The 144,179-nt window shown below is 36.8% G+C and overlaps 1 long non-coding RNA gene across 1 annotated transcript; it reads right to left on the bottom strand.

Annotated features, from left to right (window-relative positions):
• Positions 1-37,250: 37,250 nt before the first annotated feature.
• On the bottom strand, positions 37,251-137,028 carry LOC122890511. The gene is made up of 4 exons (XR_006381086.1): positions 136,936-137,028; positions 133,503-133,553; positions 109,736-109,826; positions 37,251-37,307 (listed from the first exon to the last, which is right to left on the bottom strand). It is a non-coding gene; the product is annotated as an uncharacterized LOC122890511 (long non-coding RNA).
• Between the last annotated feature and the right edge of the window lie 7,151 nt (positions 137,029-144,179).

The following is a 144,179-nucleotide window of genomic DNA, read 5'->3' as shown; positions in this document are numbered from 1 at the left end:
CTCTGACACTAACCAACAGAGATGCTGGATGATCCGCTTCTATTTCTAGGCCTTTCAGTTTACTGATCTGAACAGAGTCTTTGACTTAGATAATGTCTCATGAATCTCATCCTTGATATTATTATGACTTTTGCTACTTCTGGTAAATCTTCTTGTGGATAATTGCTATAAGAAATAGAAAAAAAAGTCAGGTATAATGAAGGAAAAAAAATAGGGCAATGTAATATAATTAATGGTGAGATTCTCTAGGTTGGGTGGTGAGAGATGGCTTTGTGGGGGAGATGATAGTACGTTGAAAATGATAAGAAGAAGCCTGCTCTACCAAAATCTGAAAAGAACACTAGAGGCAGAGAAAACAGTCTATGAAAAGGCTCTGAGACAAGCAGAAAGTTAACAGGTTGAAGAATAGATAGCTTAGGTTGACTTGGTAACAGTGGAGGGAGTGGTAGGAAATGAGGGCCCAGAGGTTCCAGTGTTATGTTGGGTCAGGCCAGAAGTGATTGGGACTGTCTCCTGTAACAGTTCAAGGAGTTGTCACTGAGGCAACTGTTGAGGTTGTTCCTTTAAATGGGGAAGAAAGTTCACCAGCAATATTGCCAAGAATGGTGCCTAGTAATTTAATAGTGGTATACTACTAGGTTGATTTTTCAAAATACTCGCTTCCAAAGTTCACCCTAGTGACTTTTAGATAGGGGAATTAATTTTTTTTTTAAAAATTACAGTATGGGGGCCTGGGTAGCTCAAGTCATGATCTCAGGGTCCTAGGATCAAGCCCTGCATTTGGCTCTCCTGTTCAGTGGGGAGTCTGATACTCCCTCTGCCCTTTCCCCAACTTGTGCATTCTCTGTCTCTTTCTCTTTCTCCCCCACAATAAATAAAATAAAATCTTAAAAAAATTAAAAAATTAAAGTTACAATTATATTCTAGCCAGTCTTTTTTTTTTTAAAAAAACCTGGATTTTTTTTAACCTGGATCCTTCTCACTGCATAGAACTTCCTAACAGAAATAAATTACAGACAAACTTTAAGTTACAAAGTTCAAAATACAATGTTATTGTACCATGTCATTGAATATGAATGTCCATTAGGTAACAGTACAGGCTTTGCATAGAAAAGTGACTATAATGATCTTATTAATTTCTTTTTTATTTAAAAAATGACAAGCAACATAAACATTTGCTACCTTGGATTTCATACCTGGCTTTCACTTGTAGCTTTGTAATTGATGAGATAATAGACTAAGTCACTTTCATAATTAAGGAAATTAATGAATAGAATGGTAGTGACACTGTGTCATTGTATAGGCTGTGGAATAGTATTAGATATTAATAATTGTGACTTCATAAAGAAACAATATTTTGTAGGTGTGATCTAACAAAATGAGTAAGTGCTTGGCACTCGGCTTGCTTTCTAGTCCCCTCTCTCTCACACTGTAGTTATCTGAACTGCTATTAGTCTTTTGACATCACAGCCTCAGTAATTTTTAGCAGTAAAATGGTAATCTCTCAGGATTATTTTTCCTTAATAACTGACATAGTGCTTGGCAAGACACTACTAAAGGGAATTCATACTAACTGGTGCTTCTATAATTCATCCTCTAGGAGCCTGTCTCCATCCCTTCCTCCTGCTCACAATCCCACTCCTGCCATAAGTCACACTTGCAGGAGACATATGAGGTACTGATACAGTTCTAATGTGGTTAGTTTCATTTGAGTGTAGTAAGTGACTTCTTGTAGTGCTTCTTGATGGATATTGTTACAAAATAGTTTTGTAGTGATAATGGATTAGATGCCTATATTATGCTTTCTTGATAAAAGATAGCCATCACAATAACTCATGAGTTTCAGACTTGTACCTGATGAAATAAGAATTCCTTGAAAACCTAACACAATTTAATACATAGCCCAAAGCAATTGGAAAGTACCAATGTATGTAATGTACCAATATAACATACTGTACCAATAGTTACCATATTGTAACATATGTACCAATATAACATAACCAATAGCTACTGATGTTATTAGTACTATTATCCTTAAAGAATTGATAAATAGTTAGTGAAAATATTTTTTAAAGATCATATTTATTTGTTTGACAGAGAGAGAGAGCATGTGCACAAGCAGGGGACTGACAGGCAGAGGGAGAGGGAGAATTAGGGTCCCTGCTGAGCACAGTGCCCAACTCCATCCCAGGACCCTGGGATCATGACCTGAACAGAAGGCAGAGGCTTAACCAACTGAGCCACCCAGATTGTGAAAATATTTAAGAATAGGGTTGAATTAGGGTTGTAGAGAAGAAGCTCTGACTGTTAAGGATCCTTAAACCAAGAACAGGACTGACGTCTTATAATTCATGAAAACCTTATCATCTGCCCTCCAGACTGAAAGAAATGACATCTAATAAATCTGTCTTCCTGATTCTTTTGCAATGTTTAAAGCATGCAGCTTATCTCAAGAAAAATGTCTGCAGCTTGCTTTTAGTCAGCTTACTGATTGAAGAAAGGAAAGCCAGAAACACAGATGCTCCTATGTCCCCAAACTGGGCAACTCATTTTGCATTACACAGTCCATACTCTGTCTTGCTACCCACGAACACTATTATCCACAGTGCTACTTCCCTTCTGGGAGAAAAATCAGCTTCATAGGCTATGCTCTTCTCCTTTAGCATTATGAAGGAAAATGCACTTTAAAAAATAAGCAGAAGCAAATTTTAAAAAAGATACTCAACTAATCCCTTATCAATTAGGATGTCACTAATTGACTTATAGAATTATCAAAGGGATTGGAATGGAAAACAATCTTATCAAGGGACTAAAATGAACAAGGTTATCAAGAGGAAAAAGGAAAAAAATAAAAATAAAATAATAAATATTTTATTTATAATAAAAAATATAATAAAATAATAAAAATAAAATAAAAGACAAAAATCCAAATAGGAAAAGTAATGAATTGCTGGACTTGTCCACATTATTAGTAACCAGACAAAATAGCAAGAAGATGGTTCAGATTTATGGCTGCTAGTACATGTTATTTCCAGGCCACCACTTGGGACTATAGAAGAAGACAGAATTCTCATATGAAAGAACCTTATTCCCAAGGTCTTACTTCCCATGTCCTCAGATGTGAGGCATCTGTCTCACTCAGATGACCCATCACAGCGGGTACTTCTGTACCTTTCTCTTCCACCGATGAACAAATCCTATTTGCTTTTAGCTCCACTCTCCTCATCCCTTGGCAAACCTGATTATCATACTCTATTCAGGAGGTGGCTTATTTGATCAAGAAGCTGGTTTTTCCCTGAAGGAGTTTTGGCTCAAGTTAGCAGGGAAGCAATGAGTTACTTTAAAAGAAATGGCATGAATCACTGAAATGGTGAAACAAAATACATGATTCAGTTCGTTGCTGCAAATAGATTTATGTGAAGACCGCTTGGAGTTTGATAACAACTGTGTTTTGCTAATCAACGTTAAGCTGAGTGTGACTGCCTGAAATGAGCTGAATGTCAACTGTGCCTGAAATCTCTGTGAGAAATGATCCATTAAGTAGGACACTCTTATCACTTAGAACCTACACCGTTCTGTTATAATGTATATTCCTTTTTGGTATTTGGCAAAAACCAAAAACAAAACACACACATAAAACCCATTCTCCCAAAAGTTTCTATAATGGGTGTTTCTTTTCTTTCTTTCTTTTTTTTTAAGATTTTATTTGACAGAGAGAGAGAAACAACGAGAGAGAATGAACACAAGCAGGGGGAGTGGGAGAGGGAGAAGCAGGCTCCCCGCTGAGCAAGGAGCCTGTTGATGATGATGATGATGATGATGACGACAACGACGACGGCGATGACGATGATGATGCAGAACTCTCTCTTGGGATCTTGGAATCATGACCTGAGCTGAGGGCAGACACCCAACCAGCTCAACCACCCAGGTGTCCTGTAATGTGGATCCAGCATGATAGTGAAACGCCTTTTCTGACTCAGAAAAGACATAAGCATGCAACCCCCACTTCTAGGACCACATTATTTGCTGAAGTTTAATACTTTGAGAAAGAGCACCTTCATATAAAGTGTTGTTTGTTTCTTTGTTTTTTCCTCAAACAAGTCATATTTTTAGAATTGCCTGGGGAGAGCGATCTGTAAAAAGTAGACTCTTTCCAGGAGATTTTGATTTGGTGGTTCTGGGATGGAAGGATCGAGATTTCTACCAAGAGCCCCCAGTGAGGGGCACCTGCGTGGCTCAGTGGGTTAAAGCCTCTGCCGTTGGTTCAGGTCATGGTCCCAGGGTCCTGGGATGGAGCCCTGCTTGGGGCTCTCTGCTTAGCGGGGAGCTTGCTTCCCTCTCACTCTTTGCCTACTTGTGATCTCTGTCTGTCAAATAAATAAATAAACTCTTTAAAAAAAAAAAAAAAAGAGCCCCCGAGGGTTGTTTCGGTCATTGGTCTGATCGAAAAACACAGAAGTAAAGGTGCATATCTATGTTAGAATATCTCATTCCCCATCTGTGCTGGAAAGTATGACGTTAATACTGTCCCTTTTACACATTATTAAGCAACGAGAATTTTCCTGGAAAGTTTTTAGAAGCTTCTCACCCTGATGGGCTGTGACAGGTGTTACTGCCACCTCGAGTCCCTCTGCATTGTGACATCTCCCACTTAGCACCTCCTGTGACACTAATGGGCCATGGGGCTGTTATTACATGAGCAGCATCTCTTGGGGTCATGGCAAGCCCAGCATTTTTCTACCAGTCCCTTTTGAAAAATCCAAACAGGGAAGTGGCTGAAATAAATATTTAGAAAAACTACTGGAAAGGAGAAGACTGGTTCAACAAATCATTGATTAACAACAAGGTAAATGTACATCCAGAATGTTTTATTTAGAATCAGACTAAAATTTTGGACATTGAGCACAAGTCTTGTTTTTATTTTATAAATTACAATAACTTTACTATTTATTAAATTTTGACTTGCTCCTTTTAGTGTCAGGTTGAGTAATATTCCCAAGTGATAAGGATCTGGCTTTTAAACTGAAGAGGTGTTATGAAAACATAACATAAATATTAAATCATGAAAAGGGAAAACCGAATTTATTAGATGCCTATGAGCTGATGTTAAAGAAAAAAACAAGCTTACAAAACATGGACAATTTAATTAACATTATTTTCTAATAAAAAAAATAACATATAAATAGAGGCCAATAAATAGAGAAAAAAGAATGCCTGGAAGGAAATGCACTAAAATGCTAGCAGTGGTTGTTTCTGAAATTATAGGTAATTTAGTTTTCCTCTCCTTCTCTCCTTTTTAACTTCTATTTTAAACCTTTGTAACAATTAAGATACATTATATTTATAATACAAATTGTTAATAATTATGTTGAGAAAAATCACATTGTTTTTCTGAAACATTACTGGGGATTTATTTTTGCAAACTTTCTTTTCAGTTTCTCCTTTAAGAGCGACCTTGGAAATTTTGTCTGTGATTTGTACATCAACCTCAGCAGTAAATTTATGCACCAAAAGTCAGCTGCAGAAAGTTCAGACTGAAAGATGTGTTTGATAAGATGACATTAATAATATATTGTCAATTCTATATTTATGTATCTTCCAACTCATTTGGAAATTTTTAGCTCCAGATAAAAACAATTTAATCTTTGATGTGAAAAGAAAATGGGAACAGTGTTTAGAAGAAAAGAATTTCACAGAAGCATCAGGGAGAAGGTTATGCATATAATCAACTCATATGTAAATAATTTTTCAAGGTCCCAAACTATCCTTCAAGGTCAAATAATCTACTTTGTAGAAACTGATAAGCTGATTCTAAAATCTATATGAATGTGCAAAGCACCTGGAATATCTGATAGAACTCTAAAATAAAGAACAAAGTTCTGAGACATACTGTGTGATTCCAAAAGTTATGAGCAGCTGGTAATCAAGACAGTGTGTTATTGGTATAAATAGATTAACGGGACAAAATAGAGACACAAGAAACATGAGGAAAAAACTTTGGGACTTCGGTTTAGCAGTGATTTCTTTAAAGGACACAAAATGCACAAAGAAAGGGGCAAAAATCGGGAAGATTCTTCAAAGTTATTAGGAAGTACAAGTCAAAATCACAATGACAGAGCACTGCACCTGAACTACAACATCTAAAGTTAAAGAGACCCATGAGAGACTATGGACTCTGAAAAACAGTCTGAGGGGTTTGAAGTGGCGGGGGGGTGGGAGGTTGGGGTACCAGGTGGTGGGTATTATAGAGGGCACGGCTTGCATGGAGCACTGGGTGTGGTGAAAAAATAATGAATACTGTTTTTCTGAAAATAAATAAATTGGAAAAAAATAAAGTTAAAGAGACCGATTATACCAAGCACTGATGAAGATGTGGAATAATTGGAACTGTCCCATATTGCTGGTGGTAAGACAGAATGGTATGATTACTTGTGAACGTAACCTAGACATTTGTTAAAGAACAAAATATCGTCCAACTCCCAGATATTTAGCAAGGACAGATGAAAGCATATACCCACACATAGACTTTTGTATCTTTGTTACATTCCCCAGATAGAACAAACCCAAACATCCATCAGATTATGAATAAACAGAAATTGTGATGATGTTGGTGTTAACAATTTTTAAATATTAAGGTTCAAAAATTATTGACTCCTTTAAGGCTCATATATGAACGGAGCCATACTGAGTGCCAGTAATAGAACTTTACCCGTGTTTGTTGGTATGTAACCGTAATCAATTGAAGAAATGACCTTTAAATATTATAAGGTTTGCCTCCTTCTCTATTTTCATCTTATTTTATTTATTTTTATTTTTGTAATTTATTTGTAAGTTATTTAATTAATTTATTTTTTTATTTTAGCAAACCATAAGAGATGCTGAACTCTAGGAAACAAACTGAGTGTTGCTAGAGGGGAGGTGGCTGGGGGGGAAGGGGTAGCTGGGCGTTGGGTATTAAGGAGGGCACGTGACATAATGAGCACAGGTGTTACATACAACTGAAGAATCACTAAATTCTACCCCTGAAACTAATTGTACAGTATATGTTAACGAAAGTGAATTTGAATAAAGAATTTAAAATAAATAAATAAATATTATGAGGAAGATGTAAATCTTAGTCCTGGATATAAGTTCCAATAATCTAGTTTTCCTACTATTTCTATAAATTAATTGAATTTCTCCTTTGAGGTCTCATTCTATTGTGATGAAAGAAGCTGAATTTCAGAAAATTGACTATTTGTCCTTTACTTTCTCTGGGACTCTACGTATACAGACAGTGTCAGGCATAGCCCTAAACATGTGCTTATGTAGTCCACCAGTAGGAGGGCAATTACAGCAAATACAACAAATACCAGATCATCATTAGAATCCACATATACCTAAATATTTCTTCTAAGATTTAAAAAACATAAATAACAGTATCTACTATCCAAATGTTTCCGAAGTCCTCCTGTCCTTCAGATAACATTTAAAAAAGTAAAAACATATAGTAGGAAGGCCTGCACTTGCACTTTCCCTCTTAACAATATCTTCAAGAATTTATGTATATATGGTGTCTGCCTTTGGCTCAGGTCATGATCTCAGGGTCCTGCGTCAGACTCTCTGCTCAGTAGGAAGTCTGCTTCTACCTCTTCCTCTGGCTCCCTCCCCCAGCCCCCAACCCTCACTCATGCTCTCTCTCTCTCTCTGTCTCAAATGAATAAATAAAATCTTAAAAAAGAAGAATGTATGTATGTATGCATTACCTAATTTAATATACTGAGTTATCTTGGGTTTTCATTTTTTACCTATATAAAATGAAAAAAAATTATTCATAGAAAACAAACTTTGACCATAGGAACTAGAAAAGTGTAAACCTTGAACCTGAATTTGGTTTCTATACTCGAGCCTTCTATTGGGAATACTATGGCAAGGGGAAAAATGATAATGTTCTTTCACATAGAGCTTTGTTATTAGGAAAAATTATTACGTTCCCTGGATCTCCTAATTATTTGCTTCTATATTCCCGTGTGAAAAACAAAAAACAAAAAACAAAAAAAACCCCTAAGTAAGATGTACAAGAATCTCCATGAAGCAGCTGTTGTTGGATCTTATCCCTCATTTTGTCTATTAGAGCTAAGGTAACTTTTAAAGCTTCCATTCTTTTCCCCCTGGCACCTGCATGTTCTTCCATGGAAGTTCTAGCTTCAGTAATGTGCAAATGTCTCTTCCGTATGGCCTGGCTGCCTGTCACCCTGCTTGCAATGCTGACCTATGATCCTCAGTATTTACCAGTCCAAACCTGAAATTTTAGAAAGGAAGTTTGGCTTTTTCTTGTTGCCAGTTAAAGAACTGTTCAATGGTGAGAATCATCCCTTCTTGAGTCAGGTCCTGTCATAATGGTGTGTATAAAGCTACCAGAAGCAACACCCTGCCCCTCGCCCCTCTTTACTGCAGAGAATTCTGTCCAAACACAGTCTCCCCTCTTCTCTGGGAGAAAAAGAGAAGAAAAATCTTCACTCAGCCAGTATTTCTCCTCCAGATTGTGTTAATTCTGGAAGAAATAAAAATATCTCTGAAGAATTGAGGATTTTCTGGAAAGAGGTATTTCATCTTTGCAGCAAATACCCAGTCAGTTTTTCTTTACTTGATTTGTTAGAAGATAGTACAATTGAAATTGTTTTTTAAACATAATGTTGCTCAACTGTTGACATGTTTGTTACACTGGAAAAGAGCTTTTATTCATTTTATTCAAGTAAGGACGTTCTTCTATTACTTAAAATTAACCTTAAAATTACTTAAAATTGTTACATGGAAGCAGAATTCCTTGACATCCCCCAACCTCCCCAACCCCACCCCATCCCCTCCGACCCCCAGAAAATGCAGAAGTACAGCCAGTATTGGAGAAGAAATTTATACCAGGGATCCAAGCAATTGAAAAAGATGAAAAGAAAAAAAAGATACTGTGAGAATACAATCCAGAATATGATTATAGCTTTGGCATGAAAAAGCCAAGAAAATTCTGACAACTTAACTTTCTTAGAAAAGAAACAAATTTTAATAAGAACTCTTATACTGTAGAATTTTTGTGTTATTTTATATAAGTCAAAATAAGAATGACTATTTCCTTTGGACGCCCTAGGCAATTCAGTTAAGAAGTGAATATGTTGGGGTACCTGGGTGACTCAGTTGGTTAAGCGTCTGCCTTTGGTTTAGGTCATGATCCTAGTGTCCTGGGATCAAGTCCTGCCTCAGGACCTTGTTCAGCCAGGAGTCTGCGCCTCTCTCTCTCCCTCTCCCTCTCCCTCTGTGTGTGCTCTCTTTCTCTCTCTAGCTCTCACTCTTTCTCACATATATAAATAAAATATTAAAAAAGAAAATGAAGTGGGTATCTTGGGTGCCATTTAAAATAACTCTTACAATGGTCATTAAACATATATTGAGCTAAGCTATATCACATAATAGAATGAAAAAAAGGTCCTAAAATATTAATACAAAAATAATCAGTAAGTTGAACTGTATTAGTTCCTATGGCTGAGACAAATTTTATGAATGGAACCCAGATCAGAGCACTCTATATCCAATCTTAAGATTAAGAACAGAAGGGATGCCTGGGTGGCTCAGTGGGTTAAAGCCTCTGCTTTCAGCTCAGGTCATGATCCCAGAGTCCTGGGATCGAGCCCCGCGTCAGGCTCTCTGCTCAGTGGGGAGCCTGCTTCCTCCTCTCTCTCTGCCTGCCTCTCTGCCTATTTGTGATCTCTGTCTGTCAAATAAATAAATAAATAAAATCTTAAAAAAAAAGATTAAGAACAGAAAACAGTAATAATGCTTTTTAGCTGAGGTTGTGTCCCTTCTCATCCTTCTTTGTAAACAAGGTTAGAACTTGGTCTCTTAACATAGACCAGGGGTTTATGAATCTAGTTAGGTAACAGACTACATTAAATTTGAGGACATTTAGTATATCCAAAGACACTCCAGTTAAAATAAACAAAAACAAACCTCAAACACCATATAGCCAAACCAAACACCTGCCTACAAATCAAGTGTTTGCAATTCTTGGAACAATCTTAAGCAAACTTTAATCTCTTAGAACCATGGCTCCGTCTGTGCCTAGATCTTTATCTGGCTCAGAATGGCACTGGATAAATATTTGGTGCGGAAAGTTAACTCTTTTCTGGTGAACCATAGAACCTCTTGACATTGTTGATTGCTTCCTTGAGCGACTTCGTTTTTAGAAAGCAAGAATTCCAAAGAGAATTAATAAAATACCTCAAAGTGATTTTAAAATTTAATGGCTACTCTGAAGTCTGTTCTTTTCTTGAATAGGATGAAGTTTGAGTAATGCCAGCGGTAACCATCCAAAGCTTATTTATTGCATTAATTCCCTTCAAACTTATGTTTTGGATCTGTCAATGCTAAGTAGATCCACTAAATTAAGGATAGGTGCCAATAGTCACTTAAAAATCTTAAAAACTCATTAATGAATGGCAACATTCATTACCGCAGATATACTGGAGGGGTTGACTACAGAAATTGATTACACATGCCATGTTTCATACATCAGCATCGCAAGGGGGCTTTCTGTAAAAACATAAGTAGATTCAGCTACTATGGGGATTTCAGTAAGCATCTTTTCTAGTCATCCTCAGTGAACAGTGAATTTGTTTTGGAAGCTGTGCTATCTTCAGTTTGCTCTATATCCTGGGGGCAAGACCTATGAAGAATACATCAAAAGTTTCCCTTGCTTTCTGGTTTCTGATTGGATTCTGAGGGATACTGGGGAGAGATTGAAGGGATGGAGGATCATAATGTCCTGGTATTTATTTCCTTGTTTCTCCCCATAGTTACCATGGACAGGTCAAAAGACACTACTACTCCCAAGGGTCTTTCCTTCTATGCACAGGTCTTTCACTCCTGGATCCCAGTAAAGGCTCTCTCTCCTTTCCTCTTCAAGAGTTAGAATAGTAGCCGTTCTCGTGTTTACCAGCCCTGGAATGGCCATCATCTCTGTTGTTTTTCCTAAGACCTACCATATCTTTTAAAGTAGCCATTATGAAATACTTGCTTCTTAATTGACTAGTTTTAGGGTGCAATCTACTTCTTGGTGGGAGTCCAAATAATACACATGTGGAATGAGAGTAAGAAGTATTTCATTGGGTACATGAAATAAGGAGATAGGAGGCCTGATACAATGGATAAGCTGTCTGACTGATCTAATACGTAGTACAAAAAAGTATGTGTGGTTGGTGGTCTACATTATGAAAAGGAAATAAAGAACCTTAAAAGAGCCCCAGAATTTCAGTGAAGCTTTTAGTTAAATTTAGGTGGATGGCATTCTGAAACAACACAGTGAAGCACAGCTTAGTTTGATGACTTAGACTTAGTGAAACTTATTTAAGATACTCTTAACTTAAAGTAAAATCTTTAGTCAAAGATTTAAAAGAAATTTTAATTTAAAGTGCTTTATCATTTATATTATCCAATATAGTAATGGACAAAATATTATCATGAAAGAAAAGATAGTGAGAATGTGGACAAATATGAAAAAGAAGAGAATACTGGGGAAAAGGGCTGATATTGAATTAGTCATGAAGGTATATATTGCTTATGGCTTTATTTATTTTTAAAGAATTTATTTATTTATTTATTTATTTATTTGAGAGAAAGAGAGTGTGTGAGCAAGGAGAGAGGCAGAGGGAGTGGGGAGAGAATCTCAAGCAGACTCCTAGCTGAGCACGAGTCCAACAGTGGGTTCAATCTCATGACCCTGTTATCATTACCTGAGCCCAAATCAAAAGTCTGATGCTCAACCGACTGAGCCACTCAGTCCTTCTTGCTTATGACTTTCTTATTGAACATGATTTTGCTGAAACTGCTAACAGAAACAAAGCCTTAACAAAATGACTTTTTGAAGATTCTATATAAGAATCATTGTCATTCTGTCCTAGTGGACATCTACTGAGGTGGTAAACATAAATAATAATGTAGAGTTTTTATAAAATATGTTTAAGGAGAATTACACGAAGTGAAGGTTCTTATATACCAACTTCAAATGACCTTCTGCCCACAAGCAAGCCTAAAGTGAGCATGGGTTGTATGAAAGTTAACCATGGTCATGTAAATTAGATGTGCTTGAAGTCAGTTTGTATCTTTGAGTGTTTCTTTTTTGGAGTAATATTTCCCTAATTGAGTCCTTCCAATCTATTAGTTTTGCAATTTTTCTTTCATCTGAGCGGCTTCGTTGGATCAGAGAAATGTTAATAGCTACGCATGCATCTGACCAATTCCCCAATGAGAAGAGTTTTCTTGATATCAACTTCTCAGCAGAGGATTGAGTGCATATTTGCATATCACTGACTTCATGTTTCATTAAGCTCAAATTTTTTCTCCTATAAATACACAATGCTTAGAAAGCTGAAATGTGCTCAAGAAGATGAAAATGTCTTACCAGTGTAACCAGCTGGACTCTTCAACTGCTCAAAATGTGGTTTTCATTACGAATGAGCTGGCCATCAGGGGAGAATTTTCACAAGAATATAAACTCTGATTACTTAATATTACCAGTAAGCACAAATTAAATAAAGCAATCTACGTAAACGAAGGCCACGAATGCTGAAATCTGCTCCTGAACACATTTCACAAACATATCTTTGTGTATGTTTTAAAAATGTGTGTCTGGGATTACTCAGACTGAGATGTGGTAAATCATCAGGAGACCTTTTTTTTTTTCCCTCACAGTTAGGTCTGCTGTGGAAAGATAAGGAGAAAACATTCTATTTTCTTGCTGTGGAAGTATATTCCCATGAAAAGGTGGAATGTTCTTTCCTAGAGGTTTCTGAGACATAGACAAGTCTGTTTTTGGGAAAAAAGCTAGCATAGACTTCTTCAATCCAAAGAGTAGAATATGAGTATGTTATTATCTCTGGATTTTCTTGGGTTCCAGTGACACTGCCTGGCACTCTCCACATTTTGTCTTCCTCATATTTTACTTCCAGTTTAGAGTCAAAAGTCATAAAAGCGAAGTGGTCCCTCTGATGATATAAACTAGTTTCTGTAACCCTTCTTCAAATCTTTCAGAGATCCCTCATTTCTTTTAGAGCAAAAGTGATTTTTTTTAACCATGGTTCTCTTTTGCCGGTCTGATTTAATTCCTCACTACTATCTTCCATCTGTTCTCCTCGTCCTCCACTCAATCTGCTCCAGCCACACTGATACCTGGTCTGTTCAGGCACAGAAATTTTCACCAGCCTTTCCTCCAGGGGATGGATGAAATCCCTTTCCTCCTGGGATGTTCTTCCCAGATATCCACATGCCCAACTTCTGAATCTGCTAGTCTGTTCCAATTCACCTTCACAACCGTGTCTACATTGACCAATCTATTTGGTAAAACAAACTGCCATCTGTCCTCCTCCCAACCCTTTCTATCCCCTCGACCCTGCCCTACTTGTATTCTATTTCTAAGGCATGTATCAATTTCTATAATATTATATAATTTATTATATATTATGTTAATTTTATTATCTGTCTCTCTTCCACTGGTAAGTAAGTAGCATAAGCTGACATATTGGATTCTTTTATTCACTGGGGTGGTATCATCAGCACCTAGAGCAGTGACTCATTTAGAGTGAGCGGCAAATATTTGTCTAATTTTAAGCACTGCATGTGAAAATAAGAACATCCAAGTTAAGGGAGAGACCATCTTGAACAACTTATTCAAAGCTCATTTAAAAAAATCTAAAACCTAAAACAATCTTCATGAATTCTCCTGAGAAAGGGGTAGTAGCCATAAGTCTTTACGACATTTCCTCTGTAGAGGAGTGACCAGCAACCTATGGCCGGGGCAAGGGTTGCCACCATCACTTCTTGGAACAGAGTTTACTGGAACACAGCCACACCTGTTCAGTTCAGTCTTCAGCATGACTGGTTCTGCCTCTACCACAGCCGAGTTCAGCAGTTGTGACGAAACCTTCTGGCAAGAAAAGCTTAAATTATTATCTGGCCCTTTAGTTTGTTAACCCTTGATTTAGATAAAAGTTACTGACATTTCCTAAACAAGTTAGTTCCCAAATTCCGGCATTTATGTGAATAAATGTTTTTGCTTCTACGTGAAGAGAGTGGAAGGGATCTGAACAAGAGAGACTGCTGGGATGTCACTGCTTGGTCACGGCACCCACCTTGTCTCTCTCCTTCTCTCTCTCTGACATAACCTTAAGTGTTTGAATTCTCCAGTGACTTATCAATTTAAACTGACATCAAAATATGCCAGAATTCTAAACTACCTAACCTCTTAAAACCCCATCTTGACTGATTTCATTACTCAGAATTCTCTATTCCATAGTATTATGTGGTATTTTATTTATGTATTATAATGTACTGGATCATTTGGTACATATGTCCTCATTGACCTCTTTCTATTTAAAAAAATAGGCCCCTCAGCATCTTCTGAAAAGTATTGGCAGACACTATTATACTCTATTTATACTTCAATAATTTTCTTGAAGGAAGATATAATTTTCCTTAACATTTAATCCTAATGTGAAATTAATGTACTTTATTTAGCAACATCATTGTTAACCTAATAGCTGCATTATAATTAATGATAGAGAAAGGCAGATTAAGATGACAGATTTATCATTATGCTTAGCAAAACACATGATACTTGTGCTTTTAAGGGAATGCATTTAGGTGCTATTTTAAATAACACTTAACTGGATATATTCAAAGATCTTCTCTTAATAGAAATTAGAGTCAACCTGAGGCAAGTCTCTGGATAACTCAAGTGAAAAATATCTTTCTTTAACTCCCTAGACATTTTAAACGATTTTTTACATGTGAATGTCTATAGTGGGATAGATAGATGGTTAATAGATAATAGATGATAATGATAGATAGATAGGTTAGATGATAGATATAGATAGATAGTGATGAAGTTTTGTCAGCAGACTGGATTATAGAAGTGTTTCACAAACATTGTTGTTCTTTTTCTGTACATTCTTTCTCTTCTCACCACTAGGTATTAAAGGTTGAGAAGACCTTTAGAAAATTGTTATTAAGAGAATTCATGGAAATAGCTTCATTGGGTAATCATCATCTTATAGTTCTCTTGTTGGACCTGAATTATCCAATTAAGCTTTTTATATGAACCATCTGACCAGAAATTTGACTGCTTCATTTGGAACTCTTCAAATATAGGCTTGAAAAAGAAAACATGTTTTGGGGACAATAAAACCTGGAAAGACTATTGTCCTACTGCCCTAAATACCATTCTTCATGTCATTATAATGTTAAAGTGTATGTATGCATATCAGATTCACAGCAAGTAACCACAGAGCACCTACCAAGGTTGGAAAACAATTGCTGAATAATGTGAGAGGTGCTGAATGATTTGCTTTAACACCATTACTTACCTGGCCGGCTGGATATTAGCAAGTCATATACTAAGGAAGACAGCACCATGGCTGTAAGTCAGAGTTCTAATATCGTACAATCATGGGATGTATGAAAAGAAAGATAGAATTGAAAAGCGGACTCTCAGGAGACTTACTCCAGTTACTTTACCTGGGCAAAAAAAGTGATTCCAGAGAGTGATTCTTATACATGCCCTTCAGGGATTCTTCACCATATTGGACTTAAAAACATCCTGTGGGTTCTTTCAATCCAGACTCTCACCAGTAGCCAGAACAAAACAGAGTTTGTTTCGTAAACTCCTGTTTCGTTTTGTTCCTTTTTTTCCCTGCTCTCCTAGTTAATTCCCACATGATCCTTCAGGTCTCAGTTTAAAACTCTCTTTTTCAAAGTGACCATCTTCAGCTCTTAGAATTTATTCGATGCCCCAGTGTGCTCCCACAGAATTCTTTTCTCATGACCCTCATGATACGTATTTAATACAGCATTTCCTCAACAAGGTCAAGTCTATATCTAAGGTATGTGTTCACTATGAGGTCAGCGCCCAGCACTTTCATGCTTAATAAACACCTGTTGAATGGACAAAAGAGATTCCTGGTAAGATGGCTCTATAGCTTTCAAGGCTGCATTCATTCAGGTCTGCTGAGAAGCAGACACCAGAATGGGATTAGTCATGCCAGATATTTTGTGTGTGTGTGTGAAGGGAGCAAGAGAAAGTGGGGAGAGTCTTCAGATTGTGATGCAGGCCAGGCTTCTGTGGAAGGGGATAGTGGAGGGAGGAGCTCATATGCGAAGAATCCTGGATGACAGCACAGTGGGGAGTCTGAGAGCCAGAAATGCCCATTGAAAGAGTCTAGGATCTTACTAGAATGCAACTGCCTATAGACATCCATTGTTTCAGTCAAAAGCCAAGAGCAACCATGGCAGTAGATCGAGAAAGACAGTGGCTGGGGATATGACCCAGGTATGCTCCCTGCAGCAGGAGAACGGAGCAGCGTGTTTTAATGGCTGCCACACAGTTGCCGGGAGACTCCCCACCAAAGAGCTTTTTGGGATGCTCACTTACACAAAATCTTTAAAATTATATAAGCACCATCCAGCTAGTTTAAGGGCAATCTGTTAGCTAAGGGAAAGCATTGATCATTGTATCTTACTTGGCATGGGTATTTTGACCTAGTTGTGATATAATTCAGATCCTTGTTTTTACTTTTCATAAATCAAAAGAAAATATTAAATCTTGGCAAGAAGATGTGAAGGAGAAGCTTAAATGTCAGCTAAACTTATGAGCTACTTACTCATGCTATGAGTGGGATAGGCATTTTTTCCTCATTGACCATTTCTGATTACAGCTGGTAGACGACCATGGAAGACTAGCCAGAACAGAAAATCTCACATGATGACTTTAATGTTCAGTGAGTGGCCATGCGGTGTGCTCCTGGCATCTAGTAAACACCTTAATTTCTGGATTTGGGTTGTTGGCTGCCTTCCAATAAATTAGGCCATTTACAATAGGAGGATGCGTTACCTATTACCTATGTTACTAAATTTATTTAGCAAGCAAGTTAGAGATGATTTGACTAACCTAAACTTCCCCAGGAACAAAAAGTAAAAAAATAAAACAAACAAACAAAAAACCCAAAAAAACAAAAAAACAAAACCCCATAAATACATACATACTCTGTCTTTAAGATATTGCAAGACCTGGGGACTTTGGGTCAGCAATGCTTTATATCAAGGTCTTTGATATGCTCCATACAAAAGTCTTCAATCTTGGCAGTTAGGAGTAGGCTTTAGGATACTATTTTGTTTGGAGTGTGTCAAATAGGATCGAACTCTGTAGGCCTCTATTGACTAGCGTCAGACCAGAAGGATATCAGTGGGGGTATCAGTAAAGATACCCCAACTCACGTCGACATTACTTGAAACTACTAAGGACTTCTTTTTTGGTTATTGTACATGAAGGGCTGATTTTAAAGTCAGGAGCTCAGTTTCATCTAGAAGTCTTTGAGGTAGCCTGGTTATTCAAGAGCTGCAAAAAAATTACTAGTGTTCATGAAATCAGGTAATGAGTGTTAATTTTGAATCTTTGATTTCTTTCTTACTTTCAAATGCTGACATTTACAAAAGAGGATGATATAATGAATAGGATTCTCATCGATAAGGTAAATAAAAGCACCATTCCCAACACCACTAAAGAATATTTTCAAGTTATTACAAAGTTAAAAAGCTGAGCTATGAGCAAGAAAGAGGCAAAGTATGTTTTTATGAGTGAGACAAATGATTCTCTGGTGGCCTTTTTTGCCAATCTATTCAGTAATCAAGTTTCTGGGACTCTATTTGCCTTTTTTTTTTTTTTTTTAACTGGACACACATTTATTGAGTGCCAACTATGTGCCAAGCATTATTCAAAGAGCTGGGGATACAGCTAGGAAAACACATCCTTGACATCTTGGAGCCTACGTTATAGGAAAAGAAAGTAGTTAATAATCAGATACACAAGTAACAATATCATATGCAAATCATTATTAAAAATATGAGGAAAAGGGACACCTGGGTAGCTCAGTGGGTTAAGCCTCCTTTGGCTCAGGTCATGATCTCAGCGTCCTGGGATCAAGCCCCGTATCTGGTTTCTACTCAGCAGGGAGCCTGCTTCCCCCCCCACCTCTGCCTGCATCACTGCCTGCTTGTGATCTCTGTCAAATAAATAAATAAAATCTTTTTAAAAATTGAGGAAAAAATAAGCATCATAAGGGACTAGAGAACCCAGGAAAGGAAATTGGCAGTGAAGTTAAATGTGATTTATTGAATATAAAATTCCTAATTATATTATTCAGTTCAGTCCACTGCAACAAAATATCCTAGCTTGGCTGGCTTAAACAATAAATGTGTCTCTCAATTCTGGAGACTGACAGTCCCAGATCAGGGTGGCATTCCCCCTGGGTTCTGGCGAAAGCCCTTTTCCTGATATATAGGCAGCCACTTTCTCATTGTATCTTTACATGGCAAGAATAGAGAGAGTCAGAAAGTCTTTGTGTCTCTTCTTATCAGGGCACTAATCCCACTTGAGGGGGTTTCACCACCACGATTTAAGCATATCGAAAGGTTTCACTTTTGGCATCAGGATTTCAATGTATGAATTTGGTGGGGACACAAGCATTCAGTCCAGAATACTAGGCATTTCCTGCTTTTTTAAAACTTGTGGTTCCTGTTTAAAAATCTTGCCATGATATTGTGGAAGAATTTGAGGCATGATCTACATTGCAGATGAGGCAGGTGAAGATTTGGAAGCCAGAGAAGGAGATGAGATAAGATGAGATCCAACTCCCTGAGAAGGGCCATTCATGCTTAGGTTACATATGAGGTGCTTCCATTTACTCAAGGTTTGATTGACATATTTCTTATTCATTCATTGCTGTCCACACTGTTTACTGCTAGAATCCTTATTGCACAACCCTGCCCGGTCTCTTAAAAATTTTAAGGGTGACTATGTAATTTATCATCAAAATGGGACTTTCTTAAGTGTGAAAGGGGGGTCACCTAAAAATTACACCAGACTAGCCCCAAATAAACCAGGACTGTCCCAGGGAAACTGACATGCATGGTCATTCCACTTTAAATCTAGGAACTCAACATCTTTCATACCAGCCTTGGGCACTGGATTCTGCTGGAGCTGGGAACTCTGAGCTGAGTGTCTAGGCTCATGAAAAGCACCCAGCAATCATTTCTCCAAATCTTGCTAATCTACCAGGGTGCTGCAGGGGCTGAACACAGATCTATGATGCCAAAAATCTAATGGGCCTCGTCTCTGCCTCAGACTTTGCAAACCTTATCATCACCTTCCGGACCTGAGCCTTGCTGTCTTCAAGGCAGTGGAATTCTCTCATCATTTCTTGTAAAATATCCTCCAGAGCTTAGGCTTTCAGAAAACAAAAGCTTGAAAGAAAGTCTTTAGGCAGTTTTTACTTTTCACCCCATATCAAAATTTAGCTCTGTTGTATGCAGGGGCAAAAATATCCTTTCTCCCCCTCATTATTTCAGGACCATTGAGAAGTTGTCAGAGATTACCACTAGAGAGCAAAGGTCTGCTTCATTACTCATACAGCTGACTGAGGAGTGTGGTTTAGATGCATGGCCAAATGGGCTTATAAATACTTTATCTCCTGGGAATTAGATGTATGCACTTAGTCATGGGCATAGTTGGACCACTTTGGGTCTCCTCAGTTGGAGCTGAGCCCATTCAGAAAGGTCACAGGATGAATGAGTAGAGAATGTGGCAGGCTGTTTCCAAAAAAGAGTATTAGAAAAAGTTCCATTTCCACTTGAAGATAAATTACTTCTCTCATGGTGAGCTACAAGTTCATAGCATGGGGGTGCACACCAGAAGCCATTCTGTTTCCCAAGTTCCAGATTTGGGCACATATGACAAGGGAAGAGTGTCTTTTCTACAAGAATTCTTATTTCTGATTTGTCTACAGCAGCAGAACCAAAGTTAAGTTAACAACAATGAGTACTTCTGCCTAAGCTGTAGGCTTTCTGAATACAGACACTTCTTTTAAAATTTTTTTTTATTTTAAGATTTTAAGTAACCCTGACACCCATAATGGGCTCAAACTCACACCCTGAGATCAAGAGTCACATGCTCTACTGACTGAGCCAGCCTCATGTACATGTACATGTACATGTACACCATGTACAAATACTTCTAAAAACAATCTGAATCTCTTTTCTATATGTGGTTCACAGTAGGTCTTCAAAGCTATTTATATGCATGCCAGCATGAGAAGATGAATGGTGACTTTCATTTTATTTCTCTACATAGAAACCTTTAAATGATATTTTAATTTAAAAACAAAAGTGGAGTTTCTGGGTTTTCCTTGTTTGTTTGTTTTTATCCAATCCAATGCTTTCATATCTGGTCCAGACAAATCTTTCCACATTATTTTCTACACTTGCCCAATAGAATCTTCCAATTCCAATCCAAGGGGACTAGTGAAAAGTAATTATAACATGCTTATTTTCATTTCATTGGATCATATTGCTTTTCTTCCTATCTCAATCCTACCCTTTCTACAATATCCAGTTCAAATTTCACTTTTTCCCATGAATTCAGGGGGATGGATAAAATAGGGGATGTGGATTGTGATGAGCAGCGAGTAATGTATAAAATTGCTGAATCACTTTTTTGTTTACCTAGACGAACATAACACTGCTTATTAACTACACTGGAAATAAAATAAAAAACTTAAAAACTTACATACTTAAATAAATAAGTAAGTAAGTAAGTAAGTAAGTAAACTCTTAATTAATGACCCCAGATTTTCTCTTTTCCCCAGACTGCTATTACTTAATACCGACTTGCACAACTCAATTGTTATTCTTCATATATTTTCTTGTATGGACATGAAATTTTTCAGTGGTATAAGTGTCTTCTCTTAAATGATTAAGATTCTGGAGGATCAGAAACATACCTACAGTTTCCTTTTGCTTACTGTCCTGCCTAGAAGAACACTGAGCAGACAACAGTGGCTCAGTGTGTCTCCTGAATGTGTGTTTCATAAACAAAAGCCTGATGTGCTGTGTCATTTCCTGCCTGTGCTCTGCTGTGTGATGGCAGGGCCCAGCAGCCTTCAGAGCAATTTATGATTCTGAGTCAAACCACATTGTAATCAAACGGCCTCCAAACTGAGTCAGAATTTAAATTCTTTTCACTGTTGTCTCCTTTGAGGCAGAGATGGCTATTTTTCTTTTTATTATAATTTTTTTAAAATTTTTAATAAACATATAATGTATTATTAGCCCCAGGGGTACAGGTCTGTGAATCGCCAGGTTTACACACTTCACAGCACTCACCAAAGCACATACCCTCCCCAATGTCCATAACCCCACCACCCTCTCCCTACCACCCTTCCCCCTGGCAACCCTCAGTTTGTTTTGTGAGATTAAGAGTCTCTTATTCTTTGTCTCCCTCCCAATCCCATCTTGTTTCATTTATTCTTTTCCTACCCCACCCCCAAACCTCCCATGTTGCATCTCCACTTCCTCATATCAGGGAGATCATATGATAGTTGTCTTTCTCCATTCGACTTATTTCACTAAGTGTAATACCATCTAGTTCCATCCATGTCATCGCGAATGGGAAGATTTCATTTCGATGGCCTCTATATATATATATATATATATATATATATATATATATATATCACCTCTTCTTTATTCATTCTGTTGTAGGTTCTTTCCATAGTTTGGCTATTGTGGACATTGTTGCTATAAACATTTGGGTACATGTGCCCCTTCAAATAACTAGGTTTTGTATCTTTAGGGTAAATACCCAGTAGTGCAATCGCTGGGTCATAGGGTAGTTCTATTTTCAACTTTTTGAGGAACCTCCATGCTGTTTTCCAGAGTGGTTGCACCATTTTGCATTCCCACCAACAGTGTAGGAGGGTTCCCCTTTCTCCGCATCCTTGCCAGCTTCTGTCATTTCCTGACTTGTTAATTTTAGTCATTCTGACTGGTGTGAGGTGGTATCTCATTGTGGTTTTGATTTTTATTTCCCTGATGCTGAGTGATGTGGAGCACTTTTTCATGTGTCTGTTCGCCATCTGGATATCTTCTTTGCAGAAATGTCTGTTCATGTCCTCTGGAGATGACTATTATTCTAAGGTGATTCTGAGACATACTCCTTCATCAAAATTAGTGCATAATGATTATTAGCATTAACTCATCAATTAAAATTAACACAATTTTATATTGGTTCAGTTTGCCCATTATATGATAACTTCTCCTTGCTTTTGTTTTAGAATGTGATTGTATCATACTATGAGGGTGAGAGCAGAAATTTTACCTTTTTGGAGGGCAACTTGCAATGGTGTTATACGTCTAAGACTATATAAAGTTTAGGTTAATAACTTTCATTTCCATATCCTAGGGAATTAGAAGTATGTGCAAAATTTAGTTAAAGATGTTGTTTACTGGGGCATTATTTATAAGGATGAGAAGTTGAAAACTAGTTCCATGTCAAGAAATAATTACTATAATGACTATTTCTTGGTAAAATTAAATTCTGATATATGTATATGTATGAATGTATATATATTATATATAAACACATATGGTTACTAAAAGCATGTAAAATGACTTTATATATGGATAAATTATGGTAATAAATGGTTTATTAACATCATGGATAATATATAACATTAAAAATATGAAATATGCAAATATACAATAAATTTTAATAATGGTGGCAGGTATAAGACATTTGCTACAAAGGTAGTACCATGTTATCTGGTGAGTGGGGTAATACACATTTTTCTTCTCTTTTATTGAATTACCATTACCCTATAATTATTTTGGTTTGCTTTGGTAATTATTAAAATTGGAAATGATTTTTTATTTAATTAATTTATTTTTGTCAACATGCAATGTACTATTTGTTTCAGGGGTACAGGTCTGTGATTCATCAGTCTTACACAATTCACAGCACTCACCATAGCACATACCCTCCTCAACTGATCGATAAACCACTGGCCAAACTAATCCAAAATAAAAGGGAGAGGACCCAAATTAATAAAATTATGAATGAAAAGGGAGAGATCATGACTAACACCAAGGAAATAGAAACAATCATCAGAAATTATTATCAACAGTTATATGCCAATAAGTTAAGCAACATAGATAAAATGGATGCATTTCTGGGAACCTATAAACTTCCAAAACTGAATCAGGAAGAAATTGACAACCTGAATAGACCAATATCTTGTAACGAGATTGAAGAAGTGATCAAAAACCTCCCAAAAAACAAGAGCCCAGGATCCGATGGATTCCCTGGTGAATTCTACCAAATATTCAAAGAAGAAATAATACCTATTCTCCCAAGGCTGTTTCAAAAGATAGAAACAGAAGGAAAACTTCCAATCTCTTTCTATGAAGCCAGCATTACCCTGTTCCCCAAACCAGGCAAAGACCCCATCAAAAAGGAGAATTTCAGACCAATATCCCTGATGAATAAGGAAGCCAATATTCTCAACAAGATCCTAGCTAATAGGATCCAACAGTATATTAAAAAAGATTATCCACCGTGACCAGGTAGGATTTATCCATGGGATGCAAGAGTGGTTCAACATTTGCAAATCAATCAATGCAAAAGAACAAATCAATACGAGAAGAGAGAACCACATGGTCCTCTCAACTGATGCAGAAAAAGCATTTGACAAGATACAGCATCCATTCCTGATTTAAATGTTTCAAAGTATAAGGAGAGAGGGAACCTTCCTCAACTCCATAAAATCTATCTATGAAAAGCCCACAGCAAATATCATTATCATTGGGGAAAAGCTGACAGCCTTCCTTTTGAGATCAGAAACACAACAAGGATGTCCATTCTCTCCACTGTTGTTTACATAGTACTAGAAGTCCTAGCAACAGCAACCAGAAAATGAAGAGAAATAAAAGGTATTCAAATTGGCAAAGAAAAAGTCAAACTCTCTTCGCAGATGACATGATACTTTATATGGAAAACTCAAAAGACTCCACCTCCAAACTACTAGAACTCATACAGCAATTCAGTAATGTGGCAGGATACAAATCACTGTACTGAAATCAGTTGCTTTCTTATATACTAAAAATGAAAATATAGAAAGGGAAATGAGAGCATCGATTCCATTTACTATAGCACCAAGAACCACAAGATACCTGGGAATAAACCTAACCAAAGAGATAAAGGATCTGTACTCAAAGAACCACAGAGTGCTCATGAAAGAAATTGAAGAAGACACAAAAAGATGGAAGAGCATTCCACGCTCATGGATTGGAAGAATAAACATTGTTAAAATGTCCATACTGCCTAGAGCAATCTATACTTTCAGTGTCATCCTGATAAAAATTCCACTGGCATTTTTCAAAGAGCTGGAGAAAATAATCCAAAATTTGTATGGAACCAGAAGAGACCCTAATTGCTAACAAAATATTTAAAAAGAAAAACAAAACTGGGGGCATCACATTGCCTGTTTTCAAGCTTTACTACAAAGCTGTGATCACCAAGACAGCATGGTACTGGCACAAAAACAGACACATAGACCAGTGGAACAGAATAGAGAGCCCAGATATGGACCCTCAACTCTATGGTTAAATAATCTTCAATAAACCAGGAAAAAATATCCAGTGGGGAAAAACTGTCTTCAATAAATGGTGCTGGGAAAATAATTTTAAATTTAAAACTGAAGTATTAAAGTATGTTATTGTCAAGAGAATTTCAAAACTACATAATCAGTAAGTTTAACTATGGTTGTGAATGCTCAGTTAAAGCTGGTGATAGAGTTGTGGGATGGGGCTACGTACTTTTTGTGGTAAATGGATTCCAGGGCATAAGAGAAGAAAAGGTTACGAAGGTTTGAAAACTATTCTCTACTTGTGACCACTGGGAACAGTCCATCCTTTTCTAGAAGGGAATGGGCTCCATGCACAGTAATCTGATACAGCAGTCTGTACAATTTTATTTGCCTCCTCCAAATGATGTGCAGACTAATTTGTCATGAGAATTTCCTTGTGTGCTTCAGAGGTCACAGAGTTAATGACAGAGGCAAGGTTTACAGGCAGTTCTTCTTCCTTTCTACAAACAATGATAAGCTGACATATTCTGCTTATCATAAATAAGTTTGAAAATCACAATGAAAAAATAAATATTTTCATAAAAAGAATTCAGGCAGTAAGAGGAAAAGACTGGATATGTGTTTATGGAAGAAGACGTCCGTAGGCTTTATAACAATAATAGTTATTACTGTCAGAGTAGCTTTGTCCTGTCTTTATGAGAACACTTTAAGCAATAATTAATTAAGATTTGTGAGTTGGGTTTAATGAATAGTTCACTGTTATGCTGCTCTTTAGCGCCCAAGCCCTTCATTTATTCATATCTTACAGAGTTTTGCATGTCTTTATCGAGTGCCTGCTGTGTGTTTCCAATGCTGTGCCCAGGCTGGACAGTGAACAGTCCCTGCTCTTAAGAGATTGAGGCATCAGCTTTTGGCTCAGGTCACACTCCCAGGTTCCTGGGATTGAGTCCTGTGTTAGGCTACTTGCTCAGTGGGGAGACAGCTTCTCCCTCTGCTTGCCCCTCCCCCTGCTTGCTCACTCTTTTCTCCAATAAATAACTAAAATCTTAAAAAAAGGGGGGGAAGAGAGAAATTGAAGATTCCAATCTGTATTCACACGTCTTTTACCATAAGCTAACATTTTTAGCACCTACCCTGTTTTACATGGGTTGTAATAGAATACAACCTGTTACAGAATCGTACTCTTACAGAATAGTATGAGCTTTTTCCTCATTTGCACAACAGCCTCACAGGATGGTCTCCAGACCAGGCCTTTATAAATCTGAGATGCTTAGCACCATGCACAGATGGAACCCTTGGGAGTCAGTATTCTGGAAAATCCTCTGCCAGCTAAATCTTCTGTGTCTTACTGCTTCTTCTACAGTTTGCCCAATATCTGAAACTTTTAAGGCATATGCCAGTCCTGCCTCGGGCTTTAATAACTTTGATCCATTCTACCCTCTTTCCCAACTCAGGGCTTCTTCTTGGCAGGCTCCTTGGGGTCTCATCTGAAATGTCCCTTCTTCAATAGAACCTCTCTAGTCTCACTAGCTAAGTTAGGTCTCCTCTGGTTATTTCCTACCTTACCACCTTCCACCCCTCAGTTTCTCTCCTAGCAATAATCACAGTCTGTAAATATCTTGTTTATTTCCTGTTCACTCATGTATTGTCCTCACACCCAGGAGACTGACTGTAAGCCGCATGAGCAGGAGGGCAGTGAGCATGTTCATTTTCATTATTGAATCCCTGCTGCCTGGCACAATTTCTAGAATGTATAAGAGGTGCTCTGTATCTATTATTTGAATAAAAAATGAATCAATGAATTGGCTGACTACCATCACCTTCCTTCAGTGGAGGGGTTCCCAGAACTTCTCTCTGGAATGTTGGCAGAACTTTGGTTTGTCCCTTTCGAAGCACATTACCAACTGACCTCTGTCTATGAGTGATTGTCTCCCTGCAGAGAATGTCTTGAATGCTGCCTTCCTGAGCCCCGTTCTGTGAGTGGGACAGTTCCACTGAAAAGACTCGGGCATGTGACAGAAATGTTATATCCCGTTTTAAAGCAAACTCGGAGAGGTTATCTTTTCCAAGGTCAATGCTTGAATCTGGATTTGTCTGACATTAAAGTCCAGGCTGTGTCCATGCCAAATGAGCTCTGGCTGAGGTAATGAGATTGCATTTCTTATCTGCCGACTTCCATACCGAGTGACATTGTATTCTGCACCTCTGGAAGAGACAAAAAATGGGAGGAGAATGGTTGCTGGGCAACGAAGGCACCAGGATGTTCTGGTTGCAGCATAATCAGTTGGAATCTGGCAAAGCTCCCAGGATTAGAGTAGCACGAATAATTATTTATCTGGCCTCTAATATCCTCTCGGGGTTGCCTTGAATTCCAGTCTCTCACACTAAAATTGTAAATATTATTTTTCATCTCACATCATCCAAAGCGTCATTGTGTTCTTAGGGATCATCTAAAATTCTATTGGCTAATGATTTAATCTATTGATGAATTTCTCCTAAATTACAGTATCAGCCCTGGGAGAGTTGCTGCATGAACCCTGATTTCTAAAAAGGAAGTTTTCCTGATTTTAAGACTTTTATTTCACTTGCATGATAGCACACAGCTGGACAATTCCATAAATATTAAGTTCTATAAATATAACTAGTAATGCTGATTTGTTTTAGCAGTTAAACTTATAGTCATGAATAAATCTCACATTCCCTAGAAGGTCCTAGACCAGCCATGGACAACGCACAAAGAGGGTCTTCAAAGCTCTCCTATAACACTTAAGCACTCACTACAAATACAAAAGGTTTGAAATTGAAGTGTCTTGGAAAGTTCAAGACTGGCGAGACTTTCCTTAGATCCAGGTGTGCTGTGTGCCCACCCCCTCCACACCCCACAGCTATAGGGAAGGAAAGAGAGCCATTTCCTTACCTCAAGATGAGGGTGGGGGTTTCAACTACTTGCCATAAGAACTCACTGTGGGCTGCTTGCATTCAAAGGACCAAGTGAACTAATGGATTTGACCTGAAAAATCTCAGTTGTCCTAAGCTGCCTTATGCGACCTTTAGAACAGCATTGGGGGTTCATTTTGAAAAGAAACTACACTGGCCGTCATGACAGTTCTAAGGCATGTGGATCTGTGGGCCAGACCTGAGAAGGATGAGGTGGTGCTTGACATCTCATGTCCAGAGGGGTCTTTCTGCCCCTCCCTGTCTTTCTGAGCAAGATGTCAAGGGAGTGCTGAATTCTGTAGCTGGGGACTGAGAGAGGAGTCACAAAGGACCCATTGGAAATCGCAGTTCTTAGTTATGGGAGGCAGGGCCAATGTCTATAAGCGCTCCAAGAGAGAAAATGTCAGAAGTTGGCTGGGTGGAGGGAGGAGAAGGCACTTGCAGCCCTTTCTACTGTGGGCTTCTCACTGGAGCTGGACCAAGTTGGGAAACAGAAGGCCTTTAACTATTAACCAAGGCTCCAGTTGAGATTGTTATACTAAACTAGACATTTTAATTACTAAGTGGACTGTTTTGCAGGGCGAAGTAGCTGAAAGTCTCTTCACATGAAAGCGTCCAGAAAAGGTATGAAGCCTGTCTTAGACTGCATAGAGAAGAACCAGATCCGGAGTGCATTCCTGAACAATCAGAGGGAAATGACACAAAGGTTTTCTTTGCTTCTTTTGATCTTGCTCCTTAATGCCACTGGTTTCCTATATTTTCCTAATGCTAGAGCTCCACTCAGCTTTCCCAACCTTTTTGATGTAATTTCAAACACTTGATAATTGACTTTCTGAGCCCACAGAACATAAAAGGTGAATGGTAGGGAGTGGGGATAAAGAGTCTGGGTAGAATGAAACAGGATGACAAAAATTATGCATGGTCAGGGCACCTGGGTGGCTCAGTGGGTTAGGCCGCTGCCTTCAGCTCAGGTCATGATCTCAGGGTCCTGGGATTGAGTCCCCCATTGGGCTCTCTGCTCAGCAGGAGCCTGCTTCCCTTCCTCTCTCTCTGCCTGCCTCTCTGCCTACTAGTGATCTCTGTCTGTCAAATAAATAAAAATCTTTAAAAAAAAATTATGCATGGTAGACACCACTCAGTCTCTGTCATATTGGTGACTTCTCACCAAATACAGTAAGTCTCATTTCTTTGAAGCAGCCAAGTGGAATTAACATGGTATCTTCCACGTGCCAGGAGGTGTGTGATCTGCTGACATTGCTTGTGATTCCCTAGACCAGAGCTTCCCCATGGGATGCTGGGAATGGGGTGCAGGTGAGTCACCACACTGATAGCCAGAGGGGACTGACCCTGGCTTCTCCACTCCTGTAAGCTGCAAAGATAGGATTAGTTGTCCCTACACTTGTCCTGACTTGTACAAGATTGAGAAGGAATCCTCTGGGAAATTCTGTGAACTAGGTATTAATATTCCCATTTTGTAAAGTAGGAAATGAAAACTCAAAGAGATGCTACATAATAAGCACTAAAGAATTAATGTTCAATCTAACTTCAACTGTCTACCACACATTTTCTTCCAAATTAACGGCACATTGAGAGGCTAGATCTTTTTGCTGTGACTTACAAAGCAAGAATTTGCAGGTAACATTTCCAGAGTGCAGTATAACTCCTTGATTAGAGCTTCTGAGCAATCTACTAGTACTTATTTGTGTATAGGTGATGTATATACTTGTAAATAAGAACTAACATTGTTTGTAAGGCATTATTCTAAGTATCTTATATGTATTGCTTCATTTGATCTAAAAAATCAATAGGAGACACCATTTTTAACCTCCTATTCAGAGGAAAAAATAGATACAAGGGGGAGTGTAAGTGACTCTTATAACACATCACAGCAAGTAAGCAGAATAGGACTCAAGCTCAGTGAGTCTGACCTCACAGCTGGCACACTCAACAATGACCAGATGTCAACTTTTCTTACTGGATAAATATTGAATTAATATATAACCAACAAAAGATATGGCAAAAGGAAGGTAATTAAAGTTAAGAGCAATGCCATATCAGCTGTTTTAAGGTTATTTGGTCTCAAGTTAGAATACATTTGAAGTGATTTGTGAAAGAAAAACTCTCTAAAGTGGGACAGAGAAGAGTGAGCACCAAGTGGGAAGTAAAGGAATATGGACGTATTAATGAAACTCTTAAACTGTAGAATTAGAGCCGCATCTCAAATCCATACTTACCATGATGTGATCTTAGATATATTCACTTTATATTTAAGATTTTCTTCCTTCTTATAAATATGGATAATTAAAATACCCTGGGGTCATTGAGTGAAGTGATGTAGGCAAAGGTGATGTAGGCTTAGGCCAACATTGCCACGTAGTAAGCAGTCAATGGTAGGTAGTATTATCATATGTCCAAAATAAAAACATGCTGTAAATGCCAATGGTCATAGCAGTAGTTTGCATCTCAAAATATTAAGAAAAAGTGTTACAAAGATTAAGCTTAAAACTGTAATTAACATGGTGAAGCAAAAATATCCATATCTGGGTAATTTGTTTTTCCGCACAATGTCAATACAAAACGACAATACAAAAATGACAATACAAAAAGAGGAGACCTATCAGAAACCAATTAACTAAGCTCTGGAAATTTGAGCCACTGATCATTTTTCTAAACTATAGTTTATACATACATTAAGTAAGTTAAATACTCACTGTTACCTGGGAATGTGAAAATAAAATAAGACTGAGACTGGAAAGGCTAAATTCTTTTCTAAACTGTAATACATATGTATTACATATGCACACACATATAGGATATACATACACATTTCCACACAAATGTGAAGAATTTTTATTACAGGAAAATATATGTTGCAATAAGAGAGTTTTTAAAACTATAAAAGAATTATCTGTTTTCAATGCTCTGGTTTGAATTTCCAATCTTGTTTCCTTTTGACTCAAAATGGCATTTATTTATTTGAAAATGATATCCTTCCAAGACAAAAACATGTACGTTTATTGTGTTTCCAAAATATCAGTACTTATTATTTATGCAGAGATCATATTTTGTTACTCTAGGATCCTATGTGGGAATGGTGACCTTGTGTGGGGCATAAAGTATGAGAAGTTTTTATTTGTAATTATGACAGTCTCACAGTGTGATTTTACCATATGATTTAACCTTTCTAAGTTTCCTGTGAGATTTTGTATGATGAGAATTATAAAAGTTACTCCTACATTCTAAGTATGTTTCAGTAAAATAGTTTACCTGATAGTACATTGAACCCTTCAAAATGTTGGTCCTATTTGAGAGTATTAGGCAGGTTTGACTATTTCCTATGCATTTGAGAAAAGCATATTGACCAAATCAGATGAGGAAAGCTATTTATTTCAACTTAATTTATATTCACTCAGCTCTTATAATATGCTGTCAGTAAGACTCAACCACACTGTTACTATTTTTATTATTTGTGATTTCTACCCAATACCAGTTTCCACATCCAACTCTTTTCACTATAATTATATTATTGGAACTCTTGAAGCAAGGGAGAAGGGGTTGTGGTTGGAATCTGGACAGTCCACATTAGTGGCTTATTCATTATGCATGTAGCATCATTTGGGAGATGGAATCCCCATCGGAACATGGACTGAGTCATAGTAGATGGGTGCCCGAGTTTATAGGATGAGGGCAATGGTGTGCTGCTATATCTTTAACCATGGACTCTGGGGGGAAGGGCAGATTTGAGTGTTTGCCAATTTCTGCCCTGTAAATGCTCCCTCACTTTGACTGAGTTCAAGCTACCCACAGAATGTAATTGAACAGGAATTTGGGAGTCTATGAACCTAATTTTCTTTCTTGAATCAGTATAGTGCAGGCCCCAAAACAACATGGGATCTGGGGCATGATGCTTAGAAGAAAAAAATCCCTTTTCTTGTCCTGCCCCAAAAAAGAACCACTGGCAAGATTTGCTTTTTAGAAAGAAATGATGAAAACCAAAACCACATTTGTTATCTTTCCATCCCCAAGCTAGAGAGTTTTTGAAAACAATAATTTGCATTTTTATCTTCACAGTCTCATCATCTTATTTAAGAAAATCACTGTTATATAAAGTCCCCTCTCCCTCTTACAGGAAATGTCCTCCTTGATATTCTGACAATAATGAACTTTGTTTTTTTTTTTCTTTTTTTTTTTTTGAGGTTTTTTTGGGGGTGTTTTGTTTTGTTTTGTTTTTAGCTAGGAATTTCTTTTTTTCTTTTCTACTTTTCACTTTTTTTTAAGCAAAGGTATAATTGTGGCAATTGCTGTAACATTTACTTCTTTTTCTGGATGAGTATAATTATTTTGCTATATATAATATGTTTCTTTGACTTTTTAGTATGAAGGGAGTCAAGCAGTTGAAAATTATGTCTGAACTAATTTTTTTCTAAATATAAGATTGTGATTCTTGTGTAGTATGTTTCTTGCACACCCAATGAGTTTAGTCATTGTAACATTGCGATGCACATGTTCAGAGAACATCCTGGCCACACCTGTGAGTCTTGCCAGTGAAAAGGAGACACCAATCTCTGAATGGTCATTCCAGTCTAGGAGGAAAGATCAAAAGATTAATGCCATATAATGCCAAAAACAATACATGAAAGACATAGCTGGTAAACTAGACTTTATAAAAATCAAAAACTTCTGCTCTGTGAAAGACAATATTGAGACCATTAGAATAAACCATAGACCAGAAGAAAATATTTCCAAAAGACACATCTGATAAAGGACTGCTTTCTGAAATATACAAAGAACTCTTAAAAGTCAACAATAAGAAAACAAGCAACCCAATTAAAAAGTGGACCAAAGATTTTAACAGTCACCTCACCAAAGAATGTATACAGATGGCAAAAGTACACATGAAAAGATGCTTCATATCACATGTCATCAGGGAAAGCTAAGTTAAAAGAAAAATGAGACACCACTCAGCATAATCTCTTCCAGTATGCTGAGTGAAATAAGTCAAGCAGAGAGTCAATTATCTTATGGATTCACTTACTTGTGGAGCATAAGGAATAACACTGAGGACATTGGGAGATGGAGAGGAGAAGTGAGTTGCGGGAAATCAGAGAGGAAGATGAAGCATGGGAGAGAGTGGATTCTGAGAAACAAACTGAAGGTTTTGGAGGGGAGGAGGATGGGGGGTTGGATGAGTCTGGAGGTGGGTATTAAGGAGGGCACGTATTGCTTGGAGCACTGGGTGTGGTGCATAAACAATGAATTTGGAAGACTGAAAAAAATTAAATTTAATTTAAAAAAAAATCAAGATTTCACATAGAAAAAAAAATGAGACACCACTATATACCTGTTAAAATGATCAAAACCTGGAGAACCTGGGTGGCTCTGTTGGTTAAGCATCTGCGTTTGGCTCAGGTAATGATCCCAGAGTCCTGGGATCAAGCCCCGCATTGGGCTCCCTGCTTAGTGGGGAGCCTGCTTCTCCCTCTCCTTCTGCTGCTCCCCCTGCTTGTGTGCTCTTTCTCTGTGTGTGTGTTAGATAAATAAATAAAATCTATAAAATAAATAAATAAATAAATAAAAATAAAATGGTCAAAACTCAACATGCTGACAGCACCAAATGCAAATGAAGATGTGGAGAAACAGGAATGCTCACACATTATTAGTGGGAATGCAAGATGGTATATTTACTTTGGAGGACAGTTTGGAGGTTTCTTACAAAACTAAACATGCTTTTATCATGTGAACCAGAAACTGCATTTCTCGGTATTTGTCCAAAGGAATGAAAACTGATGTCCATATAAAAACCTGCACACTGATGTTCACAGTATAAATAATTAAAAATGTTTCTAGGGGCACCACGTGGGGCTCAGTCTGTCTTGGGATCAGGCTCCCCACTGGGCTTTGTACTCAGGGAAGAGTCTGCTTGAGATTCTCTCTCTTCGTCCCTCCCCATCATGCTCTATCTCTGTCTCAAATAAATAAATAAGTCTTAAACAAAAAAGTTTCTAGAATAACTATTTATTCATAGCTGCCAAAAGTTGGAAGTAATCAAGATGTCCTTTAGTAGGTAAAAGGATAAATAAACTGGTGCAGGCAGATAATGGAATATTGTTCAGCACTGAAAAGAAATGAGCTGTCAAGCCATGAAAAGACATGGAGGAACCCTAAATGCATATTAAAAAGTGAAAGAAGTGAGTCTGAGAAGGCTCCGTACTGAATGAGTTCGGCTATACAACAGTCTGGAAAAGATAGAGCTGTAGGGGACAATGAAAAATCAATGGTTGCCAGGGGTGGAAGGAAGGGTTAAACAGGTAGAAGATAGAGGATTTTTGGGGGGCAGTAAAAATACCCTGTATGATATTTTAATGATGAATACATGTCATGATACATTTGTTCAAACCCATAGACTGTACAACAACATGAATGAACCCTAAAGTAAACTCTGGATTTTAGGTGATAATGATGTGCCAATGTGGGTTTGTCCTTGGTACATAAATGTACCATTTTGGTGAATGATGTTGATAATGTGGGAGGTTATGTATAAATGGGGTTAAGAAGTGTACAGGAAATCTCTGTTCTTACCCATTAATCTTGTCGTAAACCTAAAGTTACTCTAAAAATAACGGGTTTTTTTTTTTTAGGAGAGAGGAGAAATAATGCCACAGAAGATTGTAGAACAATGCATTCCCTTTATAATATCATCTTTATCTATTAAGGTTGCCACTGATAAATCTAGTGGAATCATGTAATGGTGTCTTTAGAGACCTAATTGATAAAAACAGCATTCTCCTGCAATGATAATTGAAGGAGCAATGATAAATTGCTTTCCCACTTAGTGGCAGAGTTGTGGGTGTCCTGACTCAAAGTCCAGGGCTATTTTCCTATGGCACAGACTCCCACTTCAGACACAGATGTGGATTCCCACTATGAAAGCTGTGCCAACCAAGTCCTAATGAGGCCTATTCAAGAAGCTGCCACCCGGATCTCAAAAATATAGTAAGTTAGCAGGCTAATCATTTATCTCTTGCTCGAAACAAGGAATGATTTAGAAGTGCCTGATACCTCAGCGAGGTGCACTGTGGTTTCTCCCGCCGGCCTGTGAGTTTCTTACGAGCTCCAACTGCTATATTTCAGATTGCTTGGTACTCACCAAGCTGCGGGGATACAATGCGCATTGGAGAGGATTTGGAATTCTTCTCAGGACAGCATTTTGTGTGGGGGAAAAGAGAGCCATGCTCACAAGTAGCAGAAAGAGATGGTTTGGGTTGAGGTAAGAGAAAATATCTTTACTTTCCACCCTGACACCTGTAACCCTTGAAGACACATAAAATGAATTAAATACGTAGCATGGGTTAAAATAAATAAATAATGCCTCTTTGAAGTACTCAAGAATGATTTCTGTGGTTCTCGGAGGAGGCACAATGCATTGTCCTTATGAAGAACCAAGTAAAAAATGTTACGTGGAAAAACACTGCAGAAGAGCAAGAGACGACCTTATATTAAGTGTGGAAGATTCCTATGTTTCTCCCTCAACCAGTCAGGATTTTTCCTGTCCCCAGAGTCTCTCAGAAAAGAGACCCAGTCTCTCACTACGTGATCAGTCAATTAATCATTCAACATGTATTTATTTATTTTAAAGAAGTATTTCAAATCTTCCACCATTTATGAGATTGTCAAATACAATTTTTACAGATGGAAAAAGTTTTGCTGAGGAATTCTCTCTTTGACAAGAAGCATCTAAAAGGATAAAACAGCTCACTTTCTGCATTAAAACAATTACGTAACAATACTTGATGTGACACACACATGCATAAAGAATTAGAAGGGAGGTACACTCTTAGTTAAGAGAAAAGAAAGTGACAATAAAATCAAAGCCTCATTTCATCGCCTGAGTCACAATGGGCCACACCTGCAGAAATGACAGAATTTTGACACCTCAGAGAACAGCAAGTGATTTTCTGCTGACAGCAATCTAGAATTCTTCTTTAAGACAGCCTGGCAAGATTGCAGGAAAGAATAAAAAGTCACAGATTTGGAAACCCCAAGGTCAAAAGCCAGCAGAATTTTGATTAATGAAATCATTAAATGTCACTTGAACTTTGGTTGATGGAAATGAAATAAACTGAGGGCATTCGCAACATAGCTGTCCTCTCAGGAGTCAGAGTGCAGGGCCGTGGCACGCAGTGCTCATGGTTATGGAGACCCTCTTGTCCAGACCTCTCTTCCCCACACTCACTGTGCTAACATTGTGAAATATGTTAACAAAGCTTTCATTTCTTTCACATGCAGCTTCATTATGTACAATCCAACAGAAAGAACACATGTTGAGCAAACAAAAGCCTATAAGAGTTTAAATTTAAAAATACAGTATTTTCCTGCATAATAATTTTCTGTGAAACCAGAGCATTTGCTAATCTCTTCTCATATCCCAGACCAATCTGTCAGAAATTCCTGTTGTTTTTCCCTACAGAATATATCCCAAATCCAACCACTTCTGACAGCCCTCACTGTTACAATGCTTGTTGTAACCACCAATATTTCTTGTCTGCATAATCACCTCCTAACGGGTCTCTCTGCTTTTCCCTTTGGTCTTCCTAAAGTTCCTCCTTGACACAGCAGACAGGCTGATCCTGTGAGCCTTTTAAAATCTAGAGTGCATTTTAAAAAAACTCAGTAAGTTACATCATGAGACTCCTGTACTTAAATACTGTATTCCAGTCCGAGAGGAAGCTGACGTCCTCCCAGTGACCTACAGCCTGGCTCCTCGGTACCACAGTCTTCTCGCTCACTGTGCTCCAGCCCGGCGACAGCCTCCTCCCTCTTCTGGCCTCGCACTGGTCATACCTCTTGTTTGCAATGACTTCCCCCAGCTAAATCTCTGCATCAAGGGTCAAACGTTACTTGTTCAACGAGAACTACCCCCTCCTACTCCAAATCTCCGCTACCCTGCTCTATTTTTGTTTATTTCTTATAGCACTTGTACTCTATACTATATATACTACGACACTAAACGACTTGGTGTTCAGTTATTGTTAGCTGTGGACATTTTGTTATAATACAAGCTCCTGGAAGAATGGGGTCTTTGAATGGATCACTACAGTATAATATTCTGGGCCCCTAGAACAACCTGGCACACAACACACAACACACTCATTTGCTGAATGAGTGAATTTTAGACAATGACATAAAATCTCAAATTACTTGCAGTTCTGCATCAAAATTTACTTTTAAAAGACCTGGGCTTGCTTGGAAGATGAAAGAAAGTAGGGTCACATCATAATGACATATTAAATAAATAGTTTGCACATTTAGACCAGAGATTGTAAACCATGTCAATGATATTTTGAATTGATCCCCCAAATTAGGATATGATGAGGAATCTTGTGTTAGAAAATAAGAAATAATTCATGAATAAGAGTTAGAATGGGTCAATCTGCTGAGAATGGTTTCTTAATTCATTTAATAAAATGGGTATGATAACATTTGAACAGTAGTTATATTTTGCCCAAAACTGTTCTATGCATTTCATGGTGCTCCTGTCCCTGGTGATGCTGTTTGCTTATGGCAAGACTCTCTGCCAGGCTCATTTTATATACTTTCTCTAATCAATAAAACCAGAAGATCCCCATTCAACAGTCAAGAAAATTGGGGCTCAGGGAGTACTCCAAGTCTTGTCCAAGCTAATTTAGTTCATTTAAAACTACTCACGCGGCATCTTTCATGTCAATGCCGAAGTCCTGCTGATGATTCCATCTTCCATGTTAGGAGCTCAGCACACTGGAACAATAGTTCCCTCGATGCTTCTGTGACAATTGCCCTGTGTTTTCCTTTCCCACTCCTTGAAGAGATGTCTTCGATTCATATTTGTTGCAGTCCTGTCTAAAGCAATTTGGGTATACTGATTTAACACAACTAAAATCATTGTACAGATATTTTGGTAACAGCTTCTGTCATTTTGATGTTCCATGATATGATTATTTCCTTTGCATTTAGTAATTTCACACTAGAAAGGAAAAATGATGATAGTCCTAAGATTATGGCAAGCCTAGTTAGATAAGCTATGTCAAGTTCAGAGACATTTAAAAAGTATTTGTTGGGCGCCTGGGTGGCTCAGTGGGTTGGGCCACTGCCTTCGGCTCAGGTCATGATCTCAGGGTCCTGGGATTGAGTCCCGCATCGGGCTCTCTGCTCGGCAGGGAGCCTGCTTCCTCCTCTCTCTCTCTGCCTGCCTCTCTGCCTACTTGTGATCTCTCTCTGTCAAATAAATAAATAAATAATCTTAAAAAAAATAAAATAAAATAAAAAGTATTTGTTGGAACCTATTCTAATTAATTGCCAACATCATCTAGACACAGGCATTCTTTTAGTGTTTGTGGATTTTTTTTTCCCAAATATACAAAGCTTGTAGCTAAGAAAGTTGTATTAATATACCCCAAAACGTTTTGGCTTTATGATGATAAAAATAGTGAGTGTGTTCTTTTTGTTGGTTTTAACACAAATGAGCTTTAAGAAAACATTGGGCTGCAAACAGAACAAAAAGTTAATTTTCAGGCTCCTGGGTGTCTCAGTGGGTTAAGCGTCTGCCTTTGGCTCGGGTCATGATCCTGCAGTCACGTGATCGAGTCCCATATCAGGCTCCCTGCTCAGTGGGGAGTCTACTTCTCCGTGTGACCTTTCCCCTCTCATGCTTTCTCATTTTCTCTCTTAAATAAATAAATATAATCTTTTTTAAAAAAAGTTAATTTTTGTATAACCTGGAGCAATGTTAATATGACTCTCATTCTATGAAACTTGTGACACATTAAGTGCAGAGCACCCTGAATTTTTACAAACTGAATACCTGTGTAACCGACAATCACAAAGAAACAGAACTAATGGAACTCAGAAGCTACCCTTGAACTCCATTCCCTTCCCTTCCAGCCACTACAAAGCCACCCTGTACCCCCACTACATGGGCCATCAGCATGCTTGGTGAAATTCTTGATTCTTTATTTTTTTAAAAATTATTACTATTATCATCAATTATTATTATTTTATTCTTACTAATTGTTATTATTTTCCAGCTTTATTGAAGTATTATTGACAAATAAAAAATGCATACATTTAGGTTGTACAAAGGGATTTTCTAGGCATATAGCCTGATGATTTAACATATGCATATGTTGTGAAATGATTACCATAGTCAAGTTAATGAACACATCTACCACCTAACATAGGTACCTTTTGTGCATGTATGTATGGTAAGAACACTTAGGATCTCTTGCCAAATTTTAAGTGTGTGATATAGTATTGTTTATTATAATCACCATGCTATTCATTGTCCTGTGAGTAATATTTTTCCCTTTCCCTTAATTGCCAGTCCCTGGCAACTACCAGTCTATGTTCTGGTTCTCTGAGCTTGACTTTTTAAAATTGCTCATAGAAGTGAGAGCACGAAGTATTGCCTCTCTGGGTCTGGTTTATTTCACTTAGCATAGTGCACTCCAGGTTCATCCATGTTGTCACAGATGGATTCTTCACTTTTTAATGGCATTTCTAAACATTTGGAGATGAAATTCATCTTGGAGCAGCTATGGAGGTTGCCACGTTAAGATGGACAGTCAGAAGTTGCCGAGCTGGCATGTCATGAATCTTCTTTTTTTTTTTTTTTTTTTGGTCATGAATCTTCTTAAAAGCAAGACAAAGCAACACACTTTTTCCTTCATTGTCTCCTTATCCTAGTAAGTGAATTCAAGTTTGAGAGTTTATATCCTCATGTTCATCTGATTTTTCTGGGGTGTTGTATGTTACTAAAAAAGAAACGAGGCAGAACCTGAAGAACTCGCCCTTTATATTCTCAAAAATATCCAAGAAGAATTACTTTAGACATGTAAACATGGTCTTAATCTAGAGAAAGCTTTAGGAATCTTAAGTTAAGAAAGAATATAATACTAGTCAGTGATCTCATTTTTTTAAATTAAATGTCTTATCAATAACAACGCTGTAGCTTTATTTTTCTACTTAATAAACTGAACTTTTTCACAATTTCTTTGGTGATGTTAGTATGAGTAATGTTAAAAATGTCCAAATGAAGTTAATATTTTGTTCAGGGAGAGACACAGTAATGCACGTGGCCACGGTTAGAGTTTTGTTAAGGGAGAATCATGCTGGGAAAGTGGTTACGTTCAATGTCGAAACTAATCTGCTTAGTGTCATGAAGAGGAATTTTGTAAGTAGTGACATCTGTTTGACCTATCACATGGAAAGTGCAAACATTCCGCCTGTGTAAATTTACAACAGATTCTATTTGCTACCAAAACTTCAGTTTCTTTGTCCTAGGTTTAATCAGGAAATACTTGTTTGTATTATTTTATTTGTCTAAATATTAACTAAAATTTTATTTTTACTCTAGAAATTAACTAAAACATTAATGATAAAACTTGATAGAGTAGAAAAACAAAAAGAAAAAATCATCCATAATCCCATCTTTCATTAAAAATACTATTAAAATGTTGCTTGATAGGTTTTGTCTTTTTTTATGTGTATATGTACACATATTTGTTAACAAAATAGGATAGTACTGTATGTATTGTTTTGTAATATGATTTTTTCATTTATTAATACATTTTAAACATGTTGACACATCATTATTTATTGTCAAATGCATTTTATTTCTAAGATGAATTTAAATAAACATACTGGTGAAATTGTGTTTTTAAGTATTTCATGATTTATATACAAATATACACACATATATGTACAAAACATAAATATGCACGTATAATGAGTATGTACATGTGTATGCGCATCATTTGTTTATGTTTTCATTGGTATGTTCGGTATTTCCAATTTCTAAGGAATCAATATATGAATGATTTAATTGTCAGACATTCATGGCTCAAACAACTCCACTTTAAAATTTGTCTTTCAGGACACCTGGGTGGCTCAGTGGGTTAAGCCTCTGCTTTCGGGTCAGGTCATGATATCAGGGTCCTGGGTTTGAGCCCTGCGTTGGGCTCTCTGCTCAGCAGGAAGCCTGCTTCTCCCTCTCTCTCTGCCTGCCTCTCTGCCTACCTGTAATCTCTCTCTCTGTCAAATGAATAAATAAAATATTTTAAAAAATTGTGTTTCAAGTTTGTTTGGTTTTTAAATTTACACAAAGCAATCTTTTTTTTTTTTTTTTAACAGATTCTTTAGTGTGAGCTTTGGTATTATATTACCCATAATACAGTTATATAACTCTTCACCCATGTTTTCCTTCCCTCCATACATGATGTAATTTTTTCCAATAGTCTTTAATCCTTATCTACAAAAATATAACTTCAGAAAAGCAGCGGAAATATCACTTTATTTCAAAATTACTACGTAGTTACAAACACATTTGTTGGATAATTTGTTTTTTTCTCCACTGATTTAGTATGAATTATTTATCATTTACTAAATTCCTAGAGGAATTTTTATCTATTTTTAAATTTTCTACTCTTGTTTCATTTATTTAATGATTTATCATTGTTACACTAGTTTTAAAAACTATTTTGTCTTGCTAATGTACTTTAATTTCAAATAAGGCATATCTCTTTGCTTAATTCACAATAACAATAATAATAATATTTCACTACATTAATAGCAAACAACCTTACATCCATTTATCTCATCCAAGATTTTGGCTTCTGTTGTCATGCATTTTGCCTCTACGTATGTTATAAAACAACCTTGCAGGATCTTATTATTTTTTCTCTAAACAAGTACCTTTTAAAAGCTGTATGTGTGTGTAAATATATATACACTCACATTTAACATTTCTGCAGCTTTTCATCCCTTTGTATGGATCTAATTGGTATTGGTATTGTTTTCTTCCGCCTGAAGGACTTCCTTAATATATCTCAGAAGTCCACTAGTTAAAATTTATTCAGCTTTCTTGATGTGTTAAAAAAGTCTTTATTTCACCTTCAATTATTGAAAGAGGTTTTTTTTTCCCTCTATGCATAGAATTCTAAATTGACATTTTTTTTTCTTCACCATGTTTCAGTGCTTTAAATGCTGCTCCATTATTTTCCAGATTGTATTGTTTTCAACAGAACATACCTTGTCATTCTGTTTTTCTGTATGTCTGCGTCTTTTTTCCTTTGACTTCTTTTAAGGATTTTCTCTTCATCTATGTTTTATATGATCATAATCATTTTGATTACAATCCTTGTTTTTTTTTCTTATTTTATTAGATCAACTAGAACTTCCATAACAAAATCAATGCATGGTTTTAGTAGAAGACATTATTTTCAACTTCTTGAGTTTAAAGAGTATGCCAGTGATAATGGTAATAATACTGATCATCATGGTGAAGGCAATGTTACCTCACAGCATTGCACTAATCAAACCAAACATAATATAGTAAAAAGAACAGGGTTTCAAAGTGAGAATAGCATAGACCTTTCTCTTAGTTTTGATAACTTGTTGGAGAGTTAATGAGAGGGAATTCTTTACCCCTTAACTCTGGACTGTGTTGTGTGCCTTATTTATATGACCTGATAGAACCATAATCTTGAAAAGTGCCTTTGTGTTGAGCTTGATGTCATGGGCCTCTGTTGTTACCATAGATCATGCCCCAGCAGCCCCCTCATTTAAGAAGGCTGAGAGTTATATGGAGAAGACCGGGACCCACAGACCCTCAGTGTGAGTAGGAGCTATCTCAGCCTCTGTATCTTGAAACAAAACGGCACTAGCCAACTTCAATTTGTGAGAATAAATGCTTGTTGTTTTTATATCATTGAGTTCTGGGATTGTTTGTTACACAGCTTGATAGTAGGAATAGTTAGTGAATGAAAGTAACTCCTTCTAAGACTTTGTTGTTCATTGCTCCATTCATTCACTAAAAAAATGTTTACAAAGCTTCTATTTTATGGCATTATGATGATAAAGTTGATGCTTCAGCAACAAACAAGATAAAGAGAGTACCTCCTCTCATGACACTTGTATTATCTGGGGTGTGAAGAGAAGCAAAATAAAACCAAACAAAATAATTCCAAATGATAAGTTTAAACAAGAAAACAAACAACAAGCTGTAATAAATCACAGCATGGAATGGTTTTTGAATAAGGTAGGTAGGAAAGTATTCTGTGGGCTTTAGAGGATGAGAAGGAGTTGGCTATATGTTATTGTATATTAATTTAGACCTTAATCTAAGTGTAATGAAAAGTCATGGCAAGATTTTAATTAAGAAAATGACATGATATACCCTTTATTTTGAGAAATTTAGTTTTGCTTTAAAGAATAGATTAAAGAAGAGCAAGAATGATTAAACAGGACTCTGGTACTCTAGGAAAACTGCAGGAGTCCTACATTATAATTTCCTTTATCTCACCTTTTTAGGAAAAGTAAATTCCCATAAATCTTCCTGTGTTTGTGTTATGAAATAGAATGAGAGATGTCAAGAGGAGAAATGTGGCCCAACACACATTCACCATCCACAGTCCCCATCCTTCCAAAGGATCAGTAGTTAGTTAGGGGATAGTAGCCCAGGTGCTGATAAGAAGCAGAACCAAGAACAGCTTATATGGATGTTAGAAGGTGCAAAGTGATACCAGGTAGACAGCTCAGGGAAGAAACTAAGACATCTTTCCTTCCTCTTCCACTCAAAAAATTATTTCACCACCATATGTGAGCTAGGAAAAAGTGACTCTGTATGGGAGGTGTCTGTTGCTTGGGCTTATAGGCAAAATGTGGACAGAGAAGTGGAAATGGGGTGTCCATTGTTTATCAGCTCACTCTCCTTTAACATCTCCATTCTGCTGAAGCATCTGAGCAGACCCCGAGGGTGCCACAGAGGTGATTTAAATAAAATTGTCCTAAGGAATTACTCCTTCATAGCTAGGCACATTTAACATCTTCATTGTCTTGGTATCTGCACTCGCCAGTCTGCTTCTCAGTGAATTCTCACTTTTCCTCTGTGCCTATGTCCAGCCATACAGGACAGCCTCCAGGTATGGCAGTGCCCAAGTGTATCTGTTTGTGTATCTGTCTCACTGTCTCCAAAACAGTGCTCTCCTTGGATCTGCCTGACAATCATGGATTAGACTGAGTGTATGCGTGGCGTAGATGCTTCCATGTGTAGATGTCAACAGACCGGTTTTATTGTGAACTAACTGGGATCGAGGAGTCAATCTGGGTCTAGCCTTTGTCTTTATATCCTGTTGACTAGCACGTGAGAGTTAATGTATAATCATAATACATCATATAAGAGAATATTAGTTAGCTATTGCTTTGTAATTAGCTCGCCCAAAATATAGTGCCTTAAAACCATAGCTACAATTGTTGATGTTGATGGGGCAGTTTTGCTGATCTGGGCTGGGTTTGGCTCATCTCAGAGGCTTTGCTTATGTGTCTGTCTGTGTTCAGATGCTGGTCCAAGACAGCCTGAGCTGAAACGACTCATCCTTATTTGTAGGCTCTATCTACTAGCAGAATACCTTGGGCATGCTTGAAAGCAGAAGTCTTCTAAGAGACAGAGCAAAAGTATGCAGGAGGTCTCTTGAGCTATAAGCTCTGAATTGGCACAGTGCCACTTCTGCCATATTCTATTTGCCAAAACTGTTCACAAAGCCAGTCCTGATTCATGAGGACTGAAAATAGATGCCACTTCCTAGAGAGGAAAGAGTAACAAAGCCACATAGCAAAGGCTATGGTTATAAGGAAGAGTGAAGAATTGTGGATATTTCTACAATTAATTTATAACAGCAAGTGCTTCATAAATAAAAACTGATTGTATTTGACAGTTATATTGATTTACTATAGAACTACTTGAGGAAGACCTAAGATTGTCCTGAAGATGTGGGTGAGATCTAAATAGGATCCACAATCTTTAAAAAATATATAAATTTAAATGTAAAAGTAAACAGCAAAGTTTACTGAAGAATATTATCCTGGCAGTGTTGTCTGACTTCACAATGGAATTGGACATTTCTATAATATAAATATGCAATAAACTTAAAGAAATGAAAGTACTCAAAAGAGGAATACAGTGGGTGCCTGGGTGGCTCAGTGGGTTAAGCCTCTGCCTTTGGCTCAGGTCATGATCTCGGGGTCCTGGAATTGAGCCCCGCATTGGGCTCTCTGCTCAGCAGGGAGCCTGCTTTTCCTTCCGCTCTCTCTGCAGAAGGAAATAAATAAATAAAATCTAAAAAAAAAAAAAAAAAGAATCACAGTTTCAGAGCCAGAATAACTATGGTCATCATCTACCTCTACTCTAGTGATTCCAAAGGAAAAGCTAGAGAAATTACCGGCACCATCTATTAAAAAAAAAAAAAAAAGAAAAGAAAAGAATACTGATCGAAAAGGATTAGAAATCAATTCCCTAAGAAAATTTGGGTATTTTTTTTACTTAAGTGATATTAGTTTTAATTAGAGAAAGAAAGATACAAACAGATAATATTCAAAGGTGATAGTTCCTACAGGAACCTTGTGTAGGGGCAAACAAATCAATATAAATAAATACAAAAATGTATGCACATGGAGAAATGCATATACCATATCATCTAATAAATACAATAGAAAAATAATACATATTAAGGAAAACATATTGAGAAAAGGGACTGGATGAAAATGAGCAACTCTCCACAGAGTGTCTATTCCCTTGTAATTTCCTATAAAATCATTTGCACTATCCTGCAGTGTTCTATTTATTTATAATTGTCTTTGGAACAATAGTGGAAGTTTGCCAAACTAAGAGCTAAATATAATTAAAGAGAGCTAGTTCTCTCCTGTTATCTGAATCTTCTGTAGAAACCTATTGGTTGTTGCATAATAACTGTTAACTTTCTTTCTTTCTTTCTTTTTTTAAGATTTTATTTATTTATTTGACAGACAGAGATCACAAGCAGGCAGAGAGGCAGGCAGAGAGACAGGGGAGGGGGGAGGGAAGCAGGGTCCCTGATGAGCAGAGAACCCGATGCAGGGCTCGATCCTAGGACCCTGGGATCATGACCTGAGCCAAAGGCAGAGGCTTAACCCACTGAGCCACCCAGGCACCCCCAGTATTCCTCTTTTGAGTACTTTCATTTCTTTAAGTTTATTGCATATTTATATTATAGAAATGTCCAATCCCATTGTGAAGTCAGGCAACACTGAGCCACCCAGGTGCCCCTACTGATAACATTCTTAATCCTATGAAGGGTATCAAATCATAAAGCTGTCCCAGACATCAATTTTGATGACTTATATTCATGCTTGATCAAAATGACATTTCCTGCAGGTGATCTTTTTCTCTGACTTGAAACCATGGTCCAGCTGCCCAGAACCATCAAAGCAAAGTGCAAATGTTGGGCCCTTGTTCAAAAAGCAGAAAGAAAGCTTTTCTTTTCTTCTGTGGTCTATAGGTCTTTCTCTACCTGTTCTGGTATTTTTGATGTGTTATATAATGTCAAGCTCACCTGGGCACAGGGATACTCACATGGTAAGTGCAAGCTATTACAGATTCCTGGGGTCCTCGAACACCTGACTTTTACTGGGCTCAGGGTCAGTCCCCTACTGGGAGTGGGAAGTAATAGCAGTTGTTGGAGAGCAGGTTACCAAAAACCCTCCCAGGGTAGCAGGGAGGAGGCAATGGGATAGGGTTGAGGGAGTCAGTAGGGGCTAGCACTGTGCATGCACTGAGGTTTTAAGCCTCTGGTGAATTATTCACTCCTATCAGCTGTCACAAACACAGATTCAAAAATAAAATTGTTAAGAATTTCAAGAACGTGGCAGTAGAGCATTAAAACCAAAGAGAAACCTCACTTCCGAGTGTGGGGTCTTGTGGTAGAGCTCTGATCATGCACCCTGTGAAGCTGGCCCCAATGTTGCGACTATCCCACTGCTGAGGCAAACTTGGAGCTTCTATCTCTGCCCAAGCTCTGGACATTCGTGTCTCAGCCCTGTAGCTTTACAATGCCCTCTAACCTTTGCTATAGCTTAGAAACCTTTAGGTATATCTTAGAAATGAGGATACTCCTGACCTCTCTAGGCTGGTATTCTCTAACTGTGGGTCAGTCTCTGAGTTTTTTGTCTGTAGATGGAGACGGGAGCTCTGTGTCCTGAATTCCCAGGCATTCTGACCTTGTTCTCAGCTGTTTTTCCATCACTGGCCAAAATAAAATTCAGAGGCCAGCTGGCTCCAATGTCATGCTTTCTCCTTCAGAGTAACTGTACCTTAAATTTCCATGCTCACTGGGATACCTCTCTTCTCCACAGCTGCACTGAGTGAATTGCATGGAACAAATAATACCCTACTTGTCAACCACGCTATTTCCAGCAGAGACCAATTTCCCATTTTTCACTGAAAGCTTCCCATCATCAAGGCCACCTATGTGTCTTATCCCCTTTCTCTAGGATAAAGCTTGAAATGCATGACTCTCTAAAATAGTCACATCCTGGAACATCTGAGAGAGCCCTGGAAACTTAGTTCAGGCCAGGCTGGCTGGGTAGGCTATTTTATTTGAATGTATCTATTCTGTGATTTCCCATGTGATCAGCCATGTGTAGCTTGGTCTACCTATGATAGCAGAGTTTCAGGGGACAGAGGACAGAAAACATTCTGAGAATTCTTCTGTCTCATAAACACTGAGACCATCCAGCTCTGGAGAGATCAACTGTAGGGAGCTGTGGGTAGATGCGGGAACTGAGATCAGTCAAAGTCATGTAGTCCTAGAGACACAGATTATAGAAGTCCTGTCTATAGCAGGAGCTTAGTAGAAATTTATCTTTGTTGAGAGGGTCTTCACCTTCAAGGTATTTAGATATGTCCAACTCTCCATCATAGTTAGTCTCTCTTCCTCTTTAAAACATTGAATCATCTCATGGAGATTTTTGGTAATGGCATTCCAAGTTTTATGCTTTTAAGTTTTGAAGTTTAGCATCATTTTTGATCTTCACATTTAGGTAGAAAGAGCTGAGTAATGTAAGGGATTGCCACAACTTCTCTTCAGGAAACTGTGTCTACTTTTCTTACATGATAAGAACATTACTTCATCATTTTATCATTCATGACATTCACCGATAAAGGCTACATTTTATTTGCTACATAACGTTGTCTCTAATTCATATTGACAATATACACTCTTTATCAAAAAGATGTTTACCTATTGTAGATTATCAAACCACCTCATAGTAAAATGCAATCCAACATTTTTATCCTGGGCTTGAAGAATCTTTTCTAGAACTTTCTATTTATGTCTATTACTCACTGTCGAAAGATCATGGGCCCCTGGTTCAGAAGCATGGGTTTATGATGATTTTGAGTTCCCTTCTAGACATAAAATCTTACATGACCTTGACTGAGGACATATTATCATTTGAGGTTTTTCAAGATGACAATAACTCATACACTTCAGGTAAACAATTTTTATGCAAAATTCTAGTTCCCATAATTTTCTAGGGAGTCCACATGCCTTTTGTTTCCAAGTAACACTGCTTACTCAGTGTTTGGGAAGATGCACAAGCTCTGATCTTCCATTAGAACACTACCCTGACCCTTTAGGGATCACTGGGGATACTCCCAGAATTGACAGAAGAGAGAATGATTTCTTTTTTTAATTTGCTTGGAAGAGAAATTATTGGTGTGGGTGAAATCCAATTACAAGTTCTTTTTCAGCAGGATATAAACAGATATACTTCTTCCAAAACTATAGACATACTACTATAAAAAGGATAAGAAACCAGATCTAAAGATAGGGATTAGGCAGGATAGTGTTGGATGTCACTCATCTTTCCTAAAGGGCTATATGCTTTTTATCTTTCAGGAATGTTTTCAACCAACCTTACAGACTTGTCTTCAGAAAAGTAATCATGATTACATAAGTTTGTAGGGCTTCCATAACAGAGTACCACAAACTGGGTGGCTTAAACAACAGAAATGTGTTGTCTCTTAGTCCTGGATGTTTGGTTCTTTCCAGAGGCTGTGAGGGAGACTCTGCCTCTACCTTGCCTCTGGTGGTTTGTGGCAATCTTTGACTTTTCTTTGCTTCTGTTGCATCATCTTGGTCTCTGCTTTCATCTTTACATGATACTCCATCCATGTACGTGTGTGTTCCATTTTCCCCTCTATATGGACCACACTCATACTGGATTGGGACCCACCCTACTTTATATAAACTCATCTAAACTAATAACATCTGCAACAACTCTATTTCTAAAGAAGATCATATCCTTAGGTACTAGGGATAAGGACTTCAGCATATGAATTTGTGAGAGACACAACTCAACCCAAACAATCTGTTTGACTCATCTGCACCTAGGAGAAGATAAATCACTAAAACAGTATTGTCAGTGATCTCTGATCCCATTTAGTAGGTTTTCCTGGGTTTGCTTATGAATCTAGTGTAAATAATTCTCAGGGGACATTAAAATCTTTTGTTCTATAAACCCCGGAAACCACAAACTGCTTTACCTACAGAGTCATAGTGGTATCCAGCAAGAGTTTGTGGATGCACTTTTGGGACTAACCCAAGGGGCACCGTTCCCCAAACAGTCTTTGTTTCTCTTGTTTTGAATACTGTAAATGTCTTTACCTCAACACCCAGGGAATTCAATGGTTTGAATTTAGAAGGTTTATATCTTAAGTCTTGAAGATAGAACTATTCAATTAGGTTTATTTATTTATTTATTTTAATGTAAGCTCTATAACTATGTGGTGCTTGAACTCATGACTCAGATATCAAGAATCACATGCTCATCAATGGTCCATGGAGCATGTGATTTTTGATCTCTGAGTTGTAAGCTCGAGCCCTACATTTGATGCAGAGATTACTTTTAAAAAAATTGAAAATCTTAAAAAAAAAGAACTCTTCAGTTAGACATAGAATACATGATGTTTTCCTGATTACTCAAGATTTCACAGACTTTATCTTTTCATTTACATAAAGTGGTAATAATTTCTATGCATAATACTGTCCTATAATACTGTATAAATAAAGTATAAAATAAATCTTTCTCCCGTAAGTATTCTTTTTTTAAAAAAGATTTTACTTACTTATTTATCAGAGAAAGACAGAGCACAAGCAGGGGGGAGCAGCAGGCAGAATGAGAGGCAAGTGGAGGGAGAAGCAGGGTCTCACTAAGCAATGAGCTCGATGCAGGACTCTATCCCAGGACCCCGGGATCATGACCTGAGTCGAAGGCAGACTCTTAACCAACTGAGCCAATGAGGCGTCCCTCCAACATGTATTCTTTTATAATCAAAATCAAACTGAAAATTGACCTTTTAGGGCATTGGAACGAAAGAAATCATTTGGCAAAATGAAATGTAGAAAGTTTGCTTTTAAGTTTAAATATACTCCTAAAAAATGGTATAAAGAATAAAATACTCTAATTGCAGGCATTGCAACAGCAAAAAGAGGCAGAAAGAGCAATAGTAAAGAATAACTCACAACTTTGGGGTGCCTGGGTGGCTCATTTGGTTAAGCACTGACTCTTGATTTCAGCTCAGGTCATGATCTCAGGGTCTTGAGCTCAAGCCCTGCATTGTGTTCCTCACTCAGCAGGAGTCTGTTTGAGATTCTCTCTCCCTCTCCCTCTGCTCCTCCCCCCACGCCCATGTCCCTCTCTCTCTTTCTCAAATAAAAAGATAAATAAATCTTTTTTAAAAATAACTTGCCATTTTTAGATTTTAAGTGTTAGGAGAAATGTATTTCATAAGTAAGAATGTCATTAAGCATATCATGCCAATCAATTCCTGTTCACCTTTCTCCTGAACTGACAGTCAATTAGATTACTTAGCTCCACACTCACTTTTGAAAAGTAAGATTGATGGGTCAGTTATTGAAATATCTGGGAAGAAGGAGTGGAAGAAGCAAGAGATTGATGTACTGTCAGAATTTTGGCAGTTATATACTAAGAATGATGAGTTAGGACAGGTGTGAGACAATGACTGGAAAATGCCCAGAGAAGTAGGTGTAAACCTTACCCCAAGGCAAGGGCTGTCAGGCTAAATACCAAGTTTCTGTAGAGTAAGGAAAATTCAGGTGTTCTCCAGAAATCTGTTAATATTCAGCTTATCTTTCTGGGAGGCTCAGAACACATAAGTTCTACATTTTATCAGTTCTCTAATGCAGAGAATGTTCTTTGAGAAAATGTAGAGGACACAACGAACAGAGTCCTTGCCTTCATATTTCAGGAAGCAGTAGAAATGAGTCAAGGTCTTCAGTCCTAGAGATAGCTCACTATATAATAGTTAGTTCTGGATTCCCAGAACTCAGTGAAAGGTAAGTAGAAACTAGAAAGTCTTGGGAGGCACTTACAGGAGTAAGAGATGAGGAAATCATCCATCAGTGACTCAGACATGAGAAGCATAACAAGTCCAATGATTTATAATAGCTTGGTTATAAGACCCCATTCATGATTTGTGGGGGCTGAAGTTTATAAATTTGGAGAAGCTTTTCTCTTAAAAAATTATAAATTCACTCAAAAAAAATAAAAAATAAAAAAATTATAAATACAAAACAAGGTATGAATGCAAGTATTAATTAATTAAATTTATTTTTTGTTTGTGTGTGTGTATTTGTAAATATTAATTTAGAGTGACAAAGAAAAAGACAGCCAATTTCTGGGGTCCTAGAGGTTTATCTTTTTTCTGAAATATTTTAAGTCAATTTACCAAAAATGTTTTCCTATACACATCCTGATTTCAGCCTAGCTTTTCCTCCCATCTGGAATATATTATACTTCCCAGGAAGCCCTAGATACTTCCCAGGAAGCCCTAGATACTTCCCAGGAAGCCCCAGATCTCAAGGGTTCCATATAAGGAAGGAGACCTGAAGCTTAATCTTCCTTATCTTTACTAGAAATATATCTTGTTCTGATTCAATATAATACAGATCCTGAATGCCCAGACTTGTATTTAAAAATGACAGTCAGTCAAGTTCTGGGTCCTATTAACATTGTGGAATTCTAAATCTCAGAAACCAGGGGTGCCTGGGCGGCTCAGTCAGTTAAGCATTTAACTCTTGGTTTTGGCTCAGGTTATATTCTCAGGGTCGGGAGAGAGAGCCCCGTGTCAGGGTCTGTGCTCAGCGTGGAGTCTGCTTGGGATTTTCTCTCTCTCTCCCTCTGTTCCTTCCCCCATGTGCATGCATGCTCTCTCTTTCTCTCTCTCTCTCTCTCTCTCAAATAAATAAATAAATAAAACCTTTAAAAAATAATAAAAATAAATAAATATCAGAAACCAAAATCACATGGATCATCTGGACTCAATTTAGTATTTTTCATATCAGTAAACTGAAACTCAGAGCATTAGGGAAATACTGAGGATGCCAAGCCAGGCTCTTTGCCTCATTCCCCTTCTAGAATGGCCCACTCATGGTCCACTGCTAACCTGCCTTTTCTCCTATCAGAACTGGAGTGTTTGCTTCAAGAAGAATATGTGATTTAATCCATTTTGATTACTTAGTTAAACAGCATTTGCTACAGGATACCTAAATCCATATAAATCTATATTCATACATCAGGAATACATGAAAAGATTTTGCACTGCTTTCTTCCTAAACACAGTAGTTCATCTGAGCAGGACAATAAGCCTGGATGACAAACAATTCCAAGTCTGGAAGTCTAGCACAGAAACTGAACATATCCATTAGTCATTCATAAACTAAATAATGTTGAATGTGTCCTTATAAAGTGCTAAAATATTACTTCTATTCATACTCATTCCTATAAATATAAATATATTTATATATAGATATAAATTCAAAAATAGTACACAACTAATATATATATCTATAAATATTTTTGAAGTAAGTATTATCCAAAAGATGTTTTATCCCAAAGGCCCACTGGCCCTTTTCTGTGTCTCTTTCTAGATAGCCTGGTCCAGCTCTATGCCATTATCCTATCATCTCACTATTGTTGTTTGATTTTCAATTAGCCTGACACTACCGAACCCCATCTTCAGTTTTAGTAACTGAATTTATTTTCAAAGCTCTTCAAGCAAAGTGCTTTTACTTCAGACGTGGTTCTGGAAGACCTGTGTCTCATCATTCTCTTCACATCTGCCTTCTATTCACTGTAACAAAGTTGTTTGGTGAGCTCATTTCCCATTTGGCTCACAAATCCTGACCTCTGAAGCTACTTCCTTACATGCCTTGTCTCAGAAAGAAAGAATTTGACTCAAGTATCTTATTTTTGATACCTTGTGTCTTTTGAGTATAGATGGGTGATACTACTTCCCGGACAAGGATCATGTGGTCCATGATGGGTGTCAGCAGAGCTGTCTCCCATCGTTTTGTTTTTTAATGTTGCTTTTTTCAGCACCTATGAATATGAAACTCTAATGGGCAACTTCTGCATATCTGAGCTTTTATTCCCAGGTCCATTATCCAGGACTTAGAAAAGAGTATCTATGTTTCAACCTTCTTACCCTGGCACAGGCTCTGCTATTTCTTAGGTCTTACTCTGAGCTCCAATTCCACATTGATGCCATAAATCTACCTCGTTTCTTCATTTGATAATGCTAATGGATTTCAGTAGGGAGTTTGTGGTGGTCTTATCCTATTATACATCTCTTATATATTTATGTATATTCTAGTATATGTCTAAATTGTCCACCTGTATTCATTTAACAAATACTAAGTAACTCCTAGATGTTAGACACTGTATTAGGCAGATAAAAAGATAATACAAAGCACGTTTTGTATACATGAGAATAAAGTCTAGGCTCTCTTCCTCTTTGTCAACTATCAGTATGAACTATGAACTAAGAACACACTTGAGGAAGCATAATATGTCTATATTTCTTATTTTCCATAAACATTATGTATTTTAGTCTTTTATGTCCTGACTGGTTTAGGGTTGACAGATGACCTCTTTCATTTAAACTTTCATACTTGAATACTCTGGATCTCTGTAAATTAATAAAAACATGTACTGTACATTCGCTCTTGTCTCCATGTGAAGTATATGAATCACTGTGAATCACGGTTCCATAATCTGAGTTAATTACTTCAGGTGATTTCAAGGACAGAACAGAGTTTAATCAAGCGAAACATTTTTCTAGAGGAATAATTACAAATCCTTTTATAGTTTTTAGATTGAGTTTAATAATAGCAATATAGAGGGACGCCTGGGTGGCGCAGTTGGTTGGACGACTGCCTTCGGCTCAGGGCGTGATCCTGGAGTCCCGGGATCGAGTCCCACATCAGGCTCCCAGCTCCATGGGGAGTCTGCTTCGCTCTCTGACCCTCTCCTCGCTCATGCTCTCTCTCACACTCTCTCTCTCAAATAAATAAATAAAATCTTTAAAAAAATAATAGCAATATAGAGAAAAATTAATAGGGGTAGACTAGGTAATAGCAGAAATAAGTTTTCTGAAAGGACTAAGTGGAATTTTCTCAGGAACTGTAAAGTATTTTGTGGATTTTTGACTTTTCTAGAAACAAGACCAGTAAAATTCTATACCAGAAGAATTTTAGTACTCTAGCATCATGAGAACGTCTTAACTTATTTTTACAGAGAAAATATGACCTACAAGCACATCAATGCTAACTACCAAGTGGAATCATACAAAAGAAAACAGTATTTTACTCAACAATTTACAATCACATAATACAATCTTTCCCAGGTACTAGAAAGTATTGTCAGAATTCTGAATCAAATTTTGGATAAACTAAATGGTTATGATCAAAACAATGTGTAGTTTGTATTTACAGCACTTTGCAACAAGAAAGGATTATTTTTGTTATATATCTTTGGAGCCCTTTTGAAGTTGGTTTCAAGGACCTACTCTGTTTTTAGTTTGCTTCTTCTCCACAGGTCAAGGACAGCACTGGGCCTCAGCCACCCTGTTGGCCTGTTTGGACAGTGTGGACATCTGAAGCGTGAGCTGAGCTAGTCAGAATGACTTTCTCATGAACTGAACTAAGACACACAGAAGCTTAGCATTAGTCAGTGGTGATCCTTGGAAATAGAATTGTGAGTAGACTCGAGAATAGGGGAGATCACTTGGAGGCTGTAAACACAGAGGCATGGTCTGCAGAGAACAGGTCTGCAGGATGCTAGGGACAAGGGACAAAGAGAAGAGGTGCTTTGGTTCTTTATGGATTCTCTCTATCCCCTGAACTTGAGTTCTGGGAGTTTAGCCAGCCCCAACCCACAACCTACTGACTCTTAATGGTAAATCCCTCTTTATATAATGAGCATGAGTGCATTTCTGTTTCTTGCAAATATTCTTAAGTTAGTTTTAGATAACTGAAATGGTCATAGCTTCCTAAGCTCAACATATATACACAAATAATTCAAAGTTAAGGTGACTGGAATGTAAAATTGCCATTTAATTTCCCTTACTACCAGCATTTTTTGGAGGATTATGAGAGTATTGTTCAATAAACAGGTGCTTATGTACATTTTATGGTATAGGAGGGTCCTAAAAAAAAATCAGAGATGTTTTCCTGCTATGTGTGGAACTATGAACAAATCAGGAGCAATGTGTGGTTCTTCATCCTCCCCACTGCCTGTCTCCAGCACACCCTCATAAATACATTTTGCAGAGCAGCTGGTGAAGCAACTGGGACACGAGGAGATTAGTGACTATTCATGCATTTTAGCTGCTGCCAAGGTGAATCTTCCCAAATCCTGATTATGTTTATTTAAGTGAAACATCTGCCAATAAAAAGGAGACAAATTTATGGTAATGGTAGCGCTATGACTTCTGTTTTCTGAATAATGATGATACTGACACTGGCTGGATGGCCTTGTCCTTGGGGATTTTCTTTTGTTTGTATTATTATCACTAGGTAATAAACTCTTTAAAAATGAACTTCTTGAGCAACTGAGATCACTAGCCACTATAGCAATAAAAGAGCTTTTTGTTGCACTTCCGGTTGAGAAATGGCTGATGGGGACAAGGGAAGCACTCAGGAAGCAACAGAGTTTGTGAACATAAACAAAGCGGGATGTTTCTTTCCAGAGTTTAGACACTAGCCAGTGGTGAGCCAGCTGAGAACTGTGAGAACATGGTATATTCTCACAGATACGAGTGGCCCAAGTGTGAATTGTTCTATTTTTTTTTTTCCCCAATATCCTGGGATAGTAATACATAGGAAGTTCTCTGCTATCTGGGGATAGAATTAGGGAAGACATGTAAGTAGACTTACATAGTATTTCCTGGGTATAAATGTTTCAGTTATCCTACCCGTAACTTTATTTGAAAAATAATAATAATAATAATAATAATAATAAAGGACTATTGGAAAAACATAAAACTTTAGACCCTTCCTGTTTCCATTGAATAAATCCTTTAGAGTGAAGCAAAGATGAATCAGACATGGTCCCGGGCCTCAAAGAAATTCAATCTAGTAGAAGCAAAGGAAAGTCAGGCACATCTTTACCTGTTTGTAGCATGTACTCACTGGGTGGGAATCACCAGGCCAGCAGTAGAGTTATAATAGCAAATGTAACAACATGTTTGCTGCTTTTATGGACTGCATTCATTTCCTAGGGTTGCCCTAACAAAGTACCACAGACTACTTAACTTAAAACAACGCACGTTCATTCTTTCATACTCTGGAGGCTAGAAACAGAAAGTCAAGGTGTGGGCAAGGCCAAGCTGTCTTCAAAGCATGTACTGGGGAATCCTCTTGACTAACTAAGCAGGTTCTGGTGGCCCCCAGTATTCTTTGGTTTGTGGCAGCATAACTCAAATCTCTGTCTTCAGTGGCCGCCTTCCCTCTGTGTCTGTCTTCACTTCATTCTTTATAAGAATCCAGTCATGTTGAATTAGGGGCCCACCCTACTCCAGTATGACTTCATCTTAACTAATTATATCAGCAATGACCCTATTCCCAAATAAGGTTACATTCCAAGATCCTGAGGATTAAGTGTTCAACATATCTTTTTTGGAGACAAGATTCAACCCATGACATGGAGCCCTTAGGGAAATATGCTATTGTCAAAGTGGCCCAATCATACCTCCATAGAAAATAATGAGATATAAAGATAAAGGAAGAATTGATAAAGAATGGTTGTGTGATTGGAGCCTGAGATGGCCCAAGACAAACAGGTTCATTATCCTAGTTCTCTGGTTCATCACTGGTGGTCGTCTTTATACCAGCCTTGTTCTGAACTGTGTATGATGCTCTCACCTCCCTCACCAAACACTTCTATAAACTAAACACGCTTACTGCAATTTCTCACCTGGAATCTACTGTAACAGAGCCCGGATCCCTGAGACCTACTATCAGATCTCCCAAATCAAAGAGTTGACCTGGGTGAACCACTGCCAAACTTCTGTCACCAGGAGTCCGTAACTGGCTACTTAAGTAAGGACAGAACCAAAGCCCGAGTCATAACTATGCTCAGATATGAGCTTCAAGTATTGAAATCACCTTACTCCAGACTCACTTTTTGGTCCTCTGTCCCTGTGTGAAAGTCTTTTGAAAATCTTCCTATGACAATGCCCCCATGTTCCTTCCTCAGCCTTGCCCATCTGTGTGGTTCAGCCAATGATTGGCCCTGCCTTCTAATACTGAGCCCCAATCACAGCATATTGAAGAATGGAAGGAAGGAACCATTTTGGAAGGAGTATCAGGAGGTTCCATGTTATTGTTATGTAGAAAACTATGGGTGGTCTCTAAAATACAAAAGCAATGATGAGCCTGCAGTGTGATATTACACTAAACTCAGACGGGACTGAAGGAGGTCTGCTTCATAAAGAATAATCTGGGGCTTGAAGATGGTGCAAGAGATTCATACTATCAAGATGAATCAGTCTATGACAAATATCATGGAGGACAAGGGGTGTTAGAGAGGAGAAGGGAGTTGGGGTAAATTGGAAGGGGAGGTGAATCATGAGAGACTATGGACTCTGAAAAACAATCTGAGGGTTTGAAGTGGCGGGAGGTGGGAGGTTGGGGTACCAGGTGGTGGATATTATAGAGGGCACAGATTGCATGGAGCACTGGGTATGGTGAAAAATAATGAATACTGTTTTTCTGAAAATAAATAAATTAATTTAATTTAAAAAAAAAACAGATGACTCAGTCTAGCAGTTAGGGTTCCTTGTGAAGTTACAGAAACCAAGCATATCGTCAACACTACCAAAGAAAACGATTTGCAGAGTATAAAAACACAATTTTATCTTTCCCATTTTTAAAGGGAAATACCCTCATACAAAAGATATCATTTGCCATTTTTCAGAACAACAAGCTAGTTTATTTTGAAAATGGAGCACATTATTGATTTTCCAGCAGATGCTTTATCTAAACAACATTTTCAGGGAAATGAGTATATATAAACACTCAAATGGCCCATTCAACACAAACCTTGTCCCAGAACAGATATTTCCAAGGGTGTTCTTCCATGAATAAATACAATGCCAACTGATAGATGAAGCTTGTGGGAAGACAAGTTGTGTGAACAGAGATTTCAATAGCACCAGAGGAGTTCAAAGTCACTGTGACATTACTAGGTAGAAAGGATAGTCCTGGCAAAGTGATCTGTATGTGGTTTGATCAAACAGCCTGTGATTATGCCCTCATATGTTTCCTCATCAAGCTTCTGATTCTTATTCTGAAAGATTAAAAAACATTCACCCTTTGCCCTACTACATTCTTCTAAAAATGCATAACCTTTTTTGTGTAAATAGTACAATCTCCCCAACTCTAGAAAATCTATTAAGTTTATTTTCATAAATAAAAGAGAGTACTTAATAGAATTAGTCCTCTTTGATTCTTACCTGTAAGGTTTTTTTTTTCTTTTTTTTTTTTGTACTTTCATTTTGAAATTTTAAGTAACTGTACAACATGAAAAATAGAATCTGGACTGTTGTTTTATGTGGATGCCTTCCAGATTAGAGAATATTTATGGCATTTTTTAAAATAAAATGTATCTGCTGCAATTGCATTTCCCAGTAAGAACTGTACTGACTCAACCACTTCCATATTCTTTTACTACTAATAAAAATACACTGACTGTGATCAGAAAAATTTTTTCCTGAAATTTGACTAAATATCGCAGTTTCCCTTACTTTGGGTTTTCAAAAAAGTCTTCCAGGAAAAAATAAATTTCAAGAACGATGAGAGAGGGAAGGAAAACAACAACAAAAACCTTTGAGAGTATACTGTTAGGAAAAATTATTCCAGGTATGAGGAAAAGCTTGGAGGTCTGCATGATTAAGGAAGGGGACAATAAAGAAATCCATCTAAGATTCAGATAGAGTATAAAGAAGAATCTCAGAAGTGAGGACGTTCCTAGCAGAACCTAAGAGTAGTAGCTGACATTTACTGAGGGATCACTATCTGTCAAGTAATTATTTGATTCAACTTCCCTCCAATTTTATAAAATGAGCACTATGATTGTGCTCACTTCATAGCTATTAAATTAAGGAATAGAGTAATTTACCTCAATGACCACAATTTATAAGCCAAGCCTCTACGGCTGCCCAGGGACTTGTGTGCCACAAGGCCAGCTGGCAAAAGGAGGTCTAGAGCCACATTAGAAGAGCTGTGACACTGTTTAAAATTTTTGCAGCTTTTTGAGTGTGTGGGGAATTTTACCAGTTCACACAGATATTAGTAGCTTATTTTCCTGTGGAGAAACTCAGAGGTAATACAATTAAGCACAATGGTCATTACTTTGATTTCTCTCTGAACATAAATTGCCCCTGTAAGATGATACATGACAATTAAGAAAGCTTATAAACAGGACTTCTTTTTTTCCCCACATTTTCCCCTCTCTTAGCTATACCTAATGTGCAGGAAGTAGAGTTAATGGTACTTACTGGAGAGCTCAGGGCACTTTGGTCTCATTGGTCTTTGTAAAGTCCCTCTGGTTTTCTCTTCATCCCCCCCTCAATCCCATTCTACCTCACGTATGTTCAATGACTGTCCCAGGTTCTGGGCATCTCCTGACGAGATGTATGGGATTGTTTTCTGACCCAATCTGTCGCTGGGGAGACTCCATTCTTTCTGCTAAGTAAGACTGGATGGAGCCCCAGAATGTCTGATCTCACAGCACGTTCTCACCAAACCTGCATGAGGATTCCCGTTTTTTCCTGACCTCGTCAAAATGTTCTTTTACTTTCCACATTTGTCTCATCTGAAGAGTCCAAAAGAGGGTGCCTGGGTAGCTCAGTTAGTTGAGCGTCTGCCTTCAGCTGAGGTCCTAGTCCCAGGGTCCTGGGATCGAAGCCTGCAACAGACTCTCTGCTCCGTGAGGAGCCTGCTTCCTCCTCTGTCTGCTGCTCCCTCTGCACTCTCTGTCTCTCTGTGTCAAATAAGTAAATAGAAAACAATAAAAATAAATCTGAAAAAATGAAGAGTCCAAAGGAATCCTGTCACTCTCCTGGTTACTAGTATGAGCACTCATCTTTTCACACACTTGTTAGCCATTCCAGCCTCCTTTTTGGAGCTGTCTACAGAAGGAACTTACTTATTTTCCTAGGGGTTGTCCTCTTTTTCTAAGAGAGACATTTCCAAACTCTGATGTCAGATATATACTCACCTTTATTTTCTTCTAGTACCTATTCATTTTATCTTATTTTATTTATTTATTTTTGAAGATTTTATTTATTTGACCGAGAGAGAGATCACAAGTAGGCAGACAGGCAGACAGAGAGAGAGGAGAAAGCAGGCTCCCTGCAGAGCAGAAAGCCCAATGTAGGGGCTCTATCCCAGGACCCTGAGATCATGACCTGAGCCAAACGCAGAGGCTTAACCCACTGAGCCACTCAGGCACCCCACCTGTTCACTTTAGCTGTCACATTCAGGACTTTAATTCACCTGGAGATTATTTTTGTTTATATGTTCCAGAATTTTATTTTTCTCCATAAAATGAAGTCTCATGAAATTATCTACTACATACTCTTTCATTGTATTGTTGATGACAATAGAGATTAATTCCACCTTTATTATGCACCAAATTTCCAAACAAACAAGACTCTGGGGTTTGTATTGCATTTCATTGGTCTTTTAGTTCCCAGGCCAGAAACATGCTACTTCATTTTATTTTATTTAAAATAAAAATATTTTATTTCATTACAGTGGAATTATAGAATATCTTCATACCCTTTAGGGTGAGTGTCCTTTGGTTTTTTTTTTTTTTTTTTTTCCAACTGGAATGATTTCCTGGGAATTATAGCTTTAAAAAATACTGTTATCTAGGTCTCAAACCCAAGGAATCTTATTTATTTCACTTGGTGGACAGACTAAACCACTAGGACTTAAAAAACAAAACAAAACAAAACACAAAAAACTCTGGTTGATTCCAATTTGCAGGGAAGGCCAGTAACAACTATTTAAAGGGTTTATAATGATTAGCTTTGATGAGACCATCCCACATGCTATTGTTTCTATTTTTTTTTATATCAACTTTTTTTTTAATTAACATGTAATGTATTATTAGCCCCAGGGATACAGGTCTGTGAATCACTAGGTTTACACTTCACAGCACTCATCATATCACATACCTTCCCCAATGCTCTTCTTACTCTTAATCTTTATTATTAATGCACTCTTGTCTTTCCATTTGATTTTTTAATTAGTTTGGTCAGTCCTTTAAAAAAAACTCTGGTGACATCTTTCCAAAAAATACCCTGAATTTATAGCCTGATTTAAGGAGAACGGCATCTTTACAATGCTAGATTATGCCAAGCATGAACAATGTTTATGTTCATTTAGAATTTTTTGGTGTCCTTTGATAACATTTTTAACATAGTTTTTGTTATTTGCTTATTATATATTGTAACATACAACAGAGAGCTATGCACATCCTGTGTGAATAGCTCCATGAATTATCACAAGGTGATCACATCCATGTAAACAGCACCTAGATAAGAAAATAGGAAAATTTATTGGCACCCCAGGAGCTGCCCTCACCCCACTCCCTGCCCAAATTTTCTTCTCCTCAAAGTCAATCTATTTTGATATCTAATATTCTGGTTTAGTCTTGCTAATTTTTAGATTTTATATAAATGGAATCATTAGAATAGAGTTTTCTGTGTCTTATCACTGACCATTAATTTGGTGAGATCCATCTGTGCTGTTTTATGTAAGAATAATTAACTGTTTGAATTTGACAACCATTTTTTTGCCTTTTCTTTTTTTTTTTTAATAATTTTTTTCATTTTAATTCCAGGATAGTTAACCCACAGTGTCATATTAGTTTCAGGTGTACAAAATAGTGATTCAACAATTCGATACCTTCCTCACTGCTCATCATGGTATGTGTACTCTTCAACTCCTTCACCTATTTCACCCACCCTCTCCACTTCCCTTCTGACATGCTTTACTTTAAAAGAGTAACCTTGGTTAAAATTTTTTTTTTTTCAGGGCACCTGGGTGGCTCAGTGGGTTAAAGCCTCTGCCTTTGGCTCAGGTCATGATCTCAGCATCCTGGGATTGAGCCCTACATGGGGCTCTCTGCTCAGCAGGGATCCTGCTTCTCTTCCCTACCTCTCTCTCTGCCTGCCTCTCTGCCTACTTGTGATCTCTCTCTCTGTCAAATAAATAAATAAAATCTTAAAAAAATTTTTTCAACAAGAGCATTTTTATTTCATGTATATTTCAGAATACGTTGTTCTAAAAGATATACATATAAAACTTTCCATCCAAAAAAAACCAGAATACACATTTTCTCAAAGTACACACAGAAAAATCCCCTGTTTAAGTCACATAAAAAGAAACATGACAAATATTACAAATTGAAGAAGGCTGAAATCACACCAAGTATATTTTCCAACCACAGAGCTACAAAGCTGAAGATCAACAATAAAACAAAGCTGGAAAATCTACAATGTAAATATTAAGTACTTAATATGTAAAAATTAAACAACACATCCCTGCATAAGCAGTGGGCCAGTTAAAAAACCAAATAGCAAATGAAGTATGTCTCAAAACCAAAGAAAAATAAAACACAATATCAAAAAAACCTATCAGATGTAGCAAAAGCAGAAGTTATAGTGAAATTTATGCTATAAATCTTGTATAAGAAAAAAAGTTCAAGTAAACAACTTGACCTTATACCATAAGGAATTAGAAAAAGAAGAAACTTAACTGAAATTTACTAGGGGAGGGAAATAACAAAGAAAAATCAGAAATAAATAGAGATCTGAAAAAACAGTAAGAGAGCATTAAAAGTAATGACCAGTTTTTCAAAAATAAATAAATAAACAAAATTTGTAATGCTTTAACTACATTTACTAATAAAAAAAGAGACAGAGAAGACCCAGACACCAAAATGAGAAATGAAAGAGAAAACAATACAATAGATAACCACGAAATACACAGAGTAGGAACAGATATATAAACAATTATATACTAAGAAGTCAGATAGTTTAGAAGAAAAAAAACCAGGTAATTCCCAAAATCACATAAGTTACCAAGATTAAATCATGAATTCCAAATTCAAGAAAAAAGAAACCTTCTTAGACCAATAACAAGAATAGAAGTTGAATTAAGAATCAAAACAATTTTGTCTAAATTTATTTATCCACTCGGAAGTTTGAGTTATTTTCAGTGCGGGCTATGAGGAAAAAAAAATATCTACCATGCATATCTTTTATCAGATATGTACTGAGGAGTGAAATTGCTGGGATTTAAGTATTCATATGTTTAGCTTTAGTCAATAGTTCCATGGTAATTTCCAAAGTAATTATAACAATTTGCTTTATACCACTGGCAAAGAATTCTATTCGGTCCATCTTGTCATCAACTGATGGTATGGCCTGTGTTTTTGCTGACCATAGTACATCACAATGAGAGGAACATGGTGTTGTTTGCCCCTTTAATTGGACATATTAACTTTGGTGAATTGATTAATGCGGTATCTGTCCAAACCCATGACTTTTTTTTTTTTAAGATTTTTATTTTTTACTTATTTGACAGAGAGAGAGATCACAAGCAGGAGAAGCAGCAGGCAGAGGGAGAAGGTGAAGGAGACCCACAGCTGAGCAAGGAGCCTGATGGGATCATGAGACTGAAATCATAACCTGACCCAAAGGCAGATGCTTAATGACTGATCCAGTCAGGCCCCCCAAAACTCATCACTTTAAATTTAATTGTTTTCCTTTGTAATTAATAAATAATTTGGGGGAGATCATTTGAAGCTGTGTACATATCCTGTTCCTCATCTACCTTTCACAGGATATATGTATGTTTATATGATCATATACATCATGATACATGTATCATCAGGCTTTGAGTTGTAAAGTAGGCACCTGTCCTTTTAGAACACACCTCAAAAGTTCAGTCATCTGAAATGTGCCATGACTTGTTTTATAACCCAGCATATGATCTATCTTGGTGAACCCTCTCCGTGCACTTGAACTTTATATAATAAGTATTTATGTTTCTATAGAGTAGTACTTTAAAGATTTCATTTCTAATTTTTAAATTCAAATAAAAAGAAGGCCCAAATTTACATTTGAAAGGTAATTTAGACCCTTTGAAGGATATAATTTAGTGATCAAAAATGTGCTTCATTCTTTTCAAAAACTTAAAATGAAATTGTCCTGAAGACCTAGGTGAGTAAAATATTTTTCTTTTATCGACTAGCACATTAAAGCCTGATATTAGAACCACCACACAGGGGATGGTGGGGCTCTTTTGTGATGTTTCACTCACCAGAAACATCTTCCATGTCAGTGCAGTTCATGAAAGTTCCTCTATAGTCATGGACTCTCTCATCACTTGCTTTTCTGCCTTTTCATCTTAGGGTGGTATTCCTCACTTTTTTGTTTATAAGATTCCCATGGTGTTTTTGTTTATTACATGTTCTTGATACCTGCTTTCACGTATAGTCTGATTCTTTAGATTTTGGATAGGGTCCAGGAATTCGCACTAAAAACAAACAAAAACCAAGGAGATTTTAATGCAAGTGGTTGGGGGACCACATTTGAGAATACCACCCATATAATGTTTTAACTCATTCTGATGTCATTCTGATGACAGATAACAATGAGTCTACCCTTCTTCAATCCTCTGTCTGGCACCAAAGGACATAAGAAGTCGGCTGCTGGAATATAATTAAGCATGTTGACTCATGATACCATCAACAGCCATTTAAGTGTGATCCCAAATCTTAAAGTTTGCATATCAATTCACAAAGGCATTTTTCTTGATGTGGGCTTAAATATAATAAACAGCTAGATTATCTAATGCTCAGAAATTCCAAAGCATATTGTTCACAAAGTAATACATTGTTTAAATGAAAAGAAGATCTAGGGGCACCTGGGTGGCTCAGTCGGTTAAGCATCTTCCTTCAGCTCAGGTCCTGACCCAGGATCCTGGGATCCAGCACGGTGTCAGTCTCCCTGCTTTGCAAGGAGTCTGCTTCTACCCCTCCCTTTACTCCTCCACCTTGCTTATGCTGTTTCTCTCTCAAATAAATAAATAAATAAATAAAATCTTAAAATTATTTTTTAAATAAATGAATAAAAGATCTACTAGATCAAGAAGTAAGGAGTATTCTCAATCTAGATATCCTCTCATATGGTGCTAATCTTTCCTATTGCACTCTATGATATAAATAACCAAAAGACAGAACTCGGCTTTCCCTGTGAACCATCTTCCCTGTGGTAAAAAGTTAGTACAGCCAATGTGATGACATCTATTCCTCTAGACTGAGGTTGTTAATATCCCCATATGTGCCAACTAAAGAGAGTTAAATAACTGCTTTTTAAATTCTTCAAAAAGCTTTTAATTCTTCACCCAATTCTTTCAGTTGCTATGAAAATTTGTGTTTCTGTGATAAATTGCACAAGTCTTTGAAGAGCAGACTTTTCCTTTCCAGCACAGCATAGTATTAATAGCTCTATTTTAATTGGATAGAACTTTCATTTTCATTTTTTCTTTTGAGAAAACCAGTCTGTGCTCATTGTGGAAACAATTATCCAACATTCAGCTTAAAAAATCTATTAGAACAATCTCTTGGGAAAGTCAAAAGCCAGGCAGGATTAGCTTTCCAAGAGGGAGGACAGTTGTTTACTCTCAAATGTCATGCAATCCAGCAGATCTGTCAGGTTTATTTTTAGCATAAATTCAGTTATTTCATTTTCCCCTACAACTGAGTGAGAACATTAAAATGATTAATGTGGTCCTAAATCATTGCACAACTTCATGATGGAAAGACAGGAACTAGACAATGTACATAAGGAAACCAAGAAAGGCCCCAAAATTCTAATTTTCACCTCATTTTTCTTGTAATATTTTTCCAAATGTGTTTCCTCTAACATTTTATGTGATGCAATAGCAAAAAATAGAATGGAAAATTTCAGAGAAGATTAAAATTAAGGCTACCTTTGGAGAAATCAACCTAAAGGCTTTGTTGTCTCTTTAAATTCCTTATTATAAAATAATGAAAGTAAATTTAACATTAATAATTATTATTATAGTCCGTGCCTGCTTAAGTTCCAAGATCACTGAAACATGAAGGTAACACAGCAAAAGAGACCCCCTTAGAAAATATTTCTCTCTAGGTAACTGTCTTGTAGGAGGCCAATTAACCTCTGGGGATATGGTTTTCTTAACGTTATTGAATTTAATATTATTATAGGTGTATTCATCAATAAGGAAGCAGAAATGATATTCAAACATTTTTTAAATATCAAAACACAATCTATTACAGTAAGGAAATAATTGTTCTATTAATAGATAACATGATTTCTAAGCCTAAATAATTAGAATCTCAAATAAATCAATTAGCTTCTATAATGTCCATTTCTTAGTCATAAAAATGAAAGGAATTGAACTAAATCAGGTATTCTTTATTTGGGTTATGATTTTGTGGTCTCAGAGGAAGAAAGCAAACCTGATATAATATGAGAACTTTTGATGTTGGTGGGAATGCAAGCTGGTGCAACCACTCTGGAAAACAGCATGGAGGTTCCTCAAAATGTTGAAAATAGAACTGCCCTATGACCCAGCAATTGCACTACTGGGAATTTACCCTAAAGATACAAACGTAGTGATCCAAAGGGGCACGTGCACCCGAATGTTTATAGCAGCAATGTCCACAATAGCCAAACTATGGAAAGAACCTAGATGTCCATCAACAGATGAATGGATCAAGAAGATGTGGTATATATACACAATGGAATACTATGCAGCCATCAAAAGAAACGAAATCTTGCCATTTGCGACAACATGGATGGAACTAGAGCGTATCATGCTTAGCGAAATAAGTCAAGCGGAGAAAGACAACTATCATATGATCTCCCTGATATGAGGAAGTGGTGATGCAACATGGGGGCTTAAGTGGGTAGGAGAAGAATCCATGAAACAAGACGGGATAGGGAGGGAGACAAACCATAAGTGACTCTTAATCTCACGAAACAAACTGTGGGTTGCTGGGGGGAGGGGGGTTGGGAGAAAGGGGGTAGGGTTATGGACATTGGGGAGGGTATGTGCTTTTGGGTAAATTGGAAGGGGAGGTGAACCATGAGAGACTATGGACTCTGAAAAACAATCTGAGGGGTTTGAAGTGGCGGGGGGGTGGGAGGTTGGGGTACCAGGTGGTGGGTATTATAGAGGGCACAGCTTGCATGGAGCACTGGGTGTGGTGAAAAAATAATGAATACTGTTTTTCTGAAAATAAATAAATAGGAAAAAAAAATAAAAAATAAAGTTAAAGAGGGAAAAAAAATATATGAGAACTTTTGAATGCATGTACATTTGCTGGGAAGGTGGTCTACTGCTTTTTGTTTGAATTCTCAAAGCAGTACAAAGCTAGGAACACACTAGAAAATCCCCATCCCAGTTACTGTGACAGGATCCTAAATGTTATATGATTTTCAACTCCATTCAGACTCTGATGAAGAAAGATTCCTGTTTTTGCTGAACTTATCATCTGGGTGATTATATATTACAAAATCTAAATTGCCCTTAGTCCATCAGAAATATTCCCTTATAAATAAAAGTATAGAATGATTAGCCTTTATAAGTATATTATTCTGTAAATTAATTTTTATTAAGTTCCTGAAACATTTTTGTTGCCTGAAAAGATGACCCAAGTTGACTACAAATTCCTTTTACATGGCAACACAATGTCCATAAAATGAAAAAAAAAAAAGTTGTTTTTACATGTAATAGGGTTTGTCTTGAAGAACAGATGGAAAGTAACCCAGAAGCAGGTGGGTTGTGTACACATTTGTTATGTAAGAAGAAGCAAAAAGCCTTGGCTTAATGAAAAAGTCATCTTCAGTTAAGAGCGTGGGAAGACATTTTTCCATTGAAACAAAAGCATAATGATGAAATACTAAAGCTGTCAAAATAAAAGTTGCTTTAGCAACTATGTTGAGTTTTTGTCTTGGTGTCTAATGAAGGGAAGACTGCAGAGATGTAGCAGATACAAAATAAGGCAAACCTGAACTGGGTAGTGACAGAATGGGGTGACGTGTTGACATCTGGTGGAAGAAGTTTCTGGCTTAGTCAGTTATATCCTCCTGCACCTCTCTTCTCCTTGTGAATTGTCTCATGGGACAAGAGGCAGCCCTTAGGCATATAATAATTCAACCGCTGATTTTTAATTCCCAGAGCATAAGGATTTCTGTTTGGACATCCTGGGGCAAATCAGTAGCAGTCCTAGGAACTTGCTCCAGCTCTTCAGATTCTTACATTACTTACGTGGATTTTTTTTTTTTTTTCCCAGTCAGTTTCAATGTTTTTGGCTTTGGAGCTGTACGCACATTAAAGTAGAGGTGGTATAAGAGAAAGGAAGGGGAGGATATTCCGTCTGGCTGGATCCAAATGATTTGAATTATGAATGAACTAGAGGTGTGTTGGTGTAAGTGGTTCACATCAAATCCGATGAAGCAGTCTATTGCCTACTGATGTGAATTCATATGCCTTAATATGAATGCAAGTGCTTTCCAGAAAAAGGAAGCATCCCTAAAGTGATGCTGGAAGAAGATACTAACACTAGAATTTACAGATGCTGACGTAGGAGTGATTGGGAGCTTTTAGAAGTGCATTCATTCACTTTCTTCCTGTGTTGTGCATTGGAAATTCAGAATAGGTGGAAAGAACAGAAATAAAATAAGGGACTGAAAATTTTCAGGATGCAATGACTGAGATTAGAAGTAGCCCACAGAAGATTGATTAGAATGTTGTGGGGTGTTTTTTTTTGTTTGTTTGGTTTTTGTTTGTTTGTTTGTTTTTAAAGAAGAGTAATATTAAATTATCAGTGGAAAGATCCCAGGGACTCTCTCTTTGGTGACTACTTAGGTGACTGTGGAGAGTGGTTTCACTTTGACCTCAAGAGGTTGCTTGAGTTTCATGCCTGTGATAGAACCTTATTCTTCCAGAGACATGAAGAAAACAAAAAGAAAAATTAAGTCTTGTACTACAAGGTGAAAAGTTAAATGAAGTAGGAAGGAAATGAAATCAAGGAACCAACAATTGGAGGTAGAGAGAAAGCAAGGCTAGAAGAGATTTTTTAACATATGTAAACCTTTTAAGATAAGAGAGCAACCAGAGGCTGTGTGCCTGTCACTCAACTCTTGCATATAAATTGTATCCTGAGGATTCCTCTCTCTGAGGTAAAAATACTCATGCATGTGAAAGAATGGGACCTGGCCATAGCTCAGTGAGCCCCCGTGAGGGAGGGACACCATCAGAGAAGAGAAAGGAGAGAGACAACAACATCCAGGCCCTAATAGAAAAGGGACAAATATACCATAACCTCGACATCTTAGCACTCAAGAAATATCACAGTAATGGAATAAGGGAAAAGAAGTACAAATGTCTGATTTTCCAAAGGAAGGCTATTCAAGAGCTATGTTTAGAGAACTCAGACAGAGGGAATTTGCTTGGGAATTATTCTGGGGACACCAGTCAGAGACAATTGAAGTTCAGTGTTGTAAGGCTCCAAACTCTGGGAAACAGAAAAGTTAAACTGGGATTTGTTTTCTGTGTAAGACAGTGGGTTTTGAGAATACCACAAATCACCTTTAGGAAGACTTAAAGTTCTATGTCTCTCATTTCACCCACCAATAATTTTTCAAAATTTTCTCCTTTCAGAGGTAGCAGGTTTTATATATTCCTGCATTCTCAGTGGAAAATAAATGGCGCTCTTATAGAAGGTGAAGAAAGACACATATGGTATCTTGATCACTGCACTATGACATTACGACCTTGCAAGAGTTGCCTGTTCTCGATTATATAACTTTATCTTACCTCCTCAAATCCCTGCCTTTATCCCCTGATGATCTTATCCTCATTATGACTTTATCCTGTCCATACTTACCCAGATGGCCAGATGGCCAGCCTGTGCACAGGAATTTATTCTAAGTAATCTAAAATCCAGAATTAGAACCATTTTGTAGAGGTTTCCAGGAAACAATTTAAGATAAATAAAAGAAAGAAGTCTCTAGGAAGTCTCAGGGTTTTATGAAGTTGTAATGGCTTGGCTGGTGAAATGGTGAATTCCATACCACCACCATTATTCACAAAGATGCTGGATGGCCCCTTAGCAGGAAGTGACAGGGAAAGTTCTTGCATATAAATGCAAGGTTGTTAAATATCTGATGGGAAGGTTGTTAAATATCTGATGCTTTGCTTCCTTATAGAAGAGCTGGATGGTAGGGCCCCTGAGTGGGACAGAGGGAAAGGGGCAAAACTCTTAAAGCTGTGGTGTAAATTGATTGCTCACACCAGCTGTGTAAACAAGCCCATGCAATGTTTATAAACAAAAGAATTTGGAATTCAAGAAAGTTGTCCAAATTTCATGAAGCAGAGAGTTAAGCTCAGGAGCTCAATTTACAAAAGCCAAGAAAGAGTTTAAAAATCAAACAAATCCAAATACGGGGGTGGGGAGGGGGAGCTGGTGGTGTCATTTGCAGAATTCTGAGAAAGGAGCAGTCCACACAAAAAAATTAAAAACTATTTTTTTTTTCCAAGCAAGTCTTTGGCTTGCTTCTAATTTATGTGAAAAATGAAGACTAGGAATGCGGGGGAGGATTGGTGATTACTCTACCTATTGTGGTGAGGAAAGGCAAAGGCTGAGATCTGAAGAGGCAGTCACATGAAAGTTTGAAAATGGAGCATTTCCAGAAGACACTGTGAGGGTAGAATCCTAAAGTTGAAAACAAGCTTGATGGGTTCCAGAGACAGAAAAGAAGATCAGAGGGGCTGGAGTACAGTGAATGAGTTGGAGAATAGAGGTAGACAGGTTGAAGTTGTGGGTGGGGACCTCATTATACAGGGTTTTGTAGAGTTCATTTAAAATTTTGGATTTTATTTTGTTTCTAAAGAAAGCCGCAAACTTTTTGGCCTAAGAAACTAGCAGCCAGGGAAGAATAATATAAATGGTAAGAGAAACACACTCTTCACCTCAAACCATCATGCACGAGAGGCAGGAAAAGTTGAAACAAGGATTTTAATCTTACTTCCAGGAGTGAATGGGACTAGGGTTTTGAATTATGTGATCAGCATTCTTCTTGGTTATGGGAACAGGGCTTCAATCTTCAGGAAGACACAGCCAGAATATAATAGGTCAATGAAATCTTTAGCCCATGGGAAGTTAGAGAAATGCTTTAGCTCCAGAGGGGTGAAAGCAATATTGTAAATCTTAGGAATAGGGGTTACAGATGATATATAATTCCATAAATAAATCAACATGTGGGAAGACAGAATGAGCCAAAAGCAAACAATATGGTCCCTGAGTGGCTAACTATGAGATCCAGGATCCTGGGTCAGATTGGTTGTGAAAGAGAAAAAGTGAGGAGAGGAAGGTTAAGGAACCAATGATATTTCCAAGTCCTCACAAGTTGCCGGTGCTCATGGTCCTTATGTAATGCCTATGTTGGTCAGTAAGTGGGACAGGATGAAGGCTATAGGCAGGAAAGCCTTTGAAGCTTGGGAAGCTATAAACAAAGACATTAAAGTAGGGCAGATAAGAAAGCTGCACTACAAAGTATCATTTTAAAGAAATGGAAGTTACTGAAAGCACGATATTTGTAAGTCATACAACCAAAATGTTTCTCCACAACAATCGTCTTGGGAGCCAGACACTAATTCCAAAAATGCTTTTATTTCTCATGGCAACTTCAGAACTTGGACAAAACATGCCTATGTACATACCTACAAGAACAGACATGTCTTTCTTCAGTAACATGTATCTTTCTTTGATCTATGACTGAAGGCTGATTCTCAAGCCAAACCTACATAAAAGAATAAATATAGTACACCACTTGTGATTTTTCAAAAAAATGTTCTTTTAAGTTCTAAGGCATTTTCAAAATTGTTTTGATCATGACACTGTCATAAAGCATGGGATTCCAAAGTAACTACAGGATTATTTTACTTTTATCCATCATGAATTCTTGGAAGTTCATCTGGAAAGTGCAGTATACAAAGTCAAACAATAATCAGTTCCTTATAACTGGCTTGTAAATGACATTTTTAAATGTATTTAAGTACTATGTGTATATTTATATTTATATATTTATACATAATTCTTTTCTTTCATAATTAAGCAGACAGTTGAATGGCATTAATCTCATGGGTAGACAATTAAAGCTGAAGATGTGCTCATTTCTGGAATTGTCTCAATTGTATTACGTTATACCATTTGTTTCATATTTTCATTTATCCATATTTTAGTCTTTTTAAAATAAGGAAGGCAGAAACCAATTAAATGTTTAAATAATTGCATAAACACTGTTGTGCAGGTAAAGATGCAGATATCAGCAGAGTAAGCTTGGAAAGAGGTTGTCCAGAATTAGTCCACTGGTGCTGACATTGTTCTCTCCCTCAAATCCCCTCACAGTCCAGGGTAACTGCTGACACAAGCTACCATGAGACCGGATAGAAAAGATAAGTGAACAAAAGAAGTGCCCCTTCTAGAAGTAGATCCTCTATAAGCAGATTTTCCAGAAATCTTATATATGTGTCTACTTATATCTCGTTGGCTAAAACTTAGTCATATAATCACAGCTTGGCAAAGGAGCCCAGTTAAAAATTGATTTCTAAAACTAAGGAGAAAGATGGGGAAGGGGACATGGATATTGGAAAGACATCCAGAAGTCTCTGCCAAGATTTCATTTCCTTAAGATATTGCTTGTGGTGAATTCTCCATCTTCAGTTTCCTTCCATCATCTAGACAGGACCAGTAATTTCCTCCATTTCATGATTAATTCTTCTCTCATTTTTGAATGAAACCTGAGTACAGCTTTGGACACTGATATTTAATTTGCAAAATTACTATATTTGAAGCCTGATGCTTCGGTAAACAGCAGTTCTTTGAATGAATAGATTCTAGATTCTTTTTCTTACTAAAGGACTTCTTTGTATAATATAACCAAATATCTAGCTCACCAAAAATAACACCATGAAGAATGCAATTGAAAAGATGCTCTGAAGTTAAAATTGATTAAATCCTAATCAAACTAGTTTGCTGTTACAGTTCTGTTTAAGATATATTTCCATTGGAGAAATTCCAGAATTATACTAGCAAAAATTGGCTAAAATAACTTGAGAAACACAAACTCTCTTTCTGGGTGTCTTTGTCTTTTCCCTGCAAAGATGCTTTTTGGAGAAATTGTCTAACTAATAACTTTCCAAATGCACATCTTGGCTATTAAAAGTAATGCTGTAGGGAACACAGAGTGTGCATTTCTCTTCAGGATCCTTCAATTCTTTTTTTTTTCCTCTAAGATTTTATTTATGTATTTGACAGATAGAGATCACAAGTAGGCAGAGAGGAAGGCAGCGAGGGAGAAAACAGGCTCCCCACTGAGCAGAGAGCCTGATCTCAGGACCCTGAGACCATGACTCAAGCCAACTGCAGAGGCTTAACCCACTGAGCCACCCAGGCTCCCCCTGCTTTCAGTTCTTTTGGAGAAATACCAAGGAATGGAATAGCTCGATCATATGGTGGCTTTATTTTTGGGCTGTTTGTTTGTGAAACCTCTATACTGTTTTCAATAGTGGCTGCAACATTTCACATTCCCACCCACAGTATAGAGGGTACAACAGTGTCCCGATTTTTTCACATCCTACCAATATTGGTCAGCTTTTGTTTGTTTTGTTTGTTGCTAATGGCCATTCTAATAGAGCTAAGATGACAGATAACTCACTGTGGTTTTAAACTGAATTTTCTTGATTAATGATATTGAGCATCTTTCGTATACTTATTGACCATTTGTATATCTTCATTGAAGAAATACCTATTTAAGTTCTTAGTGCAGTTTTAAGATTGGGTTATTTGGTTTTTTTCTGTTTTTTTATATTGGGTTATAGAAGTTCTTCATAAATTTTGGTGATTAACCTTTTATCATAAATATTATTTGGAAATACTTTCTCCCATTTTGTGGATTTCCTTTGCTGTGTGGAACATTTTAATCTGGTATAGTCTTACTGATATAATTTTCCTTTTTTTGCCTGTTCTTTGGTGCCATATTGATGAAACCATTGCCAAGAACAAAGTCATAAAACTATATCATAGAATAAAACCCCCTATGTTTTATTCTATGAGTTCTATAAGTTCAGGTCTTATAATGAAGTCTTTAACTTATTTAGTTTGTTTTTGTTTAAGGGTTAAGATAAAAGTCCAGTTTTACTTTTTTGCTTGTGGGTATCTTGTTTTTCTAACACCATTCTTTGGAGAGATCATCCTATCTCCACTGATATATATTTTTTAAGGATTTTATTTATTTATTTGACAGACAGAGATCACAAATATGCAGAGAGGCAGGCTGAGAGAGAGAGAGAGGAGGAAAGCAGGCTCCCTGCCGAGCAGAGAGCCTGATGTGCGGCTTGACCCCAGGACCCTGCGATCATGACCCAAGCCTGAGGCAGAGGCTTTAAACCACTGAGCCACCCAGGGGCCCCTCCACCGATATTTTTGTCAAAGATCAATTGACCATATATGCATGGGTTTATTTCCAGGATGTCTATTCTATTCTTTTGCAGAGTTATTCAAAATTGCTATGATGTTGAGATAACCTAACTGTCCATCAACAAAGGAAAGAATAAGATTAAAAAAATGATACATACACATATGAATATTATTTGGCCATAAATAAAAAAGAAGTCCTACCTAATCTTCCCCAAAATGGAATAACCTGAGGACATTATGCTAAATATAATAAGCCAGTCACACATGGACAAATACTGCATGATTCCACTTTTATGAGGTACATAAAATAGTCAAACTCCTAGAAGCACAGAGTAGAATGTTGGCTGCCAAACACTGGGGACAGAGGAAAATGAGGAGTTGCTTTTCAGTGGGTATAAATTTTAGAGTTTTACAAGTTTTAGAGATCTGTACAACATTGTGATTATGTTACCAATACTGTACTATGTACTTAGAAATTTGTTAAGAGGGTAGTTTTTTTGGGGGAGCCTGGGTGGCTCAGTTGTTAAGCTTCTGCTTTCAGCTTAGGTAATGATCCTTGGGTCCTGGGATTGAGCCCCACATTGGACTCCCTGTTTAGAGGGGAGTCTTCTTCTCCCTCTCGTACCACCCCCTGTTTGTGTTCCCTCTCTCACTGCGTCTCTCTCTGTCAAATAAATAAATAAAATCTTAAAAAAAAAAAAAGAGGGTAGATTTTGTGGTATTTATTTTTCTCATAACAAGAAAAGAAACAGCAAAATGCACATGTTAATATTTGAATTCAGAACTTATTAAGATTAATTTCTAATCATTGTATATTACGTCCAAAGAGCCAATTACCTATATATATGAGAACTTGCTGTGTTGTGAATTTAAGTTCAGAAATTACAACTTCAAAAGTCTCTTTCCTCTATTCTACCTAAAGCAATCTACACATTTAATGCAATTCCTATCAAAGTACCATCCATCTTTTTCAAAGAAATGGAACAAATAATTTTAAAATTTATATGGAACCAGAAAAGACCTCGAATAGCCAAAGGGATATTGAAAAACAAAGCCAAAGTTGGTGGCATCACAATTCCGGACTTCAAGCTTTATTACAAAGCTGTCATCATCAAGACAGCATGGTACTGGCACAAAAACAGACACATAGACCAATGGAACAGAATAGAGAGCCCAGAAATAGAACCTCAACTCTATGGTCAACTAATCTTCGACAAAGCAGGAAAGAATGTCCAATGGAAAAAAGACAGCCTCTTCAATATATGGTGTTGGGAAAATTGGACAGCCACGTGCAGAAAAATGAAATTGGACCATTTCCTTACACCACACACACAAATAGATTCAAAATGGATTAAGGACCTCAATGTGAGAAAGGAATCCATCAAAATCCTTGAGGAGAACACAGGCAGCAACCTCTTCGACCTCAGCCGCAGCAACATCTTCCTAGGAACATGGCCAAAGGCAAGGGAAGCAAAGGCAAAAATGAACTTTTGGGATTTCATCAAAATCAAAAGCTTTTGCACAGCAAAGGAAACAGTTAACAAAACCAAAAGACAACTGACAGAATGGGAGAAGATATTTGCAAACGACATATCAGATAAAGGACTAGTGTCCAAAATCTATAAAGAACTTAACAAACTCAACACTCAAAGAACAAATAATCCAATCAAGAAATGGGCAGAGGACTTGAACAGACGTTTCTGCAAAGAAGACATCCAGATGGCCAACAGACACATGAAAAAGTGCTCCATATCACTCGGCATCAGGGAAATACAAATCAAAACCACAATGAGATATCACCTCACACCAGTCAGAATGGCTAAAATCAACAAGTCAGGAAATGACAGATGTTGGCGAGGATGCGGAGAAAGGGGAACCCTCCTACACTGTTGGTGGGAATGTAAGCTGGTGCAACCACTCTGGAAAACAGCATGGAGGTTCCTCAAAATGTTGAAAATAGAACTGCCCTATGACCCAGCAATTGCACTACTGGGAATTTACCCTAAAGATACAAATGTAGTGATCCAAAGGGGCACGTGCACCCGAATGTTTATAGCAGCAATGTCCACAATAGCCAAACTATGGAAAGAACCTAGATGTCCATCAACAGATGAATGGATCAAGAAGATGTGGTATATATACACAATGGAATACTATGCAGCCATCAAAAGAAACGAAATCTTGCCATTTGCGACAACATGGATGGAACTAGAGCGTATCATGCTTAGCGAAATAAGTCAAGCGGAGAAAGACAACTATCATATGATCTCCCTGATATGAGGAAGTGGTGATGCAACATGGGGGCTTAAGTGGGTAGGAGAAGAATCCATGAAACAAGACGGGATAGGGAGGGAGACAAACCATAAGTGACTCTTAATCTCACGAAACAAACTGTGGGTTGCTGGGGGGAGGGGGGTTGGGAGAAGGGGGGTAGGTTTATGGACATTGGGGAGGGTATGTGCTTTTGGGTAAATTGGAAGGGGAGATGAACCATGAGAGACTATGGACTCTGAAAAACAATCTGAGGGGTTTGAAGTGGCGGGGGGGTGGGAGGTTGGGGTACCAGGTGGTGGGTATTATAGAGGGCACAGCTTGCATGGAGCACTGGGTGTGGTGAAAAAATAATGAATACTGTTTTTCTGAAAATAAATAAATTGGAAAAAAAAAGTCTCTTTCCAAATAAGTAGTCATAATAATTTAATATGATAATGGAAAACGTAAAACAAAAAAGGTATTAAAACGATTAGAAAACAATGAAATAACCTTCTTTTTCAAGTTAATAAAAATTCAACAAAATAAAATATAAACTTACATTAAAGTTTAGCTCACTTTCTAATTATGAAAATAATGCTATTTGCTAAGAAATACACAAACTATGATATGGTAATGGAATCTTATCTAAAACTTTAGTTGCTTAAAACTGGGACCTAGGTCACTATCCCTGAAATTTTCCCTTTAGTTCAAGTTTTTTGCTTTTTGGTTTTTGTTTTTTTTTAAGAGTTCATTTATTTATTTGACAGAGATCACAAGTAGGCAGAGAGGCAGGCAGAGAGAAAAAGAGAGAGCGAGTGGGAGGTGTAAGCAGGCTCCCCACTGAGACCCTATGTGGGGCTCAATCCCAAGATCCCACGATCATGACCTGAGCCAAAGGCAGAGCTTTAACACACTGAGCCGCCCAGGTGTCCCCTGAGCCACCCAGGTGCCCCCACTTTAGTTCAGGTTTTAAGACTCCTTGCACCTAAAGAAAGTTAGCTAAAGGGGCAGTATTTGGGGTGGAGCTTGAGTACTGAATTGTGTTTTCAGTTGACTTCTAATGTCAGCGTGAATGAAGAAGGTTAACATATAATGCCTGGAAACAAATAAAATTAGTGAAACTCCCATGGGAAAAATAACCTAACCCACATAATATCATTCATTGTAGGTGTCATTAGAAAAGAAATGGTATACTTGTCTCAAGAACTTTTCGTTAATCACATAAAAGGGCACTGAAACGTAAAAGTGTTGTGTCACATGCAACTGCAAGTTATGTCTAGCAGCAATAAATTACATTTCTAACAATAAAAAGTAATAGGATAAAAATAATAGAACAGAATTATGATTTGAATGATTTCTCGATTAGTAGTCTTTTTAACATCTCTAGCAGGGGAGAAATAGGGGAGAAATGGAGGAAATAGGAACCTAGTTGATAGGACCATTGAGAGGACTGGGTTTACACACTGAAGAATCTAGAGCAATACCTAGTGCATGCTAAGTGCTTAGTCAGTGTTGACTACAGTTATTATTATTATTTAAAGGAACAAAATAGTTTTTGGTAAATGTGATCATACTGAATTTATGTATATTTTTTATCATCACTTCTGAAGAATTTTCCCTGACTTTATGCAGTAATTGCTTCACAGCACTTCTTTATTCCATTACCTTTTTTTTTTTTTTTTTTTTTTTTGATAGACAGAGATCACAAGCAGGCAGAGAGGCAGGCAGAGAGAGAGGAGAAAGCAGGCTGCCCACGGAGCAGAGAGCCCGATGTAGGGCTCGATCCCAGGACCCTGGAATCATGACCTGAGCCGAAGGCAGAGACTTTAACACACTTAGTCACCCAGGCGCCCCTATTCCATTAGCTTTTGCTGAAATATTTCTCACAAGGATCCAGCTTTCCTGGTAGCAATTATCATCAGCATAAAAATAAAACATCTCTCTACCAGGTCATTTTAAACTCTGTGTGTGTGTGTGTGTGTGTGTGTGTGTGTTTATCCATTTCTTTGTGTCTTTTTCAATTTCTTTCACAAATGTCCTATAGTTTTTTGGGTACAGATCCTTTGCTTCTTTGGTTAGGTTTATTCCTAGATATCTAATGGTTTGGGGGGAATTTGTAAATGGGATCTACCCCTTAATTTTGAGAAGAATGTGTATTCTGTTGCTTTAAGATGGAATGCTCTGAATATGTCTTTGAAGTCCATCTGGTCCAGTGTGTCATTGAAAGCCCTTATTTCCTGTTGATTTTCTGTTTAGATGATCTGGTCATTGCAGTGAGTGGAGTGCTAAAGTTATCTACAATTATTGTACTATTATTGATGTGTTTCTTTAATTTTGTTATTAATTGGTTTATATAATTGCCTGCTCCCATGTTAGGGGCATAAATATTTACAATTATTAGATCTTCTTATTGGATATATCCTTACTTATAACACAGTGTCCTTCTTCATCTTTTATTATCAGTCTTCGGTTTAAAGTCTAATTTGTCGGGGCACCTGTGTGGCTTAGTATGTCAAACCTCTACCTTCGGGTCGTGACCTTAGGGTCCTGGGATCGAGCCCCGCATGGGCTGTCTGCTTGGCGAAGAGCCTGCTTCCCCCTCTCTCTCTCTCTGCCTGTCTCTCTGCCTACTTGTGATCTCTGTCTGTCAAATAAATAAATAAAATGCTTAAAAAAAATAAAGTCTAATTTGTCTGATACAAGGATTGAACCCCAGCTTTCTTTTGATGTCCATTAGCATGATAAATGATTTCTTCCCCCACACTTTCAATCTGGAAATGTCTTTGGTTCTATGCAGACAGCATATAGATGCATCTTGCTTTTTTACCCAATCTGATACCTCTTGTCTTTTGATTGGGACATATAGCCCATTTACTTTCAGAGTAGCTATTGAAAGATATGAATTTAGCGCCATTGTATTACCTATAAAGACACTGTTTCTGTCTATTTTCTCTGTTCTTTCTGGTCTATGTTACTTTTGGGCTCTTGATTTATTTATTTTATAACTGGAAGTTTGTGCCTCTTAATCCTGTTTATTTATTTTACCCAACCCCCCACCCACCTCCACTCTGGCAACCATCAGTTTAGTTTGTTTTCCGTATTTAAGAGTGTTTGCTTTGTGTGTGTGTGTTTTTTTAATAGTGAGTCTCATTGTAATCCAACACTAGTATAGAGTTCTGGTGAGGATACAGCTGAAACAGAACAAAACAAAACACTGATGAGTGTTCTGTAAGAAGATTGGATGATTTCTCCATGGTCAGTGGGAAATAAAACTCTGGATTAAATGAAGAAAAAATATTAAAGTTTTCTTTCCTCGATTAGCCTTTTCTGTAGCACTTTTTCACTCTCTTATATAAATTGTGCCAATATTTAACTTGTGTATGGCATGTTGGAGTCAAAGTTGTTCATTTTTTATTCATACAGGAAGTACTTTATAAGATCATAATCTCCAAACCCAGACTGTCTAAAGTCAAATCTTTGCCATTTACCAGCTTTTTAACTCTGGGTTAAAATCCTTAAAATCTCTGAATGTTGGTTCTCTCATCTATAAAATGATGATAATAGTCCCTATTCCACAAGATTGTAGTGAGGATTAAATAAGTTAACATATGTAAAGCACTTAAAATAGTGCCCAAGCCTGATAACACTCAACAAATAATATTATTACTGTCTGTGCTTTGGTTTTTCCCATTACCTAGCTTATCTATCTAAAATAGCTTTTAAATTCATTTTCAAGCCAACACATTTTTGTTATTGTCTTCACAGCACTTTAATTTATTCTTTACATGAGCAACCACTTAATATCATTCTCCAGGAGTTTCTTTATACTAAGGAAACTACTGTTTGATTCTAGGACACTGCTAACTCTGTGCCCTCTCCAGCCTGCAAGGAATGTGAACAGACCTCTGCTCCTCTCCCAGAACCCCACACTCCATTCAGAGTCCAGAGTAAAAGAGAGAATGGGCTGACACTTAATTGCAGAAAAGGGGATCTAATGGTAGGTTGTACTGGATAGGGGAATAATTACACACGATTTTGAATCTAATTTTGTCCCCACAGACAAGCCTTGCTCAATATTGCTGTTGAGCTGTGATCATTATCTTCCTTAGGTGGTATCAGGAAGTTCATTCTTTGAGGCCTGCCTAGACACTCCTCTAAGTTTTACATTTATATATTTAACTCTCAACTGGTCATCTCCATTTAGGTGTCCAACAGTTATTTCACACCTAATGTGTCTCAACCTAACATCATCTTCTTTCTGAAAACACCTCATCCATGCTCAGCTAAGTTTGAGGATTAAATTTATAACAAGCCATTCTGTTTATTTATTTTACCCAACCCCCCACCCACCTCCACTCTGGCAACCATCAGTTTAGTTTGTTTTCCGTATTTAAGAGTGTTTGCTTTGTGTGTGTGTGTTTTTTTAATAGTGAGTCTCATTGTAATCCAACACTAGTATAGAGTTCTGGTGAGGATACAGCTGAAACAGAACAAAACAGCTGTGGACTTTTCTTTAAATTTTCCTTGTTCAGAGAATACAGATTCTGATATTCAGCCATGGGTTTTATGTATTTTATGTATTTTATGATACGATGCAGAAATTGATCAATTAATGAGCAGAAAAAAAATAGTGTGAAAATCTAAGTGGTAAGAAATCTAGAACCCAGAAATGAATAATTTATAGTTAAAATGAAATCAAATTTACATGTCAGTGACATCTGGTGATTTTTTTATTGGTTTATCTGTTCAAGAAAACAGTGTATAGGAAAAAGACATTTACCAGGATACTGAGTTTATCCAGACTAAAAACTTCATATACTCTTTTGCATATCCTTTATTCTCTTCTTCATCCTTTGATGGACTAAAGTACCAAGAACCTAAACAAACAGAAATTTTAAGTAACATTTTAAAAATTTCAATTAATTACCATGTAAAAGACCAAAAACTGACATTTTCTAGCAATGCATGGACAGCTCAAAAAAAGCCATAGCAAAAAAATAATAATGCCCTGCCCAAAGTCCATATTGAGATGAGAAATTTGGGCTGAGAATAGCTACTTACTTTCCAGGACCAAGACAAAATTTACTGTGATGGTTAATTTTACATGTCAACTTGACAGGGCTGAGGAATGTCCAGATAGCTGGTAAAATATTGTTTCTGGCTAGTGTCTGTGAAGGTGTGTCCAGAAGAAATGAACATTTGAATCAGGAGACATTGCAAAGATCTACCTAACCAATGTAGGTGAGCCTCATCCAATCCTCTGAGGGCTTAAATAGAAGAGGAAGGGCCAAACTGCTCTCTTTGTCTGAACCAAGTTATGTATCTTCCTCTGCCCTCAACATTCATGCCCCTGGTACTCAGGCCTTTATTCTTTGTATTGAATTGTACCACTGGTTTTCCTGCTTCTCCAGCTTTCAGACGTCAAATCTTGGGGCTTCTCTGCCTTCATAATTATGCAGGCTAATTCCTATAATAAATCTCACATTCTCTCTCTCTCAGTATATATAAAAATATACTGCTTTTGTTTCTCTGGAGAACTCTGTATAATACATATAATAAGCTAGATTTATTATTGTTACTTTCATGTTTACCGTTATAACTAGAGACAAAGTCATATCTTAACATATTATCTTTGCCATTCTAAAGTTTGTTAATGAGCTTTATTATACATTTAAGAAGGTGACAACAGTAATAGACTAAGTCATTCTTTTCTCATTTTTTTTAAGGAGTAGTCGCTGTGGGGTGCAGCTTTGATGGGCACAGGTGCTCCCAGTGGTCTTATCTCATATGGAAGGACATAAGAAAACCCAAGTACTCCAAGCTTCTAATCATATTTACAAAAGTATACTTAGTAAAAATAAGGTAAAATACATGTAATTTTAAAATGAATGTAGATGTGTTTTGTGGTAAGTAGAGTTTTGTTTGTGTGTTGTGTGTTTAACATCTCTTTAATGTGAGAACTGAACAGTCAATCCAACTAACCTATTCCATTCCCTTTGTAGATGGAAAAACAAGCAAACAATCAAACAAAAGCAAAAGTCAAGTTAACTTAAGAGAAATTAGCATTATTATTTAGAGTGAAACAGAACTCAAAGTTCTTAGCAGTGTTTTTTTTTTTTCTTTTATCATGACTCCTTATGTGAGGCAATCAAATCATCACCAACAATATTTCTCCAATAAGGAAACCAGATCAAAAAGGTCAAATAATTCCTCCTCAATCACATAACTCTGAGGCAGAGCATTGGATCAAAGATCAAAAATCCTGGCTGTAAGTCTTTCTGTATCTTTCACCCAAGAGTCTTGTGTTTTGGAAGTAACAACATTTGACCTCATATGAATCACCACCAAAGTGCTTAAAACCTGGAGGAAGATAAGGGCTAGCAAAATTTAAATAAACCATAGCCCACAAAAATAGCCACAGTTTTCTCAAACTAATAAATAGCAGCTCTTTCTTTCCTTTCGGGGTTTTTCTTGCTGGAGTTCACTCTTGGGATAAGAGTAAAGATCTTAAAGAGGTTATATTTGTAAAACCTTATTCCTGTTCAGAACTACTGTCAACAGAATAATTCCAAAAATACTAGTTAGTGCAATTCTAGTTGAGAATAGAGGATACCTAAAGGTGTGAATTGGGCTAGTTAGTTTCAATGCAAAACTTGAGGTAAATTCGAGTCCTGGAACCACTAGAAGATGACCTGATTTAAAAAAAAAAAAAAAATAGAACTAGTTATGTTCCCCGTTACATTAAAGGCTAATACAATTCCTGACATGGTAAATTTGAGTGAATGCTCTGCTGAAGCATGCCAAACCTGGGAGTGCAGTTCTTGAAGAAATAGTTCTTACTTTCCATGTCATATCCCAACATCAAGACTTACAGGGGAGGTAAGTGCATTTCAAGATCCTCTTGGTATTTAGATCCCTATCCAATTAGCTGGATGTATGAGTTACCTGTGTAATAATTCTGCCAAACAAGCAACGAGTAAGCCTCATGTGTATGCCACAACAAACATTTGTTTTGGTTATGTGTCTCTAGGTTGTCCAGTTGGTTCCAGCATTTAAATTAGATTTGAAAAAGTTCATTCATTTCTCTGTGGTTGACTTCAGGAACATTCTTACATATTGAGGATCTGGAATATCTGACCAGTTGGCATCTTGCAGCAGGCTAGTCTGAGACTATTTTCTTGACAGGGGCAGGAAAGAGAGAAAATGAGAGAAGGGGAAGGTAGAGTAATATTTTGAGGCTTAACTTTAACACTGGCACACTGGCACTTCTACCATATTCAAATGTCCAAAGCAAATCCTATGTTCAGTCCACATTCGAGAAGTATAGAAAGATTCTTCTTTTATGAGTAGAAAAGCTGTAAAATCACATTGCAGTTGGGACCATTTTTGCAATCAATATAGGACATCCAGTAACCCAAAGCCCAGCATATGATGCATGTTCCTTCGCAGAGTGAGTCACAGCTACAAAGCTAGATCTCCATGCTGTTCCCCAGTAGAGCAAGAGTAGTGACATGCTCTCTAATTTCTTCTCCATTCCGTGGTACCTACCACATTCTCTCATCCTTGGTTTTTCTTCCTGACATTTCATCCAAAGATGTTTCCTGAATACAAGGACAAAATTAACACCCATAACGAGAAAGAGGCAGAGGCGCTGTCTTACCAGAATTGCACTGATGCTGAACAGCCAACAGTGCTTTGTGGCTGAATATCAGCCCTCCATTTCCCATGAGAGAAACTGTCAGAACTGCCTGTCTTAGACCCAAGTTACCAAGGCTTTGAAATATCTGAGGCAGAGTTGCTTTTGAATTTCAGGGATATACTCTAGGTAGTCCATTGATAATGTGAAAGTACAAAATTCTCAATGCATATGTACCCTTTTCTAGAGAGAAGATTTGTAATTTCCACCAGATCCTTTAAAAAGAGTCCATGACTCAAAAAAGTTAAGAACCACCACTTATTTGAGTTAAACTGATAAATAAATCAGTACACTCAAATGCCACAGAACAGAGCAGACTTTGCTCTCTAACAGAGCACTTTCAAATCCCCTAACAGAATATATAATTGATGTAACCCAAAGGGAGCAACCTGAGGGCAGGTAAATTTGTAGGACAGAATCTCATAATTATGAAGAGCTGATTTCCACTAGCCTTAAAAATATTCCCAGCCTGATAATGTTTGGGATAATTTTAATTTAACAGGAATTTGAAGATAAGTAAAAGCAACCCCACCTTGCATCTCAGAACTTTGTTTGGCACTGAGCAGGAGGGCGCTGAGAACCATCACGGAGAAGAGAAACTACCCAGAAGAGACTTGAATCAGGTATCCACCGTCATTTCTCATATGGAGAAGTTCAACAATGATTAAGATCATATTCACCATAATCATGTACAATCACAGTCCTCCTGTCTTTTATTAATCATAATAACAAAGGAAATGGTTGGGATTTTATAAAGAATGTTATTTACTTTTTAGTCAAGGATGAATACTTTCTTCTTGGAACCTGGAGTAGACAAGCATGTTTGGGTTGAGATCAGAGCACACACACTGCTGTCTGGCTTTAGCTTTTGGAGTAAAGACAGAAAATATAGTGAGAGAAGAAGCATTTTTTTGTGTGATGAAAAGCTTAGGAAGAAGGATAGAGGTGCCCTGGAAATTAGTCTTAGAACTTACACAGTCATAATTAAGTAGTGTTTACAAAATGTCACTTGACCCCAGTGTCTAATTTTTCTCTCAAAACTCAGAAAGAAATAACTTTGAGCATATTCTCAACTGTTCTTAGAAATCTCATTCTGAAGGCAATCATGGGCTCTGCCATTTCTGGACTTTAACTAAACAGTATAAAATAAACGTAGTGGGCAGCTCCTCTCTCTTCTTTATTCCTCTAAACAGAGTCAGAAAGCCATGGTCATTTCTATTTCTCAAGGAGAGTTGTATCAAGGATTGGTTTATACCCACCATTATCAAGCTCAGCCAGTCCTCGTTAATAATCCTTTTGATTAATTATTTTAATTAATTAATCCTCTTTGATTAATTCATCCAAGTAGAAGTTCTTTTCCTTTCAGAAACAAAATCAAATGAACAAAGAACAGTAACAAAACAAATAACACCCTCTAACCAAAATGGACTAGATGTAATTGTGACCTTAAACTGAGTCCTCATTGATATTATAGTATGACTGAGAACATTTTTCTGTAAGTAAACTAACCTGCGTTCACCTGTTTTGAGGGGCAACTAGCAGGAGAGAACACTGCAAAAATGCTTGAACCTAGAAAGGAAGGACCTAACTTTGCAAATACTGCGATGCACAAGACCCTTTGTGGGGTTCTTTCCAGGTGTGATTTTATTTTCTGCTCACAGAAAAGCTATTTTACAGAGAGAAAAATGTAAGTTCTGTAAGGGCCTATTCAGCCAGAGCATCCCCACCCCAGTTAAACTGCCATTTTGTCGTAAAACTTAAATTGACTCTGCCCTCCCCACCAGGGGAACTTCCTTAAAAACAAGTTCCAGAAACCAGTCCCAGGTAACAAAGTCCAAATACAAGGTATTTGGGTCAGGCCAGGTGGAGGTATTCAATCTCCACCTGGAGATTGAATACCAGTGGGGGCACATACTGTCTCCTAGCTACCAAGGAGTATGGGCCCAGCCCTTTGGGCACATTTTGGCCGCCAATTCTGAACTAGGTGATAGGCTGGTTCAAATGTCTACTAGGGTAAATTGTAATTCAATTGATTGCCTAACATCACTGTGGAGTTTCCTGTGTGTTACAATCTCATTGGCCACCTGTGCATGGCCAGGCCCAACCACATGGCCTTCGCTCTATAAAAGTTAGTCTGGAAAGCAGGGAGGGGTCACCCTCTCTTGTAAGAATTGCGTCCCCGAACGTTCGGTCTGATTCTTGATGCTTGGCACGAAATAAAGCCTTGCTTGACTTTCGCTTTGTATCAGTCTCACTCCTTTAATCACGGACCCATTATTGGGGTACCCTTTTTGGGGGGACCCAACAGTTCCAGGAAGAACTTTAAGCAACCCACCAAAGTCTCTGTTGTTGGGTTTTGAAGAAAGGATTTCAACACAGAGATGCTTGAATACATGGACAATGTGTAAAACCTCTGCTCTCACACAACAGCTTTTGAATTCTCAGGCAAAAGCAGAGGAAACTAAATCAGGACTACAGGTAAGATCCTTTAATTAGCATGACTAAAATTAGCACCATTAAACCTTTTAAGAATCAGATATGAGAAACAAAAACAAAACCTGCCACCTTTCCCTGGGGCCTGCCAGCATCCCAGAGAAGGTCTTTCTGTACTTCTTCCTTGTGAAGGACAAATCGCCTTTAGGCCAGCATTTATATCTTATTTTGAATTTATCAACAACAGCTTGTTTTTTACACTTCTGTCCTTGAGAATGTTCTTCAAGCCCCAGCATCTTTTTCAAAGATGTCTCTTAATTTGTAGCTCAAATGCAGAAGCAGAATTTCCCCTTGAGAAAACATTTGGAGCCATCTCTTAATTTAGGGGATGAGTCAGAATCCAGCAGGGCCATCCCAGGATTCTATAGCATACAATTCACTTTTTGGCCTCAGACCAGCAAGACAGATTCATAAAAATAATAAGAAATAAAAATTATTTTAAACTCCCATAAAAGTGAAAAAGAAAAGACAGCTTAAAAATTCTTATGTTTATAGGCATCAATGGATTCAATTACAGCACTGTACAGGGAACTTTTAGTATTTATCCAAACATTTTCAATAATTTAATCATATTTTTTCATGTTGCCTAACATTTGCTGGCACCAACAGCGCTAATCTCCATAGAGGGCCCAAGAAATCAAGGATAATGAGCTCCTACTGCCAATCCACAGGACAGTTTGCAATTTTTACTGTAATGCATTGTAGGAAGTAAATTGCAGATTCGCCATCACTGAACAAACAGCTTGAAATGATAACTGAAATAAAGACAATGAAATTAGGAAGAAATACGTGGAGGAATCTGTAGCCCTAAATTTAGGTCAAAAAAACTTCTCCATAAATGCAGAGTGGGGAAAAGTAGTCTAAGAGTAGGGCTTGTGACAAAGAATCTAAGATATTTTAGGTTTAAAATAAATTACTGTAATGAGGAAGCTCTCCAAAAAACAAATGCTATTTTGGACTTTATTAATAAATGTATAGACTTAAGATAAATGATGGTCCCAAGTGTTGTTGAGTGACTCAACTGCTGAATGGGCTGTTTTCTGGAAGGAGATGACAATTTGGAAAATTTCCATGTGGGGAATGAGGAAAGGAAATAAGAATGCTTAATTTAGGGGTGCCTGGGTGGCTCAGGGGATTAAAGCCTCTGCCTTTGGCTCAGGTCCTGATCTCAGGGTCCTGGGATCAAGCCCCACATCAGGCTCTCTGCTCAGCAGGGAGCCTGCTTCCCCCCCCCTCTTTCCGCCTGCCTCTCTGCCTACTTGTGATCTCTGTCTGTCAAATAAATAAAATCTTTAAAAAAAATTTTTTTTAAAAAAAGAATGCTTAATTTAATTTATGTGAGTGGACTTAACATGAAAATAAGACTGTTGTCTTCAAATGTTTGACAGGTGGTCATCTAGAAAAAGGATTAAAATGCTTTTCCTTGGCTTTGACAAGCAAAACAAGGATCTGAAGGTAGAAATTATAGACAGGGTCATGTTGACTTAAAATATGGAAAAGTTTCTAACCCTGATAATACAAGTGACCAAAATGCCCCCAAAGTACTGTCTTGGGTTCGTGGTGCCAAAGGAGGAGATATGGGAAGAAAGATGCTATGTCTACTAGTAGTCTAAATGACTACTGTGTTCTTAGACTGTGTAGGTGGCTGAACTAGGTATCTTAACAAGAATAAGCTAAAGGGAGAAAAAGATACTTTTTTTTTTCTATGAATATAACTCAAAAATGAGAATCTGTATAGGAAGAAATCCTCAATCAAAATACAAATACCCAAGACAGATGTCTTTACAGTATTCCCAAATTTTCGGTTGCACGTTTGTTTGCTTGCCTTTTAATGTATTTTGATCTTTTTGAAGATAAGTCTGAAACTACAAAGGAAGCTTTTGCTTCACTCTTTTCTCTTTGCCTCAGGAAATTTCTCTAGTAGTAGTGGGTGGGGTTAATTATAAAACCATGATCTTTCTTGGGACATATAAAAAGATACCCAACCCTTTGTAACTGAGTAATCCAGATCACTGGGTATTAGTGTAGGTGATGGGGTTGACTCTCCAGGGATAGAGATTAGGGGTATGCTCTCCTTATCCCACAAAAGCTAGTTAAAACCATCAAAATATCCTTTGGGGGAAGTTCAATGTAATTCTAAAGTAAATCATGCATTTCTGGATTACCTAAAATTTACTCTGGGCATCCACATTGTGAGCTACAACGAATCCTTATTTTGAGGAGTGTCAGACTTGCTGGTACAGAGACACAGGTGCAGTCCTGAAAGAGGCATAATTATAAACAACATCAGTTGAAAATATACCTGAGAATGCTACAATCCACTTACACATATAGAGGAAACTTCCAGAAAATGGTTTCCCACAATTACCTCTGTACTAATTTTCACTAAGAGTAAAGAATGTAACTTTATGCCTGCCCATTCTTGAGACTTCAGGAAGGCATTCATTCACCCAGGACTATGTCCTCCTTGCATCATTCTAACTATACATTCTTAAATATTATCACTCTCTCCTTTCTCTCCTTTTTCCCTCTATCTATCCTTCTTTCACCCACTTTTTCTTTCAGTGAAAATCAAGGGTTATTTTTCTGGCTTGTCTTTAGGTAAGCTATAGAAAATTAAGAGAACTAGGTCCACTTTCTCTAGAAAAAATAGTGACATTCAACGGTCCTGGAGAAGATGTTGAAATAAATGTATATATACATATATAGATAGAGATATGTAGATACAGATATATATTCTTTAGTATAATTCAATGTGATATTTTTAAAGATTTTATTTATTTATTTGACAGAGATCACAAAAAGGCAGAAAGGCAGGCGGGGGGGTGGGGGAAGCAGGCTCCCTGCCGAGCAGAGAGCCCAATGAGGAGCTGGATCCCAGGACGCTGGGAACATGACCTCAGCTGAAGGCAGAGCCTTTAACCCACTGAGCCAGGCACCCCTCAATGTGATATTTTTAAACAGGAAACTAATTATTCCAATAATTCACATAACTAAAACTGAGATGAAAATTAGAGGATATAGTTTCCGCAAAGCAGATCTGCTTTTACCAAGCTAGAAAGCATTGTTTGTTTTTTCATCATGAAAAGAAATACCTGAGAGCAGTTTCCAGCTCCCTGTTATGCCCAAGTTTTCATGTCTGAGAGACCACCAAGGAGCCAATACCGATGTAATCACAGGAGAGTTTATTTGACAAGTTTAAGCTTGAGCCCAAGTATACCCTATGCAGTGGAGTAGGGACTTGGACCCCGAGGCTAGTTAAGGCAGGAGTTTTTAATGGGTCATTACAAGAGGCTTGGGGAGGCAGGGTGGGTGGGGGAGGAGAAGTTTCAGACTTTCCTGCAGTAAGCTGATTAGCTGGTGCCGGTGTGTTGAGGGTAGGGTACTTTCTTGGAACTAAAGCAGGATGGGGGTCTCTGGAACTAAAGTAAAGTAGGGGAAAGTTCAGCCCTTGGTCCCAGGGGCCTGAGATGGCTGCCAAAGCTAAGATGGCTGTACTTGTGCTAATGCTACACTCAAGGTGAGATGGCCTTAATTTTCTCCGCCTCCGCACTCTCCACACCCTCAAGCTATAGGACTCTACTGCAGTGCTTATCACCATGCTAGCTGGAAACATTAGACTACCAGCTGAGGGAGCATGGCCTGTGGATCGTAGTCTTCTGCCTGTCAATTTGAGTATTGAAACAACCTCTGAGGACACCGATTTTCGAAAATGAAATCAGTGATAAAGGAAAGGAGCTGCTACCATCTGAAATATTAAATTCTCCTGGGAACAAGTTAAAGAACCCTTCCCCAAGGTTAAAAATAATAATAATAATAATAATAATAATAATAATAAAGAAACCAACAAATTAGTTTCATAGCAACTGACACTTATTTATACTTAGAGGTTTCATAAATGCTAGGCTGAGAATAAAAGCTTATAATTTTGGTACCAGTTCTCCACAGGAGAGACTAAACACAATTACAAATGATAAAAACTATATACACAGAATCCATTTCTTTGTTTAAAATTGTGTGTATTCAAAGCAGTGGGAAAGCTAGCAAGAGAGAAATAGTCTGTCCAGAAAGCCTCCCAAAAGAATGTAAGCAGTGCAGAAAGAGAGCTACTTACAAATCAAATTTAGAACTCACAGCTACCTTAAAACTATTTAATCCACACTTTTATTTTTCAGAAATGGAATGAAAGACAGGTTGTGAATAAACCAAATGTGCAACATTCACATAGGGAAAAATCTCACTGAAACTCAGGTCTCTTGAGGACTTACTCAGAGTTCCTTCTACCCAACCAGTACTCTGTTTTGTAAGTACTTACTCAGGCCCTAACACATGGATGGTGGATGCTGACTTGGGGAATCACATAAAGATAAACATCCACCCAAACAGTTTGTGTTATGGGCGGGGGGGGGGGGGGATACAAAATAAAGAGATTTTCTAACACACAATATAAAGACGTATGTGCCATAAAGGAAAAACAATGTTTTTTCTACTTTATGAAACACAGCCTTTGAGAACTGGCAAATACCCAGCTTTATCAAGAAAGCCCATGACCTGACAATTTTGTTGTTGTTGTCAATGATGCTGTTAAAATATAAAAAGTCAGTATTCCATTGTTCTATGAAAGCTACCTTTGATTACAAATTATAGGGCCATACTGTTTCCTTTGTCTTTTAAAAATCATTTTTCTTTTATTTATTAACCTAACAATACATTAATTGTTCTGATTATGAATAAATTTGTAGAATTTTTAAAAAATTTTCTTGATATTCTTCTGATACATTCCCACTGAAAAGTGATTCTGGTAGAACAATTATGAGAGACTCCTAAAATGCTGCACTGCTATTTAAACCCTAGCATAGTATAGTACATTGCTTCCAACTAAAAATTAGTTAAGTTAGTAATATAATATGCTCTAAATTTATTTAGTAGATCACAGAAAAATTAAGTCAACACTCATTACTCAATGAGAATTTAAAGGAGAATATATTAACTACATATTGCCTTTGAAATGAATCTATTCATGTTACATTTTGCAGATAAGTTTTACTCTAATTGGCTCTTATGTTGTCCATGATAATCTCTTCTGGAAAGTAATTGAGAAGAAAAGCCAAAATGTGAACTTGTTAAAGACAACGAAGGCAGTCGAGTGTATGCCAAGAAATTTAAGGATTATTTGGAATGATCGTTTATGCCAATTTTTTCCTTTGTTATTGGAAAGAAATGATGGAGATAGGAAGACTCTACAGTTTCATTACAAAATAAATTCCTTTGACAATAAATCCCAGCTTTAATTTTATGAACATTTCAAAAAATACCAAAATCATTTCTTCATTTCTTTCTCTTCCTGTTATCAGGCCCCTAGAAAATTCCAGAAGCTGTTTGTTTGTAAGGCATTTTCCTACAATATGTCCTTTTCACATGTGAGTTTTATAGATGAAAACAATTCATGATTAAATAAATGGAAAACAATTGTTATGTCCCCACATCATATAGTAAATCTGGCAAGCCATTCCAGGATATTTAGAATATCCTACTAATCTAAAATCTGGAAACCACACAAATAAACAACAATTTAAAAAGAAGAAAACAACAATAAAAATAACTAAAAGGAACTTAAAAATAAATACCTGTGAAAGATCTTTTAAATGGAGTCTTCTCACCTTTCACCCACAAACCATAACTGAATTAGGAAAAAAAAACCCAAAAAAACAAAAAACAACCAGTCTAATTTTTCAAAGTAGGGTAGAAATCGTGAGAAACTTCCTGGGTTGTCATCTGTAAGTTAAACACCAAAAATCTATTTTAAGACTCTAAATTTTGTAGTTTCTGTGAAACTTTCTGGGATTCTGCCATCTGAATTGATAAGACCAGATCAAGTGCAAATATAAAACAGATGCTTCTAAAACATGTCTGAAAAAAGTTTAATGGTATTTTTCCCAGTTTTATTGAGACATAATTGAATACATCATTGTGTAAATTAAAGGTGCATGGCAAAATGGTTTGATTTACAAATACTGTGAAATGCTTGCCACAGCAGGTTCAGCTAACATCTGTTTTCTCATATAGTTACAATAAAAAGAAGAAAGACAAAAGGGAAAAAAAATACTCTTCTTGAGAAGTCATAGGATTTATTGTCGTAACAACTTTCCTCTATAGCAGCCCTTCTCCTCCCAATGACTTGTTCTCAGTCTCACCTCTCATGGTTTCAGTTACCTACAGTCAACAGTGATGCAGAAGCAGAAGATGATCCTGCTTCTGAATATACTCAGAAGGTGAGTAGTAGCCTAACTCTAGGTCGCAATGTCTACATCATTCACCTCATTTCATCTCCTGTGCATTTTATCATTACTATGTTGCCATCTTGGTGACATCACTCTCTTAATACCATAGATGGAGTGGCTTAAGCAACAGAAATCTATTGCCTCAAAGTTCCGGAGGCTTGAAGTTCAAGATCCATTGTCAGCAGGGTTGGTCCCTTGTAAGAAAAATTAGTTCCATGTCTATTTCTTAACTTCTGGTGGTTTGCTGCAATTTTTTACTTTCTTTGGTTTATGGAGGCATGATCCAGATTTCTGCCTTCATCTTCACATGAACTGCTTCCTGTGCTCATGTCTGTTTCTGAATTTATCTTTTAAATAAGGACACAGTCATATTGGATTAGGGCCCCATGCTACTCAAGTATGATTTCATTTTAACTTTAGTAATTACATCTGCAAAGACCTACCTATTTCCAAATAAGATTACATTCTAAGGTACTGAGGTTTGGGACTTCAACATATAAATGTGGGACGTGGGTCCAAAGTTCAACCCATAATTCTCAATGAACAAGGAGAGAAGTGTGAAAACTCATACAGCAACATAAAAACAATAGTTTCTCAATATGATTTCAGCTGAAATTCCAATCATGTGATCATGTTTGCAATGTAGAAGACAAAATAAAGAGATATACTCATTTACTTAAAGAAACTTGAGTTTTGATATAGATTGTATACTATGGATTAGCAGGTTAAACAAATAGCTAATTAAAAATATTTTTTATTTGTGGATAAGGAAATTTATTTTTCTAAAACATTTCCCTCTTTTCAATCTTATTTTTATTCTTGTTTTCCTTTTTAAAATTAGATGATTTTTAGCTACTTATAATATAGAGTTTTAATGACAGGGATATACATAATGTATTCAGCACAGTTAGGGCTTGCTTTGTCATTGTTTTATTAAATTAATAGACAGAAAACTCATTCTTTTTAGTGTGCTTTGCTAAAGTTTACTTATTAAAAAGCAGTACTTGGTATAATTTAAAAATATGCATATCAACTAAATATAGTTAGGAAAATCCCTCCTAAAGAAGGCAGGGTTGATAAGGAGTTTACTACAGTATTGTTTATAATAGCAAAAATGTGGAAAGTCTGAATTGCCATTAAAAAAGGACACCTTAAATAAAGGTATATTCACTCTATGTAATATTACACAGTTATTACAGATAAAGAGTTATATCCATATTTGTTGATCAGGAGCAGTGCTCAGTATATGTTTCAAAGTTAAAAAATAAATAAAGAAAGAATTTCCAAGAAATGTGCATCAAATGATACTACTTTTGTTTTAAAATGTATATACAAGTAAGTGCTTAGAATCTTATTTTATTCAATAGGTTAAAATTCATTTTTCTCAATAAAGTCAAAATGGTTAGTAGTTTTGTTCAGATCTCTTATATTTTAGTGATTTCCTAGTGATGTATTTTTTAGTATAATTTTCTTTTAATTAGTGACAAAGGGGCATAAAATATTCAAATATGTTTGTAGACTTCTCTATTTCTCACTTTATTTGGTCTCTTTTGCTTTTGTATTTCAAAGATCTCTTATTAGGGGTACGCACATCTATAAATGGTTATGTCTTCCTGCCAAATTACCCTTTTATCACTGTGAAATTTTCTTATTTATCTATCAGAATAGAATTTTTCCTGATTTTTCTGATCTTACTAGAGATTCTAGCTCTCTTATGCTTACTGTTCCATGGTATATATTTTTCCATTCCTTTCTCTTAAACTTTTTTTACATGTTTATAATTTGTGATAACATAAAGATGGCTACTGCTTTGTAAGCAGTTTGATAATCTTGGTTTTTAATTATAATATCTATCCTATTTACATTTAATGTAATTATTCATTAAGTAGAATTTGGTTTGCCATTTTGCTATTTGTGATCTATGTGTCCTATTTGGTTGGGTTTTTTGTTTTGTTTTGTTTTCCAGTGTTCTTCCTTTCCTGGTAGTTTTGAGTTAACCAAGTATTTTTGTATTCTAATTTAATTCTTCAAAAGGCCTTTTAGCAAAACTTCAGAGTAACTGATATAGTTAACATTATACTACTTCACAAAAATATAAAGATATTGAGGCCAGTGTAGATCCATTTACATGTTTCCTATGTATGTGTGCTATTTTTGTCATATATAATTTATTTGTGCATTATAAATTCCATTGTACGATGTAATTCATTTTTATTTTTTGCTATGTTGAATTTTTTAAAAAGTAAAAAAGTGTAAAAGAAAAATAAAATAAGAGGAAACCGCAGAGGGAGATACACCACAAGAGACTCTTAACCGTAAGAAACAAACTAAGGGGGGTACCTGGGTGGTTCAGTGGGTTAAGCCTCTGCCTTCGGCTCAGGTCATGATCCCAAGGTCCTGGGATCGAGTCCCACATGTGGCTTTCTGCTCGGCAGGGAGCCTGCTTCTTCCTCTCTCTCTTTCAGCCTGCCTCTCTGCCTACTTGTGATCTCTGTCTGTCAAATAAATAAATAAAATCTTTAAAAAAAAAAAAAGAAACAAACTAAGGGTTGCTGGAGGGGAGTGGGTGAGAGGATGGGGTAACTGGGTGATGGAACTTAAGGAGGGCAAATGAAGTAATGAGCACTGGTATTATATGCAACTGAATGAACAACTGAATCTACATCTGAAGCTAATGGTGTGCTATATGTTAATTAATTGGATTTGAATAAAATAAGATACAAAAAGAGAAAAAAGATATTTTCTATATACATATATCCTTTTACCATTACAGTACTTTTAATTTCTTCATGTCAATTTAAGTTCCCTAAGAGTATCATATTTTCTTTTCAGCCTGAAAACCTTCCTGTAACATTTTTTGTATTTTCATTTCTTTGAAAATATCCATAGGTCACGATCTGGTCATAGTTTTTGTCTTTACTTTTTTTTTTTTTTCACTTACCTTCAAGTTCACTGGTTCTTTTTTAATGCTCTCTTCAATCTGCTGTGAATCTTATCAGGTGAATGTTTTATTTGAACACTTCAGTATTCAGTATTCAGTTCTAGAATTCTCATTAGATCATTCTTTATAGTTTCCATTTTGCAGATGACTTTTTATACCTGTTCATTCATTATAATTATAATCATATTCTTTTTTGTGCTTGATCATATTTATAATAGCTATAGTGGTCTTTTTCTGCTAATCAAACAACTGAACTGTCCCAATGTTGGATTTTATTTACTGCTTCTCTTGATTATGGTTCTCATTTTCCTGTTTCTTTGTGTGTCTGGTAATATTTTATTTTACACTGGATATTTTGGATGACATGCAATAGAGAATCTGGGTTCTATTTTCCTCTGATGAGTGTTGATTTTTGTTATAGAAGGCAGTTAACTTTGCTGTATTTAAAAAAATCTTTGAGTGTAATTTATACATTGCTATCTCCTTTCTAGATTTTCCCTCTCAATTTTCAGCTATTTTGAAATGCCTGCACTCAACACTCTCAATGCTAAAACCAGTAAGAGAATGGCTTTCTAACTGAGCTGTAGGCACCCAACACCATATGAACTAAAGTATCACTTAAAAAAAAAAAAAAAAAAAAATATATATATATATATATATATATACACATTAATGAAAAACTCATCTAGTCTCTCTTTTATCAAGGCTTGAATCTTTTGATCCAGTTTCTATCTGCTTTTGGTTCCTCTCCAGTGCTTACAGATAGTTATTGTTTTTTAAATATATTTTGTTGATAGCTTATAATTATGAATTTTAGGAGATTAATCTACATAATTTATCATTTAGAGAACTTAGATTTGTGTATTAATTTTAATTTAAGAAGAATCGGATAAAATATACTTAAAAATTTGAAAATACATTATTTAAAAATATATGAATGCATGGAGTCTGTTTGAGGGTTTTTTTTGAGGTATAGTTGACATATAACATCATATTACTTTCAGACCATGTCTATATATATGTGCATGTGTGTAATTACAGCTGTTTCTCCCTTGCCCCTGGTGAAGCAAGACCTTAAATCACCCAAAGCATTCAAACTAATCTTACAGAGCTAGAATTCCTTGAGTAACAACAAATCTTTTTCTCCATTTTACATGGGGAACAAATTCAGTATAAATGTCATTCTCTATTCTTCTAAACAAAAATCATAAACAAAATATCAAAACAGATCCTGTTGGGAAACAGGAACTCTCAGGCATTGTGTGGACAATAAACTGGTGAAAACTTTCTGAAAAGCAACCTGGCAGTGCTTAGTCAAATGAAGAGTGTATGTATGCAGTGATCTAGCCTACTGATTTTACAGATGTATAGAACCATAGAAATTCTCAAAGAGACTTGACTGTTGTGGTCACTGAGATGGTAGTTGAAAAATAAAACATTGCTGAGAATGCACAAGCACTGTTTATGGTGGTGGGGTTTTAGAGGTAAACAAAGTGCTCATTACTAAATGAATTGAGATAAATGTGATAGATACACATTATGATATATAGACAGCAGTTGGAACCTTCAAATCTGATGTACATATGCAAAAATGCAGGTATCATAAACATAGAGTTGAATGAGCAGCAGATGAAAATGAGATAGATACTTCTTGGGCAACAATATTTATACAAAATAATACTTGATAAATCAAATTAATAAGCTAAATTGCCACACAGGCATAAAACAAAGACTATTTTTAAACAACACATATGTACTCAAAGTCATATCTATAAGACCAGAAAAGTAGGTATCTATGGAGAATGGAAGTGGGATTGAGACCTTGAATGAAGGATGGACCAAGAAGAATGAATTGACTTCACAAGGAACAATGATACAATGTCCAACAAACAGAAGGGTAGGTTCACTTAACTCTGCCATTAAATACACTCAAAAAAAGAAAATAACTCATTTGAGCAAAAGAAAAAAAAGAGAATAATTTCTTGTACATCTTAACCTTTTAAAACTTTCCAATGTACAATTTGAAAATAGGAGTCTAAAGCCACACTTCCAGGGAATTATTCTGAGAAAAAGATATGTAAATGTGCACTACTGGAAGCACTTTTAATGCTCAGTAATAGGAAATGGTTAAATAAATTTTAAGAATATTTAGTCATTAAGATCACATGAATCAAGGATTTAGTGAAAGAAAAAGTAGTTATTACAATAAATAAAGAAATGCATACAAAACAGGAGTATCATAATTCTAACTTTGCTGGAAATGTACACATGAATAAAAATAAAATGAAAAGTGTCCCAAAACATTTACTTTTCTCTTTGTGGTTTTCTATGTATTTCAAAACATATTGAAATTTCTCTAAAAATTCTTTTCAAATTATTTTTATTAATCATATTTATTATATCTTCTTTGAGATGTTCCTTATCATCTTTCAGTTTTTTTCTTCAGATATTTGTCTTTTCTTATAGCTTTACAACTCTTCTTTATGAATTCTGCAGACTAATGTTTTGTGGATCATGTTTGGCAAATATTTCCTCTTAGATCAAGATTCTCCATTTTATTTATTTTCATAGTGTTTTATGCTGTATGTAAGTTTTAAGTTTTAATGTCACCAAATATACTACTCTTATTATTTGTACTTTATTCTTTTTTTGGTTTGTGGTCAAGTAATTCACTCACAAGCACAGGGGCATAAAGATAAAATTTGTTTTGGGTGTACAGAGAGCTTTTTCACATTTAGTTACAATTGACTTCTTTTTGTTTGTTTATGGTATGAATTCATAATTCATATGAATTCTAATATTACTTTATGCATGAATAACCAGTGGTCACAGCATGCAAAGGCCATTCATCACCTCTTTGGTAATGTCATTTTTTCACATATGAAATTTTTGTAAATGCCTATGTGGTCTGTTTTTAGAAGCTTTATAGTCTGCTTCATCTTTATATTAATTTATTCTTATAGCAATAGCACATTATTTCAATCACAATAGCTTATCACAGGTCTTTTTCTCTTTTGGAGTAGGCATCTACCTCCATTTGTCTTTTAAAGAATTGCATGATGTATTTTTTGGTATTTTTCTCTACTATATACATTATAGGTTAAGTGGTATTTTTTAATGAAAAACTGCCTATTTAGGGGTTTTATTGAAACTTCACTGAGTGTTTCAGTTAATTTGGGGTAGACCAGACATCTTTGTGATTTTCAGATTAACTGCCCAAGTATGCCTCCCCATTTATTCAGGTACCCTTTTATGCCCCACAACTATTTTTTTTAATTCCCCTATATAACAGAATTATTTGTAGATACCTCATAGATTAATTAAGTGGCATAATCAGTGGAATAATTTTTTCTCTAACATTATCTTACAGAGGATGGGAAGATACGGAGTTTTCTATATTTTCCTGAAGCTGTTGAATCTGCTAGTCTGTCATTAGCTTAGTTTAATATTTTCTTGGAAGTTCTATGTACACAGTCATATTTTCTACTAATAAAATAAATGTTTTCTTTCTTTTAAAATACTTCAGTCATGTTATAGCATTAAAAATGCCCAGTCTGAATCTACTGCCTGGGTTTCTTTCAAATTTGCTACTTTTGAGCCATGTGAATATGGAAAATTTATATAACCCCCTCATGCTCCAGCTTTCTCATCTACAAGATGAGGAAAATAATAATATCTACCTCGTGGAGTTGTGATGTGGAATATATGATTATATATTTTAAAAGAATCTTATATATAGTAAGAACTAAAATAAAATTTGTTACAGAATTGGCTTGGACCCTTAAAATAATTTTGAGCAGAAGTTGTAGTAGTGGAATTCTTGTCTTGTATCTGATTTTAATATATTTTAATGGCTTATAAAATTTCACTATTAAGATTTTATTATTGCCTTTTTCATAGATATCTGGCAAATTGCAAACATGTCTATTAATTCCCTACTCCAAAGTAACTTTGAAGTTCCTTCTATCAGGAAGTAGAGTTGATACCTTAAATGGGACAGGCCTTGTGATTTGCCTTGAATAACAGAATGACATGCTTCCACTATCTCGTTCAATCCTCCCAACTGTCCTGTGAACAACCTTGAGTTCGCCTACTATGAGATAAGTGAAGATGTGGACCGGAGACATGGCTTCCAGGCTGAAGCCACCATAGACCAACTAACCTAAGAGCAAACTGCAGATTAGTAAGTGAGCTCAGCCTAAACCAGAAAACTCATCAGCTGTGCTTGCCCAGTTTGTAACACAAAGAATCCTGGGGTAGAGCTGGCCCAGGGCCTCCTGTGCCCATTCAGTGCTTCACATGACCAGCCATGTGGCCTAACACATAACACCTAACACATAGTTCTCCCTCTCAGTTGACTCCAAGCCTGCCCAACCTCTAATAAATTGATAGATAAAAAAATTTTTGATTAAATGACTATTGTGGTAAGCCATTATGTTTTATTCCTTATTGATACAGTACCATTTATTTTATTTCTTAACATTTTTATATTAAGCTTCAGAAATAAGTATAAATATCTGTGTATAAAACACTCTGCTTCAGAAATTATCATTATGCCATTGTTGTTCATCTACCCAACTTCACTGATAATTTTTTTAAATGGATATTTTAAAACAACATTTTAAAGTAAATTCCAGGGGTGTCTGGGTGGCTCAGTTGGTTTAGCAGCTTCTTTCAGCTCAGGTCATGATGCCAGGGCCCTGGGATCAAGCCCCACATTGGGATTCCTGCTCAGAGGAGAACCCGCATCTCTCTCTCACTTTGCCTGCCTCTCTGCCTAATTGTGTTCTCACTGTCTCTCTGTCAAATAAATAAATTAAATTAAATTAAAAAATAAAGTAAATTTCAGATAAGCTACCATTCCAGTTGTGTGTGTGTATGTATTTCATATCTTTAACAAGAGCTTTTTTAAAAAACACATTATTACAATACCAGTATCATTCAACAAAATTAATAATAAATTCTTGATATTATCTTGTACTTCCTTAATGTTCAATTTTTCTTGCCTGACCCATAAAATGTATTTTGAAGATATTTGTACAAATTAGAATCCAAGTAAGTTCTCTAAATTATATTTGGTTATCTCTTGAGAATTTTTTTTCCCTCTCTCATAGGACTCCTTTAATCTTAACAGTGCCCCCAACTTTTTAAACATGCAAATATTATTGAAGAAACCGGGTCATTTGTGATGCAGAATCTCTCTCTATATATACTTGGCAGATTGCATTTATATGGTATCATTTCATATGTTTCTCTATTTTTTGCATTTCCTGTAAACTCTTTTCATAACATTGGTCTCAATTTCTAACCACTTTCTGTAAGTATCATTAAACCTTTAACTATATTTGAAGAAAATGTCATAAGCATTCAAAGAAAGCACAGCTGTTTTTTTCATATCCTCTAGACTTTTTTCAGCTAAACATTCCATGAATATCTTTCTAGAACATATTAATTATATAAAAAAAGATAATAACTTGAGAGTGACCTCAAATTGTGGGAAATCATGTTTTAAAAATAAGTTGACTTATCACTTCAACTAGACTGCCCTAATTTACATTGGCCAAGAATGGCTTTGATTACATTCACTTAAAACAGAGAAAAACACTCTTGAAGGAAAGGAAAATAAAAATTCACTATATTGCAGTGAGTTTTTTGATAATCGGGATATATATTTAATTTTGCTGAGTTAAGTAAAATATGTTAGCCCAAAGTTAAAATGTGACTATCATATAAAATCAAACCATTTCATTTATTGATAAATTAAATAATTCCTTTCCAAAAATCTAAAGTTTAAGATTTTAATTAGATGATAGATTTCCATATATTTATTGAGGATTCCATATATTTATTGAGGATTTCCATATATTTATTGAGGATTTCCATATATTTATAGAAGAGAAGAAAAAGAGCTCTTTAGAAAATTTTACCATCACATATCACATATTTTGCCAGAGTAAAAATTATATGGGACAACTAATTGGAGTGTGCCGAAGTCACATTTTGTTGCTGTTTTTCTGGCCTGAATCATCCCAGAACAGGGGAAACATAGCAATTTTGTGATAAACCTTTGTGTAGTTTCCAACACTGAAGACCAAAAAAATGGTATAGGAACCAGGAAGTAAGTTCTGTCTGGCCAGTGCTGATGTGGGCACTTCAATCCACACATATCCTCCCAATTATTAATGCACAGAACACACACACACTCGCTACTCCTTGGTTCTTTGCTGTCAGACAACATTGCTAATTAGATATGCTTTGTAATGAGTATATTAAGTGATTGTTAGATAGATAGCTTTTTTAATATTCACCTTGAAATACATTAAATTTCAGGCACACATGATTTCATCGTGTCTCCTTCGTTGTCCAGGATGCAGAACTATAGAGGTGTTTGTTGGTATTGTAAGGGAGAGAAAGAGAGAGCACTCACACGGAAGCACATGTGTGAGTGACCACGCCCAGCACGGAACCTGACTCAGGGCTCTATCTCACAACCACGAGATCATGATCTGAGCCAAAATCAAGAGTCAGCCGCTCAACTCACTGAGCCACCCAGGCACCCCGTGCAGAGGTGTTTTTATTCCATGCAGGATATGGCCTGAAAAGAATGATGCTTGTCTCGAAATTCTTTCATACTGCACACTGGAAAGAAACATGTAGCAACGAGCATTTCCTCCAGCTTTTCTCAGGAACTATAGACCTTAACACTGCTGTAATCTAATTATTATGTTGGCTTTTCTTAGTATTACTATGAACATTTATTTTTTAAAGAAAAACATAATGGAAAAAGTTTCATGAATTTAGTGGAAATCAAAAAAAAATTAAGAAACCTTGTGATTTTTATGATTTTCACCCATCTTTTGACAGTACCTACCTAGCTTTATTGTCTGCTTTTATACGGTAACATAAACAAATATCAAATTAATTCATGAAAATAATCTTAGTAAAATGACATCCTCAGGTCATTACAAACATAAGAGTTTTGCAAGGAAAAATTATTGGTTTTATTCCAAGTTCATATGGAAATTCAAGGCTTAATAAAATAATTTCTTACAGATACTCTTCTCTAGACCTATCTAACATCACAACCTAGAAATTATGAGATGTTTTGGAGGGGAGGGGGAAAAATAAGATTCCGTGGAGTAGAAGAATTAATGAAATAATTATGTAAAATATGTTACTTTTATTACAGCATACGATTTTGCTTTGAAGATTATGGAAACTAACAGGTGAATAAAAATTGAGCTTGTTTAATAGTCTAAACTTTAGTTAGAATCAAGTAATCTGAAAGCATCGAATCTCTGTTCATTAATCTTGTGTGTGGACAGTAGGCCATGGCACTAAACCATTAATAGGATTCTCTTTGTATTCAGGAAGTAGTGCATGAAAGGTAATCAAAAGGACTATATACTTCCATTAACCTGAAAAAAGCTACTGTAGTTTGGGGTACCAGTTGTAGTTTCTTCTTTGTGTTTTTTTTTTTTTCTGATTGGCAGCATGAAAAAGGGATTAAGAGTCAAATGTTTATGTTGGATTCACCTTTGTAACTCCCTGTGGAAATGTGGGCAAGTTGCTTCAGTTCTCTGAAACCATTTCTTCATGGGTCAGTTTAAGGGGTAACTAATTTACCTATATTATTAATATTCTATGATTCTAGGAAATGACCACTGAGTTAAGGGAAGTCTTTCTATAATGTGTGAAAAATCATTATCTCTGAGATTATCTATGAGAAAGAATTATGCCCTTGTCAACTATTAATCTTCATATATTGAGCAAGTATTTTGCAAAATACTGTCCTGGCCATCCTTAAAAATAGAGCTACAACTCTAAAAGAACATTTTGTCACTTATTATTATTGTTATTATTTTAGCTCAGCAAAAACCATTAAGTTAGATTTATTTTGTTTATTTGTTTTTATAGATATTTAAAAGTTGACTAAAATTTTCACCTTTCATTAAGTTGTGTTGGTATATAACATAAATAGCCTTATGTAAGTAACTCAGTTAAAAACAAGAAAAAAGAGAAAGAAAAAACTTCATTTAAATAGAACAAGATCTCTCATGTAGGAATAGGATGGAGGGTTTTTTTTGTTGTGTTTTTTTTTTGTTTTTTGGGGTTTTTTTTTTGACAGAGAGAGAGAGATAGTACAAGCAGGAGGAAAGGGAGTAGCAGACCCCCTGCCAACCAGGGACCCAGATGCAGGGCTAGATCCCAGGAACCTAGTATCATGACCTGAGCTGAAGGCAGACACTTAGGTCTGAGCCACCCAGGTGCCCCTAGGATAGAGATTTTTGAGGTTACTGCAAATGGACTAAACACCAAATGTCTTTTCATTTACAGTTAGTAAATGATTTCAGCACATTGTTTTTAGCCTTTAAAAATATAAGTAAGCAAAACTTAAAGCAAAAAAATGAAAGCATAATAAATCAAGAATATATAAAATTAAAATATATACTTCTCAACGTAAACCAAGTGCCCCTTAACTCTTCTTCTTTTTTTTTTTTAAAGATTTTATTTATTTATTTGACAGAGAGAAATCACAAGTAGACGGAGAGGCAGACAGAGAGAGAGAGGGAAGCAGGCTCCCTGCTGAGCAGAGAGCCCGATGCAGGACTCGATCCCAGGACCCTGAGATCATGACCTGAGCCAAAGGCAGCAGCCTAACCCACTGAGCCACCCAGGCGCCCCCCTTTAACTCTTCTAAACTTCCAGTATTAACATCGCATAATATCAGATTTCTCTAGGTGTATATATTCTGTTATATAAAAAATACACATAGTTACATTAATTTTTATGATTCTGTAAGTTTTTAGAATAATTATTAAGGTTATGCATGAACCTGATTTTAAGTTAAACTGCTCAGAATGCAGCGAAAAACAATATCCTTATACATAAATTCTACACATTGGTTGGTACACAGCACTAGAATAAATTGCTAAAACTGAAATTGTTAAAAGAGTATGTGGATTTTGTCAGATTGCTCTCCAAACTTGTACTCCCATCAACAGAAGAAAGTCCTAATTTTATCACATTCCCACCAACACTGTGCAGATTTTATATCTTATTCCAATTTGGTTATTCAAATCTGATGTTACATCTTTAATCCTCATAATACATACACTTGAAAAATTACTTGATAGCCTTCTCTTCGTATGCCATTTTAAAAAATTAATTTATTTCTTCGACCAGTTGGGTCTATGTCATAAACTATAAAATGCATAAATTCATTATACTAAAAACACAAGTCCTACATTTTATCAATTTTTTTCTGTATCTCTCTCACAAATGTGTTACTTACCATAATAAAAAGTTATGTTTCTATTCTATGCTTTGTCATTATTTACATAATTATATGAATTAGGAATCTTGACATTGTGGGTTTCCATTTTTAAAATATTAATTTCTATTTTCAGAAAACAGTTTAAGTTCAATAAGTATTATAACCATATTGATTCCATGGAATATGTATTTATCTCATTAATTAAAGAGTAAGTCAATTTTTAAAATACCTTTCATTTTTTTCTTTTTCTTATTGTTTTTTACACACACACACTTTATAATCAAGAGTGTAAAATGAATATTATCATGCATGTAACTTTATTTGCAATTATTTCCTTACAATAGATTTCCAGAAGTAGTATTACTATGTCAATTATTTTCTTCTTTATTGCGTTTGGTATGTATTACCATGTTGATTGACCCAAAGCAGTTATAACAACTAATTACCATTAATTTAAGAAAATAAAACTGTCATTAACCAGCATGATTGAATGCTGTAAAATGTGTAAGCCTGATGATTCACAGACCTGTACCCTGGGGCAAATAATACATTATATGTTAATAAAAATAATTTTAAAATAACCAGCATGATTATTATTTATTCTGCATTTGGTTTATTTAGGGACTAAAAATTCTTCTGCATTTATGTTTTTATTTGTATGGCTTTTATAACTAGAACCATGGCACCAGTAAATGTTTCTGTACTAGTTTTATGTATCCTTAATGAGTACATAAATGTGATTATCTCTTCCTGCTTTAAAATTTTCTTCTATGTTTTTTTGTTTGTTTTCATTTTGTTAAATTTTAGGGTATGTTAGATTATGGGATTTTTGGCACATAATTTTTCAGTTTTGAAGGAGTCAAATCTCTTCTTTTGTGATTACAACACTTATGTTTAAGCTTATACAGGTAAGAGTTGACAGTTAATTAGTTCTAGTATCTTCTTGGTGTGATGTTTACCTCCAAAATCTATTTTAGAAAACAAATTATAAAAGCAATCAATTTAATAAGAAGAATATTTTAGGTTCCTGGTTTCAATTCCAATGTGTGTGTGTATGGGGGGTTGGGAGGAGGGTTCCTCGTAACACCAAGTCATTCTTGGGCACTAGAAAGGTGTTTGAGAATTCAATTCAATTCTGATAGTCTCTACTTGGAGATAGCATCATGTCCCACAGATTGAGGGCTCAGTCCCACAAAATGGCCCCAACTACTTTAGACTCCAATCACAAGCTCAGGCTGTTACCTGTGCTTTTGATGACTAGCTATAAAGTAGAGGTTCCAAAGACCCACACTTGGATGGCAATTGCAAGTCCAGATTTTTACCTATACTTCTGACCAATTAGCTGTAACTTAGAGAAAGGTTCCCTTCCTCGGGTTTGATTAATTTGCTACAGCAGTTCACAGAACTCAAATATTTTATTTACTAAACTATCGGTTTATTATAAAAGAATATAAGTCTGGAAAAAGATGCATGGGGCAAGGTATTAGAAAACACCTGGAGCTCCCAGCCCCATCCAGATGCATCTCCTCAGGAGGGCGTGTTCACCAATGGAAGCTCTTTGAGCCCTGTCCTATAGGGTTTTTATGGAGGCTTCATTATTAGGCTTGATTAACATCGGACATTGATGACTGATTCAACCGCCAGACTCTCCTTCTTCTCCAGAGGTTAGTGTGTTTGACTAAAAGTTGCAGCTCTAATCATATAGTTGGCTCCACAGGCAAATAGCCCTAAGCTAAGGTGCTCTCAAAGGTTACCTCGTTACCATAACAAGTTACCTTTATCATTCGCATCATTTAGGAAATTACTTAGGAGCTCTGTGCCCCAAAAATGGGATGAAGACCAAAATTATATATCTTATTATGAATCATGATATCACAAAAATTCTCTTCTAAGGAACATAATCTGCTTCTATAGAAATTATTTTAACAAGCTATTTAAAATAAATATTTATCAATTTGTGTGGGTGCAATAAGGTAGATACTTTCACCCTTTTACTCAGTAAATCTTAAATTGTAGGTCAAATTGGCAACAGACATACATGCATAGAAAGATTCTCTACAGATTTCTCACTCACATGTAAACTACTTGAAAAGAATAAGAACTTTTCAAACTTCTTAAAAAGTTTTAATACAATAACTTCTATAATTTCAAAAAATACATTTTTTAATAGTTTCTTACTAAAAATTGACACAAATTTGGTTGCCTATAACAGCACACACTTATTCTCTTACAGTTCTGAAGGTCAAAGGTCAAAAATGTGTCTTCAGGGACTGAAAGTCAAAGTGAGCACAGTGCTGGTACTTTCTGGAGGATCCTGGGAAGAATCTGTTCTTTGCCTCTTCCAACTTCTAGAGGTTGCCTGTCACATTCTTTGGCTCCTGATTGCCTTGCTCCAATCTCTGCTTCTCTCTTCACATCACCTTCTCTCCTAGCTGGCTCTCCTGCTTCCTTCTCACAAAGGCCACTGTGATTATATCCAATGTACCGAGATAATACAGGATCATCTTAATTTAGACTATCCAAGATCACATCTACAAAGACTTTTTACCATATAAGGTAGCATGCACAGGCTCTGGGGAATAGGATGTGGAAATATTTAGGAAACTCTTATTCAGCCTATCACACCAAAGAAAGTCAACACTTTAGTTAGAATCATGAAATTGTTTCGATTAAACCCACAGAAACAAAAAGTTACATTGTTTGTTTGTTTGTTTAATTATTTGCTTATTTGCCAGAGAAAGAGAGCACAAGCAGGGGGAGCGGCAGGCAGAGGGAGAAGCAGAGAGCCTGCTGCGGACTCAATACCAGGACCATCATGACCTGAGCTTGAAGGCAGAGGCTTATCTGCCTGAGCCATCCAGGTGTCCCAAAAAGTTACATTGTATTTGTGGAATGATTGATCAATCTTATTAAAAGGAAAAATTAGGGAAAACAAGAGGAAAAAATAGAAACAAAAACCAAAATATTACATTCTTTTTTTTAAAAAATACTTTTCCAAGGCTATATATGAGTTCCTTTTTTAGTAATACCTCTATATTTGCACCCTTTCCACTCCACCATTCAGTAAAGGCTACCGCTAAGGATATCATCTAAAGAATTGATATGAACATGAACTCAATCCAAGTTTTTCAGGGGACTAAAGAAAAATGTAATTACACATCTGTAAATATTTTTCACTGATATCTCAGAATAACCTTGATTTATTTAATTTATTTAGTAAGAATATTTAAGGAGGAACATAGTAGGCAAAAATGAAGAAGGTAGTTCTTGGCTCCATTTGCCTTTGCAAATTCATCAAAATCACAGCTTGATGTGGCCCTCTGTAATGATACCCTGGCAGTTTGTAAAATTGTAGTTCAGTTTTAAATTAGTTTACATTTCATAGAATAATTTATTTTCAATCGATCTTTATCTCCACTCTCTCCATTTACCAACTCCAAAACTTAAGATATCCTTGGCGAGATATCTAGTCTCACTTTGTCATTTTAATCATTCTAGCAACTTAATGAACCAGAAATCCTTATGTGCATAGTTTCTATTGCTTTTTGCATTCTGTGTTTATGAAATATTTCCAGTTGAAAGTAATGAGATGTCTAACCATCTTATACTTTCATATTTTGTATATGAATCCAATTTAACCAGCTGTTACTTAACCAGCTTAATAAATTAAGTAATAGTGCAATAAAATGAAATCCACTCAACAAAGATTTCCTACGAAGTGCAAACCATTGTGCTAGATGATGAGAGAAAGATATGTATAAACTCTGTTCCAATTCATGAGTTAACATTTTCAATTAGGACAGCAATTATATTTTTGCTCTTAAGTATTCTCCCCTGAGGCCCTCTTGAGGTATAAGGGGTTTTGTTTTGTTCCCCAGCCTCCTCCACTTGCTCTTTATTGTGACTCTTGGATAATTATCTTCCCTTCTCTGGACATTCCACCAGTTTTGAATCTCATTGCTCACTGAAGCTGTTATCTGTGGAAACCCTATTATAAGTCCATATGACTCAAGTATTTGTTCCTGTTTTCCCAATCCTGTCTGATCCTAGCTGTTGGTATACACATACTTCTTCCAATTTTCTGGACACTCAGGTCTTAAAACCTGACTAAGACTAAAGTCTTAAAACTTTAAAGGACTATGTCCTTTAAAGACGTAGTCTTCCACCTGTCTCAATCACTATGCCTATATGATTACAAATGAACACAACCCTTCTATAATTTCAATTCCCTTTACTCTTTTAGCACCACCTGCTTTCCCTCCTGAACATTCTCTTTGGTTCTCTGGCTTCAGCATTCTTTCAAACCTCCTGAATTGTCTACTCCTATGATCCTATTCCTTTGCACTCACTTCCATCTTTTTCATGTATTTTTTGCTCCTTATCTAGCTAAAATTGTACTGTCTTTAAAGGCGCTCATGAAATCATCCTCAGCGTTCATGCTTTTCTCTTACTTGGCAGATCACCACCTGATGAAACCAATTCTCCACCTAACCCACAAATGCACTTCCACACCTATACCAGAGAGGCTGAATGCGGTAGTTGAGAGGCACAAAACCACACCACTGCGGACCTGAAAGGAGCCATTGGTTGCCAGATACTCACCTCTGCCATGCTCTCCCTACCTATTTTCTTCCAACTCCCAACACAGCCTTCTTCCTCATTGCTTCCAGGTGAGAAATTTCTTCCTGTAGAGCTGAGAAAATGAAAGCCATCAGGAAAAAAAAAAAAAAATTCTAGATTCTCTTTCTAAATCTCCAAATGATGGACACTTTGCTTATGCACTTATGCACTCTGCTTTTATTGAGCTATCTTGCTTTTTATCTAATGCTAATTCCTCTATATGTGCATGAGATCTTATTCACCAGTAATTCATCCCTCCATCTCTTATGTCAGCAAATTTTCTCCCTTTACTGGATTATTTCTAGCATCATACAAGCATGCAATCATTTGACTAATCTTAAAAAAACAAAAACTAAAAGCAAGGACAAAACACAGTAAAACCTTCTTTTGATCCCACTTTCCTCACCAACCACCACTCATTAGTCCATTACCCTTTGTGTCAAAACTTCTAAAAAATCATTTATATTGGATGTGTCTACTTTCCCTGAATTTTTAACAAACATTTTAAAATTTAAAATTTTTTTTATTAACATATAACGTATTATTAGCCCCAGGAGTACAGATCTGTGAATTGGCAGGTTTACACTTCACAGCGCTCACCATAGCATATACCTTCCCCAATGTCCATAACCCTACCACCCACTTCCAACCCCCCTCCCCACCCAGCAACCCTCAGTTTGTTTTGTGAGATTAAGAGTCTTATGCTTTGTCTCCCTCCTGATCCCATCTTGTTTCATGTGTTCCTTTCCTACCCCCCAAACCCCTCACATTGCCTCTCAAATTCCTCATATCAGGGATATCATATGATAATTGTCTTTCTCTGATTGACTAATTTCGCTAAGCATAATACCCTCTAGTTCCATCCACATCATCACAAATGGCAAGATTTCATTTCTTTGGATGGCTGCATAGTATTCCGTTGTGTATATATACCACTTCTTCTTTAACCATTCATCTGTTGATGAACATCTAACTTCCTTCCATAGTTTGACTATTGTGAACATTGCTGCTATAAACATTCACGTGCACATGCCCCTTCGGATCACTACATTTGTATCTTTAGGGTAAATACCCAGTAGTGCAATTGCTGGGTCATAGGGTAACTCTATTTTCAACTTTTTGAGGAACCTCCATGCTGTTTTCTAGAGTGGTTTCACAAGCTTTCATTTCCACCAACAGTGTAGGAGGGTTCCCCTTTCTCTGCATCCTCGCCAGCATCTGTCATTTCCTGACTTGTTAATTTTAGCCATTCTGACTGGTGTGAGGTGATATCTCACTGTGGTTTTGATTTGTATTTCCCTGATGCCGAGTGATGTGGAGCACTTTTTCATGTGCCATGTCTGTTGGCCATCTGGATGTCTTCTTTGCAGAACTGTCTGTTCATGTCCTCTGCCCATTTCTTAACTGGATTATTTGTTCTTTGGGTGTTGAGTTTGATAAGTTCTTTATAGATTTTGGATACTAGCCCTTTATCTGATATGTTGTTTGTAAATATCTTCTCCCATTCTGTCAGTAGTCTTTTGGTTTTGTTAACTGTTTCCTTTGCTGTGCAAAAGCTTTTGATCTTGATGAAGTCCCAATAGTTCATTCCCAATAGTTCATTTAATTTTTTAAATTAAAAAATCATTTTTATTTTTTAAACAATTTGAAGTCATTCATATAATATTCAAAAGCATGTAGGACCAAATGTTGGGGAAAAAACCGTTGGAACATTGATAATAATTTCTGAGTTATCAAGTTGATGATATTGTGACTTCAATAAAGAGAAAAAAAAATTATGAGTATTATTTCTTTGGAATATTTGAAATAAAAACGACCATACAAAGAGGATTGAGAGGCACTGATACCTTCATACATTAATAATAATTGCATTTATTTTATTTTTTATTTTGTATTTATACAGTATTATACCTGGTCAAGTCTCTCAACGTCCATTAAGACGTGAATCTACACTTTACAGACATACTTTTATTAATTAGCAGTAAAGGTGAATAATTAATCCAATAGGAAACTGCTTCTTATAATTAAATTTAAATTTGTTGAATATTAAACTGGGTTTTAGATTTGCTTGGAGAATAAGCAAGTTATTTTCCTGGGATAACTATTTCAGAACCATTGTCTAGCTTCAGGTTATACATTTTTTAATGCAAAATGTTTAAAGTCTAGTTGTGAGAACATTTCCTGCAATGTTTGATTTCATTTCAAGGTAAATGAGAAGTGAAGTTTCAACCCATGTTCTGAAACCATTTAGCCTTTCCAGTCATGCCCAGTGACGCCAAATGTGAATGTTTTGAAAGAAGTTAAGTGCTCACAGTGCCAACATTAGGGAAATATTTGCACAGTTCTCCTTCGGTGCATATCAATCTGAGTGCTGCTTCTATTTCATCTTCATAAAGCATTAGATTAAAACATTAGTTCCAGAATGGATAGCATTTATAAATTCACAGTTAAATTATAAACCACCTAGTCTCCAGTCATAATACCTAGGTCAGTTTACTTCCCTTAACTCTAAACCCAGAACTGCTGATTCCATGGAAATAAATTCTGAAAGAAGTGTGTTCACATAAACAAGGAATTAAATGCTAGATAAAGAGATTGCACACTCCTCTGTCTCCATATTTACCAAGCAAACAATTTACCAGTAAAAGGAATATATCAGGGGCTCCTGGGTGGCTCAGTTGGTTAAGGATCTGCCTTTGGCTCAAGTCATGATCCTTGGGCCCTGGGATCCAGCACCACACTGGGCTCCCCGCTGAGTGGGGAAACCACTTCTCCCTACCACCTGTGCTCTCTCTCTTTCAATAAAAAAATAAAATCTTAAAAAAAAAGGAATATTGTCATTATTATTTCTGTACTAAATAAAATAAAATAGTTATCATTTCTATATTTAAAATATTTAATTACATTGCTTCAAATTATTTATTGTGTAATAACTATAGCTCTGCTCTGGGTGGTCAGCTTATGATGGAAAAAGAAAGTAATTATGGTGACATATTTGAATAGCATCCTCTATGTTTTTAAATTTGTTTTTGCCCTGTACGATGTGCACACAAGAGCGGATTAAAGAATTAAGAATGGTGAGAAGCAGTGGAGGAGACTGAATGAGAACAGTGATGTTCCAAAGCTAATTAATCAGTTCTATGAAGGCAGGGGCAGGCTGGAATGAGGCGAAAGTTAAAAAAGGGGGGGATTCAAGATAACATCATAGTTTCTAGCTTGGGTGACTGGAAAATTAGCCATCAAAATTAGATAATAAAGAAAGAGAAACTGGTTTGGGGGAAAAACCATGAATTTACCTTTGGATAGATTTCATTTAAAGTGCCCCCAAAATACAAATTGACATGGGTATTTTTTAAGAAAGTGGTAAAAATGTAAATTCTGGAGTCATAAGAATGTGGTCGGTAGGTGAAGCTCTGTCTGGTAACACCTGTAGGAGCAAAAGGCATCTGCCTGAGGAGAGCATCTTGGAACATGTGAACCTTAAAGAAACAGGCAGAAAAAAACTAGCCCATGTGAAGAGAATATGAAGACCAGAGAGGTAGAGGGTTTGAGTCATAAAGTCATGGGCTAATAGCCTCCTGTTCTCTTTCTGCTCATGAACCCTTTCTATCCTGCCAGGAATTAGCCTCTCTTCTCCCAAGCTCAGAGTCCAGCTTTCTTTACCATTTTATCCAAAAGTATCCTTCTAGCAGCTAACACTCTTAATTATTGCTTAAAATTTCAATCTTAAAAAAGAAAAAAGTGGCAATCTTACCTTCACCTCAAGCCTCTAACTCTCCCTATTCTGTGCTACTTTTTTCAGTGATGTTTACCATGCTCTGGGATACCATAAATTTTATTTTTATGTATGCTTACTATTTATTAAGTGCTTTTCCTCATAAGGGCAGGAGTTTTAATCTTTTTTTTCCTCTTTGATATATTCCAAGTGTCCAGAGCAGTGCTGAGTACATATCAGTTATTCAATAAATCTTTGTTGAGTTAATTAATAAAGGCATACTCATTCTACACCTATTCCTCATAGTGGTTGTTTTTCTCTCTGACCAGGGGGCTCCTTGTCCCTCATTGTTACTTCCACACCATTCTCTCTGCTTGACTATGCAATCACCAGTGTTGGATTCCATATAATCAAGCTCAAGTCCCTCCATATCTTCCAGTTAATATCACCTATCTGCTACACTCCCAGGATATCCACCTCTCCCACCTTCCTATTAATCTATCCTCTTCAATTCGGTTATTGGATTACTACCAGTCTCCTTAAGCCTATATACTGGATAACTTGTGTTTGTTCCCCCAGATCTACTCCCATTCTTCTCCACTCTGCTCTTTGTCCCATGTGGACAGCATCAAAAATCTCCTTTGACTTGTGGCTGTCATTGGGAGTGACTGTAGTACACGAGAGGGCAACAGGAGAGTGAAGTCAGTTCATCCTATTTCCAGAATCCCCTCCCACCCCGTAATGGTGGCTTGGCTTGCAGTCCCATGAGATGACCATCTCCACTAACTTCTATCTACCTAGGTTCCAGCTTCCTCTTCTTCAGGCTTGAGGTTTAGGGCTGTTAACCCACTGGTAATCATAGGGTAGTGTACAACTATTCCACATGGGATCCTTAAACTTGGATCCCCATTTGTAGTCAACAAACTTTTCTCTAATTGCCCATTTTGAATATGCCATTGGTTTTCTGCTAGATCCCTGACTGATATAACCTTCTATTTTCTACATTATTCGTTCTAGTTTTCATAGTATTCACCTTCAGAAAATCCCTACCTGACTGCAATTTTTAGTCCATTGCTTGTATTATCTTTCACTGTCCTTCATTCATCTTTTGTCCTCTCTCCCTTCTTGACTCAGCTCACACTTCATCATCAGTCCTTGTAATCACGCTCTTGCTTCCATCCTAGCCCTCTGTCCCTCTCTGAGTTACAATGGTGTAGTGAAAACACACCTGATTAAGTCAGCTTTCTCTATACTCCGTGCCTACACCCAGGCAGTGAATATAGCAGGAAAAAAGCACATAATCATGCTGAATTCATGATCACAAACCAAAACCGCACCCTTAGCAGCACCTGGCAGTGGTACCACACTCCCCCATTCATTCACTCCTTCTTATCTCTTCTAGATAAGCTTTTATGCTTCTCCATTCTCTTCTCAAGCTGCTGAAATCTCCTCTCTAATCTCCACTCTCAACTGATGACTGTTTCTTTTTTTCACTAAGGAACTTATAGCAATCAGAAGAGTTCTTATCATTAGATGTATTCTTCTACTCTGATTTGTGTCCTATTTTCTAACTTCTCTCCTGTTCCTATGGAGGGATTATCTAGGTAAAGCTGATCTTTTTTTTTTTTTTTTTTTTTGGAAATTTGTCCATTACATCCTTTTCTCTATCTCTTATTCTTTTTCTCTCAACTCTTTGTGTATTACTATTTCCTATGCTACTAAATTATTCTCACGAGTATACAAAGATGTGGCTATTTCTCCCATCTTGAAACAGATAAAATTTTATTTGGACCCATTTCCCCATCCAGCTACTGACCCATTTCTCACTTTTTCTTACAGCAAAATTCCTCTATAAGGTCTACAAAAGTTACTGGCTCCAGTTCTTCTCCCCCTATTGTGTCTTGAACCCATGCTATTTAGGTTTTTGCCTCCTACTAAACCACACACACACACACACACACACACACACACTAATCAAATCACTTTGCTAAATCCACTGGCCAGCTCTCAGTCCTTATCATACCTGATCCATCCAGCATGTGACACAGTGAATATTTCTCCTCCTGGAGATGCTTTTTCACTTGGCTTCCAGGACATCATACTTTCTTGGTTTTGCCCTTACTTATCTGACTTCTCCTTCTCATGTTCCTTTGCTAGTTCCTCTTCATTCTTCCAAACTTACAATGTGAGATTTCTCTTAAACTTAGTTCTTTTTTTCTTGTAATTTATTTTTCCTTTGTTTTATTTGGACATTATGAGGTTGTAATATTTATTTTAATTCTACAATTAAGTTAATTTTAATCATAACTAATTTTAATTATGCAATTAATAATATGATAATTCAATACATATTTAATTATAATGTAAATAAAATATTAAATATATTATATAATAAAATTTGTTTTTCGTATTAGTATTTGGCAATAACTGCAGTTAAAAACATTTGGCCAGTTTCCTTGAACATTTTAAATGTTTGTTTTCTTTGTTTTCGCTTTTTTTCTGCTTTGTTGAGGTATAATTGACAAATAATATTACAATATATTTAACGTTTACAACATGAACATTTGATATATGTATACATTGTAAAAGATATCCACAACCAAGTTAATTAACATGTCCATCATCTCACATACTTTTTTTTTTTTGGTAAGAACATTTAAGTTTTTCAATCATACAAATAAGTATTGTCAACTATAGTCATCATGTTATAAATTAGACTCTCAGACTTTATTCACCTTATAACTGAAAATTTGTCTGTTTACCACTCTCCCTGTTTTCCCCTGCTCCACTGGCAGCCATCATTTTACTTTGTTGAGTTTCATCTTTTTTTTTTTTTCAAAGACTGCAAATAAGCCATACCATGCAGTATTTTTCTTCCTCTGTCTGACTTACTAACTTTGCATAATGTCCTCCAGTTCCAGCTGTACTTCTGCAAATGACAGGATTTCCTTATTCCATACGTTGGCTATTATGAATAATGCTGCAATGAACATAGATAGTAACATGGATATCTCTTTGGGATAGTAATTTCATCTTCTTTGGATGTATAACCAGAAGTGGAATTGCTGGATCATATGGTAGCTCTGTTATTAGTTTTTTGAGGAACTTCCATATTGTTTTCCACAGTAGTTGCACCGGTTTGCATTCCCACCAACAGTGCACATGGGTTCTCTTCTCTCTGTACCCTCACTGGCATTTGTTATCTCTTATCGTTGCATTAAAAAACACCTTAACAAGTGTGCGGTGGTATCTCAGCATGGTTTTGATTTGCATTTTCTAGATGACTAGCAATGCTGAATGCTTCTTTACCTACCTGTTGGCTATTTCATTGTCTTTTTTGCAAAAAAAGTCTCTTCAGGTCCTCTGCCCATTTTTAATTGGATTATTTTGGGGTGTTGTTAGTAAATTGTATGCGTTCCTTGGATATCTTGGATATTAACCTCTTACCAGATATGTGACTTGCAAATAAATATTTTCTCCCATTGCACAGTTTGCTTCTTTATTTTGTTGATGCTTTCCTTTGCTATATAGATGCTTTTAAATTTGTTGTAGTCTCAGGGATGCTGGGATGGCTTGGTAGGTTAAGCACCTGCCTTAAGCTCAGGTCCTGATCTCAGTGTCCTGGGATGGAGTCCCACATCAGACTCCTTGCTTAGTGGGGAATCGGCTTCTCCCTCTGCCTGCTGCCCCTAGCTTGTCTCTTTCTGGCAAATAAGTAGATCTTAAATAAATAAATTTGATGTAGTCTCACTTGTTTATTTTTGCTTTTGTTGTGTTTGCTTTTGTCAACTATTTCAAAAAATTATTGCCAATAGCAATATCAAAGAGATTACTCCCCATGTTTTCTTCCAGGATTTTTATGGCTCAGGTCTTATGTTCAAGACTTTTTTTTTTTTTTTTAAGATGTATTTTTTTATTTGACAGAGACAGAAGCAGAGAGGCAGGCAGAGAGAGAGGGGAGAAGCAAGCTCCCTGCTGAGCAAAGAGCCGGATGTGAGGCTGGATCCCAGGACCCTGAGACCATGACTTGTTCTGAAGGCAGAGGCTTCAACCCACTAAGCCACCCAGGTGTCCCTGTTCAAGTCTTTATACTGAGTTGGTTTTCTGTGTCTGGTGTAAGATAGGAATCGAGTTTCATTCTTTTGCATGGGTTGCCCAATTTTCCCATATCATGTATTAAAGAGACTATTTTTTTCATTGTATATTCTGGGATCATTGGTCAAAATTTAATCGTATATATGTGAGTTTATTTTGGACTCTCTGTTCTATTCCATTAATCTATGTTTCTGTGTATATGCCAAACACCATATTGTTTTTCATTCCTATAGCTTTGTAATATAGTTTGAAATCAAGTAATGTGATGTCTCTGCCTTTGTTCTTTTTACTGAAGACTGTTTTAGCTATCTGGTTCTTTTTTGGCTCCTTATTTAAGGATTTTATGCAGTGTTCAGTCTATTTTAAGAATTTAAGCAGTGGGGGCGCCTGGGTGGCTCAGTGGGTTAAGCTTCTGCCTTCAGCTCAGGTCATGATCTTAGGGTCCTGGGATTGAGTCCCACATTGGGCTCTCTGCTCAGCAGGGAGCCTGCTTCCTCCTCTCTCTTTCTCTGCTTGCCTCTCTGCCTGCTTGTGATCTCGCTCTGTCAAATAAATAAATAAAATCTTTTAAAAAAAAGGAATTTAAGCAATGTTTAGCTTATTTCTGTGAAAAATGCCATTAGAATTTTTTTCTATTGGAATTTTGGTAGCAATTGCACTGAATCTGTAGATCACTTTGAGTAGTATGGACATTTTAACAATATTATTTCTTCCAATCCATGAGCATGAGATATCTTTTCATTTATTCATATCTCCTTCAATAACTTTATCAATGTTTTATAGGTTTCAGTATACAGATCTTTTTTTTTTATAAACATATAATGTATTTTTAGCCCCACAGGTACAGTGTACATATCTTTTACTTGCCTGTTTAGATTTATCCCTAGGTATTTTATTCTTTTTGATGCCATTGTAAAGGGATTATCTTCTTAATTCCTCTTTTCAATTATTTAGTGAATAGAAATGCAACTGTTTTTTTTTTTTTACTGCTGTATTTTCTTATCCCCCATATTCACCTAGTCTCGTAACTTTAAATACCATCCCAATGGTGATTACTAACAAATATATATTTCCAATCTGGACTTCTTCCTTGAAATCCAGACCTATTTATCTAACTTCCTGCCCTCTTTTTCCTCTGTAATGATTAATAGACACCTGTCACCATGAGAAGAAAACTAGAGAATGCAAGGAGAGAAAGTTTAAAAAAAAAATCTTTAGTTTAGTTTTTTTTTTTTAAGATTTATTTATTTATTTACTTAGAGACAGAGTGCAGAGTAGGGGAGGGGCAGAGAGAGGGAGAGGGAGAAAATATCAAGCAGACTTTCTGCTGAGCACAGAGTTCCATGTGGGGCTCAATCCCAGGTCATCTCAGATTATGACCTGAGATGACCATGTCCAGATTAAGAACTGGATGCTTAATCATATAAGCCACCTAGGTGCCCCAATAAATCTTTAGTTTTACAACTGAGATTTTCTACTGTGACATCAAGCAAAAAAAAAAAAAAAAATCTGTCCGTCTACTAAGAAACAGATACTTTACATTTAATCCTCAAACAATTTCCTAAAATGGGTTAAATTGATTCTGTGCTACTCATGAGAACCAAGGCTCAGAATGGCTAGGCAGATTGAGATCACAAAGCTAATGAGCAGCAGAGCTGGGACTGAACCCAAATAGTCAAAATCTGTTTCACCAAGCTGTTCCAGTGTGTAGATTTCTAAATCAGTTCAGATAATATACTCTAATCAAGATCTTGATGCTGAAGAGAAGTAAAGTTTTCCAGGATGAAGTTAAACAGCTGTAATAAATTTTTTATGCATCTTAAAAATGTGCTATTTGAGCTTTTTTTCCTTATCTACATCCCAAAGGAAATATTTGATTCATTAATCTTGAAATTTATCTCTGAAAAACTGTAGTTTTAGTATTGTTTAAAATTTATCATGTGTAAATCCCTTTCATTAATAGTTACTTTCCTTGGATATTTACTGATGGCCTTAATTTCCCTTCAACTAAGTCTTGCTTCAATCACAACCAAATAACAAAAAATCCATCCATCCATGGAAGTTGTTAATAATATATCAAGTACCTAGTCAAAAAAGGAAGTTTTGCAGCAGTCTTTTCTCTAATTTCCACAAATATAAGACACATATCTCATGAGAAATAAGAGATACTCATTGAGAAATAAGTAACACTTTAAAAAAATAATATGAACATGACGGAATATGGCAGGATTTTTTACACAGGGATCTTTCCTCAATCTAATCATTTTTTAAAATCATTTCACTTAAATATGAGCAAATGTTCCTAGCTCTATTATTCCTGAATCCAAGCTGCCATCAGTTCTCACCTGTCAAGATCCAGCAAGCTGGAAAACCAGGCCTTTCACATGTAATCTATGGTTACCTGTGTAATAGAAGACCTGAGACTCCAAACCAAAAAAAGTGAAGGAACCCCAAGACTAGCAGCATCAGGGAGCATCCACCATCCCTGAAAGGGGAGTGATGAGAAGTGGGTTATCAGAGTCCCAAAGCCAGAGGTATCGGGTAGGATCTGAAATTACAATGGAGTCTTCAAGTCAGGAACTCACACCAACTAGGAGGACACTTGTGACTGGAACTGGAGCCATAGCCAGATGAGTGAGGGGAAGTACATAGTAGGCAGAGTAATGTCCCCCTCTAAAGGACCACAACCCAATCCTCAGGGCCTCTGCCTCTGTTACTTGACATAACAGAAAGGACTCTGGAGTTGTGATTAAATTAAGAATCTTGAGATGGGGAGATTAACCTGGATTTTCTGGACTGGCCAGATAAAATCATAAGGGGCCTTATAAGAAAAAGACAGAGACAGGAGAGTCAGGGATAAGAGAACAGAAGCAAGGGTTGGCATCAGAGACGCCAAGATACTACATTTGGAGATACTACATTTCTGGCTTTGAAGATGAGCAAAGGGTTACAATCCAAGGAACGTAGATGACCTCTTCCAGTTGGAAAAGGCAAAGAAACAAATTCTTCCCTTGACTCTCTAGAAGGACTATAGCCTAGCTAACACCTGATTTTAGCCCAGTGAGACCTTCTTCAGACTCCTATAAGATAATAAAGACATGTTGTTTTAAGCAATTGAATACATGCTAATGTATTATAGCAATCATAGAAAACTAATACAGGATGATATCCCCAGATATCTACCCATTTCCTACTCTCCAATCTTCCACCAGTAGCTCAAAGTAGCCAATGATATCAAAAAGGCAGAGAAGCAATAGTTCTCTGCTAGACAGGGGAGAGATGGGAGTAAAGTAGGGATCTTCCTTCATTCATTCCTGACCTTTACAAGTTATTTTCTTCTATGTGGTCATTAAGTATAAGGTTTATTTGGTTTGAAGTATAAGGTTTATTTGGTTCTGGACTGTCCTATGTTCTTAAACTCTATATTCTCCATATTTCTTCAATTTCCTTAATGCCAAATGCCCACAAATACAGATCTTTATCCCTGACTTCTCCTCTAAGCTCCAGTATACTAACTGCCTGTCGAAGTTATCACTTAAATGTTTCAAGGTTATCTCAAAATCATGTGAAAAATGAGCCTTTAATGTTACCCCAAATCTGCTTCTGTGTTTGGCCTATCTGTTCCTTATTCAGCATTTCCTCCTTGCTGAATTCAACTGTGCAAGGAAAAAACATGGGAACCATCCCTGGCTCTTGTCTAATTCTTCACCATCTCCATCTCACATCCACAGCCTGCATAATGGCCAGACTAATCTTTCCATGTCAAATCATGAGCTCTTCAATGATTACCAAATGCTCTCAGGATAAAGAGTCACATTCCTAATGTTGGACCCAAGACTGTGCATAAACTGCATCAACCATGAACTGAATCTTCAGCTTCACTCCAAGTGACACTCCCTCTTGTCCTCTGCACAATAACCGCACTGGCCTTCCATATTTTCCAACAGGCCAAGTCATCTTCTTGTACAGAATGTTTGTGTATGCCTGTCTAGTCAGCTCAGGCTGCAGCGTAAACAACAGGATTGTTGTAACTAACATAGATTGTGGCATAAACAACAGAAATTTATGTTCTCATAGTTCTAGAGGCTAACAAGATCAAGACCAAGGTGCCAGCCTGGAGAGTTTCTGGTGAGGTCCCTCTTCATGACTGTAGACTGCTGCCATTTCATGGTGTGTTCACACAATTTTTTTGTGTGTGATGCAAGGAGACAGAAAGAAAACTCTCCCATGTTTCTTCTCCGAAAGTACTAATCCTATCATGGTAACTCCACCCACATGACCTCATCTAAACTTGATTACCTCCCCAAAGCCCTATCTCCAAATACCTTCACATTGGGGATTTAGAGTGTAAACATATGAATGGGGGGGGGTGCGGACACAACTCAGTTTGTAGTAATGCCTGTCTTGCACACACTGCACATGCCATTCTCATAGTTCAGCCCTAATGAGTGTTTTCCAAAGCAACCTTATAGGACCCCTCTTTAAGAATACAAGCAATCCCTCCATGATATTTGTTATGCTCCACAAATAAGTAAAACCATATGATAATTGACTCTCTCTGCTTGACTTATTTCTATGGACTCTGAAAAACAATCTGAGGGGTTTGAAGTGGCGGGGGGGGGGAGGTTGGGGTACCAGGTGGTGGGTATTATAGAGGGCACGGATTGCATGGAGCACTGGGTGTGGTGAAAAAATAATGAATACTGTTTTTCTGAAAATAAATAAATTAATTTAATTTAAAAAAATGCATAATGAAAAAAAAAGAATACAAGCAATCCTCCCATAACACAAATTGTCATGTTTCTTTCTTCATAACAAATATCAAAGATGAAATTGTACATTTATTTATGTGGTCACCTAAATGTTAGGGACCTCATATTGGAATATCTTATATTAGAATATCCCATATTCTGTTGTTGCCTTTGTGGAAGAAGGCACATTATCTTTTCCTGTTCATTTCCTCTGTCTTCACTGTCCAAAACAGTGCCTGATATAGAATAAGAGAAGGATAGTTGGAAGAAAGAAAGGCAGGGGCAAGGAGCCTCCACCTTAAGAGGAAACCACCTTAAAAGGATTTTATGTCACCCTGGAAGGTCTCCACCCTTTCCCACTGGATAGGCAGAAGACAAAAATCATGACTGAGTGACAGGTGCACGGAGGGTTAATCAGATTAAAACAGCCAGCCAACAAACCCATAAAACCTCCCTAGATCTAAATGCCAAATGGCAACCCTCCTGGGTCCCCTCCCTCTTCAGGAGCTTCCTTCTCTCACTCAATCAACTTTGCTTTGCTGCGCACAAACTCTGTCTGATCTACCTCTTCATTCTTCCAAGTAGCATGACCAAGAGGACTGCTGCAACCTAGAACCATGGGCACTGAAGAAAAGAAATCCTATAACATAAGTATTCAACGTATATATGCCTGATGAAATAATGAATGGGAAAATTAGATCTTGATTTCATTTCACCACTTCCTAGCTATATGACCTTGCACAGATTAATTTCTCTGATCCTCAGTATTCTCATCTTTAACATAAGATAACACCTAGCTCCTGCGGTGGATCTAAAACATCAGAGCAATGTACGGCCAACAGTAAGTGTCAATAAATGCTGATGGTGGGGAGCCTGGGTGGCTCAGTGGATTAAAAGCCTCTGCCTTCGGCTCCGGTCATGATCCCAGGGTCCTGGGATTGGGCCCAACATCGGACTTTCTGCTCAGGAGGCAGCCTGCTTTCCTTCCTCTCTCTCTGCCCACCTCTCTGCCTACTTGTGATCTGTCAGGTAAATAAATAAAATATTAAAAAAAAAAAAATGCTCTTTGTCGGGGACCGCCTCCGGCCGGGAAAATCCCCACCATTACAAGATGGTGCTTGGCTCACTGCCAGCAAAATACGCTGCAAGTAAACAACGAGCGTTCTGGTGAAGCTCGCCTAAAGGAGGACATAGTCATTGGCTGTTTCAAATTTAATCAGCATAGTAACAGGACTCTCATTGGCTCTCCCCATTGCTTGGCCCCTTATTGGTCACCTTGCTCGCTGATTGGTCATGTAAACGTATATAAGTGTGTAGACTTGCGGAAATAAAGAAAGAGAAGATACATCTGAACTGGGGCTTCTTGTCGTCCTTGCGGGTCGAAGGCAACAGCTGTTGGTAAAAAGCAAAGAGTAGAAAGAGATTTTTCAAGATAGTTTAAATGCCCTCAGAAGCGATCGGAAATGAAAAAGATTCTCTCTCTGATTAAACTTCGTTTTGACTCCTCTGAGCCCCCAGCTCCGTATGAGGCCCTATCTTCAATCTCCATTCTTGTGGAGTCCAGTTTTAGCAAGAATCCTGCTAAGTCAGTTTAGCCAGAATCCTCCATCTTTGGTATCTGATCACCCTCCATATCTGATTGAATTCTTCACCCTCCACGCTGGATATCTTCTCACCCTGGCCTGCCCTCAGCAAGAATCCTGTCAAGTCCCTTCAGCCAGAATCATCTAAGCCTTGATGTTTCCTCTTAGTAACTGTTCATCTGTCAACTCCCACTTTGCTCCTTGGCTATACCATGCTGCTTTTCTTTACTCAGAGTTGAGCCCGATTTCTCTTCCCCTGTGCAAAAGGCTATTACAGTAATCCTCTTGAATGAAGTCTTCCTTACTATCTTCAGTGAGTATCATGGACAAATGGGTCTTTAACAAAAATATTTGAAACAAAATAGGTTTATTTTGTTCATTGTTATCTAGACCCAAGTGAGAACTTTATGTCCTTAAGAAACAAGGAAAATAGGGTATCTTTGAAGAGAGGGGAAAAGAAGTGTCATAAAATCTGAAAAAAAAAAATCAAGATGTCATGATTCCAGTAAGATTGAGAAAATCTTTTTTTTAATGATTTTTATTTATGAGAGAGAGAAAGAGAGACAGAGCACATAGGGAGAGGAGCAGAGGGAGGGACAAATAGACTTTGTGCCAAGGATAGAGTCCGACGCAGGACTTGATCTTAGCATCCTGAGATCAGGACCTGAGCCGAAACCAAGAGCTGGATGCTTAGCAGACTGAGCCACCCAGGTTCCCCAAGATGGATATAACCTTACAATAAATAAAAAAAATTATATTTAGAATAAATTATTGGGAGACAAAATTGTCATATATGAAAATGTAGTAGGAATCAGACTATAATTCCCATAACCCTGTGACTCCTCTGAATTTTTAATGCAATGCCCTTTGGTTCCCAGAAGAAAAAATTCTAAAAGGCCTATCATGAGAGGAACACTACTACTATTGGACCATATCAAGAATATTATTACTGGAGGAGCAGAATAAAAGAGATCAAAGCTAATTCATACCACTTGTCTCTGCACTTGAGCACAGGTTCAGAAAGTAGAGCAGGAATTGTAAGATAATTCTATACTCCTTTGAGGGCATAGTTATTTTTTAAAAGGGGGGATTAAAGAAGTCAACAAACCAAGATATAAGATGCTTGCCTATCATCTCAGCAAAAAAAAAACAATAAAATGTAGCCAAATGCAATTATGTTCTTTAAAAGAAAGTATGGATGGTTTTATTCTGCATGATATATCAAAGAGCTTAGATCAAGGTCACTATAATTTTAGGTTTTAATTATATATCACATGCACTTCAGATTAATAATATTGAAAGTCTATCAATCAAGATTCTGGCATTTAGTGATAAGAAATATACAAATTGGTTATAATCTCTATAATAGAAGCAATTTTAGCTCCACCTTGTTCAGGAGTAATATCTGAATCCCAGTGGAATACCTCTGTTTTCCTTTTGTGCATTTAGCATTATTACATTTGTTTGTAGTTATTTATTGTTCATCTCTCTAACTAAGCTGTGAAACTTTTGCATATAAGAACATGGCATTATTTTGGTAACCTTAAGATCCAGCACCAGAATAGAATAAAAGAATAGATTTAGTATAAACTGAAAAATGAGAAAACTTAATATTTTCAATAATAGCAGTCACCTTAAGTAATGTTTATGATTTTAAAACATATTAAATTTAATTTAACAGAAGTTGATAATCATGTGCAAGTTTATGAACTTGTTACTGCAGAGGAAAAAAATGAAACAAAAAAACCCAGATCTATTTATTTTCAGTTAATCTACAGTGTAATGGGTGAGGACATATGTGAGGCCAATTATTAAAAGTGAAGCTAGTGCCATTATCAACAAATTTGTAGATTGAAAGGGCAGATTGCTTATGTAGCAGTCTGAATAATGGCCACCCAAAAAGGTCAAATATTAATCTCTGGAATATGTAAATTTTGCCTTATGAGGAGAAAGGGCCTCTGCAGATGTGACTCATGATCTTGATTTGAGAAGATTATCATGGATTGAGTAAATAGGCCCTCAGTCTAATCACAAGTGTTATCAGAAAGAAGCAGAGGAAGGTAATACAGACAAAAGAAGAGAAAGTTATATGAAGACCAATAGGGAGAGATTTAAAGATGGCAGCCTTCTGACGCCAGCCAACACCTTATTTGAGCCTAGTTCCTTATTATGGATCGCCCATGAGCTCTCAGATTCCTCACAATTATTCCATGAGGTGAAGGCTGCTATCAACCATCTGGTCAATATACAGTCTGTGGGCCTCCTACACCCATGTCTCTGGGCTTCTATATTAACCTTGATGAGGTGGCTCTGGAGAACTGGCCCACTTCTTCCATGAGCTGACTAAGGAAAGCACGTATAGGATAGTGAAAGTTCCAGAAAGAGGCAAAACCATCATAGGGGCCTTGTCCTCTTCAGGGACCTGCAGAAGCCTTCCCAAAATGAGTGGAGTAAAACCGTGCATGCTATGAAAGCTGCCCTGGGTCTGCAAGCTCTGGGTACCTCCCACCCTGGGGAAGACTTTTATCTCTGTGCCTTCCTGGAAAGTCATTTCCAGGATGAGGACGTGAAACTCATCAAGAATATGGGTGACCAAAAAAAAAAAAAAAAAAGAATATGGGTGACCACCTGACTAACCTCTGCAAGGCTGTCTGGCCCCCAGGCTGGGCTGGGTGGGTATCTCTTCAAAAGACTCATCCTCAAGCAAAACTAGGAGTTTCTGAAGCCCAGCAGCCTTGGAAGGGCCCCTCTGGCATCCCTGTGGTGCCAGAGCTCATGTGTGAAACTTTTCCTGCAGCCACTGGGCAGCTTTTTAACCACCCTGGAGTCTTCTCCCAAGCAGTGGACGAAATGGAAACAATAAAACTTTCTGAAGCAAAACAAACAAACAAACAACAACAACAACAACAAAAACAAAGATGGCAGCTTGGAAGATTAAGGTGATGCTGTCACAATCCAAACAATGCCGGGACCCACCAGAAGCTGGAAGAATAATGGGGCAGGTTCCGCCCTTGGCCTCTGGAAGGAGCATAACTGTTCTTACCCTGATTTCACCCTCTGACCAGAACTGTGAGAAGATAATATTTCTGTTGTTTTAAGTCACCAAGTTCGTAGTAACTTGTCACAGGAAGCAGCCACAGGAAACTAACACAGCTTTTAAATAAGCCATAATGAAAACCACCAAGAGAGATATATTTGAAGAGTAATGTAATATTCATTTGGATATAGAGGCTAACAGGGGAGGATTGAGGGTGGAGGAGAATATTGCAGGCATAGTTGGTAACACAACCAGAATTCAGTCACAGTCAAATTTCATATTTATTATGTTGATTAATTACAGGAAAGTGTTGTGTTCTTGTTTTTGTTTTTAGAAAGAGAGAGCATGGGAATAGGGGGGTAAGGGCAGAGGGAAAAGGAGAGAGAATACCAAGCAGCCTCCATGTCCCAACACAGAGCCCAACCATGATCTCATGACCTTGAGATCATGACCTGAGCCAAAATCAAGAGTTGGATGTTTAAACAACTGAACCACCCAGGCGCTCCTCCAGGATAGTGTTGTTAATAGACCAACTAAGACCAGAGAGAAATGCTGTACTGTTCCCAGTGAAGTAAAGCCACCAAACCATGTATCTCATATTTAGTGGCATACTTTTTGTACGTCAAGCACTGTTCTAAATATATTATAAGTACTTGTCTTCATCAGTTGGGGCTGCTTTAACAAACGACCATATACTTTGCGGCTTATAAACAACTGATATTTTTTTCTTGAAGTTATAGAGCCGGCATGGTCCAATTCTGGGCAGTCTCATGACCTTAGCTAATCCCAGTCACCTCCTAAAGGCCCTCTCACCTATACCACAACAATGAGGGATACGATTTCAACACATGAGTTTTGTGCAGACACAGACATAGAGTCCACAAGATTTATTTATATAAAAATCACAACATCTCTAGTATTATTCCTACTGACATATAAGGAAACTAAGGCATAAAGATGTTGAAAGCAACCTGACCAAGACAACAACAAGAATTGTCGGCTCTTTACCACTGTATGTCACTGCTACTCCTGCCCAGTAGTTTAGTTTGGTTTTAAAGGAATAGAGGGAATAAGGAGGATCACTGTAAAAACAATCTGACAGTTCATTTTAAGGATAATCTAATTTTAATCTTAATCTAATTTGCCCTGTATTATATCATTTGAAATTAAAATGGACAAGCATATTCAACTCAATTATTTTTCTTTTCAGTATCAGGAAAAAATACATGTAAATTATCACAATTTATTTATAATTGGAGAATGAAAAGTAAACCAATGCTACACATCATTGGCCTCATTTAAGAAAAATTCTCTTCAATGTCATTCTGAGCTTTATTTTCACTGGGGAATATTTTTGTCTACCAGAGGAACTGGCATTTTGATAAAAAAAAAGTTATTTTTTTTTAGTTTAAATTCAATTAATTAATATATAGTGTATATATAGTGTATTATTAGTTCAGTGATTTATCAGTTGTACATAACACCCAGTGCTCATTATATCATGTACCTTCCTTAATGCCTGTCACCCAGTTACCCCTTACCTCTTCCTTTCCAACAACCCTCAATTTGCTTCCTATAACTAAGGGTCTCTTGTGGTTTGTCTCCCTCTCTGGTTTCATCTTGTTTTATTTTTCTCCTTCCTTTCCCTATGCTTCTCTGTTTTATATGAGTGTTTAATATTCCAATGGAATTTGTCAATTTTCAATAAGAACTTAAATTACCCTTTCTGAAGGAGGCTTACTTCCTATAATAACACATTTACGTATGTGATCACTGAAAGAACTTCTCAGGGTGTTGTGAGAAATTCCAGTTTGGAAGAGCTGATGATTAAAATAATTGACTCCGAAGAGACCCAGGACTTGCATAGTTTGATTTTTGCTTTTCTGATTAAGCATAACTCTTCATACTCTTTCTTCCTTACATACCTTTCATTTTTGACTAACAAAAATGAATGACCATATTCAATAATTATTTGTATAAACTATTGAGTTGACAAAGAAGTTAAATGTGGAAGGACCAATGGAGGTCAGCTTTCACAGAGGAATATGATCTCTTAGTGGCCATGATGGTTCAGAAGATGGCTCTTAGCTTCACAATCAAAGAATATACTGCCATCAGACATAGAGGTGATCAGGCAAAAATAAAGGGGCACATTACCTAAATTGTAAAACACTGTTACGTAAAGCCAATCCCAATTCTTACTCAGGCAGATGGTTCATGCATTCCTCATCTAGTAAAGAAAGTATAGATTGAATATGAAATTACCATCTAAAAGTTGTGTTGTGAATAGGGACCTGGGATGACCTAAAGAGCAATACCATCAAGCTCATCAGAATCTATGCAAACTTTTTTTTTTTATTGAAGTATAGTTAACACATGATGTTATATATTCACTCTTAATGGACAAGAATATAACTGCAAACTAGAATACTTTTAATGGACAGCACTAAAGACAAAAATTAAAAATGCTTATTAACCAATGCTCCTTTTACATAATCCAAAGAAGGTGGCGTGGATATAGAGCCATGAGCATAAACTTTAGGGTCAAATTCTGCTATCGCTATGTGATCTTGAGTAAAATCTATTCAGATACCAATTTCTTCACCTAAGATGGAAGCAATAATATCTTGTTCATGGAGTTTTGAGAATATTAAATTCAACAACAAAATTAACATTTAAGAAAATGCTTCTATACCTGTTTGTGGAACATTGTTTCTGACAGTGATACTCCCATGCATTACCATCAAAAGTATACATGGACCATATATCATCTTATTTTTTCTATATTTGCAAATCTTAACCAGCAGTATAGACATACATCATAGTTTATTGTGAAATATTTTTAGACTGATAAACTACATATATTAATTGTTATTTCTTGAGTCTCCCTTTCAGGAAGTAATTTTCTCTTGAAGATCTTAGGATTCTACCCTACAGACTTCCCATAGCGTGACATTGACAAAGTAATAGTCAACTGTTGTTGACTTCTGACTCATGTGTAGTTTCCCAATCTTTGACCATGTGTTTCAGAAACAAAAGGCAAACATAGATGACACACATAAGTAAATATCAAGTAAGCTTTTACAAAATGAGAAAGAACATAGCTTTAAATTATTGTTTACATTTATAGCTATTTTTCCCAAAGAAAGATTGATGATATAATTTGGTGTAGACACATGTTAATAAATCTTCTCTATTTGATACCATAGATTATGACATTCAAATATATCCGGCTTGGGAAATAGGATGCATTTTCTTTGCTTAATTAACTGCAATCAATCTTATAAGCTCTTTGGAGAACAAGTAAAGAAGAATGTTTGGTTGTAACTGGACTATAGGGTCACCTGGGCCTTAATATACCTAACATTCTATGAATGTGAGAGGTGCCATACTTCTTAGTCTTAGCTTTTACATCATTAAAGTTGAAATGTTGGAATTATTTTAAGAACTATCATTTATCATACATAGCTTGCTTTATACTGCAACTGACACAGAAAAGCTTACTAACTGTTTTTATCAATTTAAGTAATTTGTTAATGTTAGGTCTTTAGTTCCAAAGCCTACACACTTATTTACATATATACATATGTACATCCACTAATACATTTAGAAACACACAAAATATTAAGCAGCTACAACACAAATGTAAGTAGATCCTCACTTAACTCAGTAAGAACATAAGTAACATTTAACTTCTGCATGTAGCTAGAACTACAAGAAACACTCCTATCCCATCCCTTACAAAGTAGGGTCAAGAGAATCCATGTCAACATAATTAACAATATGTGTCACCATCTATTAGAATCAACACACAACCCTGTGGCTATTGGCATCAGAAGCAACACAGAAAAGGTAGCTAGTGGCAAAGACATGTCACTCTCTATTATTATTAAGAGAACAAAACAGAACCTCTCTTTAACTATTAAGTACATTCCCAGTTTAAATTTAGCCCGAATCTCTTTTTGATTATGAAGTTTTGCATTCTGAAGGTTTTAAATCACATGGAGTGATTTTGTATTCGAGCAGTAGGTTAACTAAGAAAGCCAAGAGAAAATTTTTCAAGCAGATATGTATTCCCTCTGGTATTTTGTCCTCTCCTAAGAGCAAAATGGAGCTAAATAAAACCCATGACATGTGAAAAGTGAAAATATGTTATCACCATTTCAAGTTCAAGAACTTAGGCTGTTTTCATAAGAAGGCAGACCAGCACATCAGGATGGAATTAGCCGTCATCTTTTGGAAGAGCTGTTAGGCAGATAAATGTTAGTTTAGGGCCTGTTTACTAGGCCTTTACATATAGTTTACTGTATGCCCAGCTAAGAGAGTGCACTAAATTATGCTGGTAATCCAGACCCCTCCACCTCTTTTTGGCAATTCCTTTATATTTTAAATAAAGTTTTGAGGACTAGAAGTCAGTCACTGAAGCATGCTTTTATTTTTATCTCTCTGGTACTGAATTTTCACACTGTGTGCCAACACATTATTTCCACACTATGTGTAACACAATCTAAAGCAATTTTTTTTTTTTTTGGCTAAAATTAAGAACCATGTCCATCCAAGACATTTTTGCCAGGATCCCCCTCACCATTGCTTCTTCTTTTTGCTGCCTTGTTTATTGCAGGCTTTAAAAACTCGGCAAGCCTCAAATCTGAATTGAGCCTATCATCTGAGCATTCTACTGGTATATTCCAACTATGCTGCAAGCCTGGAGAAAATCACATGAGAGTAGAGATGGCTGTCCCTGCAGTCATGGACTCCAACACCATCTGGGGTTTTGGTGCAACCCAGCGACCCTTCATGTCTTTGTCAGTGTGATTTTCTATTGCCTTCAGCAGCCTTCTCTAAACTTTGACTTCAGCGTCCAAATCTATACCTTGTCGTCTTCTCTGTCACTTATAGTTTTATTTCCTACCATCATTTCATTTTCACTTCATTCATTTCTCTGTCACAAAAAGAGAACCCTTCCTCTAGGAGGCCTTCCTTGAATGTCTTGCTACATAGTCCACATAAATTTCAGTTCTTTTGACTTTCTTCCCTCTCAGTAGAGGAAGTGGCATCGCTTCCTGTCCAAATTAAATATATCTCACCCCTCTGCTTCCATGTCTTTAGGACTTCAGTTCACCATATATCACCTCTCCCTCCATAGCTTTAGAATTGGTCTTGTCTTTCATAGTGTAATGATGACAAAGGGGTCTCAATTCACAACAAAAAAATTAATCTCTCTCTTGACTCAACATTCCCATGTAGTCATGATCCTAGAAGCTGTTGGAACAGTTGTCTGTGCTCATGGCCCCTTTTCCATCTGTCCAGTGCTCAGTTCACTGCCATTGGGCTTTGGTCACCACATCTTTCCAACTGCTTTGTGTAAAGTCGGCAATGACACCCTTGATGTAGTACCTAATAAATTATTTTCAGTCCTTATCTTATTTTTATGTGTGTGAAAAAAATTTTGAGCTTTAAAATTCTTTCTTCATCTTTGGTGATTCTTCCCTCTATTTCTCTACCTGCTCCTTCTCACTCTCTGATGCTCTCTCTTTCTCATCTGTCCACCTGCAAATCATATTTCCCATCACTAGCTTGAGGGCCTGTGACATCCCTTCACCCAGTTTTTATGGCTTTACACAAAAATGACAGTGCAAAGTTGTCAAAAGCCCAGACTTTTTGCCTGAATTCTAAATCAGCTTATCTTATAGATGTGTCTTCCTCAGTTCTTCAGTGGTTCAGAGCCAAATCAAAGTCAACATGCTTCATTTTGAACTTATTTACTGTTCCACTTAATCATGTTCCTTCTCTAAATGCTCCACACAACATCTAACCACTTACCCAAGCCATACACTTATGGTCTTTCTAGAGCTCATTGTGTCATCCAGTTCTCCCAGATCTGCCTTCTAAAGGTCCTGGGTCAATTTCCTATTTATCTTAACTACCATTGCCTATTTATTTGACATATATACCTCACCCTATCTCCCAGATTTAAAAGGAAGAGAAAGAAGAAAGAAAAGTAGGGAGAGAGAGGGGAAAAGAAGGAAGGAGAGAGGGAGGGAAAAAGAAGATACTTCCCAGGGTGCCTGGGTGGCTCAGTCGGTTAAGTGTCTGCCTTCAGCTCGGGTCATGATCCCAGTGTCCTGGAATCAAGCCCCACATCAGGCTCCCTGCTCAGTAGGGAGTCTGCTTCTCTCTTTACCCCTCCCCCTGCTCATGTTCTCTTTCCCTCTCTCTCACTCGCTCTCTCTCTAATAAATAAAATCAGAGAGAAGGAAAGAAAGATACAAACTTCCCTTTACCAGTTATAATCCTCTATCTTCCTTAGTCCAGGTCCTTATCAAATCTGATTATTACAATACCCTTCTAAGTGATTCCCGCCCATCCTTATCATTGCTGCCAAAGATAGTTATAAAATAGAAACATGATTACGATACAACCCAGATTAAAATATTTCACTACATTCCCATTTAGCTAGGGTCATCTAAACTACTTTAACAACTAGGTCAGTTGTAATAATCCAAACATTGGTAATGTAATAGTTTAGACCAAGTATTAACCTCCAGACTGAAAGAGCATTTGGTACCTTCAACATGTGGCATCCAAGGTTATCCAGAATCTCACCATCCTGAGGGGCCTGAAAGAGAAAAGAGAATGGGACATCTGTAGGAGAAGTACCTATCACTGCTTACTTTTCACTCACTGGAGCTCAATCACATTGGCTGTTCTGAGGGAGACTGAAATATAGTAAAGCTATAACCCAGGGGGGAAAAAAGAGATTTTAGTTGAGAACTATCAGTCTTTGCTTTATTTCCCCATGGATTCAAAATAAATTAAAAATCCTTCTCTTGCCATACTAAGTTTCTCTAATTTTTATGTCACCTGGACTAACTTCCACATCAGTCCATCAATCTATGCTTCTGCCATAACCAACTTACTTTCCTCAAACTCGTGCTCAAATAGACCTTCATGGCATCTGTGATGACATTTCCCTCTGGCTCATCATCAGTTTCTCTATTCCTCCTTCTTTTCTTTAGCTGAATTCCCATCTTTATTTCCAGTTTAGATCGCTTTCCAGGACACCTGGTTGGATGTATATAACCTCTGAGTGTGTTTCCACAGCTCTCTGTACAGAGTGCTGAACAAAGTGATACATAGACTTAGTCTTTCTTGTCCATTTCCCCAGGAACTGTATACCCTGACAGAGTCTATTCATTGTAATGATCATGTAAGATCATGTTTCTTTTAATACATTCAATATTATCCCTCTGCTTATTCTAAAACTAATTAAATCAGGCCCATTTTTTAGTCTAGAATAATTCAATATTAAAGAAATTTGGTATTACTAAGAATTCTAGATTTTTGCATTTGTCAATTAGACATTTCAGAAATTAACTTCTGGCAGTGTCTGTGAAAACGTGTTTCTTGAACTCTTCTTATTACCAGTTTTATAAAAATTAACAACTCAGGCCCTTGTGCTCTCGTTTAATTAAGCATGTCATAGGAAGCTGAAATATAACATACCCACACAAAACCGCACTTGCAGGTATGTATACACTTGATTATGAGTATCTTATATTCACATTTGCATAAATAAGACAAATCACAAATTATTTTGGGGCATCTGAAATTTGATAGACCTCACATGTTGTGGAAAGAAAACTTTGCTTAGAATTTAAATAAAATTGATTTTAAAATAGTTTTTCCTTGGTTTTACATAAGAAAAAATATTAGGTAAATTTTAATAAATTTAATTTATATAATATATAGCATGTTATATATTATATATAATAAATTTAATTTAATATATTTTAAACACCAATCTATATTAAGAGATCATATTTTAATTGAAGATAATTTACTGAGTGTGTGAAAATTTACTCAAATAAAAATTTATTGTAATTATAATAAAGTATTAGATTCAGAGGACTTGATTTACATATTTACATTTCTACTTTCCTAACTAGTTTTCGAACTGTATGATAGTGGGAAAACTAGCAGCCGTAACTTTTGATTTTTTCACCTATTAACTGGAGATTTGCCAGACTCAGGGGTTAAGAGATCAACTCTATGGAAAGACTATGAAAAAAGGAAGTATTATTGGAAAAAAGTTATTTTTTCAAAATTTTATCCAATGACATAATAATCATAATTTTGTGGCAAACTAGCACTGAGTCCTAGTCCAGGTTATACTTGAAATTCAGAAGTCTTTCTTACCAATTTACAAGGGAATAAACTTCTCAATAGAGGAAGATCTCCATGTATGTGGAGGTTGTATGTGAGTGTGTGGGCAGATTTTTGTGTATATACACCCACATACACGTACTGTGGTGTGAGGAAGTCAATGGAGGGAGGGGTTCTTTCTGGCACGGAAGAAGATGAACGTTACTGATAAGGTTCATAATTGCCAGCTCATAGGGATAGATGTCACTTTGACTTTTATTGATTTCATTGTTTTTAATTACATGTCCCTAAATAGACTCTACCCCAGAGTGAATGGACCTCACTGCCCCCGTCCACTGCTGTCCATAAGAGTATTTATTCACAAAAAGCAGTATCATCAATAGCGTTCTCACACAAAAGCACCACTACAAAAGAGAGGTCTATCCCATTAGCTTTCAACACGTAGAACAACAGTTTTTATGTCAAGCTATCTAAAACTCTGAAATATATGACATCTAATAGCCTTCTATCAAAGAAAATTGTCCGCTGGTTGGTGGCTCAATTAAAACTATTTTTTAAAGTTAAAAAAAAAATAGAAACTTCTACATTCCTGTTAACTCCCTCCCTACAGGTAGACTCCTATTTCCCTTAACAGCATTCTTCCTCTCCATAATTGTAGAAACAGCTACATGAAAAATGCCTGACGATTTCTCATTCCTTTTAGGAACTATGTTTACTATCTGAATGACAACAAATGCTGGTTCTGTTTTCATTGCTTGGTGTTCTGTTCTGTGCCAGGAATGGAGCGCAACCGTCATCACAAACGGGATTTTGTGAGGCTCTGCTCCATCTACTTCCACCGTAGGAAGCTAAGTGTTAAGGCTTGGCTTTTTTTTTTTTTTTTTTTTTTTTTTTTTGCCTGTTTGCACAGATGCTTCTCTTCTTTTCCTGGGGAGAGGTTAAGCCCCTTGATCTCTATCCTTCCTCAGCAGGATCATTTTTATCTGCTCTGCACCCCTCAGGAGGACAGTGGCTGCCTTTTCTTTATTGATAAATTAATTAAGAAACTTGCAAGCCCAGAAGGTTTGGAAGGATTCTAAAATTCTCTCACTTGATGACTTTCACGAAGTAGAATATGTTTATCCATTTCACAGGACCTATATTTTTAGATCAATGACCTTTGGGTGTGTGATTCATTCTGATTTCATTTTTTTCCCAGTGGGTGCAGTTTCACATATGCCTATTTAAAAACAATAAAGCAAAGCAATGTTTTAAATGGAATATAATCTATTCTACACCTGTTTCCTTAGGCTATTTTGATGGATGAGAATGGTTTCTATGATAAATTTTGCTTTCATAAATAATAGATAATTCAAGTATTTACATATTTCCCATTAATTTTTCATATGAATATTTTAATTTTAAAACCGGTCAATTGAATGTAATTTTTTTTTCTTTTTTTTTTTTTTTTTTTTTAAAGATTTTATTTATTTATTTGACAGAGAGAGATCACAAGCAGGCAGAGAGGCAAGCAGAGAGAGAGGAGGAAGCAGGCTCCCTGCTGAGCAGAGAGCCCGATGCGGGCCTCGATCCCAGGACCCTGAGATCATGACCCGAGCCGAAGGCAGCGGCTTAACCCACTGAGCCACCCAGGCGTTCTTTTTGCAAAACAGCCATATATCCAAAACAAGGTAATTTTAGTAGAAACAACAGAAATATTTTCTAAACATAATTTGTTTGGGCAAGAATTTATTTTGTAGAGTTTTCTCTAGTTTTCTTGTCTCTTATGTAATGAGAAATACACCCCGATAGAAATAACTCTTTTAGATAAAAATTGTGTAACACAATCTGCTTACATGACTTCATCCATTTTGGTCACCAGAATCTTGGTTGTAATTGTCACGTAGGTTCCATATAAATCTTGATATCTCTTTGTAACAATAGGATAAGAAAACATTACCTGGAGATAAGATCAAAACCGTAAAGACAGTCTCTGGATTATGGTGCATTTACAACCCAGAAATATAATTACATCATTTACTATAAGTATTTTCATACAATGTACAGGAACATATTTCTTTGTTTCCAGTTTCCTGTTAGTTTTCATAGAACAAAAAAACAACTCCTTCTCCTCTTTGTGCTTGACAGATTCACTTGTTCTTCCCATCTGTAGACAAAATTTCCAACCTAAGTATCATATATTTTTGGGTCACTCTTGGATTGGGAAACTATATAGGTTATCATTCAAACTATGTCACTGTTGAGAGAGAAAATGATGGTTATTATCACAAAGGCATAAGGTAAAAATTAGGCTGTCCTATGAAAATTAGGATGTATAGTCACATTACTTTAATATAAAATATACTTCTATATTATATAACTTTATTAATAATTAAAATTTAATAATTAATATTTATATTAGATAACTTTTATATAATATAAAAGTCCAATCCAGGGCACCTGGGTGGTTTAGTTAAGGGGCCACCTCTTGGTTTTGGCTTGGGTCATGATCTCAGGGTCATGAGATTGAGTCCCATGTTGGGCTCCGCATTGGGCATGGAGTCTGCTTGAGATTCTCTCTCTCCTTTTTCTCTGCCCCTCCTCCTGTTCTCATGCTCTCTCTCTCTCTTTCAAAATAAATAAATAAAATCTTTTTAAAAATTCCAATCCAGAAATATTCACCATGATAGGAAAATTTCAATTTCTGCCCAAATACTTTTCTCCATTCCACCAACTCAAACATGCTTCAGGAAATCTACAGAAGAGAGAGCATGGGTGCCTCTTCTTCTTCTTTTTTTGTTTTTTTTTTTTTCTTGTTCTACTTCTCCTCTTACATAATGCTGCTTTGTTGTATTCTAAGGTGGAGTATAGAAGAGAGACAGAAAAGACAACTGGAAAATTATCTTACCTGATTGGTACAGTTGTGATATGGTGTTGATACTCTATAGACAAAACAGAAGTCCAAATAAGAAGTCCAATAAAGCAGGCTTTATTGATTTCACACTGGGGACTTTAGACTGTAGTTTTAGAGCAGTAAGTCATTTGTTTCCTCTATCAGGGCATTAATGGCTCTCCACACAGCACTGGAACTTCTGCTGTTCCTTCCCTTTGCAGCATCCATCATACCTTTAGACCATCCTCTTGGGCAGGGTCACTGCCAAACAATTCCAGGCTATGTCTCTTCCAGTCCATAGTTGGTCCAAAAGATCATTTTCTCTCGGCCATGGATGGAATTATAGTCTGTTCTTGATACAACATCTTGGTCTTCCAGCTCCAGACAGCCTCTTATGTTAAATTTGTCCTGGTAAAAACATCCCCACCCTACATCTCCCTGGCCTTAAGGAATGCATCCCAAAACCTCTAAAGAGGAGTCTTGAAACTTCTCTCTGTCCCATGGCACATGTGAGAGTGAAGCATCCTACCACCCTCTTCTACAAGGAGTTGTGGCGGTGAGGCAGGGCAAATCCACCAGAGGTCAGCAACTCTCTCCATAGTAAACCCACTGACATCACTTGCCTCTATCTCTCTGGAGAGAATCTCACAGGCTTGAGGTGAGTGATTGGCTAATACTAGAACAGCTGGTTTCACTATTTCATAGTCTGTTTTATATAAATGATCCCGTTCTATGCTTTGGTTTGGGGGAAGTGGGTGCCATTGACTGTTTACTTGTTGTTCTTGACTTGTAGGGCACCCCAATCTACAGGATTTTATTACAGCAGCTTGAGCAGACAAAATAGCATTACTGTATCTTATGGCCAGAGCCCTAGGAACACATATCAGAGATCACAGAAAACACTCAGATAGCAAGAAGAAACTTACTGAATATGTTTTTACATATGATAATGAAGTGTGTTAAATTTACATACATTTAATGTCTAGTTCAGTAACTGCCATATACGAGGTGCTCAGTAAATGGTAACTTAAAACCGAAGTAAAAGACTTGATCTGATCATCTTTTATTTAACTTCCTAGGTCCCAAATAGCCCAAGTCTCATGCCTATGACTCATATGTAACTACTTCCTTCTTTGAAGCTCTTCCATGTGAGCTCTAGGGAGTTGTGTATGCATTGTTCAAAGGGCAACTTCTAGGCAATTTTTTTTTATGCAAACATTTCTGTTGAAATTCTGTTCTGATCTGGTTGGGATATTGTAACACTCCTGATCTATACTAAATCTTTTGTTTTATATCTGTGTTCTCTGATAACAGTGTTTTATCAGCAACAGTGGTTTTAAACACTTTGGAGTCAGAGGATCCCATGAGAAGTTAATTAATTCTGTAAACTTTTTCAATAGAAAATGCACATTTATACACACACAATATTTCAGTTATCATTTCAAAAGATTCTGTATTTCCTGAAGTTCAATATTTGGAGATCCCAGTTTATAAATTTCCCAACTATCTAAGAATAGGGTTTCTGCATTAGGTACAGTATGAGATGCTCTCTCTGTTTAGGTACAGAGTGTTTAGGATTATTCCACAGTCTTTAGGAGGGATGAGAATTTTTTTTTTATTGCGATCTAAACTGAAAATTGGTTCTCCTTGAAAAAACATGTATTCTCCATGGCACTTCTATTTTTCTTTTTTAAACATTGCCTGATCCTTCCTCTTTCCTGTAGTCTTAGCTACCACCATTACCACCACTGTCATCCTCTTCATTTTTTAAAAAAATATTTTACTTATGTATTTGACAGAGAAAGAGAGATCACAAGTAGACAGAGAGGATGGCAGAAAGAGAAGGGGAAGCAGATTCCCTGATGAGCAGAGAGCCCAGTGTGAGCCTCAGTCCCAGGACCCTGAGATCATGACCTGAGCCGAAGGCATAGGCTCAACACCCTGACCCACCCTACCCTCTTCGTTTTAAAAAGCTCCGGAATCTTAATGGGGTCTTGGTGTTTATTTGCTTCTCACCAAGATTTCAGCATATGTACATGCTCAATTTTCCCTCAGAAGTCCATTGCTTACTTTAAGATCATCAATATCTACCCAAACACATACCCAATACACATCCATGCCTTTGGCCCCTTTCTGATCAGGAAGAGCTGTAAACGCTAATATAGACAGCTTCAGAGTAGCTCATTTTACCTAAACAATTGCATTAAGAATGACTGAAAAGCCACAAGTAAGAGGTGACAAGGGCAGGGTATGGGGGAGGGAAGAAAGACATGTGCTATGCTTCTAGAGGCTACAGTGCACCAGGGGGCCTCACAGCAAGACTATGTTGTGAATGGTATTCACACATCTCTCTGCCTTAGTAATTGTCCTACTTAAGTCCTTGCTCCCCCTACTTTTGAGGCTGTTTGGGACTGATACAATAGCTTTCAAAAAGTAAATAAAATATCAAAGTACCCTGAGCTTTTGGGACTTAAGGTTGTTCTCATGTCAAAGACCTTTAAGAGGTGTGTTGTTTTGCTTATCTGGGAAGAATTTTAGTACTGGAATTATATCCTCTCATAATTGTGTCCCAAGCAGTGTATATATTTCTTTCTGACAGCCATAAGGAAAAAGATTTCTATTGTCTGGCTTTTGGTTACTTCTGACCAACTTTAGCCCAAAGACAGAAGAAAATATTTCTAGGGTTAGGTCTTGGTAAAAATGATAAATAAATGTGTTCTATTCAGTACTCATTACTCATCTTTTAAGCTACTTCTTCTAAATAAGCCTTGGCACAGTCAAAACGCAATTCCCAGTAACATAAACCTAGAAGCAGTCTGGCAAGCTAATTCCTTAGCCCTTGTGGTCTCCGGATTTTATTAGATTGTGAACTTCTTGAGGGCAGAGACCATATCTTTTTTCAAATCTATATTTGATCTCCATTGCCTAAAAGAGTAATTATCCCAAAGTAAGTGAGCAGTAAATACTCAAATGAATAAAAAAATGATAAACATTTTATAGTTCATTTTAATATTGATTTTCTTCAAGATTATTGAAATGCTTGAGAATTCTGAAAACCCTTAAGCAAGACTATTTTTAACTGAAAGAGCATAGTCTTAAACATAGCAGCCCAGTGGAGTGGCTACAACATATTCTAATTCTTGCAGAAATTACATACCTTCATTAATATTAAATACAGTCAGATGTAATTTATCAGCAATGCTGTTGAGGTGTTCGGGTAACGAAACTTAAAAAGAATCTGTACTCCAAGTAGGCTTTTCTATTTATCACCTTGGTCCTTAATAATAAGCCAAATGTGTTCACTAGGATCCTCATAGCTTTAAAATTCTGATTTTCAAAGACAGAAATAAACATGTTAATAACTTGTACTCAAAACCTCTCTATAAGTCTGTCTTTAGCAATAACTCTGTGAGGGGAGATCGCCTTATGAAAAGTTTTATTTGTCACTTGGATAATTGATCCCTCTGCAGTGGAGTCCAAATATACTGACTTTGGGGGAAAAAAATGTTACTGTTCTACTCCAATGAATGAGGAATCCACTGGAGATGGCAGAGCTCTGAAAAGAGAATTCTTGTAGGGAACAGAATGAGCCCGCTGATCACTAAAAATAACTAAGAATATTTACTAAAACATAAATAAATAAGTTTTAGCCATAAAAGTAATACAGATAATCTTAGAGAAAATGTGTTGGTTTTCATCCTATGATCACATTGAGTTTCTGTGGGTATTTGTGTGTTGGCAAGGGAAGGCAGGAGGAGCGCCAGTTATTTTCCTATAGTTATGCCCACAATAGCTCTGAGTGATTTATCAGATGCAATGTAAGAAGATCCTTTGGCTATCTGAGGGTTCCAGAATTTTTTTTCCAGCTTTTCAAAATAACCGAGTTTTGAGGCCCTACGGTGAAGTGCTGGCGATTTTTTAGTATACGCACCACATGTACCTCTTACCCCCACCATCACACACACACTACAGAACTTTAAATTTTCAAAGTAAATCTGTCTTCTGAATTTAATTACTGAATGCTCAACACTAATCAAATCAGGAGATGATTGTCAAAGATTCCCACTGTGTCATGCTACATGCTCATTCCCCTGATGGTCACCCTCAGTGTGAAGACTTGCTGCCGGCCACATAAATGCTGGGAGACCTATGGGCAAGGTTGTTTTCGTTTTTGTTTTTTCCCATTTGTGGCATCATAGGTATTCTGTTTTGTTCACACTCTCCTGGTTTACTTACTTTATGATAAGTTACATGCCTCCATAAGAATTTGTTCTAGGGTATGAGCCCCATATATGACCACAAAGCAAAAATAAGAATGATGCATACAAGAAGGAATCTTCAACTATAGTAATTGGCCTTATTTTAATGAAGTGAGTACTTTTCAGCACACTCAACATTCTCAGCGACAACGACGGCATACCTTTGAACTAGTAACAGGCTTCCTGTGACGTAGTTTCTGCAGAGACAAGACATTCTAGTCTCACCCAGGTCCTGGAAGAAAAACATGGAAAGAAATGACAAAACGAAGAGTCAGACCAAAGGCTGCATCAGTTAGCCATTGACATGAACTCATAGTGACTTCCAGAGCTCGTGAGGTTCACAGGCAGCAGCAGGCCTGCAGGCACGTAGATGTGCCTAAGAACACTGAGCGATTTCTCACTCTCCGCAACCTGGGGGACCTCTTCTGCTTCTATATTTGATCAGCAAAGGTCATTCTGCTCTTACTCATCATTTCAAGTTAACAATAGCTCTGCAACTTCTGCTGTACTACCAGTAATTGTGTGTAATTCTACCCACAAGAAAGCATGTGAAAGATGAAGTCATTAAGTTAAGAGGAGATTAAGGTCAAACACATCATAATGTTCAACAGCAAAAACGCAATTTTAAAACAGAAGTTCTGTTCCAGCTATAAAGAACAATAGGAACTGATAAGGGTCTGGGAAACGGTTCCAGCTTGAGATGTGCAAACTTGTCACCAACTTTAAAGGAGTCATGCAGCATTTCTGGGCCTTTGTCTCCATACTTACATAGCCAATGAGGGGGATCGCGTGTCTGCTCAGTCTCTTTCCATATGTAGCATTTCTTTTTGTGAATGTAAGTCCAGTTCTAGCTTTCTGTCATCTCTTTTTGGAGGCTGTAGAGAGGGACAGGTAAATCCTGCTAGTCCTGTACCCATCTGAGGCTCAGTTCAGGGAGGAGGTGCTTTCTGTCACAAAGAACCATTTCAAGCTTTTGCAGAAAAAGACATTTTTGAGAAGCATTAAAATTTTCTTTAATGAAAATAATTTCCCTCATATTCCCAGTGATGATATTTGAAAGATCACTAAAATTCTCTACTCTGAGTTAAAAAAGTGAGGACAGTGATAAAATGCAAATGTCACCTGGGAGAACAAATATGCTAGACCAGATTTTTTTTTAAATGATTTTTTATCTCAGGACTCCTTTATACTGTAAGAGATTTTTGAAGACCCCGAAGACTTATAGGATATAAATATAGAGATAGTGTTAGAATTTAAAACTGAGGCAATTTAAATATATGCCTTTATGTTAGATATTAACATGAGTTGCATGTTTCATGATAAGTAACTGAATTTTTCCAAAAAAAAAAAAAAGATTGTTCATTTTGTAAATGTCTCTCGTGTCTGGCTGAACTAATTGCAGCTGCATTCTCTGATTTACTTTACATTCACTCTATTTTAATGTGTTGTTTTGATTGAACTATTTGAGGAAAATTGAGCTCTCCCAGATACAGTTGGAAAAGGGAAAAGTATTTTAGTAATCCTTCCAGATAATTGTGAATATATTTTTTGATATGACACCAAAACTTGACAACTTGTATTTTTTTTTGAGAGTAGCTGCCATATGAATTTGAAGCCATACAAATAACTTTTTGCATTCAGATACATTGCAATCCATCGTTCTATCTTACCTTTTGAGTAGGTCTTCTCCCATGATTTATTTTATAACACCATACACTGATCATTCTCAAATATTGGTTTTCTAAGTTGTCAAGAGCTTCCAAATTGAATAGAAAATAGTACAGCTTCCTATTCACTAATAATCACCATCAGTTTCATCAGGAAAGTCTTTTAAGTACTAGGAAGCAAGCAGGCTCTCAAGTGCTGACACAAGTTTTTGAAAAGTCTAGTCTTAGCTTCAGAACTTGAATTTTATCACTGACAACTATAACCATTTGGCTCAATCTGT

The sequence above is a fragment of the Neovison vison genome, chromosome 11 (assembly GCF_020171115.1).
Source record: "Neovison vison isolate M4711 chromosome 11, ASM_NN_V1, whole genome shotgun sequence".
Taxonomy (NCBI): domain Eukaryota; kingdom Metazoa; phylum Chordata; class Mammalia; order Carnivora; family Mustelidae; genus Neogale; species Neogale vison.
Note: the sequence above shows the minus strand (reverse complement) of the source record. Positions and strands in the feature narration are given on the sequence as shown.